This window comes from Epinephelus moara, chromosome 7, assembly GCF_006386435.1.
Source record: "Epinephelus moara isolate mb chromosome 7, YSFRI_EMoa_1.0, whole genome shotgun sequence".
Lineage (NCBI taxonomy): Eukaryota > Metazoa > Chordata > Actinopteri > Perciformes > Serranidae > Epinephelus > Epinephelus moara.
In genome coordinates this window covers 26355368-26499546 of record NC_065512.1, presented here as the reverse complement: position 1 = coordinate 26499546, position 144179 = coordinate 26355368, and the positions used below count along the sequence as shown (strand labels likewise).

The 144179-nt window shown below is 41.2% G+C and overlaps 1 protein-coding gene across 3 annotated transcripts; it reads right to left on the bottom strand.

Annotated features, from left to right (window-relative positions):
- Positions 1–27913: 27913 nt before the first annotated feature.
- On the bottom strand, positions 27914–142790 carry epha3 (eph receptor A3). 3 transcript variants are annotated; one of them, XM_050048293.1, is made up of 18 exons: positions 142618–142790; positions 133382–133446; positions 120309–120969; positions 78908–79063; positions 75317–75676; positions 69599–69723; positions 62130–62292; positions 61748–61853; positions 61155–61219; positions 59784–59909; positions 53415–53600; positions 49706–49767; positions 47130–47339; positions 44007–44156; positions 43113–43306; positions 36531–36686; positions 32336–32453; positions 27914–30928 (listed from the first exon to the last, which is right to left on the bottom strand). In XM_050048293.1, exons 1-17 carry the CDS (start codon positions 142709–142711, stop codon positions 32372–32374), a joined length of 2961 nt encoding a protein of 986 aa, XP_049904250.1. In that variant the 5' UTR covers positions 142712–142790; the 3' UTR covers positions 27914–30928; positions 32336–32371. The 3 variants fall into 3 exon arrangements, with proteins under 3 accessions (XP_049904250.1, XP_049904252.1, XP_049904249.1); XM_050048295.1 differs by lacking the exon at positions 32336–32453 and adding an exon at positions 121830–121865 and having other exon boundaries at positions 142618–142692; XM_050048292.1 differs by lacking the exon at positions 32336–32453.
- Positions 142791–144179: the final 1389 nt, after the last annotated feature.

Below are 144179 nucleotides of genomic sequence, written 5' to 3'. Positions count from 1 at the left end.
TGGAGACTCCATTGCAGATGCCGGTTGGAAATGTAGATGGCTCGCGGCTTCCTGTTTAAAATAGTTACGTGAACGTAACCAACGCGGTGACGTAGTGAGTGGTGTCCCAATTCCTAGGGAAAGATTTCAACCCCTACCCCTCGTTGCTTCATTTCGAGGGCCAAGGGGTAGTGGGCAAGGGCTAGGGGTAGGGCCAAGGGCTAAGGGGTAGTGGACAAGGGGGGGTATTGGGATTGGACCTATGTTGCTTGCATTGTTCATTTTAGTCAAACCATACAGTTTGAAAATGAGGTGTGGCTCCAACTAGAAAACAATGTTTTGATGCTTTGGATGCACCAAATGTGCATATTAAGGCAAACATGTCACCACTAACAAGTTTGTTTGTAACTGGACCGAGACCACCTCTTCAAGAAGGTCTCGGTCCGGTTGTTTTGGTGCCCGCCTGAGTGTGATTGTTGTGTTCACACCTGCCCAAATGAACCACACTTAGGGGGCAAACAAACTTGAGTTCAATTGAACCGAACCAAACAAGGCAGGTGTGAAAGCACCCTTAGAGGAAATTTATGTAAACCATACTCTTATTGAAGGCAAAAGATTGGGTTCATAACTTTTACTATAGCATATTATAATAACATGGTTTTCACATTTAGATCATCTGACCACTTTCACTTCATTTAACAATACAAAACCATAGAGTATGAAAAATATGAAGCGTTTTTAGAGTTTTTTCCCCTCAAATATTCATGCTCATATTTCAACTGCCCACATACAGTAGTATATAATTAAATTATCTGGGGTCACAACCAGTATGCTGAAAAAGTACAGAGAGGTAAGGATATATGCCAACATATCTACAATAGAGTTTTGTGACAGGTCGGACTCATACACACACAAACCCTGTGGATATAAATACACAAGAGAAGAGATAGAGGGAGTTGTGGATTTAGATAAAACCCAATCTTCGTGGATTAGCTTCACATACTGCATTCCTCCTGTACATTATCAGAGTGCGGTTTTAACCGTGTGTGTGTGTGTTTGTTTATCTGGCAGAGGGGATTAAACACATTGTGTGACAGAACCATGTGTCCTCTCCATCACTTAGTTCCTCTTCAAAGAACCAATTAGCATCATCCATCTGCCATTATATTTTTAGATGAAAAGCACAGTACCTCCTGAACCTGGCATCTCGCTCGCTCACGTACTCACTTACGCTATGTTTATCTGGCTCGTGGAGGTGGGAGTTCCAAATTGTATGTATGCATATAATATACACTGTGTGCTGGATGCTAAAAATATTTGTATTATCAGTTTAATATAGGTTTTGAACTTTTTCATGTTATAGATACTTACAATAAACTAGCTCTGATAGATAGATAGATAGATAGATAGATAGATAGATAGATAGATAGATAGATCCCAAATCTACACCCTTATGCTACGCTGTTGATACTGGAATCCCTATAGTTGCTGCAGATTTGTCAGCTGCACATCCACGATGCCAGTCTCCTCCTTCACCACATCCCAAAGGTGCTCTATTGGATTGAGATCTGGTGACTGTGGAGGCCATTGGAGTACAGTGAACTCATTGTCATGTTCAAGAAACCAGTTTGAGATGATTTGATGGATAAAAGGATAAAAGGAATGGACACGGTCAGCAACAATACTCAGGTAGGCTGTGGTGTTTAAACCATGCTCAGTTGGTACTAAGGGGCCCAAAGTGTGCTAGAAAATCTCCCCCACACCATTACACCACCACCAGCAGCCTGAACCATACAAGGCAGGATGGATCCATGCTTTCATGTTGTTTACACCAAATTCTGACCCTACCATCTGAATGTTGCAGCAGATGTAGAGACTCATCAGACCAGGCAATGGCAATCTTCTATTGTCCAATTTTGGTGAGCCGGGGTGAACTGTAGCCTCAGTTTCCTGTTCGTAGCTGACAGGAGTGGCACCTGGTGTGGTCTTCTGCTGCTGTAGCCCACTGTCCTGCATAGCTTGGTTGTAATGGCTGGTTATTTTATTTGAGTATATATTTGAGTTACTGTTGCCTTTCTATCATCTTGAACCAGTCTGGCCATTCTCCTCTGACCTCTGGCATCATCAAGGCATTTTCACCCAGAGAACTGCTGCTGACTGGATATTTTCTCACTTTAGACCCCTAGAGATGGTTGTGTATGAAAATCCCAGTAGATCAGCAGTTTCTGAAACACTCAGACCAGCCCATCTGGCACCAACAACCATGCCACGTTCAGTCACTTAAATCACCTTTCTTCCCCATGCTGATGCTTGGTGTGAACTTCAGCACATCGTCTTGACCATGTCTACATAAATGCATTGAGTTGCTGCCACGTGATTGGCCGATTAGCTATTTGCGTTAAGAAGCATTTGAACAGGTGTACCTAATAAAGTGGCCGGTGAGTGTATATCCTCAGTATTTCTACATGTACAGTATGATGTGATTTTGTTTGAGAAAATATGCAAATACGCCTCAGATAAATATACTGTATGTTAACAGCAATGAAATATTATGGAAAAACTCTTCAATTAATATTTAATACACTGTTAGCATATGAAACTGTGTGGTCATCACTAATGGACAAAGAGCAGGGTCCATCTCAGTCATCCCATAAAGCCTTGAAACACACAGTTTACAGTGAATTCATAAGAAATGAATCTTCCCAATAACTTCTGAACTTTACTGTCAACAAAAATGACTAAACACGCTGTATAAAACTGCTTAATATAGGTGCCTTCAGCCTCTCCATCATGGTGGTCTGTCATTTATTGCCACTATTAATCATATGGCAGTCATTAATTCAGCCAGGGTAAGAATCACATGGATTTGTCCCATAACAAACATGAGCCATTTCTGACATGTTTAGAAACAATGTCAAATCGCCTAATGACAGCTCGCACTAAACAGACAGCTGAGTGCATGACATGTTTGCAGTTTTGTTCATGTTTAGGGCTTTACTCAAACAAACATCATCAATTTTATTCCACTGATGTTTTGCTTTTTTTTCTCCTTATGAAGGGAAAAAGCTCATGCATCACATAAACACTCATACTAAGAGGCTCCTTTGAATGTTTGAGTTATTTACATAAAATGACACTCACTTACTAAATGAAATATTGCACAAAATTGAAGCTAATTATTCATTCATTCATTCAGCAACATTTGCTGCCTTACTTTACAAACCAATATCCACTTCCAGTGATAGGTTATATTTTCTATGTAGAAGTTTACATATGTACCAAAACGAGACAAAAACAGCCATATTTGTTATGTTCTGAGGGCAGACAGAACATAACAAGGGCTCTTTTGGTTATTTATTCAGCCCGTTCAGAATCCAATTATGTACAAAAAAATGTAATGCTGGATTTCCACCTTAAATGTACTAAAAAAATCATTATCATTTTATTTATTCATTTATATTTAATTAGGATACTTTATCATGTGTTACCATCCCAGTGGACAAAGAACCTTAACGCAGAAACTACCCAATAGTAAAAATAAACAATAAATGGACTAAACAGACCTTTAAAAACAAAAGAAAAAACAACAACCACAAAATAATACAAAAAGAAATTATGAAATTAAATTAGAAAATAATAAAACTCCAAACACCCCAAAACAAACAAACATGATATTAGTAATTTTTCATGGATAGTTAACTCATATAAATGAATAAAGTGTTGCTTTAAAACACATTATATAAATATATATATATATATATATATATATATATATATATATAGTATTACGTTTACATTGCTTCTTAAAATATCCTCAATTTCTGCTGTATCTTCAGAAAACACTATCTTGAAAACCTCCTGAGATAAATATTCTGCAACATAATCAATAGGATGAAATATAAGCTGATTGTATCATTAGAAAATCAAATCCAAACAGCATTTCGCTATTCAAACAGTATTTCCCCTTTTCATTTTCCACTGACACTGTGATCCACTGTCCATTCCAATGGACGGATGTTTTTTGAATCCTGAGTAAAAGCTTTAAATCTTTCATATGATTTATTGACATGTATAAGTAATACAATATCTTATGTGTACTTTAAAAACTGTTTTAGCACAGATTATGTACTTTAACAATATGATTAATAGACCAAAACATGCCCAGCGCTTCCTCCTTGTCTCTGCTATTTACCTCTGTGTTGGTAATGCACATGCACCATGAGTAGTATATGCAGCTCATCCTTTCAGGTTGCATAAAGCCCCCACTGTAACTACCAGATCCATACCAGGAACCTAATTTGTTCAGATCCAACAAACCCTGACAAATGGACTTTCCTGATCTAGCCATTCAATATCACAGCCTAACTCCAACTGTCACTCCACTTGCTAAGAACAAATCTGGTTTCCAGTACAGATCAGACAGTGACACCCAAAACCTTCGCCAATAAGGCAGAGCAATAAATGACACAACTTAACATAAAGATGTACTAGATTTTAAGTTACAGAGGTTAGGTGTCGGCAAGATACAGTGTTTAGGATTAGGGAAAGAAACATGGAGACAACACACCTTAAAATGACTCAAAGTTCACTCAAAGTTCACACAGCCCTGAACACAGGTCTCCTGGGGAAAGTCCTAGAGGCAAGTACTAAAATTTGTGACCCATCCACCACCCCAACCTGCCTCCTCTTCATCCTGTCATCACATTGGTGATGTGATGTCAGCCTTTTACCCAAATAGGTGTGTTATGCACTGTACTGCCTTACATAGGATATGTAAAAATTTTGCTGCATTACTTTTTTTGTGGGAAAATGTATCATCAGTGCATGAGAACAGCCTGGGTAGGGCAGCCTGTATTTAGCCTGAGAGGCAAACCCCAGGGCAAAAAAAGTCCATGGTTGCTGCACCACTCATTGATGCCAGTTAAACTTTCTGTTAAGAGCCCAAGGAAATACCTGAGGGCGGCTCAGATGTGTTTTATATGGACATCAACCTGAAATTTTGAAAGTGAGGGGGACAGTATCACGATTATGAACACACACACAAACCTTCCCCGGTGGAAATTACACCCTTGCATGCCAGTGGAAGTGTTGGCAGCCTGAAGCAGATCTGGAATGTTGTTTTCATTTTAGTTCATGTGACCAGCAAATGGATCATTTTCTATGTCACTCAGTTAACTTTGCGAGTGTGAAAATCAATATTTATTAACTGAAAGTGATGCAACATTTTGATTTTTTGATTTTACTAATGGATGTCTAGTTTTTAGTAGTAACTGTTTCAAGTCATTGTTATCTGATTGTCTAGTATGGTGTATGTTTGCGTGTGTGTGTTGGTAAAAGATTGCACAGACAATGCACAGTGCAAACTCACCCTTCTCAATCTCCTCACACATTTTCCAAGCCAAGCTCACTCCCCTGTTTTTCACACACACACAACAACTGCACGTACACAACTGCAGCCTTAAACATCAATAACGGATCAGCAAATCCCCTAAGAAACTCCAGCAGGCCAGCTCTTTACACATTACAGCAGCAGACATCATGCCAGCCGCATCAGCCACCACGGTCTGTAATAGTTATACAGCTTACATTAAAGAAGTGCAGTTTAAACAGCTTCATCCCCACACCAGACCTTCTGAAATGCAACAGTTGCTTTGACTGATCTGTAATAAGCATACTCAGCCCTAAGGCACGCATTAAACATTAACACTGGGTCTATACAGGCCTGTAATCCAGCACTCTATTCCTTCATGTGAGCCAAGAGGCCAGTTCTTCCAGCCCAAACAGAGAGTTAAGCAGAACACATCTTGCTTTCTTCTGAACACAGTACATCAGCCGCAGAGCGTGCCGCTTCATTGACAACACAAGTGCATCTGGTCACATTGTTGCCTGCAAGCTGGTTCACAACAATGCATGTATTACACCAGGACCAACAAATAAACTTTGTCATACCCTTCGGCATGTGATATCTACTCCAAAGGCACATTTTTGCATCTTTATGCACAGAAATTTCAGCTTACTCCAGTATACTGCACCACTGCAATACTTGACGGTGAGAGCAACTGACTTAGTATAAAGAGCAAGGAAGTCCATGTAGGGTGGAAGGGAGGCCAGGTGAATGGGTCAAACAAAACCAGACTTTCACCCAGGAGACCGCAGTTTGTGTCCCATGTGAAACCAAAAGTCAGTGTTTTTTTGCGCAACATTGCTTAAAGGGATAGTGCACCCAAAAATGATAATTCACCCATTATCTACTCACCCATATGCCAAGGGAGGCTCAGGTGAGGCTTTAGAGTCCTCCTTGTGGAGATCCCAGGGGAAAGGGAGTAGCAACAAAACTCCACCTAATGGAGGCTGATGGCGCCCTAGATTCAAACGTCCAAAAACACATAAATGAAACCACAAAATATCTCCATACTGCTCGTCCGTAGTGATCCAAGTGTCCTGAAGTCCAAACATAAAAAGTTGTTTGGAAAAACGTGGCGATATTTTGTGGTTTCAATTCAAATGTGTTTTTGGATGTTTGAATCTGGGGTGCCGTAAGCCTCCATTAGGTGGAGTTGTGCTGCTACCTCCTCTCCCCTGGGATCTCCGCAAGTGTTGTGAGGACTCTAAAACTTCCCCTGAGCCTCCCTCAGCATATGGGTGAGTAGATAATGGTTGAATTTTCATTTTTGGGTGCACTATCCCTTTAATTTAAGTACAATTTTCATGCACTGACATTACTTATGTGACATATATACATCACATTACATTACATAACAAACACAGTTATGTGAACCATATAAAGGGTCTTTTTTTCTAAACCTAAGCAAGTCGTTTTGTTGCCTAAACCTAATTCTGGCCATTTCATGACATTAACCAATGTAGCAATGTGTTTCAGCTGTGCATCACATAGATAGGGTAAAGGGTGCCCTGTGGGTCCCTATCGGACACTAAGGGGCATGACAAAGCATTGAAATTTGGTGACCTGATGAGAACAGTCTGAACAAACGGTCGCCCTTTGTGTGACTAGACTAGGTAAAGTTTACCAGTGTGTATGCTAAATGGCTGCTATGTTGTGCTCTATGTTGAGCTAAGAAGTGTTTGCAACATAATGGACATATGGATGGATATTATAGGGATGGTTGAGGGATTTTAGTTGATGTATTGACACCTTTTTTCCACAATTATGATCTTTTTGACATGCCGAAATCTAAAGGTAAGATCAAAATACAGTTTAATGTTGCACATAAACAAATAAGAAGTAATCTAATGTACTTTAAGTACTTTAATCAAGCTCTAATGACTCTTGATATGTGATGAAACATGATCAGTCATTTCCAGTTCCCATTCAAATGGTCACTTCATTTTGCATTACATATATTTCACATTCAGTACAAGGGGTGCCCTGTATTAGTTGACATGTTAAAGTCATTAATCACATCATTTCCATTTCAACCCATTGTCTTTCAGCGATGTATTTGGAAATGACTGGTTGGCAAGATCCAGTGACACAACTCATGGTGCTGAATGCTACTGAGATCATGGGATTCATTAGTTAACCGCACTTCCCCTCTCTTTTCAACAGACAATGATTGCCATGCAACCTCGGCTGTGGAAGCTTCCTGGTGATGGGTGATGATTAGCCTTTGTGTGTGTGTGTGTGTGTGTGTGTGTGTGTAAGAGAGAGAATATGTGTGAGCCTGTGTGTGTTGCATGTGTGGTGGTCTCCATTGAGGATATGACTTATACAGCACTTCTACACTGGTGGCAGGATCCCGACTTGGCAGGGCAACACATAAAGGAAGACTTTCAGTGAACCTTTCCCCAGAAACACACTCTCAATGCCACATACACACGCACATCCAAAGCCTGGTCCTGTTTAAAGAAAGGAATTAGGCTGCACCGCTCAGTGGTTTGCAGTTCAACTCTGGTATTAATTGAAATTCTGGATAATCTGCTTTATCAGGAGCAGATTGCAGAGTTCATGTGATGTAAACTTTCTTTTATATGCTTCCAAACTGGCTTTTGTATGACTTAGTAAAAAAAGTGCAGGATGTTTTTACGATACTTGAGACTGCTACCATAGCCACAGTTAAAATTCAGTTTTTCTAACTTTAAGTGGAGGTGTTGACTTTGGCGTTCTCATTATAACAAGTAGCGAGAAGTTGTTTTACTGTCACATAACATTTTTACATAGGAAGTAAGAGTGGGTGATATGGTCAAGCCTTTGACTCTGACACTGGAGACGATGGTTCACATCTCGTTTTACATCAGCGGTACAGATTGGTCTCTTGTCACTGTAATGGTGCAAACATTTAGATATAGTACAATATCATTCACCCCCCTTCTGTTTGTCTCTGAGGGAAGTTTGTTTGGCTGTGTCGAAGGCATACATACTGCAAAATGCTCCCATTCAGTGCTGCAGTATCTATCTTTTGTAATCTGAATTCTATTAAAATACCACATTATGCTTTCAATTTAACGCTTGTGTATAACAACACCACTGCAAGTACTTACACTGTTACTCCCTCGGGCCAGTGTCAGACTTGAGACAGCCACTCTGAGGGGAACCAGACATGCTACTGCAGCTGGTTAGCAGTTCTTTCGGTTCAAGTTGGAGGGGGGAAAAAATCCCAGTTGTCTGCAGAATGACTGTGAAATAATTTAGTGCAGAAAAGATACAGTGTACAGTGATCGCACGTGGAATTAGAAAAAACAGAACAGAACATAAAAAATGCAATACGTTAAGAAAATATATGAAAACGCAAATCCAAAATGACAAGCTGTTAAAACAGTTAATTGAGTCAAATAAATAACCGTTAAAATTCAATTGAAATTGCTTTTTAAAAAAAAAAAAAAAAAAAATCAAAGCTGAAATTATATTTTGGGATATTAATTTTGTTTAAAAAAAAGTAAATGTTTGTTAAAAAGTAAATTTAAGAGGTAAAAGTGAAAATACCTGGGACTATGGATGTGACATAATTTCTATTGTTGCTAAAATAACTCAAAACACGTAACGTATACACTAAGGATAGATGGAAAAGGTTATCCATCTTTTACAACATGACACCCAAATATTCTTCTGCAAAAGTAAGACCAAACCAACACTTACATTGTCAAATAGGTGTCAAGCAATGCCATAAGATAAATAAATAAAGGAAGGTATTAGAGAAGGTGTTGGACTGTGTTAAGATTGGTGTCTCTATTCTTAAACCATGTTGACACATGTATAGTATTATGTCTGTTATAATTTAGCTGGACTTTTTGAGAGGAAAAAAAATACTTCATTATGATTTAACCCCAGTTATTCCTCTACAACTTTACAGTAGAAATGTGTTACATGTCTTTTATTCAACATATTGATTGTGTTGAAATGAAGACAAAACTGGCAAAGTTCTTTTTTGTTTATGACCGTAAAGGAGGTTAAGGTATGTGATAAGAAGAAGAGGCTATATAAACCACTAACTATAAATAAATCAGTGACAGCAGCTAATTAGTGCACATTAAATGAGGTAAACGTTAATAATTTGCCAAATATACAAACGCTCAAATTTGTCTGGCACCAAATGACCAGTACTGAAAATCTGACTGAATTAATAGCAGATACATAAGAATAACCTGCATTTTTCTCTTTAAGTGTCTGCTTTGAACAAACAATAGGAGAGAAAGTGACGGCACCAACCTGCCTGTGGTTGTGATTCAAGCCCACATTATGTATGATATATCGGGAGGCAAAATATGCTTGATGGCATAGTAATTAGGAGCCATATATTTTCCCGAGCAATGTGACGCCAGGATCATTACCGCCTATCGTTGTGATGAATGTTTCATGAGACTTAGTGGTTATGAATATATTTGTCCGCATTTTGTATGTACATATTAAAATTATGGAAAGTTCCACTGAGAGGTTGTTTGAGAACATTTAGATTCAACTTGCTGTCCAGTCATTGGTAACAGCTGTATCTTGGATGCTGCCAAAAACAAACAAACAAGAAAATTAATAAATCGATAAATTACGGCATTGCTTTTGAAACAGTATGTTTTCTATTATATCATTTATCATAAGTGTTATTGCTGAAGCTGGATCTTTCGCCAAATGAGTGAAGTTCTGGACAAAACAATGAATTCCAGAGTCATTTTCTAGTCTTAATAATATTGGCACACGTTGTCAGCTATTGGCAAGATCACTTCAAAACTTTCCAGTGTTTGCACGGGCCGTCAGTATATCAGCCTGTATCAGTCCCTGGATCAGTGAAAGCATTGTGGAAACAGCGAGTTTAGGCCGAGCGGGAGGAAATTTAAAGTACAATAATCCTCATGCAACAGATGTAAACTGAGCATAAAGAAATGTAAACACAGACTACTCAGTGTTTCCGAAAATGTAATTCATCTCACACACAAATGTGCCCACACACACTTTAAAAGTGACATATGCTTGCATATGTACGTTTCTCTCTCTCACACAGTCGCACACAAACACTGGTGCAGGTGCAGCTCTTTTGACTGATGAGCCTGTAAGTGTTTCCAAAGAGCGAGCTGCTCTGTGACAGCTGTCTCTACATGCACTGTTAACATGAGACTCTCCATCCCGCTCTCCCTTCCCTTTGTTCTTTCCCTCTTCTCTCCATCCCACTTTTGCTGGCACTTCTCTCCCTCACTCCTGCTCTGCCTTTCCGCTTTGGCTGAGCCACTCTGGAGTCAATCTTTCATTCAGAGGACTGTGCCAACTCTCAAGGTACAGTAACAAGAATAAAACTCCAAGTCATCTAAAAGAACTCTGCTCCATAGTCTGATATAGGGCGGAGTGAAAACCAATCTGTAGCGGTTAGGGGGTTCAGACCAAAGAAGGGAAGCAGCTGCAGCTATGCCAGTGCCAGGACTGCATTTCTATCTCCACACATTGACAGAAAGTTCAACAATTACCCCAGAGCCCAGCCTCAAAATATGATTAGCATGGACCCAGATGATAATGGCTTTTACATGCAATTACGCCAAAGGGGGAATTACCCAGTGTATGGGAATAATGTAGCTGGGGAATGAGACAATTGCTTACTAATGTCTGTTGTTGTTGGCTGACCCACTGGAAATTTGTTTATTATAAGGTTTTATATTCAGACGGGTTGCATCTGCAGTAAATCATGTGATGGATATTCATGAAAAAAAAAGTTTGTTTTTTTTAATTAATTAATGACACAGAAAGTTTTGAGTGATTTTGGACAGCAAACATTCAGATGAGGCAATCGCACTGTGCTGCAACCGTCTGAACCAAAATACCCATATATCAAAATATACACTCATCTGTGAAAAGCAACAAAGTAAATCCACTGAAGTAAGTTAACACTGAGATCTACACATTTCCACACAGCTTCTTTTCCCTCTCCATTTGGATGGGATAATTGTGTGTGAGCTCACACAGGGATGGTAGAATTGTTGTGAAGGGCTGTGTGCAAGCCTGTTGTTTATTTGAATAGGCTACCAAAAACTTGGAAGATGCACCAGTGAGTGAAGTGTGATACTACTGAGCTTCTGTTGTTGACTTCAGTGCATGAAAATACAAACATGGTGTCAAACATATCACTTTCAGTTTCTTTTTGTTCTGAAGTAAATTTAGAAAGTAGAAAAAAATATATCTAGGGTACAAATACTGGAAACAGCAGGTGCATTTTCTAATTAAGGACCATAAATAAGTTAAACTTCAAACTTTTTGAGCAATTATTTTTGGCTTTGTGAAGTGGAACAATTGTTTCTAAACAGCAGAATATGGAGAAGACAGGGAAACAAAATGAATGTGTCACATTTATTTATTTATTTTAACACCCTACCATACAGATTGATATATCAATGATCAATAATGACCTTAAAAACACGTCACGGATACTATCTTTTGGAGCTACATTTCCTGTCACTTGGTAATTAGAAACTGTCAGTCTAAGATAAGCCAAAACAAAACCAATCTGTTTAGGAGTGCCAGTTTTGGTGACCTGCTTTGAATTAGAATCTTATCAAAGGAGATTAAACAAGTAAACTGAGAAAGCTGCTTAAAAAAATAAATACAAATAAAATAAAAGCCAAACTTTGTTATTGGGTAGTGCCTGCACTGCCAATAGGGATGTTAATAAAAAACATATTTCTTTGTGAGTTAAGTTGATTTCCAGAATTTCCTGAAGCACCTTTGGGTGAGACCCAACAACAAAGTGAACAATAACTCTTTCTACCAGACATAAATGTTTGAGTGTGACAATATTTCTAGCTGAGTCACACATGGCTTACAATATCATAGCTGGATGTTCTACACACCTTCCAACAACAATAGATACACACATGCACACATGCAAAAATGTTATACGGAACTAATTCCCTACCATGGAAGCCCTCGCCAAACTATTTCCCTCATATTCTAGCTCGTGTACTATTGTCATAAGGACAAAAAAACAAAACAAAATGAACACACACATAGGAACAGAAATGCTAAAAAAATATACTGTTGACTTAAACACCAATTATATTCTCCAGTAGATATGAGACCAAACTGTTGTGTATCCACAACATAGGACATGGAAAGAGAGAATGAGTGAGATCTGATTTTGGCAGCTCAATATATCAGCTCATAACTCTCACCTCTACAGTGCTGCACTTCATTTCCATTGTTTGGACAAACTCTGATCAAAATGCTCATAAAAGCCGTGGCTACTACCCCACAAGGTCTGCTTTTTCACTGCGAGTCAGCTGCCTCGTCTGGCGGTGTTCGGTAACCCTGAGTCAGTGCTCTGCGGCTTGTCTTGGTGTAAACAGATGGTCTCGGCTCTGATGACTAACTTCTGATCTCACCCAGATAGGGATTCAGGCTGTCAGATGAGCTTTCCAAGCTCTACAGAGGTGAGACGTCTGAAACGGTTTGAAATATGCACAGTGTAAATAAAAGCCCAGGTCCGATTTCCTGGAAGAAGTACTATTTAGATAATCACAATCGAACTGTGTGAAGAGTGACAAGCTCTACTGTAGCATCCCAGACGCCAGAGTAAATGTTGGCATGGTACAATTCTGCAAACCAGGGCTGTTACATTTGTACGTTTCATATGTAGTGAATATGTTCAAATTTTAGACTTCCTTGTGTTTCATTATTTTGAATTTTATTTTACAATGTGTGGTTAATGTATAACTAGGTTTAGGCACAAACACTTGGTAGGGTTTAGAAAAACATAATGTTTTGGCTTAAAATACACAGTTTTGTGGCAGCAAACATGTCGGGAAACGTTCGGTGTGTCTTTACAAATACCTGCTTTTGTTGTTTGTTGGTCTCAAACAATGGTCTGCTGCTGTCTGCTGCTACGTATGAAACATGAATGTAACATATCCATGGTTTGCAGAAACACACATTGCCAACATTTTATACTGGTGATTTGGCTGAATGTAGGAGACCATAGTTTCGTTGAGCCCAGCCTCTGAAGTCATTGAAATCGTGTGCTTGGGCAGTGACTTTTGGCGTCAGAAACCAACAAAAAAAGGTGTCCTTTATCGGGACATCGGAATGATACACGGCCATTTGCATCTGTAGTTTAACGCCAGGGCCACACTGCCTGCGAAGCGCAGCGCACCGAAATTCTCGCGCGCTCCGGAGAACCTCCGTTCACATCAGACGCGCATTTCTCCACGCCGTCGACAAGCGATTCTGCTCCCATTTTCACTGCCTGGCTTGACACATTCGCTCGCGGCTCGCGCAGAAAATAGACCAGATGCCGAACTGATCGCTGCAAATTGAGAGCCTGCCGCGGAGCTTCCCGGCGCGGCGCGACCAGTGTGGATGACACAGTCGGTTAACATGGGCGCCGAAAGGAAACTGCCTTCACTTCTCGGCGCTTCGAGGCTATTCGCGGCGCTTCCGCGGGCGGTGTGGCCCTGGCGTAACGGTGCACAGCATCAGGGGGAAACGCAGCGGGACAAGGACGAAAGTTGAGGCAGCAAAAAAAAAAGATGGTGTCAAGGCAGTCAAAGCTGTTCAAGACATAATATAATTTTGGTAGCATTTTTACCATGACTGTTTCAACATAAAATATATAGGAATCACATTGTGTTAATGTGTCACTGAGATGTTTAAGGACAGTTAAGGCTAACTAGATGAGCTAGATGATTGGTTTTACACTCTTACTCAAACTTAAAACTTAAAACTTAAACCATCAATGAAACATTTTAAGTTCCCTGAACATTAGTGTAATTAAATAAACTAGCTAAACTAAATATATATGCTAGCTATTTTATTTCAAGGAAGAAGCTTTGTAATGTAAGCTAATATTAGCCATACCTGTAAGCTAGCAAAGCTGGATGCTTTGTTGGTTATCCCTTATTTTACTAACGTTACATTAAGCAACTTATCAAAATGAAGTACATTCAGTTAATGCTGCTTAACGCTGATTAATATCTATTTCGCCTTGATTTGACAGAATTGCTGTCCTACTACAAACATTAGTGTTCTTGTGAGAGAAGACATTTTCCTGACTGTGTAAATGAGTTAGCCTATTTAACCACTTCACTCCAAACACAATTATCTCCATCATTTTACAGCAGGCAGCAGAATAATCAGCTTTTTATTCTGAAAATTCTTATGTCATTATTGGATGATTATAATAGAAATCCCAACTAAAGGACCTCCTTTGTTTAAGTGTGTAGCATAAACCGTGCATCTTCCTTGCAACTACTGCTTACTGTCACAGAGAGCAGGGCCCGGCCTTAATGAGAACCAAATGTCCTTGACCTTTACTCACACTGTCCACCTTCCCTCACATTCTTCATACACTGACGGTATTCTTCCATGTCATGATGTCATCAGAACAGTGCATATTCTCCGGACCAGAAATGAGGGAGGAAGAAGGACTTTCCAAGTGGGATGAAGTGATCATCCCTTTAGGTATTCTGCTCCTAGAGCTTACAAGCTTGACGAGGACCAGTGTATCCCAACCAAGCCGCTTAATACAATGAAAATATTCCTCTCCATCTCTCCACCTTGCTTTTTAGAAGGGAGACAGGGGGAGGAGGGGGATTTGTGCGGATTGTATTTGATCAGACTGGACCTTTACTAGGATCTCTTCTCACATTTTCCATCCAAAGAGGTTGAGGCGCTAGCAGACCATCACATCATTACAAGGGCTGTGATAGCCATACCTCTGTTATAAGGGAAAGTAGGCAAGGTGCCCTATGTGTGTCTGCACGTGTGTCTGTCTGTGTCTCATCTGCCAGTCTGGCCCATTTCAGCTTGCCAAGGCGTGCTCCAAGCTGAAACATAAGATTTTGTCAACATATAACATTTGTCTTAAATTTATTCTCCCTCTCTCGCACTCATAAACTATTTTTATTGGCTCTTCCTTACTTAGTGTGTGAAATAATCCAAAGCAAAGCTAGCCTATGTGTTCTGTAAGTGTTATACTTCTATAAATTCACAAATTGCGTTGTTTATACTCTCACTTTTTATTCTAGTTTGTCATATATTGGATACTGTTGTTTTACAGAAATTTAGATGTGTCACATTTCACAATTTTGGCATATTATTTTGTCCAATATATGTTTCATATCTCGATCAGTGATTTCCAAATACAACAAAATCACAGGAGATATAAATGTGTTAGTCAGCATATCAAGATCAAATTAGAAATGAGCCATTCTGTTACGTTGAAAGCCAGTTTTCGATCCAGTGAACAGACAGAGACAGAAACTGCTGTAGCCTCCTCTGAATTTTCATTACATAACCCTAAAGAAGAGGAAGAAGAAGATACTTTATTAATCCCTGAGGGGAAATTCAATTTTTTTTCACTCGGTTGTCATATACACACAGGCCTGTAATACACACACACACACGCACAAACAGGACCAATACATGCATTTAATGGAGAGATGTCAGAGTGAGGGAGCTAGCCTGAGCAGTTGGGGGTTTGGTACCTTGTTCAGGGTGCCTCTGCAGTGCCCAGGAGGCAAACTGGCACCTCTCCAGCTACCAGTCCACACTCCATATTTGGTCCGAATGGGGAGTTGAACTGGCAGCCCTCCGGTTCCCAACCCAAGTCCCTATAGACTGGGCTTCTGCCGCCCCAAAAGTTTTAGTTATGCAAAAACACTGAATATGAGCATAATTAAAAGGGGAAATGGTTGTGTTTAAACTCATTTTTCTCAACTCACTTTTTCTTTTTCACTTTTTATCATCAAACTATTCTTTGCTGCTTTTACCCGAGGGATCAATCAGTTTTAATGTGACCATCTGATACCACAGTCACCGGTTTTCCAGTGCCATCTCATAGTGTCCTTGGGGTTTTTAATGGCGTTGTCGTTAAAGTGGGCTTACAGTGGGTTATAATTTGATTGCTTTTTGTGGTATAATCTTCAAGGTCTGTTTTTTAAAGCCCATAACGAGGATATTCTCAAAAAAAACCCGGGGGGCTGCTTAGTGACCAAAAGCAGAATTGTGACTATGTATAAATGTGAAGCATAGCTGGATGTGTCTCGCTATGAAAGCAGTGGAAACATTGAGCAGGGACCAGATTAAATATTTTTTCTACCCTAGTTTCATGTTTTTCAAACCACAGTATTGTCCACATGTTCTTTTGCTTCTGATTGATTTTTTTGTGTATCTGTCAGTTCCAAAACCTGCCATCGGCAATAGTCAATAATACTACTACATATATTTTTAAACCCTGCAAAACACAATATTTATCATGACTTTAGCGCTTAGTACTCTCCATACATGCATGTGTAAGTACACATGTAGTCAGACATGTGATCAATAGAGCAAAAAGGCTTTTATTACCCCTAAATGTTAGCTTTGCTCCTCCAGTGGCCTGCCATAATGCCATATTAACAACATAATGCCTCCATTAGGACAAAGTGTCATCTTACCGAATCGATACCGACATGTCTGACAGTCCCCACGAGTCTGTCTGTCTGTCTTTCTGTCCCCTGCTAACTGTTCATGTCATTAGTGCATCAAGGCAGGCACTTCCCTGAACTGTTTGGACGGCTGTAACTGGAGAGGAAGTCAGAATCAGAGCATGAAAACCCCACCGATACGGCCCGGCTCGTTAATGTCGTTTTCCTCCTTATGACAATCATCGGAAGTGGAACGGTTTTATCATTTCTCATTGTAGCAATAAGCTCCATCCGGTTCCTGAGGGCCCTCACTGGGCCTGCAAAAGTCTTTCTACATATACACAGGTGCACATATTCTCATGAGCAGAAAACAGTCCCACAAAAAAAATGTCCCATATATGCCAACTGAGCTTTGGCGTTCTTATCATTGCAAACATTCATGTTAATTTAAAGCTGTACAGTAAAAGCACACGTGTGAGCGCACATTTCTACACACATACCTCCCTCCTCCGCACACACATGCACACTCAAACAATAAGGTCCCCATGAAAGGAGGGCTGAGATCTGAGGAGACTTAACCAAGTTTGACAGTCAACAGCCCTATTAAAGCAGGCCCCGCTGCAACTAAACACAGCGGTAATTGTAAATGTCAGGCAGAATTAACACAAAAATAAATAGCTTTACTTTCCTTATGTGTATATAGGAGAGGAAGCAAGGGAGAAACATTACAGCACAAGCCTAAGACACAGCCGCACACAAGTCAGTCGTCAACTAGCTTCATAGCATGTCTTCTGTATAATTTTAATCTTACAGGGAATATGATCCGTCCTCCCGAGCATCGAATTATACATTGTGACTGTATAAACAGATTACACATATGTGAACCATGTTACATTTAAGGCTCTTCAGCACTACATTTACCATGCCGTTTCACTTGTATGTATTTTTCCACATTCTCTTCTTCAGTGTGATCAAATTGCAAATGAAATGACTGATGATGAAAGGACTAACCCCGAGGCTGGACTCTTCTTCTACATTCCTGCAGGACTAGTGTGGTATGACTGACTGACTGACTGACTGGCTGGCTGGCTAGCTGGCTGGCTGGCTGACAGAAGGACTGTGGTAAAAATCTGAACTGGCTCACTTTGGGGAAAGGCCGGAAAGAACTTGTCATGTCTCCTCCTCTGACATGGAAATCGCACAAGAGGAAAGAGGAATAAAGACGAGGGAGAAAAAGAAAAGAGACAGAGAATGTGAGGGAGATAGGAATCTTGCTTTATGCACTATGTGGAAGCATTCATGCATGTATGCCTTATGGTCTCAGCAGTACGTCCGCTTGTGTCATTTGTTGTTTTCACTTTGTTATGTCCCAGTTGCCCAGTGCTCTGTATTTATGTGCGCAGGCACAGATCTGGTGTTGTGTTCACCGGTTAGGTCATGGTTCCTGGCCTGAGTCCTTCTAGACTGGGTATATGGATTAGCTTATGATTGTTCTGGGAAGAGCTGCCCACACAGCAGCTCCATCGGGAACATTCAAAAACTAGTATTTTACATACTCTACTACTGTGCTGACTGTCATTTTGTCTTAAAGTATTTTGTCTGGATAGCAAATGTGCAATTGAGAAACAACCAAAGTCAGGATGAGATCACATTATGTTGCATTGTATTAACACGAGATTGAGATGTCAGTAAAGCCTGTGGAGTGATGATGTCACCACAGCTGGAAAGTGATGCGGGACAGGCATCGTCTCTTTTGTGCCTTCATCTGCCTTGTTGCCTTCACTACTCACAATGCAACTCAAGTGTTTGAAATTTTGGAAGTGTTATGCTAGTCTCATCAGAGATGAGGAGTGGGCTACAAAGGTATTGTAAGCTCACTTTCTAATTTCATGCCCCCAGAGTTTTTGGATTCTGAAAACTTTAGTCTTCAGCCCCAGCAGGCACCAACTCAAGTGACATCACTTGAGGCAATTTATTTGACTTCAGCTCCCTCTGACGCCAAAAGGCTTCATACAGCCTTCTTCACTTTTTCAGGCAGTAGTACTCTACAAGACCTGTAGACAGACTTTGATGTGTAGAATTAGTGGATTTCCCCTTTTAATTTTCAAACATTCAGCATATCAAACTGTCTTTCATGATATGTTTTGAGAAAGCTTTCCAAAATATCTTCACCGCACTATAGAGCACCCCGTTATGCTGAATTTGTGGGAAAAAGCACAACAAAAACAAGTTTTTCTTATACTGCACAAGTTGAGCAAACGGATGTTTAGTTATAGTTTTGCTGTTGTTAAAAGCGGACCCCCCATTTAATTTTCTTTGAATCTTCGGTCACCATGGAGGTGAATAAAAAAAAAAGTTTTCTTCCTGAATTTCAGGCATTACAGGGTATGTTATTGATAAACTCATAATATTTTTGGGGGGTGAAGTAGCTTTAACTTCTGCCTGTTAAGCATGTAATTAAGTTTGTTCATTTGCAAAGAGACACACTTTTAATTCCTTTTATTTTCACATTATGGAAATTTGCAGCCTTTTGGTGCCTTTGCAAATAATGCAGTTATCTAGCAAAATTATTAATTTGTCTAAAAAAAATAATTTTTTGAAAGGATTTATTTTGACCTTTCATTAAAATACATATGTAGAGCATTATATGACTTAAGGAAACTGAAAGAAGTTCACTTTGAGGTAACAATAGGTTCTCAACTGCTCATTCTTGGAATTTTTTGTCTCTTTTATTCATGCATAATATCCATTTGCATTATATTCTAAATTTAGTACTATTTGTATATGTGATTGCTGTGAAGTGCCGTCTTTTTCTTCTTTAAACAAGATACTTTTAAATTTCTGTTACCAATAATTTGTCAAATGAACATGACTTTAAGTGAAATCCAGCCTCTCTAACTCAATAGTAGGGTAAACTTTTTTTCAACAACATCACAAACCACCCGAAAATAAATACACCCATTCCTCACCCACAGCAGCAGCTGGTGAGCGCTCGCTGTGACATCTTCTGGAACTCAGCTGTTTAAGTAAAAAGTGGCATTAACATGTGGCCTCGCAATTCACGGAGGTCACGCTGAGCGCGAAGGCATGAAAAGTGCTGGAAAACACCAGTAGTCAAAGAGAGACCTTGTCAGAAATGTATCCCTGTGTCCCTGGCCCTCGACCCCAATCATAAAACTCACAGACACAGAGGAAACCCACCAGTAAATCAGCCTGTCACTCGCTCTCACACACTGGGTTTGATCCTGGTGATATATGACTTTAATATGTGGATGGAAAGATGAGGCAATGAAGAGAATGCAAGACAGACGAAGAAAGAGAGAAGGAGACAGGAAGAATGGCACACAGAAAGTCACTTTTAACTTTGTGTGAAAGTGTGTGTGTGTGCATCAGGAGAAAGCTTCACAATATTCATAAAAAATAATTACAGCAATTTAAGTGCTGAACTTGCAAATGTTTGCTCTAACACTTATAAGTGATAATACATTCAACATTAAATCACATCATCACCTCGCCATGCACAGATTCACTCTCACTCAACATGTGGTAAAAACAATTTAACTTAACTACAACAAGACTCTGCAACTCTGAACAATGTAGACTGGAAAGAAATTTTCCTAACGATGTCAGCAAGACATGATGAAACTTAAAACATGCTAATCAAGTTGTCTTCAAGAAGATCTTTAAATTTATTGAATTAAACGTCAGTGTTCATTTGTAAATGAAGTTGCTTAATTGTGAATTGTGACATTAATTTGTATAAAAATCAGGGGCTCATCTGCATACCAAGAAAACCTTAAATGGTTTCAAAATACCCAAGAAGTTTTCTCGTTGCCATCACTGTATGTGTCAGTACACACAGAATGGGCCTTTTCCTGTTTACATGAATTTGTTTCACTTGCTTTAATCTCCAAATCTCCTCTTTTTGCGAAAAAAGTGTAAGAGCTGCATGCAAAATAAACAAAGGGCAATCTTGTTCCAAAATCAAGGCTCTATCAAGCTCAGCTGTGTGAAATTCATTCATGGGAATGATGCAAAGAGTGTGACAGCAGTGGAAATAGGGCTCTTATTTAGCATCGTGATCTCAGCGTGTAATCATCCTGCCTGCTGTTGTGGAAGGGGAGAGAGTGGGAGGGAGAAGGAGAGTTGCCTATTTACTTCACTTTAATTGATACTAATTAGCTGTTAATGTCTATAAATTGATCTTAATGAACACTACATACATTACTATGTGATGCCAATGAAGCAGAATCGACTTGAGGAGCAGAGCAGAGAGGCGAGGAGACGGAGCTATGAAGTGAGGACAGAGGGCAGAGAGGTGAAGAACGAGGAAAAGATACTGAGCTGAAAAGAAACCGAGACAGAAAAGTGGGGTGAGGGGATAAAACACTTGAGAGAAAGGAGAACAGAGAGTGACAGAGATGATGTAGGGAGAGAGAGAGACAGGGAGAGATGACAGAGTGCTGACATCAGAGGGCCAGCAGTCCCTCCACATCACTCAGCTTTCATGGAAAATCAATTCTCTCCGGTATGGACAGCGGTGTCAACAGCGGGCAGGACCAGCAGCTCTATTGCCTCACTGCAACCATTAACATTAACAGGCAGAGTGGTAATAGCACTCTTCAGGTGTCATTACACTCACTCTGAGCTTCATATAGGGTTCTGAGCTGTGTAGCTGTGCGCTCCAGAGTAGGTCCGTCAGGGTTTGTGCTAACTCATAATGTGATGATGAAGTTTTTAGAGGTCATTTTGTAGAAGTTTTAGGGGGAAACAAAAAATACAGTCACATTAATTTATATTGAATATACAACCCAGCTGCCAGAAAGAAATGGTATTGTACATTTCTGCAAACATACCTGACATTCACATGTACTTTTGCATCAAATAGGTTGAAACTTAATGTTAAACAATGCTGTGGTTAACATGTGCTTAGGTTTTAGCACAAAACTTACTTGGTTATGGTTAAGAAAAGAATTCTGGCAGGAAAAGCATTAATGTCTCAGTAGTAAACAACCGCTTTTCTTTGCATTACCCCTACTAGAAAAACAGCAAAATTTTGCTACAAAATGCCCACCTTTGAAGCCTAAAATACCAATGGAAACACACTGATGGGTTGCTACAAAACACCCAAATTTGGAGCCTGAAAAGCAAATAGAAACACTTCCTATGAAAAATAATGCACTAAAATTTACATATATCCCATGTAATCCTGAGCCAGTGATTCATATTTTGGAAGGATACAAAATTACGTAGCCAATGCGCTGATAGAAGTAAAGAAAGATGCGGTCCTGAGTGGTTCCTGTAAGGAGGTAGACTGGGGCTGTGGATGGGTCACAAAACACAGGACTTTCCCCAGGAGACCAGTGGTCGGAACCATGTTAAGGTTGAGTGAACTTTGAATCATTTAAGGTATGTTCTCACCATGTTTCTTTAACCTAAACCTAACAACAATGACTTAACTTGCCTTAACCTAAACTGTAACATTATGTGTAGGATGTAATGTCATTGGTGAAGCACTAATCGGTAAGATATGATACAAACTGTTGTATGGGCATTTTCATTTCACGTTGTATGAGGATATGCTGATAAAACACAATGGTAAGTCAGATTTCATAATGTGTTTAATCCGCAAAAGATTAGCAAATTGTACAAAGTTATATTTGGTGGCCATGGAGAAATCCTTTTTTAACCTTATTCAGGCTAACAGCTAGTTAAGCTAGTTATGTTAGCTAAATTTTCAATATTTTGATGGCCATTAATGGGAAAAATTCTAGTTTACTAGTTAACAAAACTGAGAAAAGACTAGCCTCACAAGTTGCTCTGTGAGGCTGTACTTACACCCAGCGGGGCTTTAAGCTAAATGCTAATGTAAGGATGCTAACATGCTCACAATGACAGCAATGTTAATTGTTAACGTTTATCAGGTAATGTTTTCAGTGGTCTCTATTGCAGTGTAGCATTTTAGGATGCAAAAATTAAGCTAATTTGCACTGATCAGAGTTGCAGCTTATTTTTGTACTTGTGAGTTTGGTCATAATCAAAAATTATGGACAAATTGCAATTTTGACCTGATAATAGCAGTGAAGGAAAAGTCGAGGGATCACAAAAGTCAATAGGATATATCACGTGGGAACCATGCATTATTTTTTTTCAGATATTTAAGGGCAACCCATTCAATAGCTGCGGAAACATTCCATTCAAAAACAAAACTATAAACCTCATGGTAGGGCGAGTAAAGCCAGGGCATAACAACCAGTGTCATCTATGAAATAGCTGTCGAGTGGACAGACTGACCAACATGCCATCCTGCTCCACTGTTGGCATTCGCTTAAACTAAAGGCACAAAATTGAGTGCATACAGGACATAGGTCAACTCTGAGTCACATGAATATTGTGGTAGAAAAAAAAATAAAAATAAAATGTAAAATGTTTTGTGGTACTGCAGCTCTGGCATTATTTATAGTGCTTCCTAGAATTGAATCTCATCATGGTTGTATCACTTTGTCCCTCATATGGAAAAAAACAGTAAAGCCAGAAGCTATTAACTTGTCATTTCAGAGACATAAATGTCCTCTATTTACTCTGCAGTGTGGGTTGAAAAGGTGACGAGGTCAAGTCCATAATGAGCTTTCTTTGGACAGCTCAGTATGGACTTTTTTTTTGGATTTCCCATTCGTTTGAAAAGCTGAAACCACAAATTTGAGTGTTAATACCGTAAATGACTAAATTTAATGGGTTTTATGTTTTGTTTTGCTTGTTTAGCTTTACAGCACCTCATGCATGAGACTTCTCTGTTGCCACGTGCCCACATGGAGCACGCTATGGGAAAATCCTATCCAACATTTGAAATAACTTCTTCAAAAACAGAAAACAGCAAGACATGCAGAAAGTTTTTGTTAATGTGGTGCAAAAATCCTGAGGGTGATTTTAAACTTCTGATGAACTTGTAGCAAACGAACACATTTTCATCGCACTGGAGAATCCTTGGTGGTGGTGATTTTACCTGGGGTCTAGCTTGATCAAAAAACACCTACCTGTACTTTCCACCCTTGGCGAGGATGTTGTGATGATAGCTTCACTTCCCTTTGTGATGGCACCATTTGTTAAAGTGACAGAAGCGGCCTGAGCAATGCAGTCCTGGGACCTGTGTGTGTGTGCATGTGTGTGTGTGTGTGTGTGTGCTGTGATGATAACACTGCATGTTACTCTGGTAATAAAATGATTGAAGAGTCAGTGTGTGCCTCTGTTCCATAGAGAGCACAGGCATTACAAAGCCAACAACCACAATCCATCTATCTTTGTATGTGTGCACATGTACATGTGTGTGGCGGAGACAGTATTGTGACAGCTTAGTACTCCCTGCAGTGTACATGTGTACATACAAGACCCTCTTTGTGTCAGCAGCACTGCCTCACTTTGTGTGTGTTCTTGCACATTCTGCACACCCCTGGAGGCAAAAGCCTTAATTCTTCCATAATCTACTGCCGCAGAAAGATAAACAGGCCCTGCAACAAAGATAATTAACACATGACATCCCGGTCCTTTATCAGTGAACTCTGAACCCAGGAAGTGAGCTTATGAAGATGACATTCTCACAGCAGGCTGCAGGGGTAGCTGAACGGAGCAGTATGACTTTGCAACATGGCGTCAGGCCCTGCAAAGCAGCTGCACACAGCTGGATACCAGTTTACCAGGAACTGAGAGGGAAGAGAGAGGGGAGATAGAGGGATGAGGCTACGGAACAGGCTTCAAAGGGAGGAGACATCTCGACATGGGGAGGATGGAATATGGGACACTGTCCTGCTCTTTCTCAAAAAAAAAACAACCCAAAAAAACAGGTGCGTTGCCATGGGATCACACCAGCCACAACGCCAGTCCCTGACTTAAAATGAATGTGGGCCAGAGGTATAAAGTCTGTGAATGTGTGAGGGAGTCTTCCCTATTTCCAGATATTTCCGGCGCACTTGCTTAACGACACCCATCTCCTCACTTGGCCTTTATTGTGATCTCAGATACACACATTTAAAGGTTTGCATGGTTGTGACGCTATCAAGTTATTAAAATCTGTCCAGAGACATATGAAAACCTGGCAAAGAACTCAAAACCACTTCTGTGGTAGTTTCTGCAAAATGGATGTCTTAAAGGGATAGTGCACCCAAAAATGAAAATTCAGCCATTATCTACTCACCCATATGCCGAGGGAGGCTCAGGTGAAGTTTTCCTCACAACACTTCCGGATTCAAATGTCCAAAAACACATAACTGAAACCACAAAATATCTCCATACTGCTTGTCCATAGTGATCCAAGTGATCCAATGATCCTCTGTTTTTAGCCTCATTGTAGCCTGTAGCTCTAACTGCCTCTCTGTACGCCGCGCTCAAGTGGCTGAATTTTCATTTTTGGGTGCACTATCCCTTTAAGGACTACATTTTTGTGACGATGAAACCACAGGCGCACACACATACAAGGTGAAAACAGTGCCAGCCCCACTGGAAATTAGACAGTGGAAAATGTTAAAGACTTGGAATTGGAAAAATTCTCACAGTTCTTTGGTGGAAGCTAATGATGACATATTTACTGCTTAATCAGCCTTTGACTTTTTCACTGTTTCCTTGATTCAGTGTGTACATGTGCATAGGCTTAAGGGGATTTGGCCCATCAAGAGGTTATTTACTCAAGTCAAATAAAAAAAAATGTCAGTGATGGTTCTGTGACATCTGAGCCCATTTAGAAACAGTGGTAGATGTCAAAAACCTCAACAAAGCAGAGCTGTATTTTGATGATTCCATATAACCCCTGTTCAAAATGGGAAATGAATTTTACACATCATGACTTTGTTTTCTCACTATCATTACTCTCCAAGTGGAACCATGCTTTTCTGTATGTGCTGCAGCTAGCAGAGCACATTTCAACAGCACGTCGCCAAGCAAGATGATGAATGGTGCTGGTTAATCTTCTTGCATTATCATACGCCACCGTTCGAAAAGTTCTTATCTACTTGGACAGAGCTGCCAGAGACATCGCACCTCCAGCACACCTGCCTTCTATCTTCCCTGCTATTGTTTCCTATGCTCTTAACTTTTACCCTCGCTACCTCCCCCACTTCCGCCCTCCCTGCTGTCTTTCACATCACCCCAGTGCTTTCAGTACCGTGGTGACCAAATTGGTGGCGTCAAGCATACTGTGTTCATTGTTTCCTGAATTGTGGAGGGCAGTGTCCTGTTTTCTCTCCGTGCACATCTGCCTGGGAACATCTGGAGAGTGTCAGCCTTTCAACATTGTGCAGAGCGACCATCACTCTTTCCCCTGTCTGACACATCTCATCTACTCCCAGTCAGGAAAAAAAAGGGACATACCAGATCTTCCACATTAAAATCACACAACAAATAGACTTCAGCCACAAATGATCGGAAACAAAGTGCTTTATTGGATGTGGCCTGGTGAACAAGGAGGCGGCATCAGGGAGGAAGGGATTAGAAACAGAGGCTGAGGTGGTTAAGTTGGAAGCTGGTTAACAGATGTGGGAGGGTTTGTGTGTAAGGTGTAGACGGTCCAGTATAGACAGGTAGACTGAAAGATGGTGTAGAATGCGTACTGGGACAATCCTATAATCTGAGTGTTAATATTGGACAACTCAAGTCATTAATTTCCACAGTTGGCATGCATAGCAACAATAGGCATGATATGGTGACGGGTATAAAATGATGATGGCCCCTGGAAAAAAAATATGGCTAAGTGTAGTCAACTAAAAACAGTAGGTTAGGCATAGGGAAATGAAATATTGGAAGAGTACTACATTTTTACATTTCTACTATTTTAGTGCTTCCTTAACATACACCACAGAAAGGAAGGGATAAAGGGATGCGCTAAGTCCTGTCCTGCCAATACAGTAAATAAATAAATAAAATAATTTCATCAAATGAAAATGTTCATGTAATTTTCTCATTTTATAGGTACTTTTGTTTTTTTATGTAATTAAAAATTTTAAAATCCAGTTGTAATTTTTGTTGTTGAAAATATTTTACTGTTTATTTTATTTTATTTCATTTAGTTTTATTTTATTGTATTTATTATTATTTATTTATTTATTAGTTTAATTGTGTCCGAATTGTGTCCAGCAGGTCATAATATGATACACTGAAGAAAAATTGACTTATTTTTAAATTGAGATAAAATAGTCGAAACCAAAACTAAGTTAAATGTTAATACAGTTTCTTGGTTGGCATATATTTTATATTATATGCCTGCTTTTTCTGATCCTATCAGATCTTTTTTTTTTTTTACTTAGAACTAATGTTGATCTTCCTTTATTCAACTGTAAAAAATATTGTATTTTTTATGATGTATTGTTCAGTTTAAATATAAGAATTTTGATACTTTTCTATTATCATTTTTACTGTATGTATTTGCTGATCCTTAAGAGTGCGGACATTGCTAGTGAAGACCTTTCTTAGTTACGAATGACCTTTCTATGGACTCCTTCGCTGTTCATGTTGATTGCCCTGTGAACTCAGTGATTTGAAACACATGTCCTGTTCACTATATATGTCAGTCAGATGATTGCTGGCTTTTATCCTGAAGAAGACAAGATGTGCCAAAAGACTGATCTATGGAATGTAAAATAAAAAAGATGACATCTGCATTATGAGTGTTTCACTTCCACTTGTGATCTGTTAAACATATGGAAATGGGCTTCACTGTAAAAGAAAAGCCAACATCATTTGTTGGTGTGCGACATAATCACACGATAGAATAAAAACACAGGAGCAGGTCTATCATCATCCATTTTTTTGGAAAATATTTTGCGAATATTTATTATAAAAATATAAATGTTTCCACTACAAATCATTTTACATTAGTAGACAAGGCCATCTACATTTGCACACGTAAACTCTCACACAGACACACGGGTCAGTCTTGAGACAGAAAATGAGGGATCTGGATATAGGGTGCATAACAGTATTGCTCTCTCAGATGTCCCAGGTTTATAAAGTAAGTCAAAAACCAAAACACAGATAGCACTGCCACATAATTTACTGTATGCTACAAAAAAAATCCATCAACATTGCGCTGCATAATGTTAACAAATAAATAATAATGTAATCATAATTGCCTTTTTATTGTAGAAAAGAAAAACAAACAAAGCAGACAAATATAATTCAACATAAGATAAAATATAATACAGATGATTTTTGTCTCTTTTTTAATTAAAAATGTTGCACATTTTTTATTTATTCTTTTATACATACAAACATTTGTACAAAGAGGGATGGCCATGTACATATAGTGGGATCTGTAGCGCTAGTTGCTATCATTACGATGGTTTACATTATGTACATGCTAATTAGAACACATAGCAGCAACAGCAGCATCCACAGGTAGACCAAGTAACAGAGGACCGACTGACGCACTGTACAGGGACGGGTTTCCCAAAAGCACCAAGATCACTCCTTTCCATTAGGTAAACTTAGTTTATAGCCAAGGCAATACCATTTCCATTCAAAGTGCTCAAATAGTGTGTACTAAGTGCTTGGAAGAAGCTTCAGATAGCACCCTCGTGGTTAAATGTCACCCATCCGACAGCACAAAGTACCAAAGTGCCAGATTAGAAATACTGGGTATGTGTTGCACTGAGGGACTGACTGGGTGACATCAAAGCAAGAGACTAATATCTATAAGTCTGTACTTCATAATACAAAGACCATCTAAGTTCTAAGGTGCCTTTAGGAAATCCCATCGTTGACATATATTCTACTAGAAAGTATCTCAGAAAGCAATCATTTATTGGAAGTGTTGCATCTCTTTCAGGGCATTTTCACACATTGTTAGTTTAGGGCAGTGATGAGAAAACCTCATACCCCTTTGAAAACATAGAAAAAAGACCAAGACTTTGTTGAAAGTAAATCAAAACAGGGGCTTTTTTTTTGCTTGATGATGCCACCATGATCCGACCCAACTAGAGGAGGCACTCTACTTTTTGTGTTAAACACACCAGGGTTTATGGATTAATTTCAAACTAGGATAAAGTTCTTTTTAATAGCATTTTTTCAGATCCCACATGGCTTTTGTTAATAAGTTATGGACTCAGACTAAAGCAATATTACAACACCCTCGGTTCAGCAGTGTTGATCTCAACCTTCTGAACAGATCCGCCTGGTTTGAATGTTATCAGCCCATTAAATGGCCATTATCAGTTGTCATCGGTAGCATAGATTTGAGGAGATATGGCTCTACTCTACCTCTTATATTTATGTTTAATGTTAGGTGGCCATAGTAATTATGACAGGAGCAAAGGAGGAAGACAGGTGACATAGTCTGAAGAGAGATACAATCTGTGTAGGGAGGACGATAGGGTGGATGGATGGCTCAAAGATACATAAGACATTTCACCTGGGAGACTGCTCTTTATGTCCCAGGCGAAACCAAAAGTTTCCCTTTTTTCTAGGTTACATAGGTATTCAAGTACAAAACGTAAGGTAATTTATGTTTGTAGCTTAAGTTACATAACTAACGTACTTACTTCAACCCAAATCATAATCTCTTTCCAAGTACTTTTGGTGCCTAAACCTAACGAAAGTGAAAACTAACTAACTTCACAACACTGATATGCATGTTCTGGCCTAATGGTTACTGCAGTTTGCTCCATCTGAAGCATTATAATGGGAGTGATAATAACTGATAACAGCCATTTCATGGGCTGATATTATTGGAAACAGGTGACTGATCACAGAACAAATCCCACTCCTTGGAAAGAAAATGATACCTGATGTTGTGTGGGGTTGATGATGCTAACTTGCCTTACCTGAAGAAACTCAAGTACAAGCTCTTCTAGTTTAAAACACTTCCGCAACACAACAACAATGTTTGAAGCAGAGGCCTGAAAGACACTACTTCATCATAGATTCTCTTTTTCCTCTCATAAAATTCTCTCTTACAGTTTCTACTTTCTGTCTTTCTTAACCTGCGCCCTCAGTTCCTGGCACTGCTCCATTCCCTCTGTCTGTTTCCCCTTGTTAGAGAAAATACAACGAATAACGTATACATCCTGAGATTTCACACAAAGGGCATTGGGTTGAGGGAACGGCACTATAACTGTACAATATCTGTTCATAAGCACATAGAACATAGATGTCCCCATAAAGAAAATTCTGTGTGTGAAGTGTGTAATGGCCCCTGTACCTTCAAAGCACAGCGTTCAATACATTGTACATGTGACAGACTCATGGCTTCCGAACAATGAGACTATTTAACTGATTATCATAATTATTGCTTTTATGTGACATGTCTACTGAATGCAAATGCTATAGAGTTAGAGCTACAGAGTAAAACGGCTCGGTTAACGTCTAGGTGTGTCCATAACCAGCTCAGTTCTCTCATGGATAGAGACAGTAAATGTAGGTAGTTATAACAAAATCTCACGCCTCAGACCTCATTAGTCCAGGAAGGGTCCACATCCGGGTGAGCTGCTGCTGTCTGCCGTGCTCTTCTACACACCATTTCACTGCCTCGTTCCACAGGCTGCCAGTCAGGCGTGGAGGGAGGAGACTTTGAGCATGCCTGTCCCCTTTTTGCTGTAAAGGGAAGGCTATGCTGTCCATCGTAGCCAATATTGGAGAGCTCCGGCTTTATGTTAGTCCAGTCCTTGCCCTGTATCCCAGTCCTGTCCCATTTTGTATCCCTAGGCAGGTCTCCTTGACCTCCTTGGCTTTCCTCTGCTCTCTCTAACCCCCCTATTTGTCTGTAAGGCATCTCAACTTGGGCATGGAGGGACGGAGGGTTGAAGAGTCAGCCAGTTAATGAGCTGGCAGGTCTGCACTGAACTCTTTCCCGTTTCTCTGTCAGGACTTGATATCGTCTTTCAACGAAACAACAAAAGCCCTCATTTCGATCATATATTTTTCCTTCATTTCCATCCGTTTTCAGTTTACATATGAAGCCACTGTGTTAGACTGTGATTAGCAACCACACCGACAGACAAGTCTCTGGTTCTTTTAACTTGCTGGGTTCATTTCTTAAACAGGTACTGGGCCATTCTTGGTGTGGGAATCTAGGGCTTTGAGGCTGCTCACGATCTTCTTCTGCGGTCCTACGATAGTCACACCAACCTTTTTCAGATCCCTGGTTTGTGAAGGAGAGAGGGAGCGAGAGAAGGAGGAGCAGGAGAGGTCGAAAAACCAGACACAATCAGCGAGGGAGACATGACGGGGGGGAAAAGATGGGAAGAAAAACATGGAAAGTGTGCATTAGTGATGGAGGATGTGACACCCACGTGACATTTAATGACATGCTCCCAGTGCTGCTCCCTTCACTTTCCTGTGCATCTGTCATTCACAAAGAACTGCATTTCCCAGAAGGCCACTGGGCTGCCAAATACCCTGAAGGGGTCTAGGGGTGGAGTGGGTTGTTGCCTCCACTCTCCATTACTAACAAACTGGGAGGTGGGCCTATGGGGCTACACTGACAGCTGCTATTATGACCCTGTCAGTTGAGGAAACATGGGAGGGCCATGGTGGCATAAAAGACCCAGTTTCCTGCATCGCATTGAGCTGGATTTCGTTGACAGGGTAGGTATAAGTATGTGCAGAGGAGCAGCACTGGAACATGTGCAGAATATTACACCCTAATTCAGATACACCAGTTAACTTACTCTCAGAAGCTCTTTAAAGATTAGTTACATGCATTCAAGTGTAGGAAAACATTTGTATGAGAAGAATATTTTAACTAAATTAGAGTCACAGTGTCAGTTTTACATGTGTTATCCATCATACACATCAAATACACACAGTTGTTAGTTCAATGAAAGAGTCAAAACTGTTTTGAAACATATCGTAAAAACCTTAAACTACATCATATACACAGAGAATTGCACACAGAGCATTGTTGATAACACAGGAAGTAACAGTGCATGTTAAGGCTCATCTCTTGTGCTCATCTAGGAGTAACAACATTGTTATTATATTAGTAGAAGCAGAGAAGTTGCAGCCTGAGTGGCATTGCTACAACAAACACTTTTGCCCATTAAGACGTTAGATATTATTTAAAAATAGTTTCAATAAGGTGTGTATTATTCAGATGCAAGCAGAGACTTTAGTTCTCCAAAGCAGCCAAAACAGCATTAAGGAACATCTCGGCCAGCCAGACACTGAAAGTGACGGAAATCACAATATTGCTTCACTGTGTGCTGCAATGTAAAGGGATAGTTCATGTAAAAGTAAACTGTACAGTCTATTTTGTATTTCCATAGAGTTTAAAATAAAGAAAACCGAATGGGGTTTTTGCCTTTGGGTGCAGTAAAAACAGCACCAGTATGCTATAGTGAGACAGTAGCTATGTTTCCATCCACGCACTCATAATACAGTATCTTTGCCATTGCAGCTTATAGTTGGATGGAAACACAGCTATTGAGTTTTCACTGAAAATCAATGAACTATCCCTTTAAAAGTCAGACGAGTGGAAGCCCATCAGTGATTCTGGAGGCAGGTTACTGCTCCCAGGCGGTGGCCTGGTCCGTTATCCTCCACCCACCATCCAGAGCCTGAGGAGGCGGAGAGGAGCTGGGCGTTAGAGAGTGGTGATTCCCATGGACGGCTCCCATTCTGGGCAAGTGGCCGGTGTGACGTGGACCTCCGTCAGAACCACTCTACTGAGAAACAGCCAGGCCCAGCAACATTAACATTTTAAACTGGACGTCAACAGTGAATCAAGCTTAACAATGTGGCTTTAGCTATGCAGTGTAAATCCAACATCAGTGTTACAGTCAAGAAAAGGAGATACTCTGAGCTTGAAAAACCATTGACAGTAACTCCCATGTTTCGGGAACATGGTGGCAAACATGTTATGATTTCGAAATCAGTGGCAGACCTTCCTAAAGGCAACATAGGTAGCCGCCTAGGGCACCACCCAGAGGCAGGAAGCCAAAAATATATTGTCTGTTAGCTAAATGTGCTAGGTCCATTGCTCTAAATATACAGAAAATCCTGTATTTATTGGTCACTACCCGACATTCTACCCTTAGGCTGTCCAAAAGAGCAACAGCATTTGAAACAAAATAAGACACATAAAGGCATAAACTCACAACAGAACAGTTTTTAGGAGAGACAAACTTAAATTCATGTGTCGTAAAGTTGTTCTTCAACTTAGCAAAAGCTATGCAATGCACTGTTCTGGTTTCCAAGTATGTCACTGTATTTCTAGAAATGTTCCCAATGAAAGTTACTGCGGACAGTTGAACCACAAGTAGACAAGTTTTGATGCCTTGGACACTGTGTATATATTTGAAACACTATAATTCATCTCTGTTGTGCTGTAATGCTGTTCTTTTTAGAGTCAAGGCAGTTGTGTTGTCATCTTCTCTTTGCATCACCAAAGCTTTGCATTTCTGAGCCAGCATACTCTCCTCATAATAAGTGTAAATGAATGTTTTCCACATCGTGATCAGCCACATGGATCATCTCAAGAACAGACAGTGATGAAATGAGAATAGAGTAACATTTGGTACAGTTATAAATCATACTTTGAGAAACACACACACTAACACACGCACACACCATTACATGAAATGATTAACAGTTGAAAGTTCCTTTATACAGCGGGTCAGTGTTAACTCAGCACTTTCCATCATTCCAGAGTAAAGCTCCTGCAGGGGATGTCTTTCTTCAATGTAATTAAATGTGAATTTTGGTGTTTTCTCTGAACAGACAACACTGTTTATAACTGTATCACTTAATAAATACACATGGACACAAGTCAGTGTCTAATTTGTTATGTCATGTTTTGAGTTTCTGAAAGAAAGCGGATGCTGGGTAAAGTTTGGGTACCAGACAGGGTTGATGAGTTTGTCCTGGTTGGCAGAGGAGTGCAGAGCCTGTGCACAGACCGCTGTGCAAGAAAATGTCAGCGTTATACCGCTTCAAGTTGCTTTCCTTTTTGTTGCAATTCAGGTCAAGTTCATCACTTCCCCAATCAAATACCTGAAATGAACTTTGCATGCACTCTGTCTAGATGAAGAAAATAGTCCAAATGATGCAGTATTTCCTAGTCAATCCATTTCATCCCATCTTGAAAAAAAAAAAGACTTCAATTACTCCAGCAGATGAGTCAGCACACTGCAGCCAAGTATGATTACTGTTCCTCAGAGGTCAGAGCATTGCCAAGCCTTGTGCTGAATATCAAGGACTAGATTAAGACTGTACAAATCAATAGAGCAATCTATATTGAGCAATGCACAGTCTCAGCCAAGGCTGCTAGCCTTGTAGCTGAGCTAGCCTTGAGTGCCTTAGCTGCAGCCTTCAGTGGATTAATACTGCAGTGATCCAATTTAGTATCTAGCAACGGAAAAAAGCAACACATACCGATATGATTTCTTTAGTGAGAGATTACTATAGTGCAGTTTATCTGGATGTATTTCACCAATACCCGACATGAATTTCCACCCAGTCTGCAGTGTAAGCTTTTCTGTTTTGTAATATGTTGACTGGAGACAACTTTTAATTGATTGAACATATTCATTCACATAAATGGCATGGAAAGTGTCAATAGAAAAAATACATCTTTTGTGTCGTGCCCTTGAGAAAAAGAGAAATAGCGAAATAAATCGAGCTGCAACTGAGAAAAATAAGATCAGAAAGAATGAGAGAGAAAATCTATATCAAAAAGTCTCATTATTATCACCCTAAAAAGGTCTCTCTTCAAAGAAAAGCTGCATCTGGCCTCTTATTCATTTGGTGTCTCTTCTTTATCACTGCACACTTTCCTAATAGGAGCCTTATTATATTTGTATGGAATGTAGTTTTAATATATTGAAGTTTCAATACTTTGCAATTCAAAGCTGCCAATGTGGGAAGTTTTAAAGTCTTGTTCTATTCATAGTAGATTAAAGGGTCCCTACTGGCTAACTTGTGACATCAACTCTACAATTCATCATTATTCAAAAGGGCACACATTATATGCTGCTTCTTTCTAATGTATTAAAAGTCTGGTGTGCAGGATTCAGGGGCATCGATTGTCAGAAAAGGTAAATAATATTAATTACTATGTCTTCAGTAGTTTACAGTTGCCTGAAAATAAGGATCATTGAGTTTGCCTTACTATAGAATGAGCTGTTTATATGTACATACGGAGTCTTTCCTCCTCCATGTTGTTCTACAGTAGCCCAGAGCAGACAAACCAAACACTGGCTCTAGATAGGGCCATTCGTGTTTCTGTGTTTTTTTGCATCAGCCACAGTAGTTCTCCTCCACGCCTGGAAAACTGGAGAAATTTCAGTTGGTTGCAATCTGCAGCCTCACCACTAGATGCCACTAAATCCTACACACTTCACCTTTAAGCCCAGCACTGTTAATGACTATCTGGTTTGGTCAGTTATTGACAGGAGTTACAGCTCGCTGCAGCACTGACCACCGCTCCCCAGCTGCCCTTGTGTCCCCTGCTGCTGCCATCACCACAGTGAGTGGCTGCTTTGATCACAATGATTAGAAATGTCCAATTATTTACCCGGTCACATTCCACATCAATTAAACCAGCAGCAGGTCGACAGAGCGAGGGAGAAAGAGAGAAAGTCTGGGGAAAAAAGTGCCAGAAAAAGTCTGAACTCTGTCTTTGACAATAAAAGAAAGCAACAAAGAGATATAAAAGTAGTTAGCTGTCCTTAATTTTCCCAAGTAGCTGCACTCTGACCCGCAAGTCCAAAGGTGGCTTGTTCATCAGTATAATCTCCTAGTCTATTATCACTGTGCTCGGGATTCATAATTCCTTTCAGTCTGCCAGCACAGGACTCTTGCCAGAACCTGATCCACTATCTCAGAACCTTTTGTCAGCCCGAGGATCCTGTCAGCAGAGTCAAACCTCTAATCTCTGTCTGGTACTAACTCTCTTTTATCCAGGGACATTGATTTACTAAACCCTGTGCTGTGACAAATACCCTGACTCTAATGTCATATCCCACCAAAAGTTCCTAATACTACTACTGGATTACATTTGCATATGCTGTGCAGCTGCTAAGAAGTTCTATGGATTTCGTTTATATTTTGTAAGGTATGACCACGTATCTGAACTGACGAAACAATGACTGACCAGGCTTTGTTATATGGTCATTGTGACACAGGTCATCATACTGTAGGTCCTGCAGTGTGTGCTCTCCACATATAATTTCTCTGGATTTGGCGTCCAAATAGTTTTCTGACAACCTTTGCTTGATCTTTGCTCTGCATTTTAATGCTTCACAGTATAGAGAGTGCCATGCATACCTATTTGACAGCTATGCCTTTATTTGCTCTTTCAAAGGCCCCTCTCTCTGCCCTTTTATCTTGTCAAATCTCCCCTCTCATTCCCTCCCTCAATAGTTTCTCTTTTATCCTCTCTCCCTTATGGAACTCACAACTCCTCTCCTCTCTTTCTCTCTTCTTTTTTCTGTTTCTCTACTTATCTCTCATTCTTCTAATGCTCTCAGCTTCTCCCTCTGTGGTCATACTGTCATACGAGAGTGTGGCTAAAGGCCTGCCATTATGAATTACCATGAGTCATCTGGACACCTTTAGTAAGGGCTCTATAGCTTTCTTTACTTACTGAGAACAAGAGTATTTGTGTGTGTGTGTGTGTGTTCTTCACCAAGAGTCTCTTCAAATTCCTGGGCCTTGCCACGGGTACTGGGGCCCTGTAAACACTGCTGACATGAATGGGCAGAGTAGCTTAGTGTGTGTGTCTGTGTGTGTGGTTGTCTTACTCGGTGGAGGTCTTGGCCAGGGTGTCACAGGAGCTGTAGCTGACCCCAGAGAAGGCCTCTTTGCAGGGCAAGGTCCTCATTCCATCCATCCAGTCACCCAGCGTCCCCATCGCGGGAACCTCTGAACTGCTCCTGTCCAACAACAAGTTGGCTGGCCTGAAGGCACACAGGACAAGGAGTAATATAAGAACACACATTGATGGACAGTGAGCAAACAAATCCCCTTGGGTAACGGCCTGTAATATATTCAGATAAATAAAGCAGAGTTTTTAGAGTTATTTCAGAAACACAAAGGCATTAGCGTCATTATGATGTGAATACTAAGTATTTACAGAGTTGGCATTTGGCTTATAAACTCTGATCTTGTCACTCCCCACAACGAGTCAGCACAGACTGGAATGGGGAGAAGAAGAAACTTTCCCCCAGGGAACGCAAAGCCTACAGGTGGACACTTTGAGGGGCAGGGTTCATGAGATACTACGTGAGCAGCATCATAAGAAGCAGCAATGTTTGGAGCAGTGTTGCACATGTTGATAATGAACAGTGTAGCAAAGTCATTGGCAGCAATAGACTGCTTCAATGAATGTTGCAGACAGAGGAGTATGTCATGTGTGAGTGTTGTAGTGCAAAATTCCTAGCAGGCTTTTCTATGTTCACTGGCCAGTGGACCCATCCTCCAGTTTTTACTCATGCTATTTTGTTCAAACCATCAATGCTGTTGGTTATTGCTGCCGCTATCTACTATTGCTACTCCTGTAACTAGCCAGCAGTGTGAACAGATCTTTCATCATCTAGTTGCTGTCATTTGTGCACTGATAACACTAAGTAGCTATGTCATGATGGGCCCCAGTGTTGCACTGATCATATTCAGATTCCATCGCAATACTCCTGCACATGACATACGACTTTACTTGACTGACTTTGTACATTTTAATCATGTAGATGTCGCCAGGAAATACGCTAAATGTTTTACCACTACCCTCATTGATGTTATATGTTGTTACTTCAGTGGCAAAACATGTTGACTATAGAGTGCATGGCTGTACATACTTGTACATGGTCTGTTGATGGGAGGTTATACATTTATTGACAAGTGAGATGAAATCTAATTTGGCGGTGAACGCAATGGTGACTGTAATGGAAGTGAATCAAATTAATTCTTTAAGAAAAAATCTATTATATACCATTATATATGTGTAGAAAATGTAATTATCTGCATATATTTCAACAAATATGCTATTCTACACATCCTGTGCTTGCATACCTTCACAGAACTAAATGTAACCCAGACCTCTTGATCTGATTGAACGGCACTCATCAGGGAACCATAGACACACACACACACACACACACACACACACACAGACAGGCCATATGTGTCTGTTGCATACAGTAAACCTGCACAGTGCCTTTGGGCTTTGAATACAGGGGGGAAATCAAACCGTCACACAAAATATTTCCATAATGTATTTAACATATTCAAGAACAAGATTACTAACAAAAGCGGCATCAGTTTCTGTCTAATGTCATTACCGTTTCCTGCACTACATGTACCATGCTGCAAAATGCAACATTAGATTTGATTAGACTTGATGGTTTCAATTGGATCAAATCAAATTAAATGCACCGCGTTGGGCTTTAGAGTGCTCAGTCAACAGTAGAGGGTGAAGGAAAGGCTGCAGGCGCTGTTCTGACTCACTCTGATTGATGGTTGTCGAGGACGGGGGAAGAGGAAGAACGAGAGGTGGAAAGACATACAGAGTGAAATGGAAGAGAGTGTAGGGGACGCTTAAGATGACAAAGAAAGCTATTTTCTCTATCAGCGTCCAATCTCTGATGTCAGTCTGATGCTGTGTCTTATACAAAGGGGGTTCACTTTGGTGCTGTGAAACCCGATCACATCAAGGCAAGACATGGGAAACCAGGTCAAACCACATAAGGTCAATCTGGGACTCAAAACATAACGATCAGTAGCCAAATAAGGGATCAGTTAAAGCATGTTGAGTGTTTTTTTGCAGATTTGGTGAGTGGCATTTAAAACTGGGTTGCAAAGACACTCTGTTTTTTATAAGGACATGCTGCACCTGTCTTGCAGACTAGACAAAGGCACCTGCGTCAAGACAGGCAAACACACACACATATGTGCACACACACATGCACACAAGGGAATAGATTCTTGCAAACAAGGCAGGACAGGACAGGACAGAAAAAGGTAGTTCTCCCACAGGGAATACTATTCATAGCCTTGTAAATAAACTCATTAGAATACCAGGAAGTCGGCCTCCGCCTGACTGATTTGGATTGGCAGGGAGGCTTGGAGCTGCTGTGTGTGAGAATGTAGGAAATATTACTCAAGGTTAGGCTACCTTTTGGGAATTAGGAGGGCGTAAAACTATACAGCAGGTAAATACAATCGAGACATTTTCTTTTAGTTAGATTGTTTCAATATTGTTGGGTCTTTTTTTTGTAAAAGAGGCATTGGAACGTATGTATGAATGTATGTAAAATTATAAAATTAAATAGCACAACTATGTGCTTCCTCAACTCTCTTGGGAACAAATGTATCATTTTTAGATATTTTATCTCAAATAAAAAGTGTGCTTTGCTTAAGAGTGGTGGAGGATACATTGTGTCTACTACAATACACAATTTTGCCGTTTTCCAATTTTTACTTGATAATTATCTTGTCTCAGAATAAGACGTATAATATTAAGGTGTAGTTAGACATTTGTATAGCCACACATACTCTTATTTGTTAAACTTCACATGTATGTGTGCTCTTACATTAAAGCATGATTTAAAAATGAATAATTCAATTTTCAAAATGATAAATAAAAAAGTTCTTTAGTTTGGTTGTCATTATTCTGATATGGGTAACTACTTTTTCTGTAGTTTTCCCTGCCTGGAGATGAGAGGTACCTAATTATACTGGCAAACTAGACATGTTTTCTGTACCATGCATACTGATGCAATATATTTTAATTTAAAGAAGCAAAATACAATCAAAAGAATGTTACAATAGAAAATCATCAAGCTGCCATCAAACAACATAGACAAAAACCCCATAATAAGCCGTATGTAGAGAGAAGAAAAGCGAGATGACAACTCCAACAGAGACAGGAAAAAAAAGGATGCATTTGAGGCAGTGGAGTGGGTGTTGTTACAATGATTGAGTCTTTTCCTGCCAGATCAGAGGCCTGTCAAAATGCAGAGGGCCCCCCAGGACCCCCTGGAGAGACTGGTTTGTAGGAAAAGGAGGGAATTGGGGGTTAGAAAGTGGGGGTGGTTTGCATGGGGGGAAAAGAAGGAAGTGTGTGAGTCTGTGAATCTCAGTAGACAGCAGATTTTTTTTCTATTTTAAAGAAAAAGACAGCCAAAAATGCTGTGTATAGGCTATATATATATAGCAAGAAATGATTGTGATGGTTATGAATGACTTTTTTCCATTATACATTTGCCGAGAAAAAAAAAAAGTTAGGTCAAAAATATAGTTAGATCCAAAACGTCATAGATTAGAACTTTCTGGGCTGTCAGGATAAAAATGTTCATCGTTTTTGTAGGATTATTGATCCCCTCCTCTCCTTTCCTGTACCACCTTTCTTCCTTTCCTCCTCTGATCTCATCCTCGCCTTCATCCTCAGCTTCTTTCCCCCTCTCCTGTCTCCTCCGAGAGATAAACTGCAAATGACCTTGTTTCCCCTCCCTTATCATTTTCTTTGTTTCCTTTGTTGTTACACTTTCAGCAACATCTCACAGCAACTCAAGAGACAAGATGATTGGAGAGGAAACAGGGAAACAGAGGGATGCTATGAAGGGGAAAATGAAGGGAAAAGAAAGCATCTGTCTGACGTTAGGGGGGGTGTTTAAAACCCCTCCTGGTCTAAACACCTTATAGGAACGCAGAAAACACCCGCTCGAACAGAAGGAAGTATAAATACACCGGAGAGAGAATAAATTCTACCCCCCTTCATGTTTTCATTTCCCTTCCCCTTTTCTGTTCTATCTTTCATTCTTTTGACCTCTAAATAACCAGGGCTGTGTAGTCTCTCGTTTTTAGAGCTCTCAAGGGAGGAGCGAGGTGGATGAGGAGAAGAGCTTGAACAGATACATGTGGGCAGGACAGAGTGGGAGGAATTTTACCTCTCAGTGTGTTACTGGGACAATTCCCAGGGTGTCTCTGGGAGGGGTTAGACCGGTTTCGGGCCAATATTAGGCCTTCGAATTAAAATTCTCATATGTGGCCATTATGTATCATCTGCCTCTGTTGGATGTGATGGATATGATGTAGTTTCAATACAATCAATACTACTCGGGTGGTCTGAGGGAAGCTATTAACCTAAATTGATTCAAGTGTGACATTTTGATTTGATTCCAGTCAAGCATGCATGGCTCCTACTCTGAACTCTTAATCTGAATTCCTAGCTGCATTTCAGTGAAGAGTTTTAGTTTTTAAATTAGCTTACACATTTTTAACATAATAAATGTTAATGTCATTTAACGGTACTGGTTTTCAGTGCACTGAATTTGCAAGGCTCAGTACCAATCTTGTATCTCTAACCCAATTTTGTATTTCCTCCTACTTATACATTTTGACATTTTGATTTACTCAACTAATGAATGATGGTGCTGCCCAATTATCTGCCTTTTCATATCCTTATATCATTGTCCCAATACCTGCTTTCTTTAGTACCCAAACTGGTTTCCTTCCACCAATTGAAACTGTTCTTTTGTTTCCATTCCCTGTCCCAACCTCACCCTACAAGCCAAGATCCACACCAGCTCAGTTCCATCTGCAGCCATGGCCTCCAGCCCCAGTTCCAGATACTTTATCCCGAACCCTTTGCCAGGGAACGGGTTCACTCTTGTTTCAATTCCAACCCCATTTCCAGCCCAGCCCTAACTACTGAAAATGAAGCAAAGATCCCTATTCTCCAGACGGAGTTTGTTTGAAAATGAATTACAGAGAGGAGTAATGCAATAGATTTGATTTGTTGTTACAGGTTCACAGAGGCTTGTCATTATTCATTTTGCATTGTACGGCTTGGGGAAAAAGCTTATTATGTAAAAAGCCCAGACCAAGTAAATCTGAATCAGCGCATTACTTACCACTGCATTGATTGACATGTTTTTAGAAGGACTACTAGTTGCATTATAGTGCTTTGGTAACAACCATTGTCAGGTTTCACTGAACACAGAGAAAACACATTTCAATTTGAAAACCAGATAGCCTCTGATTTCAGACATTTTAGACACCCTGTAAAGCCAATCAGATAGACAGTGGCCTCTAACCCTGACTTAGCTTCTGTTGGCCCATAATTAGTCTCTGACAGCCAACCTTGGCCCACTGACCCCAGTCTCTCTCCATTCACATGCAGGGACAGTAAACTCTGACCAGGTCCCACCCCTGAAGCCTCCAGATGCTCCGCTCCGGTCCCAGGCTTTGGTGTAGGCTTTGAGAAGGAGGGGGTGCTCCATTAGCCAGCCAGGACAGCCCTGAGACAAACGAGGTGTGTGGAGCTGAGTGCAGCTGCTCCCGCTGTGTAACTGCCACTACCACACACACACACACACACACACACACACTCAGATACACACATACACGCACAGTTCTCATAAATCACCACAGCCGACTCTGTCGGCCAGCCTGTGCTCGCCCGGTGTTAAAAGCCAATCAGGGAAATTACATGCAAACTCCAAGGGACCTATTTTCACTTTCTTAAGAAATCATTAGTCAATGTTATGAGCTTTGACGTCTCCATAATACTGCGGCTGTCTGCCGCAGACCCAGCGCCTGTCCCCCTCCCTGCTCAGAACTGACAACTGTACATGGGCTGCCCGGGTTCCCCACGGCCCCCTGGGAGAGAATGGTGGTCCCAACAAAGGAGCAAAGCATAAGTGAGGGTAAAAATGAGGGGAAATTTTCACATAAGAGCAAGGGAAAGGTAGAGAGGAGTATGACATTAGACTGCGTGGCAAAGGGAAAGATGAACGATATGTCATAGTAATGTGTGATGAGTCAAGCTAAGTTCCATGCAAAACCCTGCAAACACAGGAAGCAGGAAGGCAGTGTTTATGTCCAGCTCATGTACTGCTTGGCTCCAAATATAAACAGAAGTGCACCAGGGGAGACAGAAATTGAAATCTAATACAAAAATGTCTTTCTTAACAACCACATCCCTTGGTCTTTTTGTTTCCCAGTGCATTAATCATGGTGAATTGTGCTTCATCCATGGAAAATAAAACTACAACTGCCATTGCTGTCCCAAGGCTTTGGGATCCCAGAGCAGGAAGTGCTTTGACCAGCAATAACCCATAATGCTGTGCATGGAAGTTAATGGGAACTACTTGCAATGTTGGACTGCCTAGAGACAGGTGTCGTCTAGTCAAGTGAATGGAAACCAAAGCAGGAGCAAAAAGCAGCTAAGAAGACAACAGCCTGATTTCCAACTTTACCTGCTTATTTTTAGAATTTTGTGATTCAAAGCACCTCCACCTGCAGACAATGTGTGTGTCTTTGTGCATGCTGCTTTCAACAAACACCAAAAATGAAAACAAATAAATGGTGAAACATCTGTCTGATACCTGGAAGTGGTGTTGGCCGTGATTTTGAGGCTACCGGGGTTACGGATGAGTTTATCCAGGATGCTGACAATCTGTTCAAACTTAGGCCGGTTGTTCCTCTCTTTCTGCCAGCAGTCCAACATCAGCTGGTAGAGGGTAGCCGGGCAATCCATGGGTGGGGGGAGGCGATATCCTTCATCTACAGCCTTTATTACCTAAATGTGGGGAAGAAAAGACAACTTCAACTTCAAGACTATATCTAAGATGATCTAAAGTGTCCGGCTGTACTCGTTGCACTACATTACTTTGTTTCCCTCATAAAGGCTTGCTAGAGCTGAAATGATGATTTTGAGATCAACTTGTATTTTAATGAATTATGCACAGATATGATGGAATATGGGGGAGTAGAAATAGACTCAAACTATATGAGTTGTGGTAACTGTTGTTGCAATGTGATAGACAAATCAGTGGATTGTGGCAGGGGATTTCACCTAAGCTTCTAGCCACCGTTTTCTGACCACTGAGTGACAGTAAATTAAAGTTGTTTTTCATGTCTTTTATTTTTCTACGTTGATACCAACCCTTGTACATCATGTGGTAAGACTGCTTCATTTGGAAAAGAAGAAAAACGAAGCCTGAATGACAAATGAAAATAAATATGACGAAAGAAAGAAATCAGTGAACTCTGGTTGATGTTTGAACACATAAACCCCGGGTGCATTCCAAAGGACAAAAACCTAGCAAAAACATTGTTTAAAAATTGCTCTAAAAGTGCCATAAACCTCACACGATCTTGAACATTAACTAAACATGTCATATAAACCAGTGGGAGCTGGCAGAAATACTACAGTGGTGGTTGCGCCACACAGACGCCCTTGCTAAAGGAAGTTAGCTTGGCAACACTGCAGTACTCACATCCTGATTGGACATCTCCCAGTATGGCCGTTCCCCATATGACATCACTTCCCAGAGCACAATGCCGTAACTCCAAGCATCACTGGCTGATGTAAACTTCCTGTAGGCAATAGCCTCGGGAGCGGTCCACCGGATGGGGATCTTACCTCCCTGAGAGACAGACAGTAGGAGAGAGATTTTTCAGTTAGTCAGTGACAGTCTCACAACCTGATATTACCATGTACTTTCGCTGTCCGGATGGATATTTTCCAATTAACTTTTGTGCACAAAATTCATAAAAGACCACAGATCAGACACCACAGAATAATAACCCGAAAGCAGAAATGTATTGTTGGGACACTGGGTGACAACAATGTGGTTATTGTCAGGTTTTATGGTATGAATATAAATGTTATGTCTGTATATGTAATATTGGGTGTAATAGGTTTATATCTCATGTAAAGGCCTACAGTACATGTCATGAAACATTCAGGAAATTTTATGAGCTGTTTTGAAAAACTTTAACCCCAATTGGCTCAGTGGTTTGGACTGAGCATGGTGATCTAAACCTCACATCCACAACTGTAACAGATATCTGAAATATTATTATTATTATTTGGTGTGAAGGCCCTGCAGTGAAGGTGCTTCCACACTTCCAAAATGTGGAATTTGAAATTAGTCATATAAAGTGACATTGAACAATATTGCAAAAAAAAAACAAAAAACGTGTGCTATTCAGTTTTAATCAAAAAGTATCAACCTTAAAAAAGAAAAAAAAAACATATTAATCAAACGAATCCAAAGTTTCCTGCATGACCTCTCACTGTACTGTCTGCTGCATTTGTCATTCTAGCTGAGAAGCAGGACAAATGAAGAAAATGGAGCTGAGGAGAGGAGGAAAGGAGGCCGGTGGCAGCCAAAGCTAACAGAGACATCAGCCAAGTTGCTCAGCTCCTGCCTGGTGCTGTGCAGTCAAAGACACATACACACCCTCTTGCACTACGCTCTCAAACACACACTCTTTTACTGCATTATCCATAAAGAAACACTGTGGAAAGGTATAAGAGCCCAAAAAACACACAATCACACACATGGTCACACAAATAAACACAGGTGCACACAGAAACACATGGTGCCAACACAAAAAAAGCCACCTGCTCCCCCAAGAGTCCAAGATGTGTGAACACTACACACACACACTGGACTTACATGCACAGGAACACACATAGATTTTGCCTTAACAGTAGATGCTAGAGAAGTGACAAAACAAAAAGGGAAAGAAAGAAAGTTCCAGTGCGGGCTGGATGGAAACCTGCTTGCATGTGTGGAGCATTGTCAGTCACTGCAGCATTGGAGAGTTTATTATTCTGTCCTATTATTTTAGATTATGTATTTCTGGGAGAAAGGCAAACGGCACACTGACTGTTTATTTGACAAGCAATTCTCAGCCAGTAAATTATACTGTGTTTAAAGGGGCTGCACGCATGGTCTAGACCACAGGTTCCTATGATGAAAATGACCACACACATATACACTCACATGCTGCAGAAAGAACAGATGAATGAAACACAAGAAAGTGTGGCGTGCCTGCTGATAATGTTTCATTTTGTGGCATGTGCTTCAAGGAGTGAAACAAGGACAAAGAGGGCTGCAAATAGGTTGATCTGTCACCTTTTTTATCTCCAAGATGGTGACCCTTATTTCTCTGACACTGAATTGTCTCACCTAGCGCTGAGGTTTTTGTTGTTACGGTTTCTCTTCAGATGTCATTCTATCCTTTCCTTAGCATTATGCTTCAAGGGCAGCTACAACCAATTTCACAATTAATCATGTTACTCCTATGGTCTAAGACAGTCCAAAAATATCAGTAAACACGAACAACTATCTAATGAATCCAAAAACTACAGTGCTACAACTCAACTTTTTGATGTCATAGAGCATAAAGTCCGGAGCTGATCCATAGACAATGCATTGGGAGAGATATTCTAGATGACACTGAGAGTACCCAGATAAATGTTTTGAGTATATGGATGCATTTCCTGTTTCAGAACTGAGAACACTACTCCATTCATTGTCTATGGAGCAGCTCCAGACTTTATACCCTATAACGTCACAAGTTTACGTCTTTGGTTTCTGGCTTTGAGAGAAAGTAGCTCATGGTCACAAATATTGATCGAACTTTCCTAGGCCATGGAAATAACATATTGGAATTCTTAATTTAGATGGTGTTCCCCTTTAAGGGTGTTGCAAAAAACACCCTGAGCTACCATCTGACACAAAGTGATTTCTTGACAGTTCGGCAAAGTTGTTGTGGAAACTCCATTCGTGTTTTCCTTAAATCAAATCAACCGCAACCCAAGCTGTCGTCGTTGTTCAGGTTTTATAGTGTCATCATCTAAAAAAGTTGTGAGAGTTGAGGTCAAGTTGCAAAGTAAATACGATCTGAGCATCACCTGGGTTGAAGCAATAAATGTAGCAGGAGACAAGGGGCGAGGAAATAGGATTTCCCATGTCTCAAACTGTCTCCTTGGCACATTGCATTTTTCAATTACAACAAAAAACTCTAAAAGTGAGCTATGTTGCCATTGAATGCAGCAAAAACAAAATGCACTTTTGGCTTTTGGGATAAAAATAAAGGATTGGTGTGAATGTTGGCGCGGTGGATGGGTCAACAAAACACTGGACCACACACACACACACACACACACACACACACACACAGAACTTCTTATCGATGTAATGGTTCCCTTCAGGGCACGTGGTGCTTGGAGTGCTCCTCTCCATGACCTCCCCAATTGGTGTATGTTTTGCCATTTCTGTGCTGTGATCCAGGGAAGCAAAGCTCTGTGGATTTATATCTGATCACAACTCAGCTTTAGTTATGTGTTCCTCTCCCTTGCCATAGTAAAAGAATGGAAGAGTGTGTGTGTGTGTTTGCTGAGATTATCTAAGAAGGGGGAATGGTATGTTGTAGGTAGTTTTACAGCTAACTTATTGAGCACTATGTATGATTCAGGGAGTTTTATGTAACGTTGCATTTTAAGTAATTCATTACTGGTAAAAATGGCCCTGACAGTACAGTGCCCAACCTATTTGTTCATGCTGTCATTTATGTCCTGAGATCGTGTTAGTGTTCCAGCTCACCCTGGTGGTGTAAGCAGCCTCCGGGTCGTCCTCCAGGACTCGGGACAAGCCAAAGTCTGACACTTTACACACCAGGTTGCTGTTGACCAGGATGTTTCGAGCTGCCAGGTCTCGGTGAACGTAGCCCATGTCTGACAGGTACTTCATGCCCGAGGCGATGCCACGCAGCATGCCGACCAACTGGATGCCTGTAAACTGGGCGTCGTGCTTCTAAATGAAAAACAGAAAGAAAGAAAGAAAGAAAGAAAGACCAGACGTACACTGTTAATGCTAAACTTTTAATGTACATGATATAGAACACAGAGAGAGTCTGACCTTTCTGACTATTTGCATGAAATGAAACCTTTCTACATTAGTATCCACAGCATTTTCATTAACCTTTAAAAACCACCTTTGACATTCTGTACCTCATCTTCAGCCTAACTGTGAAATACCAAAGCCAGAGGCACAGTAATGTATGGAAATTTGGATCAGACCAATATATAGTAGAAATGCTCTTTCTTTTTTTCAATCAGCCCAGTTACTTTTATCCACTACATATTCATTATATAATAACCAATGAGAGCCCTTTATCTTGAGTTTACTAACCTGATTTCAGCGACATTTTGTTTGGATTCTTCACAAGTATGTATGAATACATCCAAGAGTCTAAATACTGTATTTGAGGACTACTCTTCTCCGACAAGTATATTTAATTTAGGGGGAACACTGAGTGCTTAAAATGCTTAAATTACTACACACGATAGATGCATCAAAAAAGTTAAATCCTAAGAAACAAAATAAGGGCACAATGGTATTTAGAAGCATGTGTCCATTGTTCCTCAGACAGCCATTTAAGGCAAATCCTTAATATTTCAAATTGATTTTGTTTTGGCTCAGCTAAATGCTCACAAAGTGGTTAGATGCAGCATTCAAACACAAACTGGACGGAATATAAACACAAAACTTTTTATTTTGTTTGCATTGGCAAGCAGGAGTGTTTACACTAGTTTACACTGGAGAGTGTTTATGAGTTAGTCTATAAATCTGTATAGGAAAGACACATAAACAAAGAGGCATGATGGGAGCTTAAGATGATGAAATGCCTTTAGAAAGTAGACTCGTTGAGCAACAGAGCATTTGTCACTGTATATGTATCTGTCGGTCTGTCTTCTCTCTCTCTATGGTTTTTGCTCAGGGTTTGCACTTGGCTCCATTTAGCATGTGAGTGGAAGGTCTGCCTGTGTCCACTTGCTCCTCACATGCACGGGTCTCTCCGCGTTTGTCAAAGAACACGTCATTTGCGAGATGAGTGTAAGATGAGTGTGTTTTTCTTCGGGCCCACCTCGCCTCCCATTTTGTCTGGAGCAATTAGTGGCCAGACCACCTGGCTCAGTCACTTCAAAGCTTCGCAGATTCAGAACACGGACATAAGCTGCAATGCACAAGCTACGAATCTGCATGTGTGTGTTTGCGTATATGACACATTCTCAATGATGAAGTGCAGGCCTCTGGGAAAATGTCAGGAAACAACAGCTACTCCTCCTGCATGTGTCTGGATACTGTGCAGACACGTGGAAAAAGGGCTAAAACAGGCATCGGTACACATGCTTTCATGCCAGTGTTGTGGCTTGGCTGTTGTGCTTTGGCTAATTTCAGTGAGCCAGGTCAATTCCTCTTTAAGAGACAGAGGCATGGCACGAATCAAACTCACTCCTGGCCAGAGAAGCAGTGGGGATACAGTTCATAAAACCTTGTCATTTGATAAGCCTTGCATGGAAAGTTTAGCTGAAACAGTCAGAACTGCTAAAGTCAGCCATTCTCAGGTACGGTATTTACTGGAATCTACTGAGCAGTCTAAACTTTGTTTCTTTAAACAAGTCAGGAAATCTACCAGACGGCCAAATCGGTTCTTTTTATAATCATAATAATAACACTAATAATTCCAGAACATTTTTATCAGGTCTTAAAACTGGACTGCGCTCTGTCATCTGTCGTACAGGCAAATGTTTCGAGGAAATTGAATTTTACGCAATTGACAGAACTTTTTAATGAAAAAAAAAAAGACTGAATAAGATATATTTTTGCTGTGCGAAACTTACATTATCTATTTTTTTTTTCATGTCTTATTTGACAGCACCCAGAAAAAAGATTTAATCTCATCACATTCTGAAAGCAGAAGACAGCATTTAAACTTCCAGTTTAATCAGCACAGCTATTTTATTCCCACAGCCCATGCTTTCATAGACTCCTGCACTTTTAGGGTAAATAGTTTTCAACACGTTTGAACCAAATGTCACTCTTCAGCGTTTGACGAATGCAAGTTTTGTAGAAACACCATTTTTTTCAATGCAAAAGCAAAGATGTAGTGTACTGCTTGACAGAGTGACCTTGTGTGTGATGTAGACTGTGTGCTGTACAGGTGCAAGACATCTTCTTTCCCACCACTTTAAGGTGTTCCCTGGTGTGTGTTCCTTAATCCTCAGCTAGCCATCAGATATGTGTTCCCCCAACTGCCTCAGGGTGTGCACCACTAGATGCGTCATGATCCATTCTAGTCCCCAAATGTGTGTGTGTGTGCGTGTGTTAATACTTACTCTCAAGAAACTGTCCAGGGATCCGTTCTCCATGTATTCTGTGACAATCATGACGGGTTTACCTGTGGCAGAGAGGGAGGTTTCAATCCTTGGTTACATCATGTTAGTTGTGTCACTCCTAAAGTCAGAACAATGACTTCTGATTGCTGTGCAACAGAACCAACAGCCAAACACTCCACCAACAAAGACACTCGTAGCTTAGCAACATATTAATTTTAGATTTATTTTCTGAAACTGGTAAAGTCACAGGAAGTCAACAGGGAGGGCTGTAACTTGACTTAAAGCAGACGTGCATGGGCCCTGATGGGGACCAGGTTGACGTCTTTTCTTTCTGTTGCACACCCACACACACACACACACACACACACACACACACACACGAATAAAATGATCCTAGTCATAGTTTTAGGGTCCCAGCAGGTCAGCTGTCAAAGTGTGACATCTTTATTTCTGTAGAAGATTTGGCTGTAAATCCACGCCGCCTGCTATCATCTGTACCTGATCAAACTACGGCCAACACCAGGTTTATTACAGGGTGGAAAAGGAGAAAAAAAAACTCTTTAAGAAACCCTTAAATCAGCTATTGTTAAATGAACGGTGTCGGTGTCAGGACTTGTTTGTGTCCCAGATGTTTCCCCTGTTTCGTTCTTGACTTACCACCAGCCGTATGCTTCTTCTCCATTTTATTCTGATTAATGTGCCCTCCACCCCCCCTCCCCCTGCCCTCTTTCATTCCCGACCTACCTTCTCTCTCTCATCCCTGCCTCTCTTCCCCCATCACCCCATCCTTCCCTTTTCCTCCCATCCCTCCTGCATGTATTAATGTGAACCCTCCCCACATCTGGCGAGACGTCGTTTTTTTTCGTTTTTTTTCAGGAATGACACAGGCTGAGTGGAGAGGGTGATGGAATCGCTTGTTAAAAGAAACAAATCTATTATTCTCACTGGGAAAAAAATAAACTTTCCATTAGTAATGATGGAAGTTGGCTGACTCAGTGTTTTTAATTTAATCAAAGCAGATCTGGTGCAAATTCCAATTCAAAATGCCCCTATGAGCCAATCAGACGCTGACAAAAAAAAGACCTATTTGGCACAACAAGCAGCTCGAAGTAAATGAGCCAAGACAGAAGGTGTGCTTGAGTTAAGGAGTGGAAATTAAACAAATAAACTCTGACTTCCAGTTTGTGTTCATAGTAAAACATACAGTGCATATCCTAATTAAAACTAAATTTTAGCTTCTCAGTTTTTCCCTAATATATGTGTTTCCCTAAGACATTGCCAGCTCAAAAAAAAACAACTCTCCCAGCAGCTTCTCAATACAGTTGCAACACTCCTTCTTACATTTACAGTAAAAAATCTCTCATCATTTAAACACAGTCACAGATACAGATAAACACCCTCCACCCACACCCCCTCCTATCCCTAAAAGGCTGTGATGGATCACTCCGTTTACCAGCGGACGGCTTTTATAGTCTCAGACGGGAACACACACACACCCGGTCCTCCCTCCTGTCCTCCGCCCTCTTCCCTTCCCTTTTTCTCTCTATTCTCAACATTGGCAGCATAAGATAAAGGCCCCCAAGCCCCTTTCTTCTGTGAACACAAGTTTCAGTGTGTGTGCGTGCAAGTGTGGGTGTGTGTGGGAGAAAAGAGTACATGCATGTGTGTGTGTGTGGAGGTGCGCGCCTACAAATATGCAGCCTGTGGATCAGCCAAAAGCAGCAGCAAGGTAAATGGGGTGTGAAAGTCTCAGGATTATTAAGAATTAACAGGAGCAGCTTAATAAATCACCCTACAGCAGTGTGTGTGTGTGTGTGTGTATGTGTGTGTGTGTGTGTGTGTGTGTGTGTGTACGTACATGACATTTGGAGGGATACCCCTGAACACGTGCGTGAGCTGGAGCAGCATAAGTGCAGGGCATAGTTTTAGGAGGTCCATTTGATATGCTCTCACACACAGACACACACAGACACACACACACACACACACACACACACTCACAGTGCTGAATATTGGGCTTCCCCTATTAGTCTAGAAGCAGCAAGTGAAACCACAGTCTTGTGTTATTGCAGCATTTTTCAGCGGCTGGACATTAATAGGAAGAGTAGTGGCCTGTAAGATGTATTACACAAACAGTCTCACTGATGAGGGATCACACACATCAAGGCGCTTTCACTTTCAGGATGTCCTGTGTTCAAGGCTGAATAACAAGACGGCAGGAACAAAGCTGAATCTGTGAGTGAATGTGTTTTCCTTACTACAGTTGTCACAGTTATTTTTACTTTTTATGACCTTTGCAAAAAAGTTTTGGATTTATTAACGTGAAGTACATTTATTTTCCAAATGAAAAAAATAAAATAATGATTTTATAATGTAAAATATAATTTTGACAATGTCCAAAAATCCTCACTATTTTCTATTTTTTCATTTTTATTTAATTATCTTCCCACTGTTTTAATCTGATTCCCAGAATTCTCAAAAATATGTGGTTTAAACTGATTAATAAAATAAAATAAATAAATGCAAATATATCTTTTTTTTGTGTGTGTGTGCAAAAAAAGTCCCACAATGCAATGTTTCATCGTTACCCCTGAGAGGACACATGTGAATTACAATTTTACAGCTCTATTCCTGTTAGTGGTGACTCAAAATGATGAATCACAAGTGTGTCTGAAATATCAATTTGCCGTATATATCCGCTGGGAATTTTCTTTCTTCCTTTTTTTGCAGTTGCCTGACGTGTCTGCAAAACCTATAACTGCAAATAGAAAGCCAAAGAGAAACAGAAAAAAAGGACCAATAATTAATTCAGACAATATGGTTCGAATGCCCCGCCTGTTGCTGTTTGCACATTACACTGTGGTTCCTCAGTGATGCTGTTTTTGATTAGAGGAAGCTGTGCAAGCGAGTCACTGAATTAAAATGACTGAAATTTAAGAGGCAGGGAGCAATTAAGACATCGAGATGACACAAAGAAGGGGAGTGAAGAAAAAAAGAGACAGAATAAGAGGAACCCATATTGGGGACAATAAAGTAAGGGAAGTTCTCCATGTATTTTATTCCAATCTTGAGAATAACCACACTGGCAGAACTACTTAACAAGCCTGGTGCCGCAGGGAGAGATAGAGGCCGGGCCCATTTCTCAGCGACAAAGTTCAGACTCATTATTTCCCTTTTTCTGCAGTCATTCCTTTTTAAAGAGGCCTTCTGTGTGCTAATGATAGTCTTATAAAGAGGCCCAGAGGGGAGCGAGTCAGAGATATGGATTTATGGATTTATGCCTGCTTTGGACACAGGCTTTGATCAGAGCACATTGATCTGCAGAGATTTACACCACGGCAACTCAATAAAACTCCTGCGCTCTTTCACAGAAGTGTCGGCCACTTTAGAGCCATTTGTCAAAGACAATTGCAAATCCGGAATCGGTAAAAAGACTCTCTAGAGATGCCGAATCTGTGATGGAATGTGAATGCAAATCACATCTCGGTTCTCTCGTTCTCTTTCTTATTTCAATGTACTCTATTCCTGTTCTGTCCTACTCTATTGTCTTCCGCCATGTGTTCTTCTAGTCTACTCTATTTGATTCTATTCTGTTCATTTCTTGTGCTTAAACCTTATTTTTCGAGCATTATTGCCAATCGTGATTTGGTTTTCACAAAGTTAGTTTCCTTCAGTGTATCTTTAGGTCATGAGTTATGGATGTACTTACTGCGTGTTACCACCCCCTCCAGCCTGATGATGTTGGGGTGGTCAAACTGTCCCATGATTGATGCCTCAGCAAGAAAGTCCCGCCTCTGCTTGTCTGTGTATCCTCCTTTCAGAGTCTTGATGGCCACACAGATCTCCTTCTTGCTGGGCAGCTTCAGGCGACCACTACACACCTCGCCAAACTCACCTGAGGATAAAATCATGCAAGATACAACAAAAGAAAATAATGAGCTTTTTTCTTCTTTCTTTTTTCCATCTTAAACATATATGTCAGAATTTCACTTCTCTGACTTTTTACTAATATCACAATCCTTGTTTATTAAATTTTATTAATTTTTACTGCTATAAGTTTGTATTTTCTTATTATCCTCCCTTGTTTTAAGATATAAATATACTCTATCAACATATATCTTGAGAAAAATTGTCCAAATGTTTGTTCATTTGAAAATCCATTAGAAATGAAGTTGTTTATCCTAAAGGATAGCTGATAAGCTAACCAATGAAGACTTGTATTCTACTCCCCCATAGATCATTTTAATATCTTTTATCTTCTTATCATTATTTGTCATCCAACAGGAACTGACTCAGTGTGCAAAACAGGGCTGGACCCAAATATTCCACTATTCGATTTTTGTTTGTTGAGGATATTCAGTTTTCAGTTTTAGGATTTGGATATTCTTATTCTCTATTCGTACACTCTTATTTCATTGTAGAGCTGCGCGCAGCATTTTGATTTGCTTAGTCTCTTTCTGTCTCTGTACCATGAGAGGTCTCCTCTGCACAGGATCACACAGCCAATGCAACCTGATGGTTATTATCTGGTTAGACAACAGAGTAGAGTCCTTTCAGTGTCTGTGTGAGTTTGTTGGGACCATTTAAAGGCTCAGTATCGGATGTTAGCCACTGCTGCTGTGTTGGCTAACTGACCATTTGCTGGGAGGAGAGTGGCTCTGGAGACAGTTCTTAAGCGTTGTGTTTAACCTGTGTTAACAGAGCACAGAATCTTATGAATATAAATCTCAAATCTCATCTCTACTGGTGCTAGTATGCTGTATCTGTGCTTGAGTTTCACAGCTTTGTCAGGCAGATTCAGAGCTGAATCTTTGATGGTCCGACTGTGAGGACGATTCTGTCATTTTTCAACCTTATTCTCTTTAACTAATTGTATCCATTCAGATTATGGGTCTTTCTTTACACTCAACACCTTCATTGTAAATATAACTAAACATGCAGTAAGTTTCACATAAATACTTTAATAACACTTTGAGCCCAATCAAAAGTAAAAGGCAGAAGTTATCCTCCTGGATTAGCTACTAAAGCTAACAAAACAGGGATCTACATCAGGATTACTGGGTAACAGAACTAGCTGCCATGTCTGGAAACCTCTGAGTGTATTTTTTATAACGTGCCACTGCAACAGCCAAAAAGAGAAGGTGTGTTTAAAGTGTCATCCATTTTTAACAGGATGTTTGAAGTCACTTAACCCATGGCTAGGTCAGTTTCATCATTAAGAGCATTCTTAACAAGCTTAGCATGACTGAGAAGCGTTTCAACTGTTGTTTGAGGTGTCACGATGTACAAATTTTACAGATGAGATGACCACTTAGAGTCAAAGCTGAAGCCGCAGATCAAAGAGGATCTTGATGATTGCCTCTGTCATTACTCAACTCCCATTAATCAGGAAAAGTATTTATTGATTTTGGAGAGGGATCACAACATAATTATGTGTTACGACCATTAATTATAGTAATAACATCATGTGTAGTAATAAACTTTGAAACCGATCCACCCGAATCCACAGTCCAAATAACAGCTCAGCGAGCAAAATGATCTTTCAACTTTGCTTCAGTGTCGTATTAAAACGCAGCGTGACTCAACATCCACTCTGGGAGAGAACAATTAGCATTCCTTGCTGGTGAGGGGATGTGTGTGTTTACCTTAGCCCGTGCCTATGTGTGTGTGTTTTGTGAGTTTCACCAGGTACTGTAAGCTCAGCTGGCCACTTCAAAGGCAGCCAGCCATGTTACAGCTGGTGACGGGGATTTGGCGGCACTGTAGAGGATGAGAATGTGTACATATGTGTGCATGTATTTCTGTGTGTGTTTTCCCCTAAAATGTATATGCATATTGAGTGTGCTCATGCGAGGTGATCTCAGAGCTGAGACATGTGCAGATCTCCCTCAGTCCTGTACAATCATTTCCCACAGCAGCTCTGGATCAGAGAGCATGGGTCAGACCTTGGACTTAAAGCAATGGGGTCTGGAAGAACTTAAACTAGAATAATTACAACCTGTCTAAATACCAAGCGCATGCCTGTTCCTCTGGCCCTCGGCGATGGACAGATGAGCCAGGCCAAGGCACCTTTTTTATGTGGTCACTCTGAGAAAGAAGATCTCGGTCTAATAAGGCTTGATTAGGGACATTGACTCCTTTCCTGCTCTGAGTGGAGCTATAGGTATCCCACTTTGATGTGAAAGTCTTACCCATGTAAGCAGAGTGGAGCATGTGTTCTGTCTTTTAACACACAATCACCGATTGGCAAGAAGATCAAAGTCTTGTTAACATGTTTAATGAAGACAGATGGGGATTGAGGCAGGGATGGCAAAAGAAGAAGTATGTTGTGGATTGTTTAGAGTCCTTACATGGTTTTATAAGAATCACACTGGTGGGTGGTTGTATTCGAGATGACAGACGAAACTGTTTACATCATGGCTCAAGCTTTAATGTTCACCTCTGGTGTTCACTTGGCATTTACTGATTTTACAATAGATTTAGAGTCGAAGTCTCACTTCCTCTCCCTGCTAACCAGCATTCCAAGAGACCAAATCACAATGTTTGTTTAGAACAACTTCTGGGAAGCAAACACCCACATCAAGTACATACAATGAAATGGTGATGAGCAAACGATGCCTCAGTTGGTTGGTTTGGTAGCCACTTAAAAGAAGCCCCCTAAAAATTAACACTAGTTTAAGTGTACGCTATATTTAGAATATTTTTATAGCTTTACCTTGCCAATTGACTGTCCTTTCTGATGGGTACTGAAGCTGGTATCTCACAACCACCATATGCCATTGAATGAACAGTATACTTTAGGAGTTGTTGGTCTATCATTGCCTTCACCAGTTAGTGTGTACGGTAAAGCAAGAAAATATTTCAAATACATTAATATCATTGAGTTTTAAGGTGGCTGAAATACGTGGTGGATATGTGGATATATGGTGGATCTCGTGCTTTTTCTAAAGACATCAAAATATTCCGAGGGTTTTCTGTCCATATCCTAAGACAAGATATGTTGTGTCTACTACTGTACTGGTTACTACTAAAAAAATATATATATATATATATCCCAGTAAAACTATTATTTCATTAGCAATCGCATGTAGCAACAACACATTATATCCCAAAGGCAATTACTGTCAAAGCCTCAAGGGAGCTGTGCTTGCTAAAGGTGAACAAAACAATCATCATTTTGTCTTGAAGGTGTAAATGAATGTGATCCTTAAGCTAAGTACAGCATTGGACTCTCCAAAGAGCGATTGCCTCAAGTGGCTCCAATCATCTAACACCTAAAGTTTGTTGTTGTAGAGTGAACGCGAGGCAATTATTTGGTACTGAGTAAGACTGAACATAATCTCACAGTTGCTTTCCAGCATAGATTAAAAATAGATTTATTGCACAATGGGATGTTGAACTTCACGTAAGTATGGAGATGCACTAAAATAAATATACTTTGTCTCGGCCATGCACTGTGCACATTAAAAATGTATCATATACTGTAGTGTAGCCTTCTTTGGTGTTAACTCAAGTGTGTGTGAGGGTATTAGGGTTCAACTGATATTGGTTTTAAAGGGATGATACAGAGGGTGGTGTTAATTATATATCATATTATTAATACAATATTTTCGCTTGTGTTTTCCACTAATCATATTTTTCTCTCCTCTCTATGGCTGCGACATTGCTTCACAAGTAAATTTAACGAGAGACCATCTTGCAGTGATGCAGCGATCCACAAGTGAAGTCAAATGTCCGCCAGCAGCGTAAAGTGTGTGTGTGTGTGGGCCCTTACCCACTTTCTACCCCTGTTTTTCCAGCTCCCTTGTTCAGACCACACCCCTCTTCAAATTCTCCCTTCAATATGATCTCAACTACACACCTGTAAAGGGTTGTGACTGCATTTTGCACATTTGCAATGTTATTGCATTGAAAGCTTGTGTCCACAGACAGACAGACAGACAGACAGGCAGGCATATAAACACCTCCCAAATACTCAAATTGCTTCTTTGGTAGTTTCGAATTGGTGTCACTAGGAGCACATTTCGCCATGATGACGCACACACAGACTCACAAGGTAAAAACAATGCCATCGCAATGTTTTTGCAGCTAGTAATGAAGCATGAATTGCATGGCCCTGTAATTGGTCTGTAATTGTGTAAAATGAAAATCGCAAAAAGGGATTCCCACAGAGAATCAGTGTAGCACTGATAGAGTCTACATAAATACATATAAACACTTCATATCAGAAGCAGAGACTGACTAGTATATAGCTGAGTTCTAATAAATAAGCCAATATCTACCTGTGTATCACTGTAGCCCTATAGCTATTCATATGCTTTGTGTCTGCTATCTACTATGAAAAATGCATTGTAGAGTGCAGCACAGTCCAGTGTGGAGTCAGGTATTAGACTCTCAGGCCGTCCTGACAGCTTTACAGTGTGGAGGGCTGTTGGGACTCAGGAGACCGGCCTCTGTGCTTCGGCTGTGTGCTTTACTCTCCATCTATTCTGCCTGCACTCGACATGAATCACAATGCATTACCCTCCCGTCTGCACTCCTGCTCAAGTTATCAGGGAGTACATGATGAGAGGAGAAGAGAGGAGAGGGGAGGAGGCTTGTTTTACTGTTGCGTTCCTTCGACTTCAGAATTAGAGCATCAGGCAATCGCCTGTGGGAAATGTGAAGAAATAAGAGAATGAAGGTGTAAAATATATAGGGTGGAAAGAGGAAAGTTAAAAATGAGCCAACTGAAGGTGTGCAGAACAACTTCTAATTTCACCATCTCTCCCTCCATCATAGAGGAGAGCTGGAAAGAAGGGACTTCAAGCTGGGGCATTAAATGCTTTCTCATTCCCAGCTGTGCAGTATATGGCACACAGTTAAACTAGCCTGCTGCTACGAAAATGTAGATATATGGGAGCTCTACATGCACCTCATTTTTTTTCTATATGTGCTTGAGCACTTGGTGTGTCTTTGTCATTTAAACAGAGCGTGAAAGAGTAAGAAAGTCGAAGGAAGTTACTGTGAGGTGAGAGTAGGAAAGAGGAGGCTGGGGAAAGGAAGAAACCATTTCTTTCTCTTAACCTGCTCTTTCTTTTACAGTTTAAAAAAACAAATTTGGAATGACTCTTTAGCACCTGTTTTCTGGACTAATAAACATTTCCAGATGTGAGTTTATTTATCTTAATTTATGTCTCTGCTTTGTTCAATGAGCTGCTAGCTAACTGCTAATACTTCAGAGAATTCAGGGAGAGTTAGGAATAGACAATTCACTTTACTGAATGTACAGTACCAGTGACAGTCTAACGTAGTCTGAAGTATTTCTAGAAAGTCACTGATCTTTCACACAAAATGCATTTTAGCAGCTAGAGGCACCTTTCTTGTTTGTTTTTAATGAGATTGCGCTTCACGTTTCTGCACCGCGTTTTTGTCGGAGTGCTCTGAACTCCTTGAGTTGAAAAACTTCAGCTCAGAGTGGAAAAGCACCCAACGTCAGCAGGTTGTCAAACTGCCCCTGAGTCTTCCTAAAATATGCCTGGAAATGACCATCATGGAGGCGAAGCCCCTGGACCGACTGGCGGTACTCCCCATGACCCGCCCTCTTTTTTAGGGTCTCATGTAGCCACACAGATCTCCGTTTCCCTGTGCCCAACAAACTATTTGCTGATAGCCTCTCAACCTCAACCAGAGCTGCAGCAAGTACTGTCTGCCTGTCCATTTTAGGAACTAGATACTAATTATTGTTAAGAAAAAAAAGGTAGCTTGAGGTTAGGAAAAGGAGACGATGGGGTGCTTACCTGGCAACAATAAAAAGGTGCAGCAAGCATTTTTTTTAAACTAGTGGCCATTAGTGTAAAAAAAAAGGCAGTGCAGTGCCCAGGTTTTGCTGCCTTCAAAAAGCTTTCTGTGTGATCGGACCCTAACTGACCGGCAGAATTAACCCGTTTAGAAAACTGTTTTCAGAATGTCAGTGAACTGAACTGAATTTTCATTTTGCAAACCAGCTTTAGTTGAATTTTTCTTGCCTGAAATACACTGCATGATGTCTGTGTATGCAGCAAAGTCTGATCAAGCATTTTTCCTTGTTGGTTCTCACCTGCTCCCACCACTTTGTCGATGGCGATGCAGGAGGCGTCCAGCTCCTTTGCAAACTCATGCACAGCCTGGCTCGGATCCTCGTACGTGTGGGGGTCCACGTAGGTCCTGATACCCGGCAGACGCACTGCAGCAGATGAGAGCAGATTGCATCAGTTAATGACCATGTAAAAACTCTGTGCCTCTTTATATGTGTCCTTAAATCCACATATGACTTTGTACAGACATGTCACCTTGCTACCGCTCAGCTTTTATGTGAAGACAACATGGAATACATATTGATGATAAGTGATGATATGTCTACAATGAAACTGGGCGACAAAACCAAAAATTTGTAAATGGTGGAGTCTTCATTGTCTCGATAATTGAGTGTCGGTGAGGAATTTCCTTCAAGCGAACAGAAGCCAGTTAACACAGCAAATTAGAGTTAGAATACGACTGCAGATGCTGCTAAGTTGAACAAGCCACACAGTCATTAATGTGCAGCTGATTTGTGATACAAGCACACAAATGAACTAAAAAGGAACAATCACAGCAACTGAAAACACTTTCAATGTATATATAAGTATGTGGGTACTGTTTTTAAGACAGACTTAAAAAAAAAAAAAAAAAAAGTGAACCTATCCTTTAGGTAATAAATTTGTACTTTATTAGTCCCTGTGGAGAAATTTATGCTTTACATCTGACCCATCCATACTTTTCATGAAACAGCAGACAGTTCAATCCTTTGGGAGTTTGGGGCCAATACCTGGGTAAAGGTCAAAGGTAGGAGTTGTCCTAATAAATTCCACATCATATATGAATAAAGAAGCAACAAATAGGAGGCAAGAGAATGTGAGTTATGTTAAACCTTTTGTCCATTTGTGATGGTCCACATCAGAGATTGTTACTTTCAACTGCATTAAAAAGCCACGTGAGTAAGACTTACTTGTCACTGGTCAAAAATGTATCAATGGAAAGGACTTTCCTCTGGAGTAAACCCTATAATTAGAGACAGTTTAAACCTTGAGTCTCAGCTCATGCCGCAGCTGGCAAAGAGAACAGTCTGATCTTGTTCCCTATCCAAATGAAGCCTCCAGGATTGGTTCGCAAATGGACCGAGAAACCGTCTTCTTAACATGGTCTCGGTCCGATTACTGTCTTCTCATATGACCAAACGAACCGAAGTAAAGGGGAAACCACTTCAAGCTTGGAAACAGCTGCTCTAAACAACCACCATTGATAAAGACACACAAGGAAAACAACTCCCCGCTTGTGACTATCAAACTATATCTACGCTGTGACTACCTAGATGTATTTGTATTCTGTGAACGGTGAAATGCAGAGAGGATAGATGGAACCAAGCCTCGGGGAAACAGGGTGCAGTACTTACAGTGGCCGTTGCCAAAGTGCAGTCTTTTTTCATCAGGATGTTTGGATTTACTGTGGCAACAAAACCTGCCAATCCAAACAGAGAAAGGTCATAAGTAGTGCCACATCTCCCAATAAGACTTCACCCATTGGCCCAGCCTTGAGGCTAGTAGGAATTCTGCGTGTACGTGCATGTGTGTGTGTGTGTGTGTGTGTGTGTGTGTGTAATCCCAGCTCTTATAAACCAAGAGAGGATCAGTAAGTCTTATAATGAGCCATGGATTTATACTCTCTCTGAACAGTACTGACTGCCAACTTCAGCCACACACACACACACACGGGCATGCACACACAATTTGTAGGTTTCTCTTATATACATACATACACACACACACACACACACATACACACAGTTGTGACAGTACATGTTACAGAAGTTATGAGATAGATGGAAGTGTATTTGCTGACATATCAAAATTTACAGTATGTGGTGTTGAAACGTGTAAGGTCACTTTGAAAGATACATATACAGTTATTTTTCAGGTACCACTGAGGGAAGAGAGCAAAAGGTTTGCTGGTATTGGAGGAGAAAACACTCAAGTGACTAGTACAGACCTGCCAATCAGGACGTAGAGCAGCACAGTGAGCAGGATGATGGCCACGGCGGAGGAAATGGCGATCAGAACCACCTGGCTGCTCTCACTGGAGATAGAGAAGGCTGCTGAAAGACAGAGAGCAACAAGTCATGTGGCAGTGCTGACCTTATAGCCGTTACTTCGTACTACAGTTTCTGACACAGCTATTACAAAAGGTAAAAACATTCTTTGAAATCCAGGACAAAAAAATAACATAGATAGGACTGGTTTCATAATCAGTTATTTTTTATGAAAGGACAATATTGGCCTTGTGCCTCATCTTCATACCCCCCATATACCAGTTTAATCTAAAACAGCAGTAAAAGAATCACTATAAAATTTCTATTCTGAGCTGAACTTACAGTCGGGGCTGGTCTCAAACTGGAAACTGGGGCTGCTGGCTCCATATCCGGCAGCGGTCCGAGCTCTAATCTGCAGCAGGTAGGCGGTGTTGGGCTTCAGACCGTTCAGAGTCACATTACAGCCCCGAGCACGAAGGATGGTGTAGCTGGTCTCCTGCTCCTCCTGTAGGCCAAGGAGGACAAAGAAAGAGAGGGACAAAGAAAGGAATTAAACATGTTTTAAAGACAAATACTACAGTTTAGTCTGGGTTGAAACGATTGATGAATACAATATACATATACAAAACAACATAAAATATGCACATGAACATTTTCTCACACATGCAAACACACCGATACACAAACATCCCAGACAGTTTGGCAGCTTTCGTCCCAATCTGAAGAATTATGCTCTTCTTATTTTATGACTTCTCTCCTACTGATCTCCACTGATAAAACAACAGGAGGATTTACACACCAGGGCTGCACTCGGCACATTGTTTCCAGATGTGGAAGGAAGAAAAACGGTGTAGAAAAGATGAGAAGACAGGAGGTAGATGACGAAGGAAAAAAAGAAAGTAGCCCGTTTTTAATTTAGGCTCTGTGCAGTGACATTTCTACAGTCAGGAAGCTAGGAGGGCCCAGTCTAATACTGTTATTTTGTTCATTTTCTGTGTTGTAGGATGCTTCATGACTGCCAGGTGTTGCTTATATAAATATACAACCATCTGGAAAGACAATTTGACACAAATTTGAAAGATGAAAGAAAAAAAAATCTGTCAGTATCATAATAATTATGAAAAGAAAATGGACATTAAAACAAAAGAAAATATTCATGTGTAATAAGTGAGCTGATGTGAAGCAGACCTCAGGAAAAAACAGCTGTGTCCCTTATGGTTTCACCCCGTTGACTACAGTGAACCAAACATTTTATTGTGCAGAGATAAATCCACAACATTATCATTCGGTTTTGTGTTTATTTTGCTTTACTTTTATGTGTATGTGTGATTATTTCATAAAAAAATACATATTAAGTGCTATTAAAATGTGTCTTTCAATGTTTTCTTTGAACAAATATGTCAAAAGTAAAAATCCATGATTGCGAAAGTAATACACAAAAATACATTTAACACCAAAGGCTGTGTTTCTCTGTCTGTGCCTCACAGTGTGTTTAAAATGTCCAAAGTGAAAAACTGTTAAGCCAGTCCGTGCTGCAGAATGGCTCACAGTCACACCATAGAATTAATCTGATGCTGTGAAACAGACTGCTAAATAGTTGGAAAACAGGTCGAGGCAGATCTTAAATCTTAAAGACAACCTATTAGACATGACTTCAACAATCCTAAAAATGAGCTACATGTTTTGCAACATAGCCAAGCTCATAAAAATCATCCAAGGCCGAATGTTGTTCAGGCATAGTCAAATCCTGACTTTATAGACCTAGTTATAAAAGGCGCACACATTGGTACAGGCAACGGTGAACACATGTAGACACACATACACGCACACACACACGCACAAGGAGCGTCCAAAAGAAACTTCAGGCCCATTAATGGAGTGGATCAGAGTTTTACGGCACACAAAGCTTTTTAAACTGTTCTATGTGTGAGGAGGTAACTGATACACCAGACCTGCACTGGGACAACTCTTCATCACAGCTATAAATCTACTCGCAGCTTGTCACCGTTCCGCGTCCAGGACAGCATGTGATCCCCTGAAAATCACACACAGGTGTGGTGCAAGCACCTTCGTGTGTGTGTGCGCGTGTGTGTATGTGTGAGAGATAGAGATAGAGAGAGGGGGAGAGATACAAAGAGGCAGACAAAGAAACCCAGGTCTGACACCTCTCTTTTATGCACACTGCAGCCTGACAAGCTGTGTGATTGTGAACTATCTGCTTGTGTGTGTCGTACCAGAGCACTGCTAGAATTTAATATGGCCTCTGTGCTGCGTTCTGCTTTGACAATCTAAACAAAGCTGTAGCAAATTATAGCTTGTATAACACACACACACACACACACACATAGATGCAAACTCATACAACCCCAAAAACAGGAGATGTACAGCAGAAGTCTTGTAAATACTGTGTTTCAGCCAGCATTCCTTCCATCTAAGACTAAATAAACAGCCCAAATTAAAGTGGATCTGAAGCTTTTGCTCTGCTCTTTAGATTACAGTGATAAAACATGCAAAAACAATCAGCAAAGTGTATTCCCACAAAATTCTATTTTCACAAAGTGCACTTGGAAATGCCTTATCGGCTGCAGAGCACCCTTTAGCCGGTACAAGCGACGAGAAGCTCACGCAGTTAGCCTGGGATTTCCAAAGATGAAACACCTCTCTCTACTTCTGGGAAGTTTTCTGGGTGGGAATTCCTAAGAATATCAGCAAACATTCCCTAAGAATTCCCATATATAGGATACATAGTTCAGGAAAATGGCCCTCGCACTTTGGAAACGTGGGCCTCTGGTTTCATGACCGTGTGACACAGTGGTATGTGTTAACGGAGACAGCAGCATGGGCGAAGACGGAGGTGAGGTTAAATCCAAACACTGTGTGGGTCGGAGGTATATCATCTACTAATATCATTAAAATCTCCACCTTTCTCAAGTAGATTACAGTCTAAATATAAATTTGTTATTTTTTGCTATATGTCATCACAGTATGGGGAGGAAGTAGTGCTTTTTAAGTACTTAATCATTAAAAAAGTAGACTAAAGATTCAGAGCAGTAGATCACTACTGTAGTATTGGATTACTTTTATTCTTTTAGATGTCACTGTATTACTTAACGTTATCCCTACAGTGACTTATATCAGCATATCTGCCATCACTACTGCATTTATATATCTTGGCTTCATCCACGTTTGGCTTAGTTAAAATTTATCGTACCAGTAACATACATTTTGTTGTAGCTGCTCAGTAAGTTCCTGATAGGCTTCTCATTTGGGCTCAGTGTATTGTAGTGTCTCTCAGTGCATGAGTTTCCTGATGAGTTATTACGTTGAAATTTACCAACTCCCTACTTCCTGTATGAACTTTAAAGGATTTTAAAATGTTTAGGTTTTGGCACTTATGTAGTATTATTTTTTGCGGTCTTGTAAACAACATACATGCATCCTTGCACACACACATTGAAGGTTATTCATGCTGCAGACCTGCTACTGCTTCATTTGAACTCACACAACATAATTCATGTGCTAAAGTAAATGATCCATTGGATGCACATGAAAGATTATTAAGGGCGTTTTCAAATTAGGTACGATTGATTTGTACCGTGCCTGAGCACAATCGCCCCCCCCCCCCCTCTCTTCTCTCCCACCGCTCAACTTTCACACTGTCAAGTACACTTGCATCATCATCTACGTGGCATTTTTTGTTGTTGATCTGGCAGAGCTGTGACGCAAAGCTCTGCTCCTGGCTTGGGAAGCAGCCACTGCTGTCTGGTGCACAGCCCTCCACCTCCTGCTGAACCTTTAGCTGCAAGTTGAAGGCTGCAGTGAAGCCAAATCTGGGTCCATCCATGGTAGACTGTGCTGCTGTCTGATACAGACGCATCAGCACAAATTAGACAGTTTCATAACTGGTTAAAAACTCCCTGTAGTGGCATTAAGTGGCAGTCCACTTCTGTGTTTTGGTACAGTTGGACTTTGGGGTCAAGTGTGCTTGGATCAGGGCCCAGGACCCTGATACAGAAGCTCCCATAAAGCCCCCAGTGTCCATGTCTTCATCACTTTGCAGGATGTTGTACAAAACTGGTGCATTACTTTAGGCATGAGGAGTCCAATCAGCACTTTGGATTTATAGTGTATATGAGACTAAACGAGTTGTGATGATTAATATTTGTGCCTCACTCTATAGAGCTCAACACCCTCTTAACACTTTCCTTATCCTGCTTCTGACACAAAGCAGTCGTATTTGATTTTTTATTCCCACAAAGAAAACACAACTGTCATGACTTTCCTTGTCGGACACTGGTTTCCCAAAAATCTGTTGCTCCATTCTGTTATTCATCTGCTTTACAGAGGTACTTTTGCTTTGAATGCTGTTGTGTGGTTGTTGGCAAAATGTTCATTTTTCTACATTAGGAGAAGCCGGAGTCATCGGTAAATTGCTATTGGATTACATGATAATGTACACTGTGTAGGTCTGGTTCAAACTTGTGTAAATAAAGACAGAGAAAACCACAAACACAGAAAAGCAGAAAGTTTGGCTGATGCTGCAAATCTGAACATCTTCTTCTTCTTGCTAAAAGCTCTCTTTTAATCTCTCTCGGTCTGTTTTTGTGTTCCGTTTCACCATCCTGTTTATGCGTACATGCAATTATATCTGCTTGTGTCTGAGTATGAGTCTCTAAAAGCCTCTTTCTGTCTCATAAGTGAGTCATGGTGTGGTCTTGGTGTGGGGAATTTGTGCTCCAGCTCCTGTCCTCCTACAGCCTTGATCTTTGGCATGCTAGAGGCCCTCAGCGTCCCTCTGCCTGCCACACGAAGAGGCCTCTGTCCTGGGTTGTTATGGGGGGTCTCCTCTGGTTGTCCCAGTTCACTCTTCTGCATGGAGGAGTCTTTTGTCTGGGGTTTGAAATCCCTGGGTATGTATGGCTGCTGTGGAGAATCCTCTGGGAACTTGTGTGTGTGTGTGCGTTTGTGTGTCTGTCCCCGAGTGTCTCCAGCAATTCCTGAGAGACGATGTGATTAACGGGGATCAACGCAAAGGCCAAGAGATTTTTCATTCTGAACGCTGTCACACAGACTCTTCCTCAGACTCCACCCTTTCATTCTTTCCCTTATCTTCTTTTAATGAATATGCAGTTGTAACGTGTGAGCATATGTGTGCGATTAACAGCTGAGAATTAGATCTGCACTGAGCTCTGACCCAGTATCAGTCATTAACTTTTCCTCTCGCTGTTTTCAGGCCTTGTTTTAACATCTTAGGTAAGGATGGCTGAGCAGGGAACAGAGTTTAGAGAGGAAACAGCTTCTGTCGGCCTACTAATCAAGAGATTAGGGGCCACTGTTGGCATTCAAGCAGACTGTGTTCTGGGACACACACACACATACACACACACATATACACGCTGAATCTGCCAGAGTGATTAAACTTGCATCCACGGCTAATTTCACCATCAAATGTCAGCCATAGCACAGCATTGGTGCTGAAAGCCAGTGTAATTCGTTCTGCACTAATTTCCCTCACAGAGGAATGAGCGACCCCACAGACGCATTTACTGTCTGCCATAAAACTTGTCTCCATTAAGGAGAGGAGAGGAGAGGAGGACAGGATGAGAAATAGAGAGAGGAAGAGATGAAAAAAGGAGATGAGAGGTAAACATAAGGGGAGGAGAGGAGGAGTATGAAGCAGAAGAATGAAGACAGCAAGACCAAAAAGATGAAGAAACGAGGATAAAGGTAAAGTAGTAGAGGAGAAAGGTGGGGTGGTAAAAAGAACTGGGCAACACTGATGTCATGCCAACTATTTTAACCTAAACCTCAAACTTATTGTACAAAGGAAACAGGATTTAGAATGCCAAAACTGATTTAAATTATCTACGCCACGCTACAATTATTCTTGTAGCGTGGCTTCTGGCAAACACTGCACTGAAAGGTATACTATGAAGGAAAGACTCTTACAAAAGTTAGCCCTCTCAATCATAACACATAGCCCACTAGAAGTGTTTAGCAGTGTATTTATCTGAAGAGATTCTGCCCTCTTTCTGTATTTCTTTCTTTCTTTCTAAAGTTTTCCTCTAATTTTTCTATGTTTAGGACGTTCTTGGGCACAGCACGCAGGTGAGGTCGGAACTTTACAAAAAGTAGCGAACAAGAACCAGACCGTATGGAGCACGCAACCAAGAGAAAACTATGGAAATTGTAGACACAGCGCCTAAAACATCTCGATTGGCTTCCACTTTCACTTAACTGACAATTCCCGCATAGTGTACCTTTACAACAATAGTTTGTCATTTTGGAAATCCACTTACTCGCTTTCTATCCAAGAGGTACATGAAAGGCGTGATACTATTCTCATATCTATACAGTACATTTGCAGCCAGTCAGCTTATCTTAGCACAAAGACCGTCAATGAGTTGAACAGTGTTGGGCTGTGTGAGGCCAATTTGGCGTAACGACCACACCCGCTATTGTAACTTCTGAATCACCATGTGACGCACGGTAGCCCAAAAAGCATTTTTCCCATATACAATCATTGGAAAAAGAGGGTTTGTAAAACACTGAAATGAAACGAAGTGAGTTCTTTCAGTGGAATTTAGAAAGTCTAGACTAAAGGACTAGGATTAAATCATTGTATCCAATTGATGTGTGCAAGGAACCAACAGGAAGTCAGAATGCACGGTCAGAGGAAGTCTGAAATGTGCACGCCCTCGACTGGCATGCCTGGAGGACTCTAGTGAGAACGCTGTTTGGACCCAAAAACAAAGAATGAAGAAGCCTGTGAGGACTTTTTCAACGTATGCGAGTGAGCAAATTTTATAAGAATGAAAGGTTTGCCATCTTTTGAGTCATTTTCCTTAACAGATCCAAGGGTGAAACAGCTAACCTGTCTCTGTCCACAGTTAAAGGTATAATATGCAGGAATTGATGGTTACTGTTTGTACGACGTAAACAGTATCGTCAGCGAAAGTGAAAGCCAACCCAAGATTGGTGTTTAGCCACACTATATTTGTGTTTCTTATGTGCTGTGTCACTGATTTGTGAAGCTTCATTTCTGATACGTTCTACCTATGGTCTGGTACCTGGTCACTACCTATTTATAAAGTCCCAACCTCACCTGTGTGCTGTGCCCAGGGTTGTCCCAAACACAGAAAATGAGAAGACAATACAAGCAGAGGGCAGGGTCTGTGCAGGTAAACACACCGCCACACACTTCTCGTGATTCATTCATAAGTGATGATTAAGAGAGATTACTTCTGCAAGAGTCAGTTAGTTAGTTATAACTACGTCAACTCTACAGCTCACTAATTAACAGATTATGGGTCAGTGGTTTCCAACTGGTCCAGCGACGGGGTCCAGATTTCTCCTTAGTCATTGGTTCAAGGTCCACACAGTTTAATATATTCAGTGTTATACTTAAGTTTGGCCATGCTGCCAAGCTAGTTTGCTGTCTCTGTCAAGTAGCTTCCCATCATTCACTCATTCTACAGCTACATCCATCATTTCAAAATATAAGCTCTGTGCCGAAAGTCATTGTACTTAAAATAAAGTGTATGTCACTGACAGTCCATACAGAATGGACCTGCGACCCACATTTGGACCGGGACTCACCAGTTGGGAACCCTTGTTATAGATTACATGCTGGCTGTAGCCTTAAGGTTATAAAACAGATATCACAGTGGTGTCAATCGTCTCATCAAACTCTCAGCAAGAGTGCAAAAAAGCGTATTTCCCAAAATGTTGAACTATGCCTTTAAGGAGTTCAGTTGATGATGCTGCCTTGCTCAAAGACACATGAGAACAGTGACAAATTCTGCACCAACCTTTTCATAGTATTTGATCTCATAGTCGAGGATAATGCCATTGGGTCTTTCCGGCTGCTGCCAGGACAGGGAGACGCTGTTTCGAGACGTCTTCTCCTTTTTGATCACCGTTACCGGGGAGGGAGCTGGGTGGGAGACACAGACAGACACAGAGTGAAAGACAGAGAGTGAGTTCCTTCATTGCGAGGTTCAGTGGAAGTTCAGTCCCCCGGTGTCACATCCTGGCAATTGTCTATGGTTCCTGTTAGCGTAATTCAGTTTGCTGCCCAGTGGGGCCACATTAAAGGCTGCGGCCCTGGGTTGGTTGGTGGAACGAGGGGTTGCTCACTAATGCAAAGATTGGATTGTGCGTATACAGACTTGAACACATCAGTGACAAAATGCGTTTCACTTGCGAGAGAGATGCAGCCTTAACCCATCAAAACAAACTTCATCATCAGCAATCTTCTCTTTAGACATACCCACATCTTTGTCTCCTGAGTAACCTTTGAGGGTTAAATCTTGACATATTGATATTTTCTGCAAACATGATCAAATATAATTTTTTGTACAGTAGATTTCTGCTGTTGTGACTCAAGCAAGTATCAAGTGAGTAAAAGCGTAAAGAGTAAAAGCTTTGAGATGTATGATTCTTGGAGGAATCACTGGCTAATTTCATCAAGACAAGAAAAAACAAGGCCATGCTTGGTTACCACATTAAATGTCTCTGGAGCAGGTGGAAATATCAAACTCCCATTCTAATGTTCAAGAAGTTTCACATTAGTTTCTGCTTATATTGCATATACGAAGCAGCACAGTGGTTTGTCCTTTGGCATTTATAGTAGCATCTATTGTTCCTCTGCATCTCTCAGAAACATGTTTTAATTTGGAACCCCATAAACCATCTCTTCTCCTTCCTCTCACCGCCGTCCCGTCCCTTTTTTGGCGTCGTGCTTTCTCCTTAGCCAATCTTCCTCGCCAATCCTTCACCCAAGCATCGCCTTGCCTCTGGGAGTTCACATGGTCCCAATCTAGTAATTCAGCACATCCCTCCCTCTATCGAGCCCTGCACCCCTCCTTCAGTCTCTCTCCCTCTCTTTACTCCCTTTCTCATTTCCCTTTTTTACTGCTCTCTAATTGCCAGGCAGCTCCGGGGCCAGCCCGGCATCTGAGGCATCGACTTTTAATTTTATTAGACCACAGGAAAAAACATGTTTGTCTTTGAAATGTTCGAGCCTTTCTTGATTGTGATTATATAGCTGCCGAGTGTGTGTCTGTGTGCGCGTGTCTTTCTGCGCATATACTCGCGTGTATTTCCGCGGGAAGTTATTTTTTCTCCTGTAATGAATCCAGATGGGGAGAATCTGTTTCTATACCCCCTGCTCCTCCTCTCCTCCTCTCCCTCTGGTTCTGATAGCGGGGTGAGGCTGTGCTTTTTATTGGCTCTGTGGTTTATGGTGGTAATGATTTACTGTGTCTGGGCTGCTTGGAGGCAGCTTCAAGTTCCTCTCCTCCTCCTCTCCCTTCTCCTCGCTTCCCTCTCTCTCTGCCTGCATGTCTATTGCCAAGCACTTAATTTGCTGTCACTCTCTGTTTCTGTCTGTGGTATAACTGTAAAACTGATACAGCATGCTAGGCCCATAATGGCCTTCAAAACTGGCCTTCAGTGTCATTCACCTGTGATGTGAGGGACATGATGCAGCTGTTGGAACGTATCTGTTTATTGTGTACAGCACTGGTGGACTATTGGAAGTGATGGTAGTTTACTGGTGGCAGTGCTATGGAATTCAATAAAAACAGATGCTGTCGAAAAGGCTTAAAAGGCAATCTAAAATGCTCATTTTAAGGTTCATATTTGTTCGGGTTGCCGCTAGAACATGTTTACATGCTTTAACAATCACAAAAACCACTTTATTTTCCTACTACTGTCTCTGCTGGAACACCTGTATTCACTCTGTGTTTGAGAAAGTTCTGTTTAGCACCTGTCTCTTTAATGTAGCTACATGTAGCGGTGCACTTGCTGCAGGGGAGTGACTGTGATGGAGAAAAGTTGGCACTTTCTACTGTGAAAAATCACAGATTCAAGCTCCGACGGAGTGATGCGGGCCCTGCGCCAGTTCGTCATGGTGAAGAGGGAGCTGAGCCGGAAAGCAAAGCTTTCGATTTACTGGTCCATCTACGTCCCAACCCTCATCTATGATCATGAGCTCTGGGTAGCGACCGAAAGAATGAGTTCGCGGATACAAGCAGTGGAAATGAGTTTCCTCCGCGGGGTGGCTGGGCTCAGCCTTAGAGATAGGGTAAGGAGCTCGGACATCTAGAGGGAGCTCGGAGTAGAGCCGCTGCTCCTTCGCAGGGGTCAGTTGAGGTGGTTCGGGCATCTGACTAGGATGCCTCCTGGGCGCCTCCCGCTGGAGGTGTCCCGGGCATGGTCCCACTGGTAGGAGGCCCCCGGGGTAGACCCAAACACACTGGAGGGATTACATATCTCGTCTGGCCTGGGAACACCTTGGGGTCCCCCAGGAGGAGCTGGAAAGTGTTGCCAGTGAGGGGGATGTCTGGGGTGCTTTGCTCAGCCTGCTGCCCCCGCGACCCGGCCCCAGATAAGCGGACGAAAATGGATGGATGGATGGATGGATGTTCCAGAATCCAAAATCAGGAAGAAATTAACAACATCGGCAACCAAGGTTACATCTTTCCCTGACTTTAGCATGTAGCAACAGTATGTAGCTTAATTTAGTAGTTTAGGCTACATAATGTAATCACTTGGCAGTATCATACCCGTGGCAGATGATCATAAGAAATCTGTCACACTATGATAACACCTGTAACCAGAGTAGAAAACACCACTGGAAACGGAGAGTTCTGCAGCTTGGGATTTGTGCGCACAGGTATTAGGCTACTTCTACGTACTACATACCTCGTTATCGGAAACTTTTGCCACGTTTAATATGCACATCTGAAATTGCAACACTATATATAAGACACCAAACATGGAAAAGCATTGCTCAAATTTGATACCAGCAGACTAAATCACATCTCTGCTTGTCTTCTGTTGCTTGTGCTTTTTTCTGCATTTCCGTCTTCTGATCACACCATTTTGTCTACATTCTCTTGGACTTAACATCTTTATCACCTTCAGACTTTATAGGAATGCATTATTGATTTGTGAATGCATACTAAAATTAAACATTGACACTATATTTCAATGTGGTCACCATTAACTACACGTCAACAAGCAGGTGAAGAAGTGATTTGTCATATGCACAGTATAGTATACTGTATGTGCCTGCTTTTTCTTCTTGTAAGTCCCTCTTCCGAGCTCAGCAGCAGTTCAGACTGTTGATATTAGACTACTTTAAATGTGGATCACAGTTACTCTGTTGTTTGCATAGTTATGACAATGAGTGTAGAGCAAAGGAGGCTGGAATGAGGAGAGCTATCTGACAGCACCTTGACAGCACAGCCAGGACACACAGCCTCCTTCCCAGGGAAACACTTAATCCAGCTTTTAACAGCTTTGGCATCTGTACGTGCGTGTGTGTGTTTACGTGAGAGAAAGTGTTTAGACGGGCGGGGCTAGTGCACTGACATACCTAATCCTTGTAAACTCTCAGGGCTGATGGAGAGTGTGCAGCTGCAGGCAGAGATATTTGTTAGAGAGGGAGAGGACTGTGTGGTATACGGAAGCTTGGTATGGCGGTGTGTGTTTTCGTGCTTCTATGTGTGTGCTTGATCTGCGATGGTATTGGAGATCCATCTCTTCTGATGATCGCTCAAACATTAAAGATGGTTTTCAATATTCAGAGCACACGCAGCCCTCTTAGTGTTGATAAGTCCTCTTCAAATCTAATATATATTCTGATCCGAATCCCCCTGACTAACCACACAGATTATGATGGTTACTAATAAAAGACTTTGCTAAGCTTTGCTAAACCATTTTGTCTTTCTCATTCCTTTACTTTAAATGTGTTGCTCTTAATCCCTATTGCCCTTTCCTCTCATAACAACATATAACTTGATTCCTGACTTATCTCCAGTCTAGGCACGTATGCACGTACTGTATGTGATGGACACATAAACACAAAATCTATATTTACCTCTCATCCCTGCCTTGTCACTTTAAAGAGGTCAAGTCTGGACCTTGTCACTTTAAATACAGCCAGGCTGTGACAACACAGAGCAAACACACTAGACATCTGTCTGTATGTGTATTGTGTGTACACACAACCTTTCACATCTGCATATCATCACTCATACTTTTGTTTTAGAGAGGTTGCATATGTATGATTGAGTTTATCCATCCCTACAGTGTGTGTGCTTGTGTATGTCTTACTCCTAGGACACACGTCAAAGATATATGCTGTGTGATTGTGATTATACCTACTAATCACACAAAGAGAAATCTATTTAGTATGCCTTGCCTTGATTTAGAGTATGTGACAAGTCCTGAGTTACTGCGCTGTCCTGCGTCACTGATTCATTCTACATGCATATAACCAAAGCTGCCATAGTAACCTGCAAAGCAACTTTTATGTTCCTGAAATAAAGCAGGTACGAGGAGTTGCCATTCAAAGCAAGCGAAGGGCTCGAAGCACAATGCCTCACGACCTACCTACTCTGACCACTTTGTTTAAATTCACGGCTCTTGCCATCTGCCTATCATCAACTATGTGATGGAGTGTGTGACCTCGCAGTGTGACAACTTATGAGAGAAACTCCCATCTGTTCACTCTGCTCAAAATCCAAGTGTTAAATCACCTCCCAAGGCTTGGAACAAAAAAAAAGAAGGCCCTACAGACAAATAAGGAAGAAGACAATAGCAGGGCGTGGGTTTTGTTTGGAGAGTGACAGGTAGAAATAAAGGATCCTGTGTCCAGACGAAAAGAGAGACAAAAACATGACCAAACGCAAAGGCAAACTGTGCCAGAAAACAGTGAAGGGAGCGGGAAAAGGAAAAGAATAAGTTGATGTACCGCAGCCAGACCTTTGCACATTCCTCGCTAGAGTCAGGGATTTCTGAGGTTTGGCGCTTTCTACTGCAGCGAGATTTATTTTACTCTTGGAATTTCACAACACCACTTCCATTTGCTTTCTTATTCATCTAAGGACTTGATGTGTGGAGAGATATTTGTATAAAAGATTGATGGGAGTGTTAGGTGCCCATCCACATGTTAAGAGTGTCTGTTAAAAGGATGAGTTTTTTTTTTTTTTCGTGAAGAAGGAAGATATTCGATACCAGTCGTTAAACAAGAGAATAGCGGCCTGGGATCGCCTTGTAAATGTCCAAGGCTGATGGCTGGAGTGCATATGTTTGGAGCACATAAACTATAGGCTAGTGTATTATATGATAAGGATATTAGGAGGGAGAAGGAGAAAGGGGGTGCAGCTTTGAGAGAGGTACTTGCATATCATCCACGTGTTACGTAGCTACTTGTGGTTTTACCCACAGTAAAATTTGAAATACACTTTTCTTCATGCATTAGTACCACATAGCCATATATACATGCCATATAGTGTATGGTGTCTAGAATCACGTGGTGTGAACTTAATCTCATATACATAGGAACAGCTAAAGTTAAGGCCAGTCTAAAGGTTGCAAGCTCAGTGTAGCAGTTGTTTGAAGAAAATAGCTTGGCTTTGATAATACGTGGCTTAAAATGATCAGTGTAGAGTACATCTGCCTGATTATCTGAGTGCATGCTCTTAGTCATCTATCCACCTGCTGTGACATCTCACCAGCTTGGTTGGTAGTGATGGTGACGGCGGCGTACTGCCTCATCTTGGGTGCCAGCGATGAAACACCGTTTAGCGCTTCGATCTCGAAGGTGTAGTTAGTGTGGGCAAGCAAGTCGCCCACAGTCACCGTGGTGTTGTGGAGACCTGTGGCTCTTGGCAGGAAGTGAACGTTGCTCCGGCAAGGCTCGCAACGCTGGTTGCCACCGTTACTGCCGTTAGCAGCCCCGCCGCGGCAGCGTTTGCAGAGGACGGTGAAGGTGATGTCCCTGCGCCCGCCGGTGTCTTCCGGCCAGCTCCAGTCCAGAATTACTGAGGTCTCGTTGATGGAAGAGATCACATTGCGAGGAGCTGAAGGGGGGCCTGGTAGACAGAGAAGAGAAGGAGATGAGGAGAGGAAAGGAGGTCATTAGTTAACAGAATGAGAGACACATTTGTATTAGGAAGACAGAAGATGGGAAGAAAGGTGATAGAAGAAAGGGAAGGAGCAAAGAAAGGTGAGGCAGAAATAGTATCAACATCAAGCAGCAGACTGACATTAGATGGAATAAGATTTGGCAGCAGAGTCATCTGCCAAGTACAAGACACAGCATCTAAGATGAACTTTAAGAATTTAATGAAGACTATTTTAAATTGTTAACTGATGGGACTAGTCAAATAAAAAGAAAGGGGCGGGGTTTCTCTAAACCATTGTGATGGATTTATTGATTGGAGATTGGGTGATTTTCCAGGAAGAAACTGGCCATTCAATTGAGTCTTTGACGTGTCAAATACCTACAAGGAGATTTTCACTCAAGAAAACTGTAATGGATGCACAACCTCTGTAATTGAAATTGAATTATGGTAATACCAGGGTTGAGTTAATATGAGACTTTGTATGTACTGCAAAATGTATCTGTTTTCTCCTCAGTTTGGATCAGTAAAAGAAGAAAAGGGCATGACTTATCCTCTTTCACAAAAAAAACCAGGGCTGTCAAAATCAGACTGACATATAAAGTAAAAGCGTCTTATTACAAACAGATCCCTCTGAATATTTCCAGATTTTCATATCAAAGCTATGACTGTAATTACACGGAGAACAAAACAAAACTGCCAAATAACTCTGTTGAGAAGTTGCAGGAGGAGGAGGAAAATGGGCTTAGTGGGTTGTGTCTTGAGATAAAATGCTTTGTTTGGTTTGTTTGACTTGACAAGAATTTACTTCGCTTCCAAACTCTGCACAGCTCCCGTCTTGGTTATCGGTATCGCTGACTGTGTTTGTGTAAGGGAGGAAATCAGATGAGAAATACGCCAAATGTTTTTGCCGTGGAGAAAATAAAAAAAAATGACATCATGGTATCTGCAAGTCTCACAAATCTAGATTGAAGACTTCTTAAGACGTGTTTGGTGTTACAACATCTAACACGCCTCTGAAGTTTAAGAGGAGTTTCACAGCTCCAAGACTGAATAATCTGTCACAAGCTGTTTCTAATTGAGAGCATATAATGAAATGACTTTAATACACAATTAAGACAAAATGATGGGGCAAACCATGAGATAGGTTATTACATCAGCTTATCACAATTACCAGTATCATTCAAACTTGTGGTAAAAGAACAGATTTTATGGTTTAAAATGGTTTTATATCAAAGTCTCTTCCTCAGCCATAACAGAAAGCACCCCATGCAAAGAGTTTGACGTCCTGTTACTATCATGAAAATGAAATTTGATTCGGTCCAGGCTGCTCACCTCGTAACAACTGTGAAATCTTTCGCAACCATTGAAATCAGCACCAACATTCAACGGGCTTCAGAGAAGTTCTAGTTAAGCAATAAATACCAAATTTATCAAGATCTGTCAAAACTATAACTCCGTTCACAAACACAATGAAACCCTCCTCAGAGAAAACAGCTTACCACCAACATCGTTAAGAACATATGTCACCCTACTCTGTGTTTCCAAAGTGAGACTGTACTTTCTTTGATATTAATCAGAGCCCTCTAACTCACCTACACAGCGAACGTCCCTGACCACATCAAACTCTCAGACCTGTAATTCATACAAGATATTACAGTACCTGCGCAGGCATGCACACGTGCAGGCAATCACGCACTAATTCCAAATGTCAAAATAATACATTGACATTGAGATTAAAATGTGACATGAATTATGGCGTGTAAGAACAGAGGATGTGTGCGTAATCTCCAATCCCTCACAAAGAGACGTATGCATTGGCAATTCTTTTTAGGCTCTTTCCAGCTTTTTTTTGTCTTTAAGGAAGTTAAAGCGATGGTGATGATCAGCAAGGCAGACCTTTTGTGCACTTCTGTGCTAATTTGGAGGCAATGCTGTGGGATTTAGGGGTATGCATTGATGCATTTTTAATTGGTGGAACTGAATTCTTGGGAGCAGACATACTATACTTCATACACTGTTAAAAGACAGCTGTTACACAAATGTCCCACGTTGAATACAGCAGGAAATACCATACGGTTGAAAGCTTTCATATTTTTGAGTTTAGTATCTCATTTTTCCAGCCAACATTTTTAAATTTCCACACTCAATTCTAAACAACCTCTACCCCACTGCTAACTGTATAATCATGATCATTATCTTCCAGCAACTTATCTATTCATTTGCAGCCCCTGCGTCGCTCAATCTGTCCCAATGAGGTGAAATCTGCCTAGCTGACAAGATGGCGTTGAGATAATCACGACAGGGACCTGCCGTGACTGTCTTTCTAATTAGTATTCTGTCTATGTCTGTGGGCGTTGATATGAATTTTCTACTGTTCTCCACACTCATTTTTTTTTTTTTTTTTCCTCTTCCTAGCCCATTTAGTAACGGATGTATCCATAACCTGACATCAGGGAATGCAGAGATTTACAGTTTTATGGGGAATGCATTTTGGAAGGCTCGCAGGAGGCATCTGCATCTGCATCTGCAATCCATTTGCATCAGAAGGAGACAAAAGAGAATCATGTAGGGAAAGGTGATAAAGAGCAACCGTGGCTTTGGTGACCTTTTAAATAAATAAGGAATGTTAACGCTCTTTGTCTAATAGCGAGCTATTTTCACTGGTGAATTGAGAAGCAATCTGCAACCGCATTATGTGCATGTATCCATCTATAAATGAGATCCCGCTAAGTAGAAAAATACACTGTAAACACTGTGATACTGTTTACATGAGAACCAGTACAAGTCTCTTGATTAAATTCACACAGTGCATATCGGTAATATATTTTTTTGACAAATAGCTTTTTGTATTGTACATAAGTATGTGTACAACAATATGGAGTAAGGCCAAACAAAATAATCTGCAAAAATGATTCAGTGAGAGAAGCATCTGAGAGAATTATACCATTGCAACTCATTATAATTCAATGACAGCCAAATTAATGGCTTTCAGCATCTCTTTAAAGTGAAATTAAGACAGGTTTCGTTGCATGTTTTAAGAGCTAATGAGAAAAATCCTCCCACACCACATTGAAGGGCATCTCTGGTTGGATATCTGAAAAACATAAGGAACTGTGGCGGGGAAGGAACCTGCATCACATCAGGATGCCTCTGACTCCTCATACATCAAAGAGTCCCAAATGTTGAAAGCACACTTACGGGTACAGGCCATGGAGGCGGGGTCCCCTTCAGCACGGAAGTAGTTTTTCTCACAGCCACAGTGCAGCGACCCCTCATGGTGAGAGAAGCTATGAGGCGGACACTTTGAGCACTCCATATTTCCGAGCGTGGATTTATAGAAGCCGGCCCTGCACACTGGAGACAAAAAACACACAGGCAGATGCATGAGTGTCAAGCTGAACCAGCAGATCAATCACTATCTAATAGCTGCATTCTTCATTGGAGCACCTACAACAAGTGAAATATGAAAGATGGGGATTATATCATGCACTCACACACACATATAAACAAACTCTGAGAGGAGCACTGCATGTAAATCTGCTGTTAATGTAACAAGAACCCATTGACTGCTAGTAAAAAAAAAAAGAGAAAGGAAAAAAAAAAACAATAATTCTCTGAAATGTCTTTGTCTCCATTTCTCGCTCTCTTCATCTCTCAGAAGGCACAACATGAATAATGCAAATTGTCCCCTCAGATAAAAGGACTGTTCTCTTTAAATATCTGTGGTGTTAAATGTGCACTCAGCAGCTCTTTTAACTCCTACTCACCACAAATCTGTTGCAATCTGTGCAAGTAGGGTGACACTCCACCTGTGCAAAGTACTGTATATTGCACGTGTAAGTGTGTTTGTACGTTTGTGTGGGAAGGAAGATGAAACGTAACTTTCTCTTATGTTTTCCTCTCCTTTCTCCTCCAATTTAGTTCCTCTGCACTCTTGTATTCTCTACTCTTTTCTTCTCCTCCATTACAGGTTGAACCTGTTGTCACAGTATCTAGACTTGATGATGGGATACAAAGCATTGAGGCCTACAAAAAGCATATCGCCATGATGGTAAAATCAGTTTTACTGCCCATAGAGAACAAGGTTTAACACCAACAGTGGGGCGTCATTTTCATTTGAACACTGGGAAGACACCAAGCGGCGACCTCCGGGGCTGAAAAATGAAGCCAACATGGAAGTGCCAAAAACAGCAGTTTTTTGAATGGCCACTTGGGGCTCCAAAGGCCGGTCAGTCCCCATAGACACCCATGTTAAAATGCCAGACTTTACAGCAGAAATAAACACGTTTACAGCTTGGTAAAAAAATAAAAAATAAAAATGGTTTTGGTCTTTTTAGCCAGTTTTTTCTTTCATGACAACTGTACAGGGGGAATCATTATTTAGACTTAACACTATGCATAAGGTCAGGCAGTTTTGGCTGACAGGTTGTCTGCTGATAGTGTCCTAAGCCTCTCAATCAGATCCACCCCTCGCTCCTCCACAGTGCCAGCCTGTTGCCTAAATATGGTCACTTCTGGCTCCAAAAAACCAGGATGGCAACGATCGAAATGCCGAACTCGAGGCTTCAAAACGAGAGTCCACAAACCAATGGGTGATGTCACGGTAGCCATGTCCATTATTTTTACTGTCCATGGTGGAAACTAATGAAATGGGGGGTTTAGGGTCATCCGCAAAAAAACTGAGCATTTAACACTAATTCCGGTGAATATATATGCACTTTGTACTTTTCTGCATCAATTTATGGTGTAAATGTCTTTAATTTTGTCAAAATATAACTGATACATTCATGTATTTATTAAGAGGAGACAAATGCACATGTTCATATTTTCCAAATATGGCAGAAATGCAGTTTCTTTAAATGTGACTGGGTTTTTTTTTGCAAAAAGGGGGTTTGAACAGCATTTAAATCCAGTTTGGTGAACTGCATGGTAATTTTATATAAATATTGCAAAAAAAAAAAAAGGCTTCCCACAGACAAGCAGGCCCATATTGATTAATTATGCAATAAATAATTCAACAATCACCTAATTTTTATTCAAATGCAAACATGGAACTTTTACAGTAATCTGATACTGTTGCACGCATACACAGAAAAACAAGCTTCTCCCTCTTTCTCTCTGTCTCTCCCTCTCTCTCTCTCTCTCTCTCTCTCTCTCTCTCTCTCACACACATGCACGCACACTAGATTAAAAAAATGGCTCGCACCAATAGCAGCGAGCCAGCAGAATGTGTGGGCTCAGCAGAACAGGTCTGACAGATCCCAGTGGTGGACAACACACTTCTGCAAAAGCCAACACTGCTGATACTACTGCCATATCCATCACTGACACTGGCACACCAAGGTCCCATGCTGCACTAAACACTCCCCGACCTCCCCTTTACAGTACGCATGTGTGCATGTGCATGTGTGTGTGTGTGAGAGTAATAGAATGTGAAGCGGGTTTAAACAGCCCAATATAATCCTACTGATGGAATGACAACCACAACACTTGCTGACACACACAAAACAGACCACCCTGATTGGAAGACACACCAGGAAATTAGACCTGACAGCCAGCACCCCCGGCCAATCAGGTAAGAGAAGCAGCGAGATGGCCACTGGATCAGCAGAAATGCACGAGGAACATAAAACAGAAGTGTGGATAAACAGGCAAAAGTTAGAATGAATTCATTTCCTAACAGTGGCAGACTGAGATCTGATCCCTTTATGCATAAACAACCTTTGACAGAGCACACATGCCCCTAATGGTTCACCCCTGGACTGGATAACACCAAACAAAGATCCCTTTACTTTATTCACAGGACAGTTTAACCACTGGGCTCCAGTCCAGCTGGGTCTGTTTCCATTTAGTTACCGTGCGCACCCACTCCTGGCATCGGCCTCACTGTGGATTAACTAATCAATTTTGGAAATAGTCATACTCTCAAGGAAAGGGAGTGGTTTTTTTTTTAGTTCTTTAGTTTTCATATTCAGACGCCTGAGGTCAGATAATGATATCATTGCGGATATTTTTATTTTTTTATATTTTTCTGTGTCTGTGATCTGTCTATAGCTCTTAGCCGCAGGTCCATTGGTTATTGAAGATGTTTTTTTTTTGTTGTTTTTTTAATTGGTCACAAATACATAGTTACATTTGGAAAAATACACTCTGAATGATTTAATGATGATTTAATAAAAAAAAATAAAAAAAGTTATACAATCAATGACAATTTTCCCTGTGGTTGAAAATTGAAAATTATAATTGAAATTCTGAAGGAACATGTAGCCTTGTGCAATGGTGCTGCTTACTGATGTAGTTTTAAAAGTTCTTGGACAACAATGGAAGCGTATAACACAGAGTAATGTGCTGTATAATTCTTTTGCTCCACCAAAAATACTTCCCAGTAGGATCAATTTGTTGATATTAAGGAAAATATAGAATATGACCACACTTATCCTTTAAGCATGGCTTTCTGCAACTGCTGAAGGAGCTTAACATCTCACTAGACTTGAACGAATGACTCTGGCAAGTCAACACTCCACAAGCGGAAGAAAAGAAACAGCCTCATTTCCACTTGAAAGTTAAACATATACGGGGACTTTTCAGTGCGTAACACAGCCGTGAAACTTATTAGGCACAGAGAGGATCCCATAAACTTTCAATGTAAAAATCAATAACTGAGGCTGCACTTACGGTATGAGGTTTTCATATGACAGTACAGTGATGTGTTGTATTTTCTTGACCGCAAACCCTAAAAATATTTTTATAACAGTTGGAAAAGGATAATAAAGGCCCTGTTTCTTCCCTGTGTGTCTGCCAGGATAAAAAGCAGCTCTGACAGAGGCTGATGGTAAAATCAGATTCGGCTCGCAGGAGGTTAACTACTCATCTAGAGGAGAGGCGAGTTGTGTTACACTGACATTCACCAGCAGTGTGTGCAGGGGCATGAGTGGATATAGTATGATGCCGTGTGTGGTAGCATGTGTGTGTGTGTGTGTGTGCCTCAGGAGAGGAAACACAGCACCTCTTCAGATGACAGAATATGTGTGCTGAATTAAAAGATGTGTGTGTGTGTGTGTGTGTGTAGGTGTGTGCATGTGCGTGTGTGTGTGTGTGTGTGAGGATAACACACATACAGAGACACATACATCTCACAAGAGCATCGCCGCCTTGACAAATAGAGAGACAATGAAATATCTGCAGAAGAGAAAAATATGAAGGTTATCCCCCCTGAATCATCTTTTATTTATTTTCAAATCAATAACAGCAGCAGTAACAGCATGTAAGGCCTGTATCATTGTATCCCTGTAAGTAGTCCTTTGTGATACACAGACATCTCTCTCACACACACACAAACATGCCTTCAAGTTGAAATTCTTGCAAATACTCACACACCCACAGGGGTATAACACAGTGTCTTGCTACTCTCTGCATAATGACAGCTGAAACAAAATCTCTTCATTCACTTTTAAAGAGCAGCACGCTGCATTTACACACACATGTGCACGCACACGGCTGCAGAAGCCACATGATATGGTGGTTGTAAAATAACTGGGGCTGCAATTTGCTCAATCAATAGTCTAGGTCATGGGACACCCTCATCAATAATTAATGTGACTGCTGGATGGTCTAGTGGTCACATGCACATCCCTCTTTTTTATTACATGTTAGCTGAAAACCTGACCTGACCTTGCTGAGACTGTTTTTTTATTCCAATGCATCTTTTGGGATGCATAGAATGGTCCAATTTTTTTAATAATTTCAAAACAACAAAGATAATTTATCGACTAACTGGATGATTCTAAAGCAAATCCATTTTACTATTTTAAGAGCTTTATAGCTAAAGCTCAGTTACACAAAGTTACACATCCATGGTCAATGTGTCAAGAAAGCAACTTTAGATTCACAAAAAATTACATAATCCCATTAAAAGCATAGATAAGCCTTTAACGGGATATTTTACCAGCGCCCAGATCTCCCTGCTCTAGGGCTGTTAATCGAACCACAGACTGTAAGTCCGCATTTTTATATGCCCGCCACCACGGACACAAAGAATAGAAATGGATTACGAGAGAGAGACTTGCCCTTCGCACTCTTTTAAATGCAGACCAAACTTAGATCAGACTTTAACACAAGGCAGTGCTGTGTATAAACTAAGATTCTGTTACTGTTGTGCCTATTCTTGCATAAAATCTCTTCAGAAACACAATTTTAGTGCACTGTTTCAGGCTGTTCCTACACACTGTTTGTATATTTTCCTACAAAAAGTAGTGAGCCAAATTTTGTAGATATCCCACTTCATATCCAACAAAATTTTGAAGGCTTAGATCACATGACCAATGACTAGAGTAAAAAAAAAAAAAGCAGTGCCGAGTGGTCCATAAGGACGTAGGTTGGCATGGTGGATGGGTCAAAAAACACAGGACTTTCCCTCTGGACTTTGGCCAGCACAGTAGGGTTTGGATGTGTGAACTCTGACTCATTTTAAATGTACGTCCTCACCATGTTTCCCTTCCTAAACCTAACCTCCATAACTTCACGTTCAGTGCATAAGTTTAAATTTAGGACATTACGTTATTCGTGGGGCTCTAATTCTTAGGATATCATAGGACCTGTAGTATAGGCATTTTCATAGGAAGTCACAGTATACCAGAGTTTGTGAACAGGAGATGGGCGCCATACCAATTCCTGTTTAAAAACAGAGGCTAAAAAATCTGATTCCAAGATTCAACCAAGATTCTGTTACTATGCTGCTTATCTCATCTAAAATGTTTTCAGAAACATATGTTAGTTTACTGTTTATCTGTAATTCAAGATAATTTGTAACCAGCTGGCTGCCATGTTGTTTCCTGTGTCAAAATACCCAGGCTTGCATTATGTCACCCACAATCAGGGGCATTTATTGGTGCAGTGCAGTGCATTCTGGTAATTGTAGGTTTTCTACCTCTTGAGCAAAAGCAAATGCCACAGCTGTTTTCTTTCTGGTTTCTCTGGTCATGTAGCACCGATTTCAAAAGTATATGTGTCTCTTTACTGCATAGACAGCCCAGCTTTACGAGAAGAACATCTTCCCAACAGCTTGCTAGAATATACCGTAATCATCAGAAAAACGTGACCCTAGATAACACCCCCACATGTTTCTTCTCACATGACTCATGGCCTCTCGACCTTGACCTTACTGGTTACTAGTAAATTGATTGGTGTCACACAGGGAAAGTGGGAAAGCACCTCTTCCTTTGACCCGTATCTTTGTGTCAGCCTAGCCCGAAGCTTCAGGTTTGGTCTTCATCTCTTGCTCTTTCTCTTTCTCACACACTTCATGGTTCAGTCTCGTTGCAACAGCCAGAGCAAAACGCCGACCCAACAATTGATTTCCTGTTTCCATACCACCTCCGCCTTTTTTCTCTTTCACTCCGACAAGATCCCAATGACTTTCACTCCCTTTCTCCTCCCCTTCCATCTTCCTCCATCTCCACCTCCCCCTTCATCCTGCCCACCCTCCCCTAGTTCTTTTCTGTGGCTTTCCCTTCTCTTTCTTTCGCTCCATCCTTCTTCCCTTAATTGGAATAGCTCTCTTTGAAATGGAAAAGTTATTTACTTTGACAGCTTAGGCATTTGGCTGGCGGTCTTATCCGGAGCCACTTGTAATGTTACTGGAAACATGGCAACAGTAAACATCTCGCCCCCTGCCATGAAATCCCCCTTTGGGCAAACCAGTAACAAGCTACAGAAATCTGGAAAAGGTCAAAGTCTTTTATGAAACTGTGGCGCATTTTGGTGGGGAATTTTCACTGCCTGATAATTATGTCACTGTTTTAAAACAGTGCATCATGGGATGACACAGGCACATTGTTGACTAATGAGTAAGTACATAAACTGCAAGCAAAGCTAGATTTTCAACAAAGCAATTATGATCGTAAAACCATCCATCTGAATATCAGTTTATGTGTAAATTTCAAGGATTTATGGCATATTTTTTAAAATAGACTCCGAATTTTGGCACAAAATATTGAAAACCAGTGGCTACAATACATAAGCAAAAAAACCTGAAAGACTTACCCCTGAGATAGCCATAAGAACATGTACATTCGTCATGGAATAAAAAATACAAAAGACACATTGATAAACTGAAGGCTCCAGTTCTCTCTAACAGACTAAGTGACACAGACATCCATTATGCTGAATTACAATCAATTTGTTAAAGCTAATATGTCCGTAACCAGATAAAATGAACTCATTTTTGTCAGAGATATAAATGAAAGCAATCATCAAAAATGATAGGTTGTGTCTTGGGGCAAATTGCTCCGCATTCTATCTCCCTTATGTTCAATTATTGTCTCATTTGCCATGAAAATCTCATTGGGAACATATTGGAGTTTATTCATGTGTCACTTTGGCAAACCAATGTGCTGCTGCTTGTCAGTCTGAGCAGAGAAGCGATTCTGTACATCTGCAAATTTCCAGAGACACATTAACTATCCAAACTAAACCTTTTAAGCAATTCTGATGAGCGCTGCCAAAGCTAATCAGAATATAACAAAGGCCTGTAATGGGCTCGCAGCTCTTAAGGTCATAATTGCTGATGATTTTATATTGTGGTCGTTTCAGTCCTGTGCTGGCACAGCAAGAAACAGAGGAAGGATCAGGTGGGATCAGCAACATGCACAGTATTATTGTTGTCTTTGCTTATTTGTTAGAGAACTTCATGTCCCCAGTAATTGCTCAAATCTATCATTCCCAGTATGAAATGGGCACACTGTGGAGATCAAGAGTAAACGATGAAAAAAAAAAGTGTGTAATCACAGAGAAATTTCTCACATCTTCACAGAATGAGCTGAAACATTTGAAAAATGAATTGCCTGTTAAATTTCTTGCACGCTTTCAGGAAATACAATATAGCTCATGGAGATTTTTAATGTTTGTTTCATCCAAGAAAGCCAAATCTATATAATGACATAACTCAAAATGTGATGCTATGATACTACTGATGCCATGAGTCCAGACAGAGCTTCCTGTTTTAGTTCAGTCTTAGTCCAAATTTCTCACTAAAATTAGCAATAAACCAGCTCTGTGGTAGGAAAACTAGCAACATTGCTCATCTAGATTTCCTGGAGCATCTAAAAATGGGCCACCAGACCAATTTCTGACCCTGATGTTCAGTTTTATCATTGCCTCATTGACCTCATAAGCTGCATTTTCAGCAGCAATAGAAATGAAGCAGTTGGCTTCATCTACTGCAGTGATGTGGAGGGCCAGATTGGAGTTTGTGGTGCTAACTGCAGGCTAATGGCCTGGAGAGACCCCGCTATTCAAGTCTGTTTATCTATACACACTCAAAGAGACACTTCTGCTGCCTAGATTCATTCTATGTGTGTGTGTGTGTGTGTGTGTGTGACTCAGAGTCCAGAATACTAATCATCATAGCACACAACCACCAGCAGTTTCTGTCTGTGTGAAAGAAAGTTACCATGTGTATGTGTTTGTGTTAGTGTGAGTTTTGTGTGTATACGTGCATGCGAGCGCACGCGCAAACTGGCACAGTAAAGCTTAATTAAGTGATCTGATCCAACACTGATTTGCATAATAAAGCAGCCTGATGAGGATGATAAGAGGAGGACGAAAGGAAGCAGAGGAAGATGAAGGGAGGTAGAGGAGGAGGATGTGAGGAGGTGAAACAGAGGTAGAGGATGAGGAGGAAGTGCAAAGTGAGGAAGGTCTACATTACATGTGGCAGACAGGAAAGCACAAAGGAAACACGTGATTGTAAGTGAAAAAAACACCAGGCCACACAAACACATTATCACACTAACAGACCAAATACTGCGTGGGTGTGTGCATGCGTGTGTGTGTGTGTGTGTGTGTGTGTGTGTGTGTGGTTTGTTTGCATTGAGGTTTTATGATCAAAGCAACCGCTGATACTGCGTTTGAGTGTGAAATGATACATCTTTCCCACTGTATTGTCCAAAAACACTGATTTCCCATAATTACTGTTCAGCTTTAAAAACACAATTATTTCCAGTAGATTAGGGGTATTTTAGTGATTAATGTTATATAATTGTCAAACAAGCAGTTTCGCCAAAGTATGCTGCCTACACTAAATTAGATTTTAATAGTAACAAAGATTGACCATCATTTTTCAGTCTAACCTTCAAATAAATTAATAATAAAAGGCTGAATTTATTTTTGTTTCCTCCCTCTCTCTGCTCAGTTCAAGGGGAAATTAGAAGAATAAACACATCGGATGTCTATTAGAAAATACCTGTTTGCTTAGTTGCTGCACTGTGGTGTCAGTCTGAGACAATTTAAATCCAATGAAAAGACTGAGGGGCATGGGGCGTGACTCAGTTAACATCTCAAGATACTTATAAATTTCAGAAATGTCAATAACAATGTTGAAAAATAAGAAATTTTCACATTGTTATTAATAACAAGCTCAATGTAAATCACTTTAGAGAAGACTATGTTTCTATTTAAAGGTCCAGTGTGTAAGATTTAGTGCCATCTAGTGGTGAGGTTGCAGATGTGAAACCTGTGTGTGCCAAGTGTGCAGGAGAACTATGGTGGCCAACACAAAAATGTGAAAACCCAAAAATGCGAATGGCCCTGCTCCATATGTAGATATAAACGACTAATTCGAAGGCATTGAAAACAACAGCCAGTATCATTCTTATTTTCAGGTAATTATAAACTAATGAAAAGTTAGTTATGAATATTTTATAAAATGGATAGGTTTGGTGAAGCAATCTGATTGCTTGTTAGCCATGGTTTACTAACCATACATAATGGCAATGACCTTTAATCCTGTATTACATATTACTCTTCAAAGCCACATAACCATAGGAACTGGTAACATCTAATTAACTAGCCAGTTTGTTAGTTAGCTAATTAGCAAGCTAGCAAACTGCTACAATATGGGTACATTTATTGTCAACTTCAACCTTCGTGGTGGAAGGTTGGAGGAGTGGATTGAGGAGTGCGTATTTCCAAGGGGGAAAATCTGTTAATCTGAAAACACGACATACAGAAATATGCAAAAAATGGAAACTGGAAAAAACAAGTTATTGGCAACCAAAACTCTGAAGAGGAGCAACATCCTCACCACAGCAATCGACGCACCTCCACCTAACAAAAAGTTTAAGCCTATGAGCAGTTTTCAAAATCATCCCACTGACGCTAGACAGTTTTTAATTGGTTGTACAATAAATGGCAACAAACAACGTCTTACAAATAAATAGTTAAATGATGAAAACGATCTGTGTTTAAAAGGGATAACAAGCTAGTACGTTGCAAAGTAACTGCTTTGCACTATGTGCAGGTAGCCAGGAGGACCTATCTATTTGTCAGAATGCTTTATGAATGTGTTAATAAAAACAGCATAAATTGGAGCGTGTCTGTAACTTTCATATTGCCATACTTGGTAGATATTTTGTGAAAGTCCCCTTTGCGTTGAGCTAAACAATGCCCCATATAATCACAATGTACCACAGTCTGTCATGAGCTGTTGCTTAAATATATATTATTTCTGCCAATAGATGTCCCGAAATCCTACACACTGGACTTTTGATATACAGTATAGAATTTCATTATGAGGGTATGTAAGGACGCCGCATGTGATAGTTTGTAATAGTTTCTTAAAACTAAAGAAATGGAGCATGAGAATGAAAATGCTATTTTATTAAAATAGCATACAGTGTGTGTGTGTGTGTGTGTGTGTGTGTGTGTGTGTGTGTAGCTGCTGTTAAGTGAAGGACAATAAACTGGGGCAAAACAGGGCAAGTACTGTACAAACCCCACACACGCAGAGGCATGGATCAACTCCCTGCTGTATCCATCAAGGATGTAATAACTGCTTGCTACACACTCCACACTCCAGAGATCAGCCAGGTCAGTGAGAAAATCCAGGACAAGCCAGAAAACCACCCAAAACTCTCTCTCTCTCTACACACACACTGAGGTGACGTTAATTCTACTGCTATACATGCCGGGACACATAACTTTACCACACTCATAACAAATTTGTCTGTCCTGTTTTCACCCCAAAGAAGCTGGGGAGATGTAGAAGAAGGAGAGGATGAAGGAGGTTGAGAGTATAGGAGACAGAAAGAACATATTGGCACATTCCCATGTTAACCACACACACACCAACAGTAAACCTATTTGTGTTGAGCCATCACACACAGTACCACTTCTTGTGTTAACTTTTCACCAGGCCAACACACTAGTATGCGTGTGTGTATCTTTGTGTATATGCATTCATCGTGTTGTGTTTGAAGACGACACTGACCTCTAAATGCCCTCACACTCACCCAAACATGCACAGACACACACACACACATGCACATTCCGCTGCTACACTCCTTGGAAACACACACTGCACAACCTAACTGGCCTTAAACCCATTTGCCTCCACTCATCCTTTACAGCACTATTGTGCTGCTTTGAATGCAACTGATAACCAGCCATGTACACCAAGCACACAAACACACTAGCTGTCGTCATCTTGGTGATTTAGAGCTGGGGCCGACCATTGTACCGTAATCCCATGTGTGACAATTGTAGCCTGTGGCAACCATGTCACCATTTCCATGCTGATATGGGAAAGCTGATGTGGAACTCAGACAGATTTCCATCCTTTGCTTGGTTTACCATTGACAAGTAGGGGATTAATCCAAGCATTGATACGGAAATGGAATTCTAAAGGAATGTAATTATATATAAAGTAATCAATTACAGTGCATTTACTTCCTGTTACGAGTCCAATAACATCATCTCTTGACAGTAAAATTAAAATCATTAAAAATCTGAGTGGGGAATGGACAGATGCATGAGTGGATAGATGGATGGGTGGGAAAACTGGAGTGAAAAGCGACAGGGTAGAAAAACTCAAGGTAATTACTCTCAATTCCATATGCATCTTTCAACAACAAGTAAATATGTGTCCGTGTGTGAGTTTGTGTGTACGTGTGAGTGTGTATGTGTGTGCGTGTGTGTGCCAGGTCCTTTTTTGTGCCCCAGGACGGTTTTATTGACCAGTGCCAGAGAGGACACGCTCTCTTCTTTAAGAGAAAATAGGCCATCTACAATGCTGCTGGACACACACACACACACACACACACACACACAATGATGGTGACCCACTTCACTCAATGTGCTCAGTCGGCAAGACTTAAACAAAGGAATTGATGTTGGGCACTTTTATAATCACACCGATGCAAGACAGCACGCACACGCAAACCTCTGATATTATTAAATATGTTCTTATACATACAGAATTTATTATAAAACTGATAAATACTACAATAGTGGTAAGACGCAAATACATTTCAAGTATTTCCAGTTTATCATCTTGAGTTTTTTTGAGTTTTAATAATGATGCAAGTGCTATTTCAAAGCTTTTCGGCTATTATATTAAGCCACTTCTGTATTTACTTCCTTTTTTGAATTTTATTTTAAAGACATTCCATATAAACATAAATTAATTTCACCTAAAGGTGGAGTCAGTTATTCTATGGCAATACAGGTTTTGTCAAATTCAGTGAATATCTCCACACGGTCCACTAGCTCTCTGCACTATTAAAATCTGGTGTTCACACGCAGTCCTGGCTCTGTAAATGGGAAACAAATAGATTGGCTGGGACCAAGCCACACTATACTGTTTCAGCCAATCCGCAACAAGGGGCCTTCGTGGTTGTGCACAGGACAGGGGAAAGGCCATGGATGTATAAAGAGAAAAGCAGTGGGAGCGAGAGGGATGATAAATCTTGTACATGCCCAGTGGAGTGTATTTGTTTGGGTAATCTTTCTCCAGAATCACTGACTCCACCTATAACACACAGGGAATCTTTATTTTCCATACTTGATTTAAATTCTTATAAATATGACTACTGTGTTCTGCCTCCAGTTTGCCATCCCTCTAGTGTCTGTTGGAATTCATACGAAATGGCGTCCATATGGTTGCTGACATTGAGCCCCCATCAGGGAGAAGCTACTCTGCCTGCTGAGGTCTGGGTGGAGAAGTGTAGTAAAGCCCACTAGGGAAGACCACTTTCACTGCTGGAACACCTGAGGACGGCTGAAGGACACACACATACATATAAACACACACACACACACACACACACGTATATATGCATAAACTGACATACACCTACACACAAGCCTCAGTGCGGGGCTGCTGCCATATGCTAAAAAGCCCCCAGGCTCCTCTCACCTCAAACAACATGACATTCAGGCTTTCATATTGCCCACCGTGTTACTCTCACTGGGACCCGCACTACCCACACTAGAGTAGGGAGGCTGGGATGAACTGAAAACTACAGGAAAAAAAGACACACTTAGATCAAACTGATACTGGCTGTTGTTTTCTACATCTTACAAAGCATAATCTTTGGGGGATTGTCGCAGGATGAAATTGAATTCATTTTTTTTCTCTCACTTGCCCTCTGATCAACACCTTATTGTTGATTTTCTTGTTGAATGTCGTGGAATATAAATAGTTTCATTCTGAAACAAATAACGGCAACACTGGCGTTCAGCGGGCTGAAATTCCAACATCTGGTTTGCATCTATTGCTACGGGAGACAACATAAACTATCGTAAAAACAGGGATATGATCCATAACGATTTTATCCACTTTTAGTTTCCACTGTTCCATTGAAGCTAAAATGCTTGCTCTCACTCTTTTTTCCCTTTTACTTAGGCATTCTAAAGGTGTATTTCCTAGAAAAAAGACATGTAAGGGATGTTTTGTTTCATACAGGATCTGAATTTCAATAGAAAACAGTGATCAGAAGGGCTCAGCTGGAGCCATATAATACAAAGAAGACAAAAATGGCTCATCAGCTCAAAGTACTTTACCTGAAATATTTATCTTAGACCACGTCATGCAAAAACCACATTACACCTTATTCCAAAATAGCACACCTTATCTCATTACCTCACACCAAATCAAATATTTCACATGTATCTCATTAGTTCTCACCTTGACAGTGAACATCACCCTATGAATCTCTGACAAAAGCAGGAAGGTCACAATCTATTTGGTAAGGCCTGAGAATTCCTCTGTGTAGCCCATGCCCGAGGTGGCTAATAGGATTCCCCTGCATGCCGCGGGGGATAAAATGAGAGGCAATTTGATCAAGGTTTCGTATAACAAAATAATAATCACATTCACAGCTTCATGCCAATGTCGCAGCCCCCTCCACTTGCAGTGTTGAGCATTCAAATTAGCCCTATCTCATTTGATGCCTTGTTATGTTCCCCGGTGACGCTCCTAACCTGTGACATTCTCTTGTGAGAGCAAACAAAAGAGAATAATTCGAAACAAGAACAAGACACAGGAAGTCACAGACGTGGATGTTAGACTTAGTCTAGGTATGTCCAAATGTGATCTTGTAGTTTCATTTGCTGTCGACGCCCTTATTATTGCAACTGAATATCTTTTTTTAATCAAGCAAATAACCATTAAATCTGGAAAATACATATTCATCCAAATGAACATTTGTGAATAATTATTTGTTACTTTCTTTGGACTCCTTTTTGGAACACCAGCCACTGATTGTTTTATACTGTTGTCATGGAAAAGCACATCTGCTGGATAGAAATAATTTAAGCATGTTGACGTGGAGGAGACTTAATTTGCCTGCATAACAAACGAATGAGAAAGTGCCTTTTCTATAACATCGTGTTGAATACACATGTACCTTCAACAGCACCTTTAAGGAAGATGGACTGACTGTTGTCTTACAGTAGCAAGAGATTTCTACTTTAATTTCTCTTTAGGAAGATGTCATGGTGGCTAACGCTTCGCAATTTTACCATATCTCTATACATTAAAAAAGCACTAAATCACATGCCCTCAACTCAGTCTGGCTTGTTACAAAGTCTGACATAGCTTTGATGGTCCATGGGATTTGCTTTGGCTACAGTGTAATGCCTATTGGGTCTATAATAGCTAATAATATGAGTTCAGTGTTTTTGTTGGATTCTAGTGCGAATGCGATCGTGTGGTGTTGACGGTGGTGAACGCTCAAGGGTGTTTTCCTCCCTTGAACCCAGTGCATGCTGGGATAGTGTCCAGCCCCAGCATACATTGGGTCCCTCTGGAAAGGATTAAGTAGCTAGAGAAAATTCAGGAATTCATAACTGAACATTTTAGTGCATGATCCGCTGAGAGCTGGTATGCAATGCTTTGCGGAAATGGCAGAAATGGGGTCTCCTCAGGCAATAGGGACTTTCTGTGTATTAGGGGGTTATGGCAGCGCTGAACTGCCATGTGAACGTGTGTCCGCTCTGTGCACATGTACGAATTCATGCATCTGTGTGTATCCGTGTGTGTGTGTGCATGTGTGCAGCAGGATTCCTGGGGCAGGTGTCTCAGCAGTAGTTGGGGCAGAGCAGCGCTAAATCACTCCTCAACTGACACACCTCACCACAGGGTGTCCCGCCATGTGTTGCTGCTGAGACAGTCAGAGAGAGGAGGGGAGAGACCCAGGGGTAGCGGTTACTGGGTCACAGAGAGACAGATAAACCACTCTATAAATCAGCATCTAGTGATTTAGGTGTAAGTTATGCATGTGTGTGTGTGTGTGTGTGTGTGTGTGTGTGAGGCAAAGGGAGAGACAAAGACAAAGAGAGAATGTATGCACATGTTATGCCCTTGGAAGTGTGTGTGTGTTACTGTATGCATGTGCGCACCCGTTTCTGCCGGTGTAAGTGTGTGAGTGACAGACCAGCGCAGGTGAACCACAGACAGGGCCAGACATCCTGGCACGATCCAAGTACACATCAAGACTCTCGCCTTACCCCCTCCTCTGACTCCTCCTCTCCCTGTCCCATCATCCCCAGCTGCTGCAGCATATGCCATACGCACGCATATGATCACACACGCATGCAAGGGTGCAAACAACTAATTAACATTAAGTTGTTGTCACTTGTTTTAAAATATCAGAAGTCATTTCTGTCTCACACTAAGCATACACTCACCATATCATCCACAAGTTGACAGAAATGCACACCTGCCACAATCAAATCAAACACACATGTACGCATCCGGTGTGTCCGACCACGGGCACAGAATCCCGCTGAGTGTGTAAACAACACGTTGTGCGCATAGTGTGCGTGCAGCGATGAGTCATCACTGATGACACAAGCATGGCTAGTATTCACATGGGTCCATTCAAAGCAAACTTCCTGTACTAATCTTAGAACGCACACGCACAAATCACACACACACCACCAAGGATGCTGTGGAGATCCATTAAGGGCTCCGTGAAACAACACACTAGGGGCCAATTAGGAATAACAAAAATAACTACAACGAACATTAAATATATGAAGACCATTTCTCATAAGAGAGTCTCCTGAGCAATTCTTATAGATACAGAAAAGCTGCAATGTAAATATAGTTGCAGCAATTGGCAGGATCAAAGCACCACGGGAGCTGTGCATCAATTCACCAGTGTAGTGTCATTGAGTGGCCATGTGTTTCATCTTTACAAGTATACTTAAGATGCTGGATTAAGAACAATATTATTATAAGAATTTTTATCTTCTTACAGAGAGGAGTGACCAACCTGGATAATATCACACAAAAAATATGTAACAGCATGTGAGGGTTTGCAAAATGAAAACCAGACAAATTGAGATAATAATACAAATGTATGGTACAAAAAGATGAAGTTTTGACATTAGGAAGTCAAAATGCAACAAATGCAAAAATCCCCTGGTGTATCACATCTGTGTGTTACTGACTTGCTAAACTTTATTTTCCGGGAGTTTGTGCCTTCTGGGTGTGGTGGAGTGGGTGCTTGGTGCTTGTGGTGGTGGTGGTGGTGGTGGTGGGGTTGAGACACTTGGAGAAATGCAGGTTCAGCAGAAGTGTATTTCTTGTGTGGCACCCTGCAGAGCTAACTTTAGTGGGAGTCTGTGGACCGACAGCTCATCACAGTGGGAAACAAAGTTAAATAACCAGATTGTAGTCGTCATCGTCCCAAAGCGATGCTTACGGGTTTCGCTGGAGTTGCCGCTATGTGCAAATACTGTACGCTCAAATATTCAGGCTCACACACACACAAAGCCATACTGTGCCCAAAATGATATGCTCAAGCACCACCATTGAAAACTGTTTGCCTCACACACTGCCTTGTTCTATTATTATCAATCTTGGATCCTGTAAAGCAGGATATGTTTGTGTGCGGAGTTAGTCATACTGATAAGGCTATTATTTCTTGAGGAGTGAGGCAGCAATACAAACTGAGTTAAATACAAAGCTTTCAGAGTGCCTCTGTGTCACGTCAACACCAGTACGCATACAGTATATACCCACATAAACATATTCATGCACACACGGAGGATCACTAAAGAGGCCTACTGGGCACAGACCCAGGAGGGCAAAAGTGTCAGGGGGGCCCCCCTGGCCTTAATTTGCAAAATGTCACTTAAATTGATACATACCACAAAATGACCACAAAGGGACACAAACAGACCACAAAGGGACACAAACAGACCGCAAAGAGATGCATAAGAACTGCAGAGAGGCACAAAATAACTACAAAAACAGGCAAAACAACAACACAGACACGCAAAACAAGAGTCATGAAACAACCACAAGGAGACACAGATGACTACAAAACAACAAAAAATTACCCCAAAGAGACACAAAATTACCTTAGAGACCCAGATGACTATAAATCCATACAAAATAACCACAAGGAGACACAATGTTGCGACAAAATGACCAAAAAACCCCATCAAATTGCCCCAAAGAGATGCACAATTACCTTATAGAGACTTAAACAGCTACAAAATGATACAAAACAACCACAATGAAACACAAAATGACAACAAAAACAACACAAAAATACCTCAAAGAGACACAAAACAACCACAAGGAGACATTAAATGACCACCAAGAGATACAACACCACAAAGAGATGCATGGCGACTACAAACAGACACAAAATCATCACAAAGTCTGTGTTTTTTGCTTCTATGTAGGAGAAGTGGTGGGGCCCTTTGCATATCTGTGCCCAGGGGCCCACTGTCTCATAATCCACCCATGCACACACACAACACACACATATACACACACACACATACATCTGACCATCAATCACAGAAGCACTTCTTTGGGCACCAGAAACGTAAGCTGACTCACATTGTTAAGGGACGATATTGGCCTTTTAATAGAAATCAGATACTGGCCAGTCTGTGTCGTCCACAGCTTCCTCTCTGACCACGGCTAGTGAAACTTAACTCAACACTCTGTAAAACCTGCAATGAAACCAGCTCACCCCGTCTTAAAAAGCTGGAGAGTTATAGTGCCCAGTGATTGCCGAAATGCTGCTTCAGAAGCTTTACCCACCCTGGGAAGAGTCACGATGTGCAAAAACACCTTCAGTCCTTATTCAAATGTGCAGTTGCATTGAAAGAATGCTTTTCCTACAACAACATCTTAGTCAAACTCTTCTCTTCCCACAGTCTGCGCAGTTCGTTGAAAGGCTAACAGCCTGTGCGGCTAGACGTCTAACTGTCAACAAGAACAGGACACCAGCAAAACCAATCAATTAACTCTTGTTTAGGGAAATTATCCTTTCTTTTAGCATCACCGGTTAGCGTAACTGTAGGTTAATGTTATGAGGAATGGCGAGAGCAAGAAAGGCTCTTACTGCCGCCATTAATCAAGGGAGAAAGTGGACATTCATCATAGGGTTGCCAAAGAGCCCTGTAAAGAATGGACTGCCACGGCCCATTTAAGTTCAGATCGCAATGTGAATGCTTTTTGTGTATTATTTTAGTATTAGGAAGCATTATTAGGGAGCCAAGTATATTATTTCTTTCTACTTGAGAAATTATTTGCAATTAGTGTAATGGGGAATTTTTGGGAAAACACAAAACTGGATGGACGGTCTTTCTTTCTCTCTCACACACACATAGACCCACACACACACACACACACACACATACATGTACCGGTGTCCCCCTTAATTCTGGGGCCAGTGACAGGCTGAAAGGCGAGAGTGATGGATGGGCAGGGCTTAATCACCTTTAATCAGCTCCGTCCTTGAATAATGATGAACAGCCCCTTTTACACGCACAGAATGCAGAGAGAAAGAGGAAAAAAGGGGAGAGAGGGAAGCTTTGAGAAAAGATGCATTCTCTTTGTTGAATTCATAAGTAGTGGCAGATGCCGTCCCTCCTCCTCTGCTTTCATTCCATACATCCACTCAGTCAATGCAGCAGATTCACTCTCAAGGCTCTACCAGCGACTGTGTTCCCCTGCTTAGCTCACATAGCCTCATGTATGTATCTCAGCATATGACCAAAATAAGTGACAACAGATGATGTCCTCATTTAGTAGGGCAAATGCTTGAAGGAGGTGTTGTTTTGTTATGCGACTGCCACATTACTATAGAAATTCAGTGGAAAGCTGAGACGGAAATATACTGCCACTCTAAGTGCCAGGCGCTGTGAATGCTAGAGCGAGCTCTCAGCTCTCCAGGTGTGAAAAGCTTGATGGCACTCAAAAGCGAAGTTCCTGTTAAACACAACAGCTGATAATCATTTCATGGTCAAATGCAACTGAGTCTTTCCTCCGCCACCAGGCTGTATGTGCATTTAGTATCAATCAGAAATTAAGCAGACAAGTAGTAATTTACACTGCGCACTTATATAGTATAAGCGATTCAGCTTTTATCAGATGAAGGTAATATTTTATTCATAAATAAGGCTTCTTCTGTTATGACATCCATCATCTTTTTTTTTTCTTTTTTTTTTTTCAAACGACCTGAATGCAGAGTTAGCCCCAGCCCCAGCCTCATGACCCCTCCCACTCTCCCATCAACCACCCCAGGCTCGGGGTTCGGCTGACAGGCAGCTGAAGGGCAGTGCTGTCACGGAGGCCAAAGGCTGAAGCGTGGGGGGCCTGGCGGGGCGGCTGAGCCCCAGGACAATGCCATTACAGTGGGGATGAGGACTGCATGAATGACCTGAGGAAATCATGGGGCCAGAAGGAATGTTCTCCCGCTGGGCGCACACATGGTATTTCACTCTGCATGGTGATAACCCCCACTCTCCCCAATAACAGCCACCCAGAGCAGTCCATCATTAAAAAGCAACCTGGTGACGGGTTCTTATTGCAGGCAGATGCAGAGCGCGGCGTGGCTACGTGAACACTGCACAGAGCTCACAATCTTTACAGACTCTGTCGAAGCCATCAAACATGTACGTGCACACTTGACTGTGCCTCACTGTTTAGATGGATGACTTATTTTATACGCATTTCATAAACTGTTCTTTCTGTCATGATGATGCTCTCAGGTCTTCATTTAAAATGACAAAAAAAGCTGAAACTGATAAATATTCAAATGCACACTCGCAGCTACAACCCTTTGATGCGTTTACTAAACACCTGTACAAACCAATTTGTTAATGTCATACTCTAAATCTCATTTCTATCATCCTCTACTGCTCAAGCCCAGGGAGCAGACAGCCTTACAGTACACTTGACAACAGCATGTGTGAACGGCCTCCCATTGAGCTCCATGCAGCCTCATGTGGCCCCGTGTTTTAAGACTCAAAGGAGCCAATAGGAGCACGTTACAACCCCATATGGACTAGTCTATAGTGTCTGTTACATACTCTTAACTGACAGCAGCCACAGGTTACCATAGTTCACCGGCTGAGAGGAATCATGCGGTCTAAAGCCCTTGAGCCTCAAACAGTCTGTAGGACACACAGTGTAGAAAGGACAGTCCAACAGGCAGCAGATTGTGCAGACCAGTAGCTGAGTGGCTGTGCTGATACAGTTGATTAAACACAGCAAGCTGAAAAGGCAATCCTCCAAAATAACGCTCATATTAGGATAATAAAGTATGTATGTAAATGCAGGGTGAACGGTTATTATTTTCTCCCTGCAGCTCTGATTCCAATCACACATTGTTAGTCAATCACTTATAGACCAAAGTATCATGATGTTGTGCTAACAACAACAATCTGTTGTCATTTTCAGCCTTGGCTGTAACGTTTAAAGCTACATAGTTAAACACGGCAGTCCGACTTATCTGACGTTTTAGCTGTGCTTATTTTAGCAGCAACTCAGTATTCTGCGATGTAAAATGACCATTTTTGTCAGTGGAGTCTGTGATGGCAAGGTAAAGTGCTGAAAATATTCTCAATATAGTATACACTTAAAGTGATATAGATTTTTGTAGGCGGCTAGAAACTAACAAATTGAGGCAGCATTTGCTTAGCGCCGTTTGATTTTATTGGATGTGACGCAAGGATTTTCCACCTGGAAGTTACTGTAAATTAACATTGTGATTCGGCCTATATACTAGTGAGCCTGCGATGTTCACGCAATAAATAACACGCATCAATGCTCAAAATGTCCTTCTAATGTTCATAGTTGTTTATGTTGTTGTCATTTCTGTCCATAAGATCAAATATTTTGGGGTTTTCAGTGATAAGCACTACTGTACCAGGCTTTTGACTTTTTTTGCTTACTACTCCTCCAAAAAGGCGAAACGTGCTGGTTGCTATAACAAGTAAAAAAGTAAATAAATAAAAAAAGAATTTAGTGTGATTGTTACTTTATGTAAGAAGCATGAGCCAGCAGACACAAATTGTATTTTGTGACCTAGGCTACATAAATCATAACTGTGGTACAAGCAATAAATCAGAGGACCTCAGGACATCAGGACCTTTTCATTATTCATTCGAACCCCGGGGTGTGAGTTTTCATGTTTTCCCTGTGTAAGTGTGGGTTTTCTCTGGCTTCCTCCCACAGTCCAGACATGCAGGTTAATTGGTGACTCTAAATTGGCCGTAGGTGTGAATGTGAGCGTGAATGGTTGTCTGTCTCTATGTGTCAGCCCTGTGATAGTCTGGCAACCTGTCCAGGGTGTACCCTGCCTCTCGCCCAACGTCAGCTGGGATAGGCTCCAGCCCCCCTGCGACCCCTAACAGGATAAGAGGTTACCAAAAATGAATGAATTAATATTATGTACAGATTTTAATAAAAGGAAGGTTAAACCACATTCATTTTTTACCCTTTAGCTATTTTTGATTGCCAGAACTATTTTGAATTTGGTTGTGACAAATTTAAAGTTATATTGTGCAGGATTTTCCTTTCCTCATACAAAAGTAATCTCTTTAAATCATCACGTATGAACCTTTAGAAGTGTGTGGGGATGTATTTATCTGTAAAGACGCTGCCCTCTGCCGGTATTTTCTTCTTTCCTTCTGATTATGCTGGATTGGGATGTTCGTGGGCACAGCATGCAGGTGATATCAGGACTTTAAAAAAAGGTGGCAACCAGGTGCCAGACTGTGAGCAGCATGCATCCAAGAGGAAGCTGCTAAAACTGTGGAGACAGTGCTGAAAATGCACATATAGTGAGTTGAAAAGCCCAACTCAATCCAAAATCAAGGTGTATGTGGAGTTGGCTTTCACTTCCACTTTCGCTAGTGAGCATGTTTACAAAGAATAACCAACATTATGTGTTAAGTATACCTTTAATACTGTACATTGCTGGACTCCCAAACTGCTTTGAAGATAGAAACCATATCGTAGGGTTTCAGCTTTGTACCCTAGGATGTGCTACCTGAATTGGTTCTTTATTTGAAAGGATTTTCTTTTTGAAAATGACCACAGTTGGAAAAAGACAAAATTACATTTATTACCTGTTAACTTTTTAAAAAATATTGAAATCAGTTTGTGATGGTTTCACATTGTGCTAAAAGTCCTTCATTTTGATGTCCGAGTAGATTGGAATATCAAATCAATGCATTGCATGAGGGTATGCAGATATCATTTGGACCCTCCAATGCCTAAAAGTCAGTCCACATAGATAGACTTAATTTTCACTTATGCTCTGACAGAATAGCTGTGATATGTCAAAGAACATGCTGCACGTATGAAAACATCTCACCAGATGTTAAGAATCCAGTGCAATTAACTCAAAGTGATGTGGTATGCTCCATCTAACTCAACAGGCGTCCCCATCTTTCCCATGCACTGGAAGCGTCTGTCGTGCCAGCGAAACCCTTCTTCTCTTTCCTTATTGTTTTTATAGGCCCATAAATAGTCCAGGCTAAATTAATGAGGCCACAGAGACGGTGATGGAGGAGTTTGGGGATAAAGGAATGGAGAGATGAAGGGAGTGATAGATGGCATCATTACAACACAGCACATCTCACTTAACAGAACTGTTGGCTTTGGAAGTTGCATGTTTTAGCATGTGCCAATTCTTGTCTCGCCTTGCTTGAGTGTACAAACGTACACACACATACAAAGCAGACAAAGTAGAGAAAGCGAACAAAGCTCTTTGATGTGCCATATTCACACATACACACATAGATACGCATGAACGTATACACACACAAACATACTATATGCAAGCGGGACCGATGAGCTCAAGCACCATCTACGGTATATACAATCTTTCCAAGCACAACTCATTCACACACACACACACACACACACACACACACACACACATCGCCATAATTAGCTCAACTGCAGCTATGTGAAATGAAGATAGCCTATTCTTTCCCCACCTGGGGACAATTTGCTGAGTATCTCAGTTAAGCTGAGCACACTGGTAATTAACACTGAACCCCAGTCAGTTAGCTGGCTGATAGCAGAACTCTGCATTACCACATTGTTTTAGGTGAAAGACTTTACAGGGCCCATTTTCTGCAAACCAGAATGAGCCATTCTTTGCTGCCGTATCATCGCACCAGAAGAAGAACTTCAAATTCATATGGAATGAATGAGAATAATTATTGTAAAACTAGAATGCACTTCAGGAGTGCTACATTGCACAAGTTGTCACTTCTTTCCATTGCTCACTTCCTCAAGCCTCCAACAGTTTTAAATTAGTTTATAGTTGATTTTATGTGTAAAAACTGACGAATGTCTGACAGAAATCCCAACTTTGTAATTGTTCCGTAACTTAATAGAACAGTTTGCTCCCAAATTAAATATTACGTATTTTTGCCCTTACCTGTAGTGCTGTTTATCAGTCTAGATCGTTTTGGTGTGAGTTGCCAAGTGTTGGAGATAACCGTAGAGATGTCTGTCTTCTCTATAATGTAATGGAATTAAATGGCACTTGGCTTGTGGTGCTCAAAGCGCCAAAAATATATATTTAAAATGAAAAGAAATCAAGACCCAGTTACTGAAGATAATCCACAGACCTTGTCATGGGCAGTTTCATGAAGGAACTATTTCCTATCAACTAAAAAACATCTGCCAATTGCATCACCGCAAAGAAGGAAGTCTGCTTCTACTGCTAGCTCACTTTGCACCACTGAGCTAGCTAATGTTACAGCTCAGCCCAGGGCAACGCCATTAATGTTTACATCTCAAGCTGTCACGAGCATGAGCCTCTCGTCCATGGGAAGATACGCATCTTCTTCCTCTCCCTCTGCGTGGTGATAGGGTTAGCATATGTAGCTCGGCAAAAAGAAAATAGTTCCTACGACAAACTGCTCACAATAAGGTCTGTGGATTATCTTGAGCATGCGGGTCAAGATTTCTGGAAAGAGACATTGCCGTTGAGTTTTTCAAATGTATTTTTTATTTATATATTTATTTTTTTCTCTTTGAGCACCACAAGCTAAGTGCCTTCTAGTTATACTATATTGGAGAGAAGGCAGATGTCTCTACGGACGATATCTCCAACACTCGGCAACTCACGCCGAAACAATCAAGACTGATAAATAGCACTACAGGTATGAGGCAAAATATGTATTTTTGAATTGGGGGTGAACTGTCCCTTTAAGGCCTGGGTGGTAGACATAATGCTGGCAGACAAAGACACGTACAAAATAATTATTGGGTTGAAAAATTAATCAATTGGGTGTCCTAGAATTTGTTGCATTCCCACACAGATATAGTGTTGTCAAGGAAGAAATGTAAGAGCAAGAGAGCATTATCTTTCTTAACATCAGAACCGAATGGCACTGAAATATATAGTTTCTTCAAACAAAATAATTTAGTTAAAAAATAAAATCCGCAGACAAAAAACGCAATCCAGATGTAGTGGAGTGCAGGGAAGCGGGGGGGGAGATTGACACACTAGATGAAAGATGTTTGCTTCATAATTAAAAGGTGTGCACTCCTGCCGTCAATGTATGGCACTGTAATTAACACCTTATTTTGCTGTTAATGGAATTCAGAGCAATTTATCAGCGATCAAGCAGTCATGTCTCTCTCTCTCTACCACACTTTCCGTCTCTAAAGCCTTAAATTCCTGCATGTGTGTTGGGGGTGTATGTGTCACTCAGCGTGACATTAGCATGGTAAGTACATGCAGATGGCAGCCACAGCCAGTAACCTTTCAGGAGCCATTTACATGTAAATCGATGGATTAATTGGCTAAAGCTCATTAGAGTTGGGGTCTCATCAATACCACACACCTCAATTACCCCATGGCACTGAGCTGTCATCGCCAACCAATCCACACACACACATTGACACACACACACGAGAATGAGTTCACAAGATGCCTCTTGATCAGGAACTCACAATCTACCACAAACTTCTTTTTAATTTGGAAGTTTTCATGCAAATTTTAACTTTTCATAATACAAGTACTTCAGATGAAACTAGACTTTTATTCCTGTGTATGCACTGTGTCGTGATTGAATAAAAAAACATACCATATTGGAGGTGAAAAACTGATTTAATGAAAGGCCAGTATCAGCCCCCACACATCAATATAGCTGTTTGCACCAACAGCATCACAAAGGCAGTCAGAGAAGCAACGAATCACGCAGGAGTCAGCTCAGAGGCCTTTGCATTAATCAGTGAGATTTCTCTAACATTCCTTGAGGCTTTGCACTTTGGCATCGCCTCCAGGTGCTGAAATTGAACACTTAATAGCAAAAGACTAGCCGAGCGGAAGAAATGGAAAAATTGGTCGGTTGTATCGCTAGGCGTGGGCCGTGCTACCTTCACCTTGACAAATGCCTGGTGCCATCCATTTGAACAGGGGGAGATGAAGGGAAATGAATCGAAGGAGGTGGGAAATCTGTGGATGATGAGTACAGTAATCTTGTTGGACACCGCTGTCTGCCATTTTTCTCTGCTCGTCTTCACGCCACTTGTAACCTTCCATGCATATTTGTGTGTGTGTGTGTGTGTGTGTGTATGCGTGAGAGTGAGTGACTGAGTGAATGAGTGAGTGACTGAGTGTAATTTGTGAGAAAGGTCAGTGCTCATCTCCACAGTATCCCTCAACCTTTAAAGGTTGGATCCTTTGTCCTGGTATAAGTGATACTTTATTCCAGCCTCTTCAAGAGGAGAGACTTAGACAAAGACAGAGATCGAGGGGCCTCTACTTTAAGGGCAGCAGCATTAAACTTTTTTGGCATTGAGAGCACTTGTTGACTCACAGTGGTGGTTTTGGTAAAGCCAATGTTAAGGGACTAAGATTGTGGGACTAACTCAGAATAATGAGCTGCCTGGTTTGTCCCTGTACCAGCAACAGCTCATTGGTATCATGAAGACAGCTTAACACTACTAACATTCTAAGTTTATTTCAAACCCATTAGCTTTAACTTCACCATTGAGACCCAGCAGTCGCCAAACAAAACCGCATTTCCTTGAGCATTTAGCTCTGGGGTAAAAATCTGATGTTAAAAACAGGAAAGTAAATAGCGACAGATTTTAAGTACAGGCACATGTAAGATGCATGTTAGACAAATGTATAACTGAGGGGTTATTTATGCTCAATATCTGATACATTTATGGACACAGACTGAGTCTTCTGTCCGTACTGTTTTGGCCATATTAATGCACATTTTCTGAGTACAGACAAAACAAAGCAGTACCACCAGAAGTTGTAGGGGTAGCGTAGCGTACTTCAGGCAAGACATGACTGTAAGACACAACAGACATAAATAAAAGGTAGAAAATGTATATTATTACAGCCTTTTCACCATCACCATGTTTGTTTGAAACGTTTGACTCTGCTCTTCAATGCCATCTAGTTGATGTATCTATATCAACATCAACATAAAGGACACATGAAAGGAACATATTAACTGTATTTTTGAATGTAAAGGGAGTATAAATGAGCCTTCATGGAGGTTTAGATATAACTCAAGACAAACAGATGAAGAAACCATTCCAGAAAATGTTCATATGTCTGAGAAAGACAAATGCAACCATACAGTATGTGTCCATCAGAATTAAGTCATGAGTAAGACCATAGATGCATAGAAATGTATAAGAATTGTTCACATTCAATCATTTTCCTCAGATGTATATAAAAAAGAGCAAAGTACACTTTCTTCCTTTCCACAAGAAATGGCCAAACTGTCACATTTTGCCCAATTTGTTTTGATATTCTGGCACATGATATCTGAACATCATATAAATTGTATTTATTTCTTGATATGAACTTTTTTTCATTGCAAAGGAATAGCATTGTTTGAGTCATACAAACTGTGGCTGAACAAAGACAATAAATCAATAAAGTTTGGTAGACAAATAATGGAGAAAGCACTTAAAGAGGTATATAAAATTCAACACACACGCTGCCAATATAGCAACATATCCTCATACAACGGTTTGTAAGATATCTTATGTAAAGTTTGCACATGGTTCGTATGATATCTTACGATTTACCGCCATGATATTTTACAAAATAGTGCCCCTACTATTTAGGGTTAGGTTTAGGAAAATCATGAGAATCATGGTTGGGTATTGTCACATAACGTACTTAATATAACGTGAAAACCTGACGTGATGACCTGACAGCATGACGACGTGACAATGCAAGGTTACGTTAACTTACAATAACTCAGCACTGACTTTTGGTTGCACACGGGACACAAGCGTCAGTCTCCTGCGTCAAAGTCCTGCGTTCGTTTGATTCATCCAACAACCCAATCTCTTCCCCCTACATGGCCTTTGTTGCTCTTTGTACAATGTTATCTGACTCCCTCCTTTGCTCCCATCATTAGAGAGGAACAGCTTGCAGCGCAAAGGTCATGTGATCACAGCCTCCTAGCTCATGACTAGGTGGGCTTTATACAAATTATAATGCATTACTTTTCATAGGTATAAGTACAAACAATGAATAAGAACAGTCTGAATATAGTGTTTTGTTTAAATGCTGGAAATTGGCATTGGGAGATAAAAACTAGTCTATTCACTATGAATGGTTCTTATCTAGATTGCTTGGTATGGTCAAAGAGGTACATAAAGGCAAGCACAGAAGTGGGAAAAGAGACACACACACACACACACACACACACACACACACACACACACCTAAACACACGCACACACACACACACACAGCTGCAGACCGTTAAGGTTGTCCGGTGTGGTCTAGCGTTGCAGTCTCCATGCTTGGCTGCTCTGGGCATGCTCTGTTGTGTTTGGCATTCAGAGTGCAGGGACAGCTAAAGGCCTGATCACTGAGGCCTGACCGCTTTTAATCAGCACACACAAACTGACACACACTCATATGCATACACAACAGTGGTACATATCTCACACGCAAATGACCCCCTTCTCTCTCTCACAGATGCACACATTCACACAAGTAGACTCGCACACACCAGAGGGCATGTCATCCCATCTGACACCATTTCTAAGTCAACCGCCGTAGCTGAAGGTAAAATGTCACCACTCTGCTTCTTGCGGGGTGGATGGGGATGGCTACAGTATGCAGTAAATGAGTGCGTGGACCTTTTCCTTTATCTCTATCAAATGTGGGAGTAGGGAGAGTCAAGGATGCATGTAGTCTGAGTCTATGGATCATTTCAGAGAGACTTTCTGGGACATCAGTGACTCTTCAACGGGGGCACAGGCTGAGACATAAGTTCTCTTGAAATGGGTTACTTTTTTTGTGACTGTTTTTGTAATGGTGTGTGTGTGCAGTGAGTGAATGGAGCCCTTTGACACTGCTTAATTTCCTTCCAGTTAAAGAAGGTACAATTCTGCACAGCTCATGGAAAATATATGTTTTTGTCCACTGTGTCCAGAGAGAAATAAAGTCTCTTCCGCTGATGTAGGTGTCTCTAATAAGTTAAGCCTTGTAGCCATAAGACATCTTTACTCCAGAGTTCTCTTCAGCGAGCTCTGTTGCTTAGAGTGAAGCCAGTAACCATAAAAAGAAAGGTCACACCAGCTACTTGTCTCCACAGCGTCATTTTTCCGGGCACAAGCTCAAGCTGAGGTCATATTTGATGGTCACAACAAAAATTGACCTGTAACTCAAAGACCTTTTTGTGGCTCAACTCCCTTTTTAGGACCACCCAATATAGCTGCTGCGACAAATGGGTGTTTACATTGTCCCTTTAACCAGGTAAAAGGTAGAGAGCCATGGTTTCAGTCTCATAGATGTTTACTTTCAGGACATCCTTAATTGAACTGCAAAGTCTAAATCTGTTAAACGAATGTTACTGCCAGAAGGAAACATGATGCATCTTGGCTACAGTCTGACTCCCACCATAAACAAACACAACTTAACGGCTAAATGGATTGTATAAAGTCAAAATAAGCCGAGTTCCCAACACTGCCAGAGTGTCTCCCCACAGGAGACCTTGGGAAGCTCGGTCATACTGTGCATGAAAAGAGTGCAATAGAAATTTGACAACCTTAGGACCTGTAACTGGACCTGAAAACTCAAGTGCAGCTTTTTCACAGCTTTTCATTCCAGCCCCTGAAAATGCAGGATTTTTAAAACTTGCCTCTGACCAGCTTCCTTTGATCCATTCCAGCCTGCTCTGGGTCAAAACAGGGGGAACACTATTGACAGGCAGCCAGTACACCCCAAGGCTGTGCCAGAGCAAAATGTACATACAGTTTGGAAACTCTGGAAATTGATGTCTTAATGGATACATGTAGACAGGATGACATTTGAATGTATGAGTGGTCGATGAAGGATTGTCTTGACAAGCGTAAATGAATGCAAAGAACAAGTTAAAGCACTTTTCAGCATCAAAATATGTGTGTGTGTGTGTGTGTGTGTGTTAGTGTGCGTGTGTGTGTCAGTGAGAAGCAGCTCCTGCTGCGGTAAGCACTTTGTCTTCCTTTCCTCACCTCTGCTCACTTCTGGTTTACTAATGACCTGTATATATTGACAGACATGTCTCTCACGCTTATGTCGTGCACTTATTCTCTCTCTCTCTGTCTCTCACACACACACAAGCACGCACAGATCTCAGAGGAGCTCTGAAGCCTCACTTCCTGTAGACCTGATTAAGATGGAAGACACAATAAAAATACCAAGGTTACCACAGCAAGGTCAACAACACACAAGCAGACACAGGTACGAGGGAAAAAACATACTCGAAAAAACAGAAAGCAACTGCGGGTAAACCATGGATCAGCTGGATAGGATTATTTTTCAGCCTTTTTCTTTCAAGGCAGCTTGCTGAGACCTACAGCCACAAATATGTACTGTGATATTTTGTTTATTAGCAGATTCATTGACAAAGCACAAAACCCAAATTTACACATATCCTTGAGTCAGGATTGGCTGTATTGGAAACATGAAATAAAATAAAGACATAAAGCTTTGGAAGTGCCAAAAACTGCAGTTCCTAAAATGGCCACTTGAGGCTGGCTGCAAAAGTGAGTCACTCCCCATTGACGCCCATATTAAAATGCCCTACTTTACAGCAGAAATAAACATGTTTACAGCCTGGTTTATAGAACAGTTTTGGTCTCCATGGGTAATTTCCCCATTCTTGACAACTGTAAGAGGGTGTGTTTTTTTTCGTTGTTGTTGATGTGTAGGGCTTAAATGTAGGCATAATTAAGGCTGGTTTGAGTCACAGGCTGTCTGTGAGGTGTCAACACAGCCAATGATTCAGATCCACCAATCACTCCTCCAAAGCTCAACCCTCTTGTCCAACCTGGGCACTTCTGGCTCCAAAAATCCAAGATGGCAATGACCAAACTTGAGGCTTGAAAACAATGTATTTCTTTGGCATAACCAACATTACGTTGATCATTTATGGGTTCAGTATGCAATCCCGAAGAAAGTCCCATTCCTGGGTCGTCAAATGCCAACAACCTTGGGTTGGCAGTCAGACTGAACCACCAACCCAAAGCGTCTGCTTTTGCCAACCTGGGAATTAGATTCAACAATCAACTGTCTTTCTTCAGAATTACAGACTGCACCTCCAAAAAAATAAAAGAATAAACGACTTCAAATACAGCATTATGTGTGTAAAAATCCTCCTACACTTCTTCTGGTTCTAAGTCAATACCCCAGCATGTTAACTGTTGGTGCTGTCAATGCAGAAAGTGACGAGATCTAAAATCTCCAAAAACGCTGCGAGTGAGATATCTGAGTTCTTGGACAGATGAGTGCAGCAGTTCTAATGTGTCACTACATCAATGGCTACTGTCTATGTGCTAAAAGGCTGAGGCCTCACTGCAGAATTACCACTAGACTTCCATGCTGTGCCCTTCCTCTCAAAAGTGTTAAAGCAGACAGCGCTGCCTTTGCCTGGCTTGTCATTAAAGAGTGCAGTGTTTGTTGAAACGGAAAGGTTGTTATGCTGACATCTGTGATGCCGAGCGAGATCAGACAGCTGCTGGAAGACAGACATTTATGCGGTGACGCTTGGGCTTTTCAAACTGAAATGACACTGAGAGTTCCTTCTCTTTACCACAAGCATCGCAGCTGTACAATGAGATGATGCTTCTGACAAGTACTCGCAGTGTCACTAAACATGCCTACAGGACGTGTTTAGATAAGAGAGATACTTGACAGCCGCAGCCCCTAAATGTGTCTGGGGTTGCAGCTGAGGGCGTCTTCAGCACCAAGGACAGCAGACATAAGAAATGCTACATTTACAGTAAAAGGCCTATTTAATTCACAGGTTATACACAGAATGTCATATAAGCTCACATTAAATATCTATTGCTTATAGTTGTAGTGCTCAGTAGTGTAGTGTTCGGGATCAGTCTTGGTCTCATGACTGGTTTTCAAAGCCATTTTTTCAAGGTCTCAGTCTTATCTGGAACTCAATAGTTCAGGATATCAATAAATTGGCTGGGCAAAAAAGTGGAATAAAAAGGGTTAAGTTGATTTCAGCGCCTTAGTGTTTGTATTTACTTGGTCATAGAAAAGCAAAGGGAAATTTACACATAAAAATCACCTCCAAAATGCCTTTTGATTATTTTATCAAAATAGTTCTCATGGTACACTAATACATCCAAAGAATAAACAGTATGGAACTAAAACAACATTTTATCATGAGTGTGAACCACAGGAGTGTGAGACTATGGTCTGGTTTTGGTCATGACTTGGTTGAAACCCCTCTAAAGCCCCGTTTCCACCACATTCAGTATGGTACCTTTGGAACCAATAGTTACCCCTCAGACATGGTACCTAGACCCTAGGTCCTTTTTTGCATTTCCACTACAAACAGTACCCTTAAATGTGGGCGGGGTTGTTGTCACTCAATGCCAGTCCAGCACATACTGTATTTCCTCATAGATGGAACATCTGCACCTCGTTTATCGTCCACAGAACGGTGTTGCATGCCGACATTTTCAGAACAAATAAAACAGGCTGCAGTGAGAGTCTCTCTCAATGGAATATTTAAAAGTAGCGGGTTTGTGCATTTTTTCCTCCAAGTGAGGATTAGAATATATGCAGTTCACATAATCTGGTCGAAATTAATATATATATTTTTAAACATTTAAAGTCATCCAAGAGATACAAAAACAACTAAAGTAATGGTCAAAGCTGTCACATTGAAATTTAAGGTGGGCTGATGGATAAAGTAACATTACAAGTAAACGTTCCACTTTAAAAGTTGGTGGTAGTTGGCCCAGGTCTGCTGCGAGAGGCAGCAAAACATCCTTTATTTTTATAGTTATAGTTTACAGATGTAAAACTTGCCACAGGATGAACAATGGTTACAAAACCAACCACAACTCAGCCCTGAGCAGAGTGACCGTCCGCTATTGACCAATTAATGGACTGCAGTGTTCACAGCTCCACCTAATAGTACCAGATCTGTGTGCTAGGTACCCCAACAGAAGGGGTGTTCAAAAATGGGGACGGGTTGGAACGGTTCCATTGATACCATACACAACTTTTCACAGTGGAAACGGAAAAAATGCGTACCAAACGGAAGTTTGGGGCAGAAGTGTTGGTCTTGTCTCGGTCTTGATATACTGTGGTCTTGGTCATAACTTGCTCTCAGTTTAGGTAGTCTTCACTATAATGCTGGTAATTGTATTATAAGAGTAGATCATTAAGATTAGACTCTTTGACAGGCTCTGGCTGCATTATTTGGCCCTTTGATTTGCTGTTTGTACAGTTGTTTAAACCCCAACCGCTGCTGAAGGTAGAAATCAAAGCAATGCACATTATAAAGGACAGAATTGTGAAGTGACACACTGATAGTGGTAGAGAGAGGTAGCCTAATAGGAAGTGAGGAAAAAAAGGTTAAATGCAAATGAGCTCTTGATTATGTTGTAGATCACCCAGACTCCATACAAGTAATTACAAATATAAATGAGGAAGCCGTTTGCCCTACAAATAATGTTTTTATAATCAATTATTCAAAAGCAGTTTTGTAATGTGTCATGTTTTTATGCAAAACAAATAGAAAACTGAGAGGAATAATCCCTTGTGATGACTTAAATCAGTATTACATTAAACAGTGACAAAGACAAGCTACATATTTATTGACTTTTGTAAATGTCACTGATGACTATTTCATCTTGTAACCTGCGTCTTCAAGTTCTGCTGGGAAACATTTTATTTTACGAGCCAACTTACTGGAACATTTGAGAGCAATGCGCTCAGGAAAAGGATTAGTGGAGCAATACTGGAAAAAAAAAAAAAAAAAAGAAAGAAACAGACATGTCAGCCTCTGTGGATGTTGAATTGATAGCGGTAACGTCACAGCGGGGGTCTATATCCCACTGACAGCTCGCTTTCTTTCTCTCTTGCCTTCACCTCCCCTCTCCTCCCTCTTCAGCTTGCTCCCTCTCATCTATCAAGAATGATGGAGTGACTCCCCTGTCCCACCCCTCAACCCCCCCATTCCCATCCCCTGTTACATTACATGTGTATCCAATCATCCACCGTGTCTGTCAGACAGGACGTTTCCCGTGGTGTCCATCCCTCTGTCCTTGCCTGTCCGCCGACGCAAACACGCTCAGACGCATGTACGCACACACTAGTTATGTCAGTCCCATGGTGATCGTCTGTCAGTGTTAAGCCGCGCCCATCGGCTGCATGCGTGGAAATGCAAAGAAACACACACATGCACGTATACACATAAATTATACATGTGTGTTCTCTTCTTTTTGTTTTTTTGTTATTTGTTTGCATGCACACACAGCATGCATACCATGTCTGTGTGTGTACAGTACACACACATACCCAGATATGCATACATATGCACACACACACTCACACTCACACACACAAACACGCACAAAGACTGACCACTGTGAAGTGGTCTTGTCAACTGGCAGGGGCCTCTCCAACAAATAAACACCCCATCTATCTATCCCTCCATTTCTGTTTTAGGCCCGGTTGTGCGTCGCTGTGTGTGTGTGTGTGTGTGTGTGTGTGTGTGTGTGTGTGTGCATGCGGGTGTATTTGTCTGTGTGTTAAGTTGAATTCCTCAGCCTGTGGTTACCAACAGCTTTGAAGTCCTAACAGCACCAGGGCCCCGGGGTGACGGGCTCACCCGCCAACCCCCAGCCTGCGCTGGAAGGCCCATAAAGAGAAAAGCAAACAGGCAATAATACCCCGAATGAACAAACCTTTCCTGCATCTTTGGCTGCAGCTTCCCCCTTGGCCCTGCGTGTCAGAGACACACTCCCACAAGCATACACACACATACACACTGACGCTGCATCAGCATACAACTATACATATGATAATAATAATAATACTTTGAAGAGATAAAGAAGGAGACACTGATTTAAGAGGGACTGAGACACTAACAGACATATGATCGTGCAGTCTTTTAATCTGCATACAGCTATGGATGAGCATATGAATGTGCTCTCTTGCCTTGTCTCTCTCTTGTGCATCAAGCCACTCTCTCTCTCACACACACACACACACACACACACACAGATGTGCACACACCATACAGCATGTGAGCATATACAACATTATTGCTGAGTTTCCTTGCTTAGTGAGTAATTCCTGCCTTTCCTGCCAGCTGAATGGTGTCTCTAATTAACGCTATGCTCATTATCTCTCTCTCTTTCTCTCTCCTCTCTCTTCTTCCTCTCTCTCTATTTCTCACTCTCTCTTCCTCTCTTTCCCTCCCTCCAGTCAGATTCCCCTCCCGGCTGCTGTGTTGTGGAGTGGGAGTCAGTATGATTGCTGCGGGCTTCTCTGCATGCTTTAATTAGCTCAGGTTTTTTTTTTTTTTTTTTGCACATCAAGGTTATGGAAGATCCTCAAAAAGTCAAACAGTACTGGAGGGACTGAAAATTTGGGCAGCGATGGAAATAAAAAATGAACGCAAATAGATCAGCTTGAACTGAGGATGCACTTCTGAGCTGTCATACATTAGTAGAGCGCATGGATTCCCTTTGGCCCTGTGTTCAGCCTCTACAGTTGCTTGCAAGTGAATAAAAGAAGGTAAACAGAGCAGGATCTGATGCAACTTGAAACATATGAGGTGATAAGGTGAATGCCAGAAGAGTGGACTACCTAAAAAAATCCCTAAAGATATTCTCAAAAAGTTTTTACCATCAACTTTCTGTGGAGAGAGCGCCCAGTTGACATTGTGAAAGCATCTCTGCGATTGGAATGGGACACTGTGATATCAGGAAAAATAATTCTAAAAAGGCTGTATGTTTTTTTTTATTCAGCAACGGTTGTATAGTGTAGTGTTAACATCATGATTCAAGACCTTTCTCACTGGAGCACTCAATCCAGGCCTTGTCCTTTCTTCCAGCCTCTCCTCTTCTTTTCAGCTCCAAAAAGGCGAAGTGCCAGGCAGCGCACAGCCAAAAAGGCTGCAGCAGAGAAAGCCTCCACACTAAGCTAAACTGACAAGAAAGGAGGAGACTGATGCAATGGAACACTAGTGTTAGAGCAGAGCCATGTACAGTATAACACTTCATTCAACCATACACACGCACACACACATACACACACACAGAGGAAAGCAAAAGCATGAACTGACGTGATTGCCTGCACTGGCTTTGAAAATGTGTGTGGCGGAAGTATATGGGCAACACCCGCTCTCAATAACAACTATGGAGGTGCCCCACAACAAGGAACTGAACGCCCAACAGTAACAGGCTATTGTTATATTCTTCGAGACTGTGCAGCTACCTTTGTGAATGTGTGCAACTTTGGTATATGATATGTAGCGGGCGGTGCTGGGAAAAGGAACAATGGCTCAGAGGACACACTGAAGTGGATAAATAAAGGTTACAACACACAGATGCACACATGTAATAATGCAAAAAACATATCTGGCACCAAAAGAAGACAATAAAGAATCTGTATCGTATATTAGCCTGTTGCTGAAGTAGAAACACTGTCATTGTAATTTAGGGGATGTGGTGGTGTGTGTGTGTGTGTGTGTGTGTGTGTGTGTGTGTGTGTGTGGGTGTGGGTGTGGGTGTGTGGGGAGCTGACATGTTCTTGTGGAGAGCCGGGCAGTTATATAATGGCCAACACAAACAAACAGAGTCCTTCCAAGGGACCCGAGCAGAGCCAATAGCTCCATGAATTCACAGCACTCAGCCTCAACAGTCTGGCAGAAAAATATACAAATAAAAAAAAAGAAATGCACGAAAAACAGTATGGGTGATGAGAAAAATAAGAAGGGAAATGCAAACACAACCACAGGACTTTGACAGTGCTGCTGGATCTCCTCTGCTTTTACTAATTGGCCCAAATGGGTGTTTGATCAATACGTATTTGAAGCAAAAAGCAACATGTTAAGCCGAGAAGAGTTAGGTGTAACTGCCAAATTTAAATAAAGCTATTAACAAATTAACATTTTCCAAAATCAAAGGTTCAATTGGATAGCAGGAGTGTCTTTTAAGATAAACAGTAAGATGCATTAAAGGATTTCTGATCACTAGGGGGCAGAGAGACTCCAAAACAATCTCACAGCAGCAACAGAGCAACACTGGAATCCCATTGGAGTCTTCCATCTCGCTACTTGATGACTCTAAGTTCAATATTTACTGGTTTTGTAGCTCCAGTGTGGTCTGACCACCCTTGAAAGTATGCCATTTCCTTTTTGCAAGCTAAATGCAAAACGAGTTTCTTCACAAGCCACACTGGATGTCCACGATCCTACATCAACCCTCAGGACTGGCAAACCAAAACAATAAGTTGAAACGGAGATCGAGACACATTGGCAGTTCCAGCAACCGCAACAACATCACAGGGAGTTCAATGACAAAATGGATGCTGAATCACTTCGGGGAGACCTGAGCTTGAGCATTTCATTGGTCAGGTTGACGCAGGTTTGCGTGACAAAGCCAACAAAAGATGTATAATGTGTCTGCTTGAAAGCCAAGCATGTCTGCGCGCGAGGGCAGCAGCTAAATCACTTAAGCGAGAAAGTGGAGAGTGATATAAAACATTCGACATGAGATGGACGCCGGGCTTTGAACCGGGGGCCAAGACCATCAGCCACAAGGGGTGAGCAGAGGGAAGGGAGAAGAGGAGGAAGTAAACAAGGAGAGAAAGGCCTTGTCATTTGGAAATGTTGGGTCAATGCAGTCAGCAGAAACTAATCATTTTAGAACATCTACATATGGGGCAAAATTATCTGTTAGAAATGCTAGAAATCTTTAGGTTATAGTGCGTTAAAATTTGGCAAAATTATTACTCGTTTTTATGCCTTTCTCACTTCTTTCACTTACAATAAGATATGGTAACTAATCCAGGCAAAACCTGCAACTCGGGCTTAAGTAGGCTTGAGTATATGTGTCGCTGTGTCTGTGTATATGGATTTACTGTATATGTGTAATTATAATAAGCATTATGGTACTGGCAAGTTTGAGGATTGTGTGTCTTGATAAATCCAGTAAGAATGTAAACCTGGGTATCCTTGCAACGTACAGCAGAACAGCTGCTTGCATTTGCAGCACACACACACACACACACACACACACACACACACACTGAAACTCGACAGACAGACATCCGTTTGCTGTTTTAGGATCAAATTAGGGTTGCAGGAATTTCGCACTGATGGTAGATAGGAGTTAGTTCACCTGCTCCAGTCTGTTCTAATGACAGATGAAAGACTGACTTAGCGAGATTAGATCTGGCCTCACATTCTCTGTGGAAAGGCTGAAGCTCGCTCACAAAACACACGGTAATCCAGACGATGACTGACGCGTCCATTCCATCGTACAGTCTGAAAAAACGCCACATCCACTCACCGTGTCGCTGCCTGACAAAAGATCCGATGACATCTGCTCTGATATGGATGATGAAATATCAAAATATGCTCACAGCAATATACACGGCACCCTGTGAGATATGTAACGCAGCCACACACACGCATACGTGCACACACGCTCTCATAACAGCAGCTCCCACACGGCGTCCCATTGCCAAGGCCAGACGGAATTCATGTGTTCTTTTGAAGGCGCCACTGGAAAAACATCCTCGCTTTCATAAACATTTCTGGCTGTACACACAAACACACACACACACACACACACACACACACACACACACACACACACACACATACACACACACACACACACACACACACAGCCAAGCAAGATAGTGACAATCTAATACTAGAGTGTATTCTATTAAAGCCCTTAAACACACTTTGGCGTCTGTGTAAACAAAGGCAACTGCTCTCATACTCTCTCGCGCTTCCTCTCTCACTCACACACACACACACTCATGGAACAGAGACTGAGGTAAGTGGAAGATGCTGCTTCAAGGTGTTCGGTCAAAGAAAACAAAGCATGAAATATTCAGTGGAGGTGCTCCATCCACATCTGACTCAGAGCTAACAGTCAAACCCAACAACACTCAATCCAAACACCTTGAATCTATCTAACCGCTGCTGTCTGACAGCCTGTGTGTTTAATTACAAGATTATTTGTTTGTGGTGTTAGCTAAATTTTGTTTGTTTGATATAGGGAAGGGTATCCAATTATAGAATCTATGTTTCCTCCCCATGTATTTGATAACAAAACAACAATCTTCTCTATGGAATCATGGAACAAAATATGTCCAAGTGATTCTGACATCTGTTTCATTGTGTTTTATCTGGCTGCAGCCCTGTAAATATGTTTTCATCTTGTTCGCTATCAGTCTGTACGGTGACCTAACACCATGCACTCATCTATCTGTTAACACAGAGGGCCTGGAGAGCGAGCTGTGCGCTGGGGCCCCTGACGGCTGCACGCGGGGGCTGTGGGGGCCTGTTGGTGCAGCTGTCCCACTCCAGAGTAACATAAGACCTTATTAGAGTCCATTAGACCTCTCTGAAACTAATAAGAGATTGTCAAATACATCCAAACATTCACACAATACACAGAGACAGGAAGTGAAAGGAGGGTGGTACGGAGGGGGACAGGGGTATGCCATTTGTTGATGTAATGTCACATTCTTGTATCTGCAACTTTTGTCTTTTCAAATTTGTAAGGAAGGCAAAATTGGTGGTTAGAATTTGCTGACAATGTTGCAAAAAAATAGTTTATTTTCCCTTTAATTTATACATATTAATTGGATAAAGGTTTTAAATGTATGTAGACATGGGACACGTCCAAGTAAGAACTATTCTAAAGACCTCTTAAGTCTTCTTCTCATGCTTAGCCTTGTTTTTGTTGTCATCTTTTTGCCCACAATTTTACAACTTCCCCAGTCTGTTTACGTTTTGCACATACGAGGTTTTCGTCTGACAGCTACGACAAAGTTTCTCCCCGCATCTGGACAGCAAGACATGCTCGTCTGCAGTCCACAGCCCCAGAAAAAGAGCTTCCCTTGGCCCTGACAGCGGGGGCTTGACCTGGGGAGACCGCCTTTGATCTTTAATTAACACTGGGCACGGCTCTAGAGAGCAGAGAGTTGATGAACATGGGAGCATTTAGGGCCAGCCACAATGAGTAAGAGAGCTAAAGACAAACTGCTTTTTCCTCCAACTTCCAACACTTTTTTTTTTTCTTTCTTAACTTTAAAGTCATGGTGGAACAGCCGCAGTGCAGAGGTGGCTGCTTTCAAATAGATACTCTGTGTCTGGCTTCTTAAGCAGAGTGAGGAGCTCGCTGAAAGTGAAAAAAGAGGAGCACATCTAGTATGATATGGACCACAGAAACTAGCCACAACAAAGGGAAAGTGGGGAGTCAGCAGTCTTTTTTTCTCTTTGGCATGGTCAAACAAAAATACACAGAGACATAAACCAGTGGAGTCTGAAGTAAGCAAGTACTACTTCTATTGTTATTTTACATTATAAACAGTGGTATTAAAATACATTATCTCCTCTTGCACATAAAATATGGGGCTGCTGCACTCGATAAGCTACTGTGCAGATGTGAAGCATCCTGCTGCAGAGAAACACTGATGAAGTACTGCAACTGTAATTGATGAAAGATGTTACGCTGGCCACAGAAGCCACACACAGGAAATTAAATTTTGCAAAATTATCTAGTTATGTTATGTCTGAGTGCATACATGCAGCCTTTTGAAAAGAAAATGTAAAAAACTAAATGTGCTTTTGGGAAGTTTAGAATTCAGAACTGAAATTTGTTATGTGCTGAGATGAAAGGGCTCATTGAGACACTTAACCTTTGAACCCACCGGTCGCCTAATCCCAAAGGGGGTGTAAAAGTTGCCATGGGGCATCATTTACTTAATGTCTAAGTAGATGAGGTGAAGTAAAGGGAAATGAAGACGAACAAGGACAATCAGAGGACATTTACAATCAATAAACAAGTTGGGAAATAGTTGCATCTGCAAGCAAAAGTGTTTCTTTTGTTAACACATTTTATCTCTTTCCAGTATCCGACTGGCAATAACTCAAATCAGAGCAAAAGCATATGTGATGATGATGTTGCAGACAGTCTGAAAATGAAAGGCAAAGCCAGGCAGCCAAACTTTCTGGCTTTCTTGCAACCACCTCCAAGGCGGCAACAGATTTTCGGGGTGAGATCGAGTATCTCCAGACTCCAGTGTCTACCCACTCATGATTCCGCCAACACCCGCAGCCATCACCACAACTATTCCATTATTCACCATCCACTCCAGCCCACTCCTTTCTTCTGGGTTATCAGTCCCATCCCTGCTACTCTGGTTAAGATCTTCCCATAGCTAATGATGTGTCACACAGAAGATTACTATTGAACTACTGCGCAGTGCAGCGTGTAGCTCAAAGACCTGGAGAACACATCATACACATGCATGGAAATACGCACGTACAACTGTCCAGCAACACTGTTGGATTTTGGGGTTCTTTTGAAGGTATTCCACATACACACATGTACACACAAAGGGTGGGCATCAGGCATTAAAGATTCAGGGCTGACAGATATGAAGTGTGACAGTCTTCTCATCACACACTTTGCACACTTTGCAGCTTTGGAAAACATGACAAAGACAAGATGAGAGAGCAAAAAAACGTAGGACTGAAAGAAGAGCTGTCTTACTTTGGCAGGTGTTGCTTCTCTCCTCGTACCCGGGGTTACATAGACACTTCCCAATAGGCACGAGCCACTCCCCCTCCGTGCTGCAGTACATTCGCGGCGGCTCCTCCTCTTTGGAGTGATTGACACATGAGCCTTTGACCTCCACCAGCGACTGGGAGTCCATGGGCACCGTATCAGGGAAGGAGGCCAGATTCCTCACAGTGTGCGGGCACTTCTTGAAGTAAACCCTCACTGAAACTAAAGCTACACAGGCGCCCACGTCCTGGAACGCCAGGTAAAAGCCCTTCTTGGTCATGGGACCCACCTCGCGCACCTCAGTGTTGAGCTTGAGGATGCGATCTCCGAGGTCCATTTGGGTGAAACTCTCATCAGCAGCGATGGTGTCGATCTTAGTGAACTGGTGTTCTCTGAAGTGGCTACCCTGGTCGTCGTCCGTCTCCAGGTAGAGGAGGTTGAAGGTCTCCTTGCAGGTGCCTAACACCAGCGGGATGGAGTTGCAGTCCCTGAGGGTGAACTTCAGCTCCACGTAGATCTTCTGGGCCGACTGGCGAGGGATCCAGTTGGTGCGGAGCCAGTTGTTCTGGCTGTACTCCATCACATTGCAGACCTGGAAGGTCCGGATGGGAGTGTAGTGCTCATCCACCCCACTGATCTCCTCCCACTGAAAAAGATGGAGAGAAGGAGAGGTGGAGGAGAGAAACAGAGGGAGACGAGAAAGGACCAACAAACGAGAGAGAGAACCACATGCAAAGAGAAAAAAGGGGGCAAATTCAAGGTAAAAAGGGAAGGAGGGAGAGGTAGAGGAAGAAGACAGTTATAAGGGAAGGTAAAAAAGAAGAAAGTGATATAAGGTATAAAGATGTGAAGATAAAAAGGCAAAGAAGGGAGACAGAGAGCGAGGGGAAAGAGGGAAAATAGGGGTCAAAAGAGAAAGAAAAAAGGAGCAAAGACATTGGAGGAAAGTTGAAGCAGAGGGTAGGAACAAGGGAATTTGGAGTCAGAGAAGAAGGAAGAAAAGGGGAAAGGAGGGGTAGATAGCAGAGAAAAAAGTTATCTCCACCCTGTAAGCATTTGCAGATGAATTATTTAGATTCAGATTCACTCTTGCTGAATACTAAGCATCTAATAAACACTTAAGGGTGAAAAATCACACTACCAGATCTCTCGTAAATTACTCAAATTAATTAAAAGCAAACTTGCTGTCTTAGCCAAATTTTCTCGATAAGAGCACTGTGAAAATATCTCAGAGAAAAAAAAACAACCACAAAGTGTGATTTCTCATCTAAGACCTATTAACTTCACGTGAAGCTGCTTAATTGCTGTTAAATATTAGCAAAAATCTTATAGTGTTTTTTTCCACCCGTTTACTAACATGTTTTTTTTTTATTCTCTACAAGTGAGGACTTTCAAGCTGCAAGTCTTGGTTATTTGCATCACAGTACTACAGCTACTAAAGGAAACGTGCTGAATCCACTATGAAACAAAAGAAGCTACGAAGTATAGACAGATGTGAGTGTATACCAGGAACGTTCGTGTCTATCTTACATTTTCCCTCCACTGGGAGAAAGCAATGAGAGGAGAGGAGAAAAAAGAAAGCGGGGTCATTCCTTTTGAATTCAACACAGCGGGAAGACTCATTGATCATGCGCTTTGGCTTCGCTGTCCAGGCAAATCAACACTGAATCGGAGCGATGATGAATGGGCAAACACCTGAAACACTGGGCTCATTGTGGTTAAAATGACAGTCATTAGAACGAATGAGCCTAAGTGTGTAAATGGATGCTTTTTCTGTTTTTTTTTCTTCTTCATTCCGTGAAAATTCAGAATGGATGTATGCCTGAATGAGCAGTGCTTTCTTCAGAGAGAGACACAGAGAAAGAGAAACGCTTTTCTGGGTAAGTGGAAACTGAATTATCGCTCCTTTCACACAAGCATTAATGGAAACATAAACCCACACACACATATGCATTCACATAAGGCTCATGTGAAGTGTTTAAAGCCCCATAGCAGGCGGACACAGCAGGTGCTTTCAGCCTCAACACAGAAATTAATGACGAGCTAAGAAAGTCTAGGTTCTCTATTACATGTTTTTGTATGCCTGTGTGTGTGTGTGTGTGTGTGTGTGTGTGTGTGTGTAAGTGCGGCTGTGTGGGTGTAAAGCATATCTATGAGTGTGTGGTGTTCAAGGAGCTCTCAGGCTGAAGTATAGCCACTTGCTTTTCATCTCACAGTAAAGTTAATGAAACACCCCTGAGAGAGAGAGACAGAGACGAAGGGAGGTAGAGAAAGTAAAAGACATAGCGCTGATAAAAAAAAAGCAACAGGAAGAGGGAGGGAGAGATAAAGTGAGATGAAAATTGAAGGGAGAGATTCCATTGGTGTTTAGTCTCCCCCGTCATGCTTGCCTTGGCGTCACCTCATTCATCAGAGTGCAGTCCCAGCTCTCTATAGGTCTAACAATAACAGGGGAAAGTGGACACAACTTAGCGGGGCTAAATATGAAGAGGTGAAGCTAAACTTAACATTTCACCTCACTTTACTCAAGAGTTTTAGAGCTTGACATAAAAGTCATGTAGAAGTAATGATGTGACGACATGCAGGAAAGATTTGATGATAGAGCTTGACACAACAGAAAGCGGAGGGAAGACAAGAGCTGCCAATGTGATTAGTGATTCTGCTGACATCATGTTTGATAAGACAATGTACTTACATGAGGGTAAGGAAAAGAAAGCATCCTAATCTGCTTCAGCCTTATATATATTTTCTGTCATAGTTAAGCAATGTCTTTCTGTCAGAATATAAAGCAGCACAACTGGGAGTCTAACTTTTTTTTTTTTTTTTTGTGCAGATGTTAAGCATTGTTGCTGCTAAAAATTATTACCTGCTTGAAAAATACAGAAATATACAGATTTAAATTCTGTCCATGAAAAAGGCCACATTTTAGTGCGGTTGTTGATACTCCAACCCTGTTCTGTGTAGAACCATGATGTGAGAACATTACGGAATCAACCCAGTCCTGCTCTGAAGTGGTCAGGGGGACAATAGCAGGACAAGAACAAAAGTTAAGGTGGCGAAAGTCCGAGAACTGTGGGCAGGGTGAGTCAAACAAACACTAACTTTCACCCTGGAAAGCTGTGTTCATGTCCCGTAAGATTACAAAGCCAAACCATGCTCTTTGTTCCTAAACCCAACCACGTACGTTAGTTGTTGGTGGAAAAACAATTGCATTGTTGCACTGACATAGTTTAATTTAAAAGAGACAGTATGTAAATGGTTAATTTTCTGTGAAAACAGAAGTGTATTTTGAAGGAAGACAATGCATGTAACAGGCAGAATTTTACACGGCATCCCTGAACGGCAACAACCAACACACCTAGGGTACCTTTCACATTGTATCTAGGTCCATGACTTAACGTTGATATGTGACGAGGTTGGAGTGAGAATGTGTTGACAGAATACGGCATATGTTGTTACAAATCTGTCCTCTCGAAACTGCATTTATACATAACTAATTAAAGGGACAATTCACCCCAAACCCTCACCTGGAGTTTTTTTTTTTTTTTAAATGTTAAACTCAACAGCAATGTCTCTTCCCAGAAATCATGACCCAGTTACTCAAGATAATCCACAGACCTTGTTGTTAGGACTTTCATGTAGGAACTATTTTCTTTCTACTGAACTACACCTGCCATCCATATCACCATGCAGAAGGAAGTGTGCATTTCCTGCTAGCTCATGTAGCACTATTGAGCTGACTCAAAGCATTTCGGCTCAGGCGAGGGAGATGTTTACATGTCACAAGCACAAACTTCTCGTCCATAAGTAAATGCGTGCTTCCCTCTGTGCGGTGATACAGTTGTATCAGGGGTAGTTTTGTAGAAAAAAAAAAGAATGCATGAAACTGCTCTTAACAAGGTCTGTGAATCATCTTGAGTAACCGGGTCATGATTTCTGGAAAGCACTTTGAGCACCACAAATTGAGTGCCATCTAGTTCCATTATATTGGAGAGATGGTAGAAATCTCTAAAGCCAATACCTCCAACACCAAAACAATCTAGATTGAAAAAACAGCACTACAACTGGATAAAAATATGTATTTTTGATTGTGGGGTGAACTGTCCCTTCAACAGCATAAAGTAAGTTTGAGGAGAAACATAACGTTGCACAAATTACGTTTTTAATGAGGAAATATCTTAATGAAAGTATCTGTAAATTCGTCAAACTTTTGTTTTCCCTGTTCATCTGTTTTTAGCATTCACGCACAGAGCATGATAAACGTCTTTATAATTATGTTTAGACACTCAAAGCACTTTGCTATGATGAGAGAAAGATCTTGTCTTTTTTCTCTTGGACTGGATTGTCTCGGTTAGACATTTAAAATCTTAATGCTGACTCGAAGCAGTGGTGTGTTTATTTTTGTCTATATTTGCCCAAAAACCAAAATCGCTTCCTAACCTTAACCAAAGTGGTTTGGTGTTTAGAATAACTAAATGTGGAAGCCTGAATGCAAACCCTAGTCTCTGGTGCCAAAGCCCTGCACTTTGTACAAGACCAAAGTACTTCCTTAAAAGAGAGAGAGAGAAAAAACATCCTCAGTGAACATAATCCAGGCAACAATTACATTTCCTCCAAAAAATGTATTTGGCCAAACAAATTAAACATAATTTCTGGAGGACAGAGTTGTTTGTCTTTCCTCTCTGAGAAAATGTACAATAGGATTACAAGTGTAGAGTTGCAACACAATAGTGGCAAACAGCTATGTAGCCTTGTTAAGGAAGTAACAAAATCAATTTGGTGCCGAAAAAACCTGATTTAATCAAATATACAGAGCACACAGAGTATACAATATCTTGTATTCTTCCTACCACTTCATGATCTGCCATCTGAAACTCAAAAAGATGGAACAAATGTAAATTGAGCAGACTTAAGTACACACTCTGGATTGCACCTACCCAATCTTGTTGCTTCAAGAGTTTCTCAACTTGCTGAGAAAATGACATTTCATTGTGCCACATCTGATTTTCCGTTACCTTGAAAAGTAAACTGCTCTGGCAAAATTGGCATCTAACAGAACGAGTGGCCTGAGAATGGAGGGCACAGTAGGTGTGTATTACTGTACATATCCCCGTATACACTGAGTGAGCAAGTGTGTGTGTTTGTGAACATGGACGATGTTCCACTTGCTATCCTGTGCCTGAACACGTTTTGTGTATCTCTGCATATGTGTTTCTGCGTGAATGTGTGTGTGGATAATACTCAGTCTTTGTAAGCAGATGTCTGTGAGAGCTGTGGGATTTATGTCTTATCCCTTTATGTACTTTCATGTCCACCAATATGATGCAAACTGGGATAAATCTAAGGAGACTGCGAGTGATTGCGCTCTGCTTTTAAGCCGTCTTTGGGAGGGGTCCGAACACAAACACACACAGGGGCTCAAAATCAAACCCAGGTGTGTGTATGTGTCTATATAGGTATGTATGTGTGTGTGTTAGGCGTGCTATATACTCTTCCAGAGAAGATGACTTGACTTGAGCATGTCTCTGCCAAAGTAAATGAGACCTCCGCTATGATGTGAGGATCCCACTCTGGAGGATAGCATCTATTACATGGAGCTATCCTCTTCCCCCTCCCCAAACGTTACATCATAAGAACGAACAACCTTGAATCTCTTCTGTGGGGTTTGTAAGCTCCGGCTTGTTTTCTGTCCTTCATTTGACAAGGTGGAAGAGGGAGTGAGGAAATAAATAGAGAATGTCTCAACGTATTTATCCAAGATCCAGAAAAGCATTAGTTAGGGCCCGTACGAGTGCTGTGGTTTGCGCGGCCTAAATACACTGCCAGAGCAATGCCATCACGACGCACAAGCATTCCCGAGCGCCTATTTTTCAGGGCACGACGGCTGCGCTCTAAGATAAACAGAATTCAACTTTTGGGATGCAACAACACCACATGTCATGTGACGAGAAACAACCAGTCACAACTGGCAGGTATCTTTCTCCTCATCCATAAATATCAGTCTGTGGTAAGTACTGATAGGAAGTTGATGTATTTAATGCGGGGCTAGGGAGAGCTTTACATCTGTCCCACGGACAATATTTTTAGCCTAATACACACCTAAGAACAAGAGAAGATCAGCTCTGCACTCAGGATTTCTGGTAAGTCCGCAACAATTCAGCCATGGTTGGCAACCTCAGACGTAACCTGCCTATGCGCCTTTACAAGTTGGCACAGAGTAGGCACAAGAGTAGTACCTAGTTCCTTCCTGGCGGTTAAAGACGTGGCATGTGCCCATGACCAGACACAAGATCAGAGTTCTAGTATGTTCTGGGCATGTTGCTGAACGAGCTACCCTATTGCCAGACAAGAATAATGGGAAATTCGGCAAAACTTGTTGGATTATTCCAGATCACATTTAATGACAATACTTCTAATATAATCCAGTGGCAATACCTATACCATTGCTACTTCTCGCCAGAAGAAACCACCACCACCAGCACCACTGGAGGCAGCTCCCACTGTGAATGTGTACTGTTTGTATGTCAACCAGGATAAATAAAGGTCTAAAGTGAGCAGCCACCCCCTTGTTCCTCTCCAGGGGGGATGCAACCCCCCTCTCCCTGCCCTCTAATTGATATATAACAACACTAGGACCCAACACCAGTCCTTGTGACCTTTGACCCCGACCCCTGATGGTCACAGTTGGGGCACAGTTTGGTGTGATCTCGTCCCTGGTTCTCTGATCTTTGCTGTAGGTAGGTGAGGCTGCTCAAGGGACAGCAAAATGAAATGGTGGTAACTTGACCCGCTCGTGACATTACAACTACGGCAACAGGCACGCCTCGGAGTCACAGAGTCACAGAGTCAGCACACCAGTTTACCCACTTCAAAGACACGCAGGTCAATGGGAGTTAATGGAGCAGTATATGGACCAGTGTAGGGTAACAATGCATTTATACACAGACTAGTTGTGTTCAAGGAAACAAGATGGAGAATAAGCGTGCTCTGTTCCAAGGTTTAACAATAATGGCTTTATTTTTTTTTTTTTTTATTTATTAATACATGTATTTATTTTGCCAACAGTGACACTGATGAGGTCAAATTATTACTTTTTTTTTAATTTTTATTTTTTTATTTTAGCAATGCCATTCTGTTAGCCATTACTATAGGATAGGAGCATAAAAAATAATTTTATGTATTTTAATTTTTCTGGACATGGAATTACTAAATGGGACTTTTTTTTATTAAATGTTTTGTAAAACACAAAGTTCATATATAGTGTCTTTTACAACTGTCCATTTTACCACTACAGCTGGAGAGGAGGTAAATCTGAAAACCAAAGCATCCACAGCAAGTGCAGAGCTCTCGGGCTCCATAGAGGTCAGTGGGGGTCACAGACACGACAACTGCGGCATATCAGTCAGAGGGCATTTCATCAGCCGGTCTTACCAAAGGGTAACCTCCATACCTTCTCTTCTTCCTCCCCCCGCCTGTTTTTGAGCAACTATGCTAATCCACGTTCATGCTTTGCTTGAACAAGGACACTGGAAACTATTCATTTTCAACCAAGTCTGCAGTATAATTATAATACTGGGGGATGCAACTGCTTGATCCAAAATCCCACCCTCCAAGTTACTGTTGCTAGGTTGGGAAAGACTGACCAAAAAACAAAACAAAACACACACACAAAAAAAAAAAATTAACATGATGATACTGGTGCATAACCGGCTCTGCGTAGTCATTTAGCTTGCCCTTCAAGAAGCTGCCGACAAGGACTATATATACAAAGGAAGGATATATTCTCAATGGATGCAAGATGTTATATATTGGAACAATTCAATAAATAGCCCAGGCTAGTATTTGCTTAAATCACTAAACTCAACCGGCGTAGATTTGAGACAGGCGTCTTATGCTCAGCAAAGATGGAAAATACAATCAACCTGTTTATGAAAACCAGTATGAATATTACTTGTTTACAAATTAGCTTCAGATAGCATTATAAATCTTTCATTTGATCTAGCTGCGACAGACAGCACGTCAGAAAGTGAGAGTTACAACACCTCTTTAATGGCACTTGAGGATTACGTCACCTGACAAACTGACATAACACCACTTAATCCATTTAAAACAATACTCACAACTTGGACTTGTTTTTTTACAAACCCTTTTGATTCTTTTGATCCCACGACCCTTACAGATTAAAAGAATATAAATAACTTACAAGGTAACCAAGGAATGGACACATATTCTGACTTTTTTTCTTTGTCTTTCTCTCATGTTTACCGTGCCAGTAAATCTGAATTAATTGAAAACAATTGAATTATGGATAATCTAAGCAAGCTAACAATATGTAGCATCTCCATATTGACAAACGCTCAAACATTTATATTTGTATGCACGATCTAAGCAGCTTACTAACGTTAGCACGGGTGGGTAGCCAAAAAACAGGTTTTATACATCCAAAGAACTCCTGTATACACTGCTTAGCAACTGAACAGGCGTCTAATTGAAACAGGCATTTATTTGTCAAAATGTGTGGCCCCACCAGGCTGGTATAAAGGACTGGCCGTTTAATTGGGACTAGGTTTAACTGAACTTTTATAGTACATTCAAACAAATAACACCAAAAATTACTTTGGGTTGGCATGTAGCTTTGCAGAGATAATACAAACAAAGGAACGTTAGCCATGATCCTCTCTGGCTAATGGTTATTGATGTCATCCTAACAATATGTCAGCAAACAACCTATCTATGCTTCTCCGAACCTCTTAAATGTTGCCACAGTAATACGCAAAGCTGGCTGACATTGCTATTCTGACATACGGCTAACTCCTCTCTATGTAGCTATACATTGCGTTTTGCTAACATTAGCTAACTTAGTTATGTGTCCATGAAGACTGTGAAGGCAATGTTGCTTCTACAAGTCCCCCAGTTCAACCACGTTAAAAATCTGGTTTTCTTTTCAACACAGACGAGCTTAGCACATAACATAATATCTAAATAACACTGAGGTCTAACATTTTGTATAGTTTAAGGGAATATACACAGTTCTTGTACTCAGTGACATTTGATATAATGCTGTCAGTCAAAGGGTTTGCATCAGCTGATCTTACCAGGAAGAAAGTAACTGCTAACACACTTTATACTTCCTCCTTTTCCTCCTCCTCTCTGGTCCCTTGCCCTTGCTGCTAATCCTTGTTTATAGATGGGCTTTTCTCTGTACTCTCTCTCTCTTTCTGGGGGACAGGGGCAGCGTTTCATGCTGGTCAGGCTGATTTCGCAGATGGGGTGGCAGCAGTGCATTGGGGGGCTTTAAGAGCCTTTGGGTGACTAAAGAAGTTGAAACAGCAGTCTGCACTCTGACAGCAAAAAAAAAAAAAAAAAATTGAAAGCTGGCTGACTGAAGTGGTGGACCTAGTCCAAAATATAAAAAGCCATGCTATTATACTGTGCCTGCCCCCCTTGCATCCCCACCCCCACCCCAACCTCACCCTCCTCTTCCAGACCTGATAATTGGAATGTGAGATGTGAATGAGTCTGAGTCTGTGTGTGTTAAATATTTCTCATTATTCTTGACAGTATATGCAGAGTTCACTCACTGTGACTGCTGGAGATTTTCTAAAGATGTCAAGCATTTTTCATCGTGATGCAAAAGCTCGGCGAATGCCATTGTTACTTACAGAATACTGTGGAGAGTATGAGCCTAAACATTGGAACAGCACTTACAGGCAGCATATTTCACTGAACATACAGTACAAACCCTGCTTTTTATTTTAATGGGATGCTGATTTTCCTGCAAGGAATCCTGTTATTCTGACATAAACTTCAACTATACAAAAGATTACAGTTGAAAATCTTGCAAAAAAAAGCTGATTGTGGGTTTCAATTATTGTTTAAACCTCCACTATTCAGATTATTCCTCTTATTTCAGCATTTAGGTTAAACATCAGATTCCAAATTGTTTTAGTAACTAGCTAAGCAACGAGTCAATACACAGTCCTGGCAAAAAAATATATATTTATTTATTTTTCTAAAAAGCAATGCAGTTGTATCCCCCTGTTGGTTCCTATGAAAAATGGACTTTACTTTGTATGTGCCCATTAATTCTATTTTGTATGCACAGCCAGTGTCTGGGGTGTTGGTTTGTTGCTGAAGAATGCTTTCAAAGCACGCAAGAATGTAATCTTTAACACTCTTTAGTCTTGTGAAGGGCTAAGCCCCCTGGACACTGCTCAGCAATCAGCCTGCCTCCCAGACAGATAACAGTATATCTGGATCACACGCACTTCACGCACACACACACACGAATACACACACATACACACACAGTTGTCAGTCTAGTCGGTGGCTCCGGAGTGAACATCCTGGGGAGGCTAAGCTCTTAATTTGTTCTGACCGGAGCACGGTGTGTCTCGGTAGGCCAATAGCCGCGGCCTCTCCATCAATGTGAATGAGTGTTTGTGTGTGTGTGTGTGTGTGTGTGTGTGGGTGTGTGTGTGTGTGTGAGGGCTCAGTGCCACTGCCACATTATGAGAAATCATTTGTGAGCAGCAGTCTCCCAGGGCAGGCTGCTTATCGGAGCGCAGTCAGTGGATGACGTGAGTAATTACAGATGATTCACCTTGAGGACTTGATCATCAGCAATATCTCTCTCTCTGTCTCTCTCTCATCCTTTCCTGTCCTTCCCTCTCTCCTCTTCTCCCTCTTTCTTCTTCTCTCTCTTCCTCCCCTTTGCCGTCTCTCTCTCTCTCTCTTTCTCTCTGTCTTCCTCCTTTTGATCCTCCCCTATCCCCTCTCTTTCCCTCTCTGGAGTCATTCTCATTTAAGAATGACATTGGCTTCCATTCCTGCAGCATTTTTATGAACTGTACAACCACGCGCTTTTCTTCTGAACTCGTTCAAAGCAAATAACTTGAAATAAAGCAGAGCCTGCTGCGCACACTGCGTAGTCTCTGTCACACATTCCAATGTCCAGTGCTGGATCAAGCCTTCGATATCGGTATGCATTTTCCTACACATGAATAACTTCTATCAGCGCAAAATCAGTCTCTCCCTTGAAATGGTAACGAAAATTGTCCTGTAGCCTGCAATTGTCTTTGGACTAAATGCATTTTTAACCAGCCTGCTGCAGTTTTTCCTTTGGGTCATTTTTTCATTGTGGTTGAACCTCATGCAGAAAGTCTGAGCGTTCTGACGGTGCCAGCGCAGTATATGGCCGAGGGAAACAAGGTTTGGCAGCTCCACGGAACAAATGACTGGATTACCTTAAGCCACTGCCAAGGAGTAATTCTAACACTTAATAAAGGAAAAACGAGGAAGTGTGGTATACGTGTGTGAGTGTGTGTGCGTGCGTGTGTGTGTGTCAGTGGGCTAGCCCCGAGGCACAGTAGTCTAACTAGCTAGACAAATAAACACTGAGCGAGAGCCGCACTGGAGGGACTTTGGTAGCAGAGAGAGGCTGATAGATGAGGCTGCAGAGTTTTTTTTTTACTCCAAAAATATGGAACTATGTTGCTGCAACATTGCAGGTTGTTTTTTGAGAATGCTGTACTATTCTCACATGTAATAGTATTGATTGTTATGGTAGAAAAAGTTATAGAATTCTGGCACAAAAGCACATAAAAATGACAAATTAAAAAAAACAACTGCTATATGTAGATTTTTGCAATTAATCCGCAACGATTATCAATTAATTGTCATCTGTTCATGTAATTGCCGACTTATCTGTTTTAGGTATTTCTTACTTTTTTCTTTTTTTTTCAAGATTTATTTTTTTTTACTTTTTTAAGAAGCTGATTCCAGCTACTTAAATATGAATATCTTCTGGTTTCTTTTCTCCTCTGTGGCAGTAGACTGAATGTCTTTGGGTTGTCAACAAAACAAGACATTCGAGGACATCATCTTGGGCCTTGGGAAACACTGACTGACATTGTACACCATTTTCTGACATTTATCAAACCAAGACTAACAGACTAAGGGATTAATTAAGAAAATAATTGAATAGTTAATCGACAGTTAAAATAAGCTTTAGTTGCAGCACGATTTCACAGTGGGTCTTGGATGAAGGTAACAAAACAGAGGCCAAACCCAGAAGTGCAAACTTCATTATTCACTTTTTTTTTTTTTTTTTTTGTAAATTAAAGGTCTAGTGTGTAGGATTTCGGGGCATCTATTGTCAGACATGGAATATAATATTCATAAATATTTTTTATTAATTTATAGTCAGCTGAAAATAAGGACTGTTGGGTTTTTATTACCTTAGAATGAGCCGTTTATATCTACATACGCAGCAGGTCCTCTTCCACAGATTCTGCCGTCTACAGTAGCCCAGAATGATCAAACCAAACAATGGTTCTATAGGGCCATTTGCATTTTTAGATTGGCCACCGTAGTTCTCCCACACACTCGGCAGACTGGGGAGTTTAAGTTCTGCAGCCGCACTGCTTGATGCCACTAAATCCTACACGCCAGACCTTTAATACATATCACTCACAAGCCTTAAAATGTGTGTTAAAATACAATATTAAAGCATGTATGACAGACAGAATGAGGTGATGCGTGTTTTCAATTAAAAAGAAATGGATTAACAACAATGGAATTACAATGTTTACATGCAACAGCAGTAAGTTGTTATCTGTGTTGTCGATGTGATATTTACTAAAAAGGGGTAAGCTTATCAACATTCTTGTGCGGATGCTTTAGTGTCTACAACCTAAAATCCTTTAATGCCTTAATCTTTCTTTAAACACACGCACACTCAAATACACAAACATCCCACACAGTGCATTATTTTCCCTTAAGCATCTTGACCATATGGCAAGCTCTGAACGCTTAACCTCTAACCTGCGAGACGGAGAATAGACAGAAAAACGTCTAAAGAAAAGTGGGTTAATCTGCACTTGACTCATTGGGTCAACATGACATAGTGAGAACCACAGGAGTTTTTAAAAATCCTGATTTCATGTGGTGTGGGGTTGAATCCAACATCCAGTTCATGTTGGTGAATGTGTTCCCCCCCCAAAATGAAAGCTTATTCAGACATGATGTGGGTAAATGTAGAGATAGAGGATACTCACCCCATGCGATGGGTAGGAAATCCATCCTAGCTCCCCTTGGCTTGCTTTAGAGTCTAACAGGTTGACTGGTGAGGAAAGAGAGAGGGAAAACAAAGAGAACATATGAGTGTCTAGTCCTTGTTAGCCCCAATTAGCCTTTATCTAATCCAGCAGGAGGGATCACCAACCCCAAGCACTGATCATGACTTTATTTACTCAGCTGCCACACACACACACACACACACACACACATACGCACACACACACGCACACACACACACACATATCCTATGCTAACCAACAGTGAGAGCTGGCTTTCTTGTCTTGCTGTGTAAAGCATCAAAGCAGAACTTGGCCGGGCAAACTGGCCACAACAAAGATACCCTGAAGATATATTGTATTAAAGTAAAGCCAATGTTTCAAAAGACGCATTTATTTTCCAAGTCTCATGCTTTTGACCCGTGTATCCCTCGGTTCTACTTAGCCACGCATACCGCCGTGGCAATTGGACTGTCACCAGGTGAAGCAAAACTGCATCAAATCTGAATTCAGATCCAGTCGCCGGTTTCAAAGGTGGTCAGAAGTGCGATTGGCCACACTGAAAACAAAATATAAATCCATTTATAATGAATGGAAATACAATTTTATGCATGTGTCCCGCCAACATAGTCATTCATATCAAACAGAAACCAAGATGCAGAGGGAGAAATCCGCGTCTAATGGATGGAATATGGCGGAGGACAAATCAGACAAGAAGCTCCATTAGCGTGATGGTGCAAGTTTAGATTTTGGGTTGTCATACGGGTTTCATATGGTATACGTTATGGTAGCAAAGTAGCAGCAATGTCAGTACTTAAAGGGATAGTTCAGATTGTTCAATAGATATCAGTCGGCACGAACCCAGTTTGGAAAAGCAGACAGGAGTACCACCACATGAGCTTAGCACTGTACTGATGCGGACGAGGGGCAGAAGCAAAAGTATTTCATCCACCTAAAAAAAGGCCCACCTAAAAAAATGAATAAGAGCTTAAGTGCACGCTATATTTATAATATTTCCAAAGTTTTTCCTTGTCGTCAGACAGGCTTCGACAGGAAGCCATTTACGGCTTCAGTTCCCCATCTCTGCTCTTGTTAAAATCACCAGACTCCATTGACAAAAGCAGTCATTTTTTCTCGCTGGTCGCAGGAGCTGCTGATTTATCGCTGCCACAGTCAGTTCGTTTGTGTTACTGTGTGACCTGGTAAATCAGATCTAAACGCCAAAGTCACACAATAACAAAAACAAAATAAAAAATCGAGTAGCCCAACAACTCCTCTGTTTAGCGATGTAAAATTATTATTTTTCTCAGTGGAGTCTGGCTTTGAAGAGAGGGATATAATGGCTCCAGCACCCCATCAGAAGACACTATCTGACGGCAAGGTAAAGCAATGAAAATATTCTTAGTCTATCATACACTTGATTTTTTTTTCTGGTTTGCTTCTGCCCCTGTCCACAGCAATTCATTGGCAACCAAGATCACTGTATGTAACACACTGACTATGGATAAGTATCTCATGCAACCCTTCTTCAAAAGGTCTAAACCAGTGGTTCTCAACTGGTGGGTCGTGGTCCAAAAGTGGGTCTTGGTCCATTCTGAAAGGACCACAAGCGACTTGCGAACGGGTTAAATTTGTAAAGAACAAACTTTATTTTTAAGTACATTTCCAGCAAAGAGCTTTTATTTTGAAGTGCCATTTCCTGCTGTAGAGTGAGCGACTAACTAACAGCAATTAACAGAGACAGCAAACTTGCTTAACGACATGGCCAAACGAAAGTATGATGCTGATTGTATTAAACAGTGTGGACCTTGAACTAATGACTACGGAGACATCTGGACCCTGTGGCTGCACTAGTTGGGAACCACTGATCTAAACTATCTCTTTAAGGTGGAGACCAGAGCAAATTTGGTGTCATGACTTATTAGTAATTCCACTTCTATCTCCCAGTTCCTCAGACCAAAATAGACATACGCAAGTGACTTTTGTGCACACGTAAACAAATTCAGCTCAGCAATCCTTAACACGCTGGCTAAACAAACTCTAAAATATAACATCTTCCCTGAGCACGTGAGAAATGAGCTACAACATTTTCTATTCTTAGCATATACACATGGCCGCGGTGTGAATTATTGTCATCGAATACAACTGTCAGTATGTACCATGACATATAGAGTGGGGAATGTGAAGGCAGCCTTATGCTCTTTGGATTCCCCACATCAGTAGGCGAACTGTCAATGCGGTTTTTGGCACCCGATTCTGTTTACAGTCTATCAAGAGACAACAGATAAATACAGCTTGTGAGTAATTCCACTTCAAATTAAATAACAGGGTGAGACTGTTTGTGTAGCCAAAATAACACTAATAAAAATAAGTTGGTGATATTAATTGCAGTTAATTATATTTTGAGTTTATTTCTTTTTATTTGGTTTCCCAAACAGTGATGAGAGAAAACTAATATGATGCCTTATTTTAGTGTGAAAAAGAAACAAACAGAGAAACCTATTGGGCTGTAGTGTGACTAATGGTGTTACACCCTTAGTTAATGATACTCTTATTTTTTCACATTTTAAGGAGGATGTTCAAACTGACTTTATTTTCTAAAATTGCTTCCTCCAAGCTGGTTCTTTGCATTCAAATCTTTGAAAATACTGTATTTAATTTAAGTTAAGCGTGCCACATTCTGACTTAGCAAATCATCAAAAATGCGTACATGACTTTACATCTTGCTGTGTTTGCTAATATACACACTAAGTGACCTGCATGAAAAAAGCAGAGGGGAAATTATCAGCTATTGTAACCAGATGGTAGAACAATAAAGTTCCACTGCTCTAAAGGTCTCTTCTTTTAAGTTTGAGCCTGAAACTGACTCAGCCTCTTCCTCATCCAGAGAGCAAATCAGTCCGCAGCTCAACACACACAAACAAGAGTACACTTACACATGCGTGCGCTTACCCAAGCGAACGCGCACACACACAACAAAGTGAAGCAGCAGTGCAGTCAGGCCCTGCAGCTGTAACTCTATTCACTGTGAAAATATGAGCAATACAATCTCCCTGTACTCTCCCATTCAAAGCTTCAGTAAGCAAGAGCGTACACATCTCCAAAGACGGCCAAAGAGAGAATTTGTGGGTCATGGCGGACGGCTGTGGCACTGTGAAAACCATTTTAGTCAAGCAAAATTTACCCCTCACAAGCAGCTCGGACTAAATTTGCAGAGAGAACTGATTTCGCCGCTCCAAGAACTAATTGTTGTTTCACTCTAGAATAAAGGTTGAGATTGAAATCGTCATTTTCTTCAGGCAAGTCTGATAACTATCAGCCAGTGTGGCAAAAAAAAAGAGCCTGAAAGGGAAAGGCAGAGAAAGGAAGACACACACGACGAGATTTATTATCAAATTCCAGGCTCAGAAAGCTCCTGAATTGAGGCTCACCTGAGCTGTAGCCATGCTAAGCCACTCAGCCAGTTGAGTGGCAGTAGACACATTCCTATTAGAGTCTAATGAAGCTATCTGTTCATGTCAGATAATAGCAGTTCAGCATCCAGGGCCATTGCTTCCAATTTACATTTCTCAACGAGCCGAGCCCACCACTCAAATTGAGCCGAGCGGGGGAATTTGAGAGCAGAAAATTAGACGGCTCTCATATCGCAGGAGGAAAAAAGCCCCCTCCAGCTGCACTTGGCTGGGGAAATCAGCACCCACACACACACACACACACACAAACACACTCACAAACAGCAGCTCCATGCACAGTTGCAAAACACAGAATCACACCAAAAGATACGCCCCATCCGAGAAACTAGAGGAGTAAACACACATCGAAACACATGTATTTGTACTAAAACGTACCAAATAGACAAACACGTATCCACTTTAAAAACACAAGCATTTACAAAACACACACACCCACATGTGCTCTACGCATACACTCTTTCAGATGCTCACCAAAACACGCACATATTCCCGCGCATGCGTACTCAACGCGGGCACAAAATAAGAGCATACACAAACATTTGCTGACAGTCTTCCTCGCTCCCTCGCACACACACGCACACACACGCACACACACATAGTCTGTTAGCAAGCTAGCGTCAGCCAAGCATATAGCCCCTGCCCCATCAGGGAGTGCCTCTGAACGGGAACTAGGAGTATTAATAGCAAACTGAGCCGGCCTGTCTGGGAGGGAGCAAAACATCACAGAGGTAGAAACAGGTGAATCAATATATAAACACATACCTATAGGCCACCATCAAACACCCACACACATAAACTGACTCAACCAAAGTATGAGGAGACTGCATCTACACCACAGGCAAGCAGAATCCTGCGAGAGTTCATAAACTGATGGGAATGCATGGATGGGGTGTTGGTGTGGGGGGTATATATGGTATCATCCAGTAAACCTAATGAGCACCTTGTAAATTTGAAACCACTTCATGTAGCAATGTAACGCTCTCTTTTTTTTTTTTTTCTTACTTGCTAGTGACCTACTATCGCTCTGCATAGCATATGCTGAAATATTAACATGAAACATTGGAGCAAAGACCTACAGGGGGCCTATTTTGATGTCTATGTTCTCATAATTTAACAGCTAAGTTAACCATTTCTGTCTGGCACAAACTTGAATTCAATAGCCCCCTCACTCCCAGTAAAATACGATCATATGAAAGCCGATTCACAGCAGATGCATGTGGAAATGTAATCCTCAGCCACGGGCGCAATTAAAATGTTGGACGAAGGAGCTGTCAGTCAGAGACGCTGCTCCAGAATCAACACATGGCTCCATCAGTAAAGCAAAGACCCCTCCATCTGGGCTCTGAAGAGAACAGAACAGGGAAGGAAAAAAAAAAGTTGCATGCACATGTTCGTGTAATATCTCCCATCTCGCTGTGAAACAAAGTGGAGAGGGCTTTGTCTTTGCAGCCTGGCTCTGTGCATGTGAAGGTTGGCAGGCCGCAGTGCAGGCAAAGCAAGGCGACTTGTGTCTGTGTTAAAGGGTGAAGTGTTCACCTCCCATTATGAATTATTCAAGTGCAGAGTCGCTCTGTCTGATGTTGCTGCTGCTTGCCCAACCCCTCTGCCCCCATTCCTCTTTCTTTCTTTCTTTCTTTCTTTCTTTCTTTCTTTCTTCTCGTCTTCTATTCTTATACTTCCACCCTTATACTTATCTGCCTTACATCCACACATAAACTCTCACATAAAAGCATACACCACCCTTGCTCACATACTGTATAATCTTATATCTCCTCACATAAATCTACACGCACTCACACACAGACACACACACACACACACACACACACACACACACACAAACCTTGTGTTTTTATCTCACTCTGAAGCCTAAAACACATGCTGTTAAATTGAAGATGGCACTCTCCATCTTCAGCTCACTGTTTGGCCAACACATATAAATATAGGCCTGTAGTATCTGTAGAGAAAGGGGGTTTATTTTTAAAGGAGGGGCATGTGTAAGCACATTTCCAGCACCTCTGAAAGGTACCATCGCTCACAAACGCCCATCCGTCCCAGCGGGACTGCTGAGCCGGGCTCTCCGGGCCAAGCCTCCCTACCGCCGGCTAAAAATACCAGAGGCCTCCCGGCGCCCCGCAGCGGGCCAGCATCACACCACGCAACCACGCGGAGGGACACGCTGCACCCCAGCAAAAAAAGGGAACTAGAAACTTTATTTATTTATTTTTTCGATTCAATGTGGACAAAATATATTCAGACAATATCCTATATCTCATATCCGCCCAGGGTTCAGCCGAATCCGCGCAACCAAATGATATTCTCGGGGATTTCCTCCTGTTTCCTTCAACTTTCCCCCCAAAGTTTTATACAAGATCATTACGAGCTAATGAAAGCCACACAGTAAACGCTGTTCTCCTACACAAAAAAAAAAAAAAAAAAAAAAAAAAAAAAAAAAAAAAAGTTAGTGGAGGCATGGTGCCGAGATGGGAAAGAAGATTACAAGAAACCGTACTGGACCTCTGCTTCCCCTAGAATAAATAAAATAATAACACAAGTTTTCCATCATCCCCTTCAAAGTTGACGTTTGTTTCCCCATTCAAACATGTTTCTTTAATTACTGCGCCGTTAATTAATGTATTTTATCAAGCATATGAAAAGTCCCATATAGTTTACAAGTTGGAGAAACGAGGCCTTAAATTAATTTCCTTATTTACTGATGGAGCTTTGATATATGCTATAGAACTCTGTCCGCGGATTTACAGCAGATCTTTTTTTTATGACTATCGATTTCCAAGTTTACAAACAGGCATCCTTTGTTTACTCTGAGTGCTCGTTCATAATCTGGAGCGCGTTTGCAGGCTTTAATCAGCAGCAGGCTGTCGGCACAGAAAATAAAGGCCAGTGTAACTTCATTCTTCACTGACCAAAGTTGTGTGGCTTGTCAGGTTTGTCATTGTGCGTAATTATAAACATGGGTATGATTAAAAAGAGGATACTTCCAGGCGCATTTTGGTGACTTTTACCAACCAGAAAGTGAAGTGGTGCCACTGTTGGATAGTGGGAGTTACAGTGTCCTTTATTCCATGAGGAGAAACGCGTCAGGTCAGTGCGTTTCTAACTTCACGGTGGTTTCATCTGCTCAGACGCGTCACTGCCACCCTGTATTAGACACCTTTTTATAATACGACCTGTGGTTGAGGCTGTAAACTAAAGCATAATATACGATTCACACAGCAGGACGGTCCATTTGCAGCAACACTGTGAAACATGTCGAGAGGAGCTACTGATCCAAAGTGTGTTTTGTCCTGCTCCAGTGTCGGGTCATATTTGCGGTATAGCAGTCTATATGAATTTCTATACAATATGGAGACGCAGCGGCTCGATACTGACACTCTCTGGCAGATTTATGTCTTGAAGAGATTAATTTAATTGGCCGATTTGTTTTTTGCAGACTGAAACATCGCACTTTTTTCTGCTCCAACTAACTTGTGAAAGCATTTCTCTTTCTTTTTTCTTTTTGTTCACTTTCTCCACCCAACACTCCAACGCTTTAAACAGCTCTCTCTCTTTCTCTCTCTCACACACACACATACACCTACTCACACACACACACACACACTCTTCCCAGCAGACTACTGTATATTTTTCTTAGAGGAGATGTGTATTTTATGTGGTTCTGTTTCTTTTTTCGCCGCTGAGGTCGCTGCCACTAAATATCCATCAGCTTTATACCTCATTAAACTACTTAAATCTTGACTCTTATATAATAACTGTTCAAATTAGGCTGAAGCTTCAATTCGCAGATTCACTGAGCAGATTTGCAGCAGGCCTGCTCGACCTTGACACACTCACTGTTACAGAACTGCACTTTTTATTTCCTCCAGATTCCCAGTTCATGCGCCCGTGTCAGGGATTATAAGTGAAACCGATTGTGCTCTTGCAACTATTAGAGACTGGACTGCGATCTTTGCCTGGCACATAACGGGGCGCACAAGACGACAAACTGTAAACGAAGTACTTTTAGATATTAGATAAATATATTAAAGACCAGCAAAAAATAACATTTGGAGATGAAGTCTGGTTTAAAGTGTAAAAAGACACAGAAACCAATAAGTTTAGGAGCAAATCATGAATGAAAATTGAACAAACTCGAGGTCTGATATCGGTTTATTTCAGCATGACTCCTCATCGGTGTGAATTAGAGGCTAAATCAACTCAACGGAAACACCATCGATGTTTATTTGGGTTATGTGTACATCCTGGGCAACTTTCCCTTTAGGATGTTTCTATCAGATAAGCAGTGCTCCTTTGACCTATAGACCCAAACTTTCCAAACTCACCCCACAACACCTGGATTAGTTAATAAATGTCTTACAGATCTCACACAGGCGGCAGAAGCACCAGAGACATGATTCTGCGCCTTCACTTCTGTGTCTGAACATTTAATTACTGTTGAGTAGATTACGCCTGCACTAAAGGCTCATTCAGATTTATTTAATCACTTTATTGGTATTAAGGTTTAAATCAATAGTGATATCTATCTAATTCACGTGGAGCACAATTTCAGAGTAAGGGAGCTATATGTGCAGTGAGAATTTTATTTTTGGTTTTATTTCTTACAGGGAATAACTGTAAATGTGAGTTCAGTCCCTTTAGACAGTTTGACCCAAATCTTCACCCAGATGTATTTTCTTCCTCCCTGTGGGCAGTTTTAACCTTTACAGAAGTCAGAGCACCTTCAGCACGCGTGTGCCTTTCCGTTTTACTTTGAACCCGCTACCAAACACTTTAACCATGACATGTACAAGACGTGAAAGGGGTGATGTTTTAAAAAAAAAAAGTTAAGCAAATGTGCATGTAAAGGAGGAGGCTGATTCACGCGTTTCCACTGCTCGCTGCTTTGAAGAAGCGACTGCTGGAAGTGGACCGGTCTGTCTAATCCAGCTGGGTTTCACAATATTGCCACATGCTCACAGTCGCTAAAGAAGTGACCCAAACTTGCAATGGAAATAAGTGAAATTACGCATCTGCTGGTTTAGCCAAACGTCGCTTTTAAATATAATTCAAACGCTCATTAACGTTACATGACTCCATAAGATGGTCGGTTTACAGGATCCCCATACCAGCCTACAAGTCAACTATTTTGGATTTAACCAGGTCAGAGCCATAAAACCAGACATCCGCGTTTTTACGCACAATGCGATCGTGCTCATCTTCTATTTATTGCCTTTAAATCGGCGTGACTGTAAGCCTAACTGGGGCGTCCACCCCAAATGGATTCTTGGATAAAACAGATCAACCTGAACCTCTCATGGAAACCCAGGCACCGGAGTTTCCTCACATCTCTTCGCCCCGTGATAACTCCGCGATGGGCGCTTTGGGAGCTGCCTCGCCATCGCTTACTCCATTCATCCCCATTTAAACAACTATTAACCCCCCGTTCGCGAGATTATCCGAAAATAGGCTACGCTGTCTGCCTTGTTTAGGTCTACTTTCAAGTTTCCTGTCTGATTACTGTCTGTAAATTTTCACATCCCGGCTCCATGTGATCCTCCATGTCACCTCCACGCGCTTTAGATCATCTTGTTATTGTTATCAGCATAATTTGGACAGTAGCAAGTCCGCGGTGTGCGCACAGCCCCATGCCAGTTATGCGTGCCGTATAGCGCACCATTCGCACACGCGCGCACACACACACACACACACAAGCATAAACACACGTCCGCAGACTGAGAGTTGACTTACCTTCATTAGGGGGGTAGATGATGGGAAACGCAGGAGCAACGCAGGACAACAAAAGAGGTAAAATGAAAAGGAGTGATCGCGGATTGCAATCCATGGCGGCGGATCAGAGGTACATAACTCCATGAAGCCACTGACTGATCTGAGAGCGTCTTCTCTCCACTCAGCTTTCTCCCTCTCTCTTCGCTCCGTCTCCCTTCGGCTGGAGCAGTTTTCCGCTGGGTCCTACAGAGTCTGACAGACAGGGGGGAAAAAGACAGTGCTCAAGTTCACCACAGGTCACTTAAGACTCTTTACTTGACGTGAATGACAAATTCAGCTATTCAGCATGTTTTACAGTCAACGTGAAGCTGTAATTTCACTCACTAAAACCGAGAGCAGAGACTAAGAAGAATAAGAGAAATCTATGTGGGAACAAAAGAGTAACACCATATGCTCCTGTGACATAGAATTCAATCGCATTTATTTCCACTGACAAGCAGGAGGTTTTTTTAAAAAATACATTTGGTTTGACTGTGAAGAGAAAATATGTGACCTATTACAACTCTAGAGAGTGTAGAGTTCAAATTTAGGGGACACTCATATGAAATGGGGGTCCTCTAGCAGAAAAAATTGAGCAACAAATACCTACATTTCTGCTGAATTTCGGATATTATGCACCAATTTGTGTCTCTTACATCATTTTATGGTGGAAATATCTTTAATTTTGTCAAAATAAAAGTCCTCTGCTGTCCCAAAATCTACGCCTATAACCTTTTATCACATCAGAGTATCGGTTAGGCCTCATTTGGGCCATTTCCAATTACAGCAGCCACAAGCCTTTATTAAAACGGTGAAAATATGTGACCTATTACAAGGGTGTAGATTTCCTTTCAAATTTAGGGGCGACATATGAAATAGGGGTTTGGGGGTCCTCTAACAGAAAATTTTGCGCAACAAACACCTACATTTCTCCCGAATTTCTGATTTTATGCACCAATTTGTGTCCCATGCATCATATAATGGTGGAAATAGTTTTAATTCTGTCAAAATAAAAGTTCTCTGCTACCCCGAAATCTACGCCTATAACCTATTATCACATCAGAGTATCAGGTCGGCCTTATTTTGGCCATTTACAATAACGGCAGCTCAATCCAGGAGCCACAAGCCTTTATTAGAGCAAGTAAAAATATGTGACCTATTAAATTGGTGTAGATTTCCTTTCAAATTTAGGGCGGACACATATGAAATGTGGGTTTGGGGGTCCTCTAGCAGAAAATTTTGAGCATCAAACACTTACATTTCTGCATACTGGTGATTTACTGCACCAATTTGTGTTCTTTGCATCACTTTAAGGTGGAAATATCTTTAATTGTGTCAAAATAAAAGTCTTCAGCTACCCCAAAATCTACACCTATAACCTAATTTCACATCAGAGTATCAGTTCGGCCTTATTTGGGCCATTTATAATTACAGCAGCTCAACCCAGGAGCCACAAGCCTTTATAAGAACAAGTGAAAATATGTGACCTATTACAAGGGTGTAGATTTCCTTTCAAATTTAGGGGCGACATATGAAACGGGGGT

Coding starts and splice junctions, on each gene's coding strand:
- epha3 (XM_050048292.1), bottom strand. CDS start 142,711: ATGGATTGCAATCCGCGATCACTCCTTTTCATTTTACCTCTTTTGTTG. Junction 120,970..133,381: donor TTTCCTACCCATCGCATGGG/GTGAGTATCCTC, acceptor CATCTTTTTCAG/TGGGAGGAGATCAGTGGGGT. Junction 53,601..59,783: donor CGACAAAGTGGTGGGAGCAG/GTGAGAACCAAC, acceptor TTTTATCCTCAG/GTGAGTTTGGCGAGGTGTGT.